This window comes from Sorghum bicolor, chromosome 5 (genome assembly GCF_000003195.3).
Source record: "Sorghum bicolor cultivar BTx623 chromosome 5, Sorghum_bicolor_NCBIv3, whole genome shotgun sequence".
Lineage (NCBI taxonomy): Eukaryota > Viridiplantae > Streptophyta > Magnoliopsida > Poales > Poaceae > Sorghum > Sorghum bicolor.
The window spans coordinates 4,236,454-4,377,549 of record NC_012874.2 but is presented as its reverse complement, the minus strand read 5'-3'; the positions used below and the strand labels follow the sequence as shown (position 1 = coordinate 4,377,549).

The 141,096-nt window shown below is 44.1% G+C and overlaps 11 protein-coding genes, 1 long non-coding RNA gene and 1 other non-coding gene across 20 annotated transcripts in view; 7 read left to right on the top strand and 6 right to left on the bottom strand.

Annotated features, from left to right (window-relative positions):
• LOC8070665 overlaps positions 1-334 on the bottom strand; it is an 8,741-nt gene extending 8,407 nt beyond the window's left edge. Inside the window, exons 1-2 of the mRNA XM_021461915.1 lie at positions 114-334; positions 1-28 (exon numbers count right to left, since the gene is read on the bottom strand). The exon at positions 1-28 is cut by the window's left edge and continues 101 nt beyond it. The gene's annotated coding sequence lies outside the window, so the exon portion shown is untranslated. The remainder of the gene's footprint in view (positions 29-113) is intronic.
• On the bottom strand, positions 1,233-5,489 carry LOC8070663 (transcription factor VIP1). The gene is made up of 4 exons (XM_002448990.2): positions 4,753-5,489; positions 4,384-4,516; positions 2,063-2,147; positions 1,233-1,829 (listed from the first exon to the last, which is right to left on the bottom strand). Exons 1-4 carry the CDS (start codon positions 5,304-5,306, stop codon positions 1,579-1,581), a joined length of 1,023 nt encoding a protein of 340 aa, XP_002449035.1. The 5' UTR covers positions 5,307-5,489; the 3' UTR covers positions 1,233-1,578.
• Positions 21,616-22,844, bottom strand: LOC8083086 (basic proline-rich protein). Its single transcript, XM_021461749.1, has one exon. It carries the CDS (start codon positions 22,774-22,776, stop codon positions 21,814-21,816), a length of 963 nt encoding a protein of 320 aa, XP_021317424.1. The 5' UTR covers positions 22,777-22,844; the 3' UTR covers positions 21,616-21,813.
• LOC110435739 lies at positions 27,238-29,413 on the top strand. The gene is made up of 4 exons (XR_002453593.1): positions 27,238-27,424; positions 28,353-28,436; positions 28,515-28,604; positions 29,171-29,413. It is a non-coding gene; the product is annotated as an uncharacterized LOC110435739 (long non-coding RNA).
• Positions 30,325-33,126, top strand: LOC8083085 (probable serine/threonine-protein kinase WNK6). The gene is made up of 7 exons (XM_002450282.2): positions 30,325-30,571; positions 30,786-30,823; positions 31,037-31,267; positions 31,586-31,806; positions 31,908-32,065; positions 32,177-32,549; positions 32,649-33,126. The coding sequence occupies exons 1-7, from the start codon at positions 30,464-30,466 to the stop codon at positions 32,879-32,881; spliced, it is 1,362 nt and encodes a 453-aa protein (XP_002450327.1). The 5' UTR covers positions 30,325-30,463; the 3' UTR covers positions 32,882-33,126.
• LOC8083084 lies at positions 37,559-46,744 on the top strand. Its single transcript, XM_021461294.1, has 7 exons — positions 37,559-37,880; positions 38,785-38,870; positions 42,724-45,369; positions 45,459-45,668; positions 45,757-45,872; positions 46,132-46,179; positions 46,259-46,744. The coding sequence occupies exons 1-7, from the start codon at positions 37,878-37,880 to the stop codon at positions 46,297-46,299; spliced, it is 3,150 nt and encodes a 1,049-aa protein (XP_021316969.1). The 5' UTR covers positions 37,559-37,877; the 3' UTR covers positions 46,300-46,744.
• Positions 49,164-50,758, top strand: LOC8070662 (O-methyltransferase ZRP4). The gene is made up of 2 exons (XM_002450280.2): positions 49,164-50,063; positions 50,164-50,758. The coding sequence occupies exons 1-2, from the start codon at positions 49,248-49,250 to the stop codon at positions 50,461-50,463; spliced, it is 1,116 nt and encodes a 371-aa protein (XP_002450325.1). The 5' UTR covers positions 49,164-49,247; the 3' UTR covers positions 50,464-50,758.
• On the top strand, positions 66,848-66,919 carry TRNAP-AGG. Its single transcript has one exon. It is a non-coding gene; the product is annotated as a tRNA-Pro (tRNA).
• LOC8083080 lies at positions 69,171-80,444 on the top strand. 2 transcript variants are annotated; one of them, XM_021461290.1, is made up of 15 exons: positions 69,173-69,489; positions 72,065-72,467; positions 72,553-72,730; positions 72,798-72,937; positions 73,109-73,952; positions 74,915-75,015; positions 75,103-75,247; positions 75,324-75,392; positions 75,511-75,556; positions 75,646-76,079; positions 76,183-76,262; positions 78,142-78,277; positions 79,010-79,199; positions 79,619-79,701; positions 79,785-80,444. In XM_021461290.1, the coding sequence occupies exons 1-15, from the start codon at positions 69,387-69,389 to the stop codon at positions 79,923-79,925; spliced, it is 3,093 nt and encodes a 1,030-aa protein (XP_021316965.1). In that variant the 5' UTR covers positions 69,173-69,386; the 3' UTR covers positions 79,926-80,444. The 2 variants fall into 2 exon arrangements, 1 of the variants encoding a protein (XP_021316965.1); XR_002453361.1 differs by lacking the exon at positions 78,142-78,277 and having other exon boundaries at positions 69,171-69,489.
• On the top strand, positions 97,157-102,825 carry LOC8070661 (BEL1-like homeodomain protein 1). Of its 4 annotated transcripts, none has more exons than XM_021461501.1 (5): positions 97,157-97,829; positions 98,279-99,186; positions 100,892-101,277; positions 101,440-101,500; positions 101,623-102,825. In XM_021461501.1, the coding sequence occupies exons 2-5, from the start codon at positions 98,401-98,403 to the stop codon at positions 102,460-102,462; spliced, it is 2,073 nt and encodes a 690-aa protein (XP_021317176.1). In that variant the 5' UTR covers positions 97,157-97,829; positions 98,279-98,400; the 3' UTR covers positions 102,463-102,825. The 4 variants fall into 4 exon arrangements, with proteins under 4 accessions (XP_021317176.1, XP_021317178.1, XP_002450321.1 ...); XM_021461503.1 differs by having other exon boundaries at positions 97,158-97,489; XM_002450276.2 differs by having other exon boundaries at positions 97,158-97,738.
• LOC8070660 (transcription factor LHW) lies at positions 103,003-108,992 on the bottom strand. Of its 2 annotated transcripts, none has more exons than XM_002448987.2 (10): positions 108,292-108,992; positions 107,730-107,900; positions 107,508-107,589; positions 107,140-107,181; positions 107,003-107,062; positions 104,825-106,459; positions 104,614-104,715; positions 104,334-104,474; positions 104,112-104,237; positions 103,003-103,937 (listed from the first exon to the last, which is right to left on the bottom strand). In XM_002448987.2, the coding sequence occupies exons 1-10, from the start codon at positions 108,381-108,383 to the stop codon at positions 103,776-103,778; spliced, it is 2,613 nt and encodes an 870-aa protein (XP_002449032.1). In that variant the 5' UTR covers positions 108,384-108,992; the 3' UTR covers positions 103,003-103,775. The 2 variants fall into 2 exon arrangements, with proteins under 2 accessions (XP_002449032.1, XP_021317175.1); XM_021461500.1 differs by lacking the exon at positions 108,292-108,992 and adding an exon at positions 107,996-108,263 and having other exon boundaries at positions 103,305-103,937.
• Positions 130,865-135,229, bottom strand: LOC8070659 (digalactosyldiacylglycerol synthase 1, chloroplastic). 3 transcript variants are annotated; one of them, XM_002448986.2, is made up of 7 exons: positions 134,662-135,229; positions 133,744-133,776; positions 133,280-133,367; positions 132,718-133,199; positions 132,375-132,641; positions 131,906-132,255; positions 130,865-131,790 (listed from the first exon to the last, which is right to left on the bottom strand). In XM_002448986.2, the coding sequence occupies exons 1-7, from the start codon at positions 135,100-135,102 to the stop codon at positions 131,235-131,237; spliced, it is 2,217 nt and encodes a 738-aa protein (XP_002449031.2). In that variant the 5' UTR covers positions 135,103-135,229; the 3' UTR covers positions 130,865-131,234. The 3 variants fall into 3 exon arrangements, with proteins under 3 accessions (XP_002449031.2, XP_021317017.1, XP_021317016.1); XM_021461342.1 differs by having other exon boundaries at positions 133,744-133,810; positions 134,662-134,786; XM_021461341.1 differs by having other exon boundaries at positions 133,744-133,832; positions 134,662-134,761.
• On the bottom strand, positions 137,254-139,067 carry LOC8070658 (putative pentatricopeptide repeat-containing protein At3g13770, mitochondrial). The gene has a single exon (XM_021461343.1). The coding sequence runs from the start codon at positions 138,244-138,246 to the stop codon at positions 137,662-137,664; it is 585 nt and encodes a 194-aa protein (XP_021317018.1). The 5' UTR covers positions 138,247-139,067; the 3' UTR covers positions 137,254-137,661.

The window sequence follows — 141,096 nt, the reverse complement described above, 5'->3', positions numbered from 1 at the left end:
GTGTGAGCCACGCGACGACGAGCGAGCCCTGCGGCGGGGCGGGACCGGGACAAGAGAAGGCGGCGAGCGTCAGAGAATCCCCATGAGGAAAGCGTGGATCGAGGAGGTGCTACCTGCATTGGGGTTCGGAGGTCGGAGCTAGCAGTAGCAGGCCAGGCGAATTGGGGGGAAGTTGCTGTCGCTGCCTCGCTGGTCGGCTCCTCCTGACACGGTGCCGCGCGTTGGTGGACGGAGAGGGTCAGGTCGGAGATGAGACGCCGCCCGACGCCCGTGATGTGGTCCGGTCTCCAGCGCGGCGCCGGAGATGGGGGAGGCGGCTTCGGCGCGTGACAACCTGACGGGTGGAGGGGCCGAGCTGGACACGTGTCGCACTCACCAGGTGTGCGTGCGTTCGTGGGCTTACTTTTAGTTGGGCTTCATTTTCGTCTCTCATATATGCGGGGTCTGGGCTGGGCTGGGCTGGTTTATAACTACTCAAGGCCCATATACTGGACACTCTTCAGAGTCAAGTCCAGAAGCGTGAAAATTTTTTGCCGACACCTTTGGTTCTTGGATCCTTTTCATCACCTCTTTATTTATGGGCTCCTGTGCCTCATCTGATTGGTTACAAGAATATGATAATCCGCCGTTAAAAAGTCGTTCCACATAAAAAAATTACAAATGTTTTGGTTGAAGAAAATAATGTTCGAACTAAGATAGTAAATAATGGTTTATGAAAAGAGATTCTGTTCAACTGGAAGCCATTAAAAGAATACTTGTCCTAGGAATATAGCATAGTTGCTCCTCATAAGCCATAAAAATGTTTCCAAAACGATAAAAGTATTCTAAAGAAGTGTCACAGGTATAATTGGTGCGTACTGAAGCATGTCTTTTAAGAGACTTAACGCTTAATACTGTATATAGTAATACATTAGCTTGGTTTTGCTCAAGTTCCGTAATACTAGATTGGTTATGTGCAAGCTTATAGAGACTAGAATAAAGATACCCTTTTCTAAAAAAAAAAGAGGGGAAAAAAACAGTACAAAAGATAAAACAAAGAATAGGAGACTTCATAATCTGATGACTTTTTATGCCATGGGCTACTTTCACCCTTCATAAAAGAAGGGATCAGTGGGTAGAGAAAAAACTCCCCGTGAAAGAGAGCGCAGAGACGTCACGTCAACCCCCGACAAGCTGTTTATGCGGTCAAACGAGTGCAAAGCCTGAATTACTTCACCGACTGTGAGATATGATACCCAATCACAAAATGCAATGACTTTCAGCAGCCTGAGAACCACGAGTTTCAAACTTTCAACCGGAAACCATTCCGTTACTATTACAGGAAAAACTTTACAGGCCAACAACGACACCACCTCGTCAACCAGTCAAGCCAATTTTACTTTAACCCCAGAACAAAAGCGCCGATAGGTTGTCATGCATGAATGAATTTCTGATTAATGGTACAAGGAACAGCTAGCTAAGCTACAATGATTCATATCATTACTGAATATGGTATACATCAGCTACCTTTACAGTACTTTAGTTGAAGTTGGTATGTGATTGTGATCTCAGGCAACTCCTGAGCTGTCTCCTCGGTCCTCACATGAAATCCATGGAGTCACTCAAGGACTGGCCACCACCGTTTGAAGAGTTCTGGGGGTGATGGTTTGGATTGTGATGCTGGCCCTGGTGGCTGCCGAAGTATTGCATCTGCTGTTGTTGTGAGAAATAGCTTGGCATCTGCTGCTGCTGTGGTAGTCCTCCATTGAAGGGATTTCCGTTCATGTTAGGAACCTGCCCTACAGCTATTTTGAGCCGCTGGACTTCTTCTCTCAGGGCGTCATTTAGAGCTGCATCAGACACAACCAGGTTTTCAACAAGTTGCTTGATAGGCTAGTTTAACTAATATCTGCCTATCTGCTCAGAAGAAAACAATTTTTTTGGGGTATAGAGTTTGGTCAGGAGATAACTGCTCTATTGATATCATTTGTCCCATGATATTCTTGAAACAGGAAAAGCAAGTCTCTTTCTAGGCCTCATATGACAGTGGCCTAACACCTTCCAAAGAAAGACTAGGACATACCATCTCGGAGTTTCGCTTGTTCTTCCATGGCCTGCAACCGGAGTTTCAGCTCCCTGTTCTCGGTGGTTAAACCTGAGGTGTCCCTCTGCGTTATAAGTAAAATGCAGCATGATAAAAAAACAATATTAGAGTGTGCTGAACCATAAATACATTAAGGGAAACAGAACCAACAATTGCATGACACGATGAATAGCTAAAACAAACAATGCATAAGATAACAATCCTGACAATAAACCACAGAGAGTTCTCAGGATGATTACCAGTGGAGCAAATAATTTGAAATCATTCCAATCCAGAAACATCAAAATAGCTAAAAAGGTAGTCTTACTCGCCAACAAATTCTGAATCCAGTTTAGCACTTCCGAATATGTTATTACTCTGGTTCTTCTGCCGCTTATATGACAAGCCAAATTTTGCATAGAGATAGAGAAAGGACAACTGTCCCCTACCACCAAAACTAAAGCTTCTGGCCTAACACCACCCCATCTGATTCCTCATCTCCAATCAATTCAGCTTCCAATCAGAACATCTATTTGTGATATGACCTACCTATCAAGTACAGAGGCATCTCCACTATATCCCTACTTTTAGGTGTAATAAATCCTTCAGTGTCACATCAACTAGAACAATACTCGCAAGCAAGATTATTAGATAGAGAACTTGAAATTTATTGTGATGTTTGAGTTTGAGCTGTGTTGGCCATGAAGAAAAGGCTACACATCTAGAATTATTGTTGCTTGGCCGCAAATAACATGGCAACTTTTAGTTCACACATCCAATGGCACGTCATTCACAATCCATATAGGACCAGAAGTTCAAGATGCAACCGCACTTGCATGGATCAGCTTATTCTGCTTCAGAGCATGCAGCAAAAAGAAGTGTTCCAAGTATCCCCTGAACATAATGACCTTTTGGTCTCAAATATTCACCCCAGCCTTCATGTAACACAAATTTGCAAGCACCGCTGAACTGAGAAAACAACATTACAATGATTATAGAGCCTAGACATGGTATCTACTCCTCATCCATGAGGACCATACAAAATGAAAAGTAAAACAGTTTCCGCAATGTAATAAACTTTATCTGAAGCTACTATTTGCATGGATCAGTTTATCTGAAGTTACTAGTATATCTAGTAAAATGTATGGGGAACTACTTCATTTGACGTTTCCTTAGCAAGACTATCATAATATATTGTATCGAAATCTCAATCTTGTAGAGTGGATAGCTACATAAACTAATGTGTTATGCCTAAGAAATTTGCAAATCAAGGCAACTTGGAGGATAACTTTTCTGATGATAGCATAATACATTAATACTCATGACAGTTTCAGAACATAAAATGGGTGGATGAACCATCAAAATTATTTGCCTACAATTCTACAGTATAGAGGTAAGACAGAGAAATGTAAGGGCAGAAATATTTTAACTTCTCACGAGAAAAACAAGTTTGTGAGTACAGAAATGACAAGTACTAACAAGGAATGCTAGAACTCAACCAAGTGACACTGACAATTGGTCATACTAACACTACAAGGCACTAATAGCAACTCAAAACATGGAAAGAACTTGGTGGGTAGGAAATAGCATGCATTCAGTAAGTATAATAGAACAGTTTCCAACATGCGCCATTTGTAATCAATGGTTCAAAATCCCAAGTTAAAATACACATAATAGAATGCCTAAATTGGTTGTGACCTTATCGTTTAGAAAATTACTAAATAAAGGAAGGTACAATATTCCTGTGACGCGGGAGAAATTTATCCATGAACTAGCAAGGAGAGAATTCAAATTGACCCTGAAGATCAAAGGTAGTTAAATTTGAAAGAAATCCTCAAGAAACAGCGAAACTCTAGTAAGGAGAAGATATAAAAAGTTTTAAACCCAAGTTAGCTTAAAAGGTTTTAAACCCAAGTTAGCTGAGTGAAATCAATAAGACAGAACAGAAAACCATTACTCTAGCCAATCATAAGGAGAGGATGTGAGTGATGGTAACATTTTGTTTTCTTTATATAGTTAATCATAACAAGCCAAGGTTTGAGTCAGCTAAGTTCATTTTCCCACTTGTCCAGCACAGCAAGAGAGCAAAGAATTTCGAGTGGTGGGATAAAATAATAGCTGATCTCCTATTGTGGTACTTGTAGCACGAGACAAAACCCCAGTCAAATAATTAGCGCTGGCTGAAGCAATGATACGTTTCGTACACCCAACCAACCACAAGACGATCATTTTTTTCTGTCAAAGGATAAGCAGGACTTTGTAGGGGGCGCACAATAAGTTATGATAGTGCCTGGTCAAAGCGACCAAGCAATATTCGTTACCTGAAGAAGCGTGAGCTGTGCCGAAAGCGTGGTGGCCTCTGTCTGCAGCGTCTGCACCTTCCTCTCCAGCTCACTGGTGTACTTGATCTTCCTCTCCTTGGACCTCGCCGCGGACTGCCGGTTCGCCAGGATCCTGCATACCGAGGAACACCGCCGCGGGAGCAGAAAATCACACCTCAATTCGACCGCAAGAAATTCAACGCATGACAAGGATACGGATCTTGAAACCAGGTCTTGACCAGATACAGGACAGGGTAGCACCGTAGCACGGTTCCAGCTAAATCAAAGCATCTCAAGCTGTGCGAAGGGGGGAAGCAATTTCAAGGGGGAAGACAGCTCGCGGACGCGGATGGCGTTTGCTACGCTCACCTCTTGGCGCGCTTGGGGTCGAGGAGCGCGAGCTCGGCGAGCTTGTCGTCGGGCACGGCCTTCTTGGCGTAGTCCGGAAACACGGACGACGACGGCGCGGACTCGCCCTCGAACGACGAGGAGGACCCGTCCATGGAGCCGCTCCTCTTGTGCCCCACCACGCCCCCACCTCCACCTCCTCCTCCTCCTCCCTGCAGCGAGAGGCTGTCGAAGAAGGCGGCGTCGAGGGAGAGGCTCCGCATGTGCGCCCCGCTCGGCGGCCTCGGCGGCGCCGAGGAAGCCGCCTGCTGCTGCGGCATCGGCTGCTGTGGCGGCGGCGCCTGGGGCTGGGGCTGCGGCGTCGGGTCGGACGCCGCGGGCGAGTCGTCGGAGAGCGAGGGGAAGTCGATGTCGGAGAAGCCGAAGTCGGCGTCCGCGTCCAGCAGCAGGTCATCGTCGGGCAGCCGGATGAACGTCTCCGAGTGCGCCCGCCGGTGGTGCCCCCGCGCTGGGAGCAGCCCCCCTCCCCCGCCGAAGCAGGACGACGGCGCTGGCGGCGGGAAGCGCGGGTCCATGGCAACCAGCCGGGCGGGCCGAGGTCAACGGCGGTCAACGCGGCCCCGGCGGTTGCTGTTGCGGTGGCGCGGCCGGTGGTGTGGGGAGTGGGACTGCGGGTAGCAGCAGCAGCAGCAGCAGCCTCGACCGGGGAGTCGGGGGGGATGCCGGGATGGGTAGCTAGAGGTGTGCCTCGACCGGTCGCGGTGGCCGGTGGGGGGGGTAGTGCGGTGGAGTGCCGGGGGCTGCGCGGCTGACTTCCGCGTGGACGCGGCGTATGGACCAGGGCCGTGTGACACGAATCGCGAGGTGGAGCTGACGGTGGATGGAGGCTACGGGCTCATGCGGAGGGTGCAGGGGGACGGGACGAGCCCGCGGCGGTCGAAACGGGCGCGGCGGGGGGGCGACTCCGCGTGTCGGGGACCGGGAAGGTCCCCGAGTGGACCCGGTGCATGGACCAGTCAGACGTGCGTGTGCATTGGGATGTGCCGGGTGTACGTGCGCCGGGTGCACGGGACAAGGAGAGGGAGGGGTGGAAGGGTAACTTGCCACGCGTGGAAAAACTGCCGCGTGGTGAAGAGAGCGGCGCGGGGGGGAGGCTGTGCTGTCGCTGTGTGCGCGGGGCCCGGCCCACCGGCGGTGGACCGTCGCGTTCAGTGTGACAGGTGGGGCCACGGTTTGTGGGACCGTGCGGTCAGTGACTGAGAACCCCGGGTGGGGTGCCCTCGCGGCGGGCTTGCCGGTTGCTGCGGGAGCCGGTGGGGCCAACAGCGCGTCAGCAGCATCGGTCGTACGGCGCCGGAATCCACAGTGGCCTGCCCACGTGTCAATTGGGAATTGGGATTTTGGGAGGACCGGAGAGGCACAATTTTTCACACAAAAGGAATATACATGCGTCCTATGAATATAATAAAATATACATACGCACATATTAAAATATACAAAAGACAGAACTTTACTAGAGCGTGCGCGTACCTAAATTTAATTTCTAGCTGCACACTCCAATTTTGTTCGCTTAAGCTTATCTGTCGAATTTGTTAATTATTTAACAATATTTTTTCTCACAATAAATTAGATAACAGTACTTTTTGTCATGGCTTATCAGCCAAACAAATAAGACGCAATGAAAAACAAACTATTTTGGTTGCCAAAAAAAGAGGACAAAACGTAGAGCATATCTTTTCTTCTCTGATACCGGCGCCCTCACCTCCACCATCAGCCACCACCTCGCCACGACAAACCCTAGCACCCACAACGGCCATCATCTTCTCCAGTTCTGGCGAGCCTCCCTCGTCGCGACTTGGCTCAACCACCATTGTTGCCGCCAGCTCCCCTAAACCGCCCATCGGCCATTCCCACTGTCTGCCCTACTTGCTTCCCTCGACCGGTCATTATATAGCCCACTAGAGTCTGGGAAGATAGGTGAGAGCTTCGCTAGAACCCTAGAAAGCAGATCTAGGAGGAGAGAGAAGGAGGAGAGGGAGGCCTACTTGTCACCCCATCCGGCAGATCCGCTGTTGCATTATCAACCATGCCCGTGCATGGGAGGTGGTGGGGCGCGGGCATGGGCACGGGGAGGTGCTCGCTGGACGCTGATGAGGATGTCACCAGAGAAAGAGAGAGATACAACAGCGGGAAAAGGAGTAGGCGCGTGGTGGGAGGTGGTGGCATGGCGCAGTGCAGGTAGCTGCCGAGAGGAGGCCATCGGAGTTGAAGCTTTGCGGCCGCCGATCTCTCTCTCTCTCTGTGTGTGTGTGCGCGCGCGCGCGCATGCGTGTGCGTATGTGAGAGAGAGAGAGAGAGGGGGGAGGGAGGGAGGGAGGGATGGAGAGGTGGAAGATGGACATAGCTGGGCATGCGGACATGAGTGGTAGAGAGAAGGGGGTTGCGGTAGCGGCGGGTGCCCTTTTCGTAAAAGGACGGTGGGTGAAGTGTGTATGCCACACCTCCAGCCCTGTATATCTGTAATAATTCATTTTTGATCCTGTATAAATACAAAATATATTTATTCTTTTCAAAATCATAGTTTATGAATACTTTGTTTTGAAAAACTATAAAAAATGTTTGAATTGGACAAGCTTTGTACTTTTGAAAACTATGATATTACTAACATTAGAATTTTGTTGTAAACTCCACTTTAGATATCTTATTCTTATATAAACTGTGGTTTTGTAAACTCCACTTATTAATCTTTAGATCTACCGGTCCAATATCTCGAAGAAATTTTATAAAGGAAAATCAAATGCGTAGGACGAGCATTCTGCATAGTTAACGTGAGATCAATAATGCATTTTTATGGGCGTTTTAGAATCGAGGCCGACGTCCTCATTTTGTTTGTTGTGCCTGTGTCTCTGGTTCCAGGGGGTAGCCCTACTAGTCTACTACTATGGAAACGTGAGCGGGACGCTAATCAGCCTGTCTATCAAAATTTGTATTTTTATAACAAAATTCTCTGAGGTCCTTTTCCGCGCGTCACGTTAGGAGCTCTTCGGTCACGAAAAGAGTACCAAACCTTTCCAATATATGCTCCTCGATCTTGAAAAGATGCCAATCCAGAGTAGAAATTATGGCTCCACATCGTACACATGTTTTATTGCACACATCATTTTTTTTTTTGGAGTATATAACGCAAAAAAAATTAGAGTATATTGGAAATTTTTAACTACTCCTATGAAAGTTGTTTATTGTACAAAAAAGTTCATCACCATTTTTTATGAACATGTTAGAGACAATTTTTTTTAAAAAAAATGCAAGCTAAGGTAATCACATGTTAGGGACAATTTTTTTAAAAAAAAAACACACACAAACTAAGGTAGTCAGTGTCATGGCACCACACCTTTTAGGGTCCACATTGTCAACCTACATGGCCAATCACAGTACAAAGTAGATACTCATATATGTAGTACACTCACCTTAAACATACATCTTACTTTATGAGTATCTCCGAAGGAAGATCTCAAGATTAACACCATTAATTCCAAAAAAAAAATACCCCTATCAAGTTAAGAACTCGGTGAAACGATTCCCGGTGAGAAACCCCAATTGCTTTCTATGCAAACGGGGTGAACGATTGAGATATGCTCAATTTGCACATCACCGTACTCTTCGAGTGAGGTTTTTGTGCTAACGGTAACAAATTTATAACTGCAATATGTGATCGACATAAATTTGATAAGTTTTCACGACCAACACAATCGGTTTCTATGATTTTGTCTATTTTTGCTCGTTGAAACTGTCATGCGATACCTGAGGACTAGTCGACGGATGGTTTGTATGTTAGTCCGCTAGCACACATGCAGATATGCTCGAGCTTCAAAGAGATGTTGGGAATATAGTAGGACCATATATATACATTATATGTATGTGTATGTGAAAAGGTGCTACAGTTGAGGGGTCAAATATGTAGTAGAATTAAATACTAGGTGAAAACATGAAAATAAATTCAAAAAACGTATTTTGGTCGCACAAAGGTTTTAAAACTTGGCACATCCGTAATACATACAAGTATGTACTCACATGTAAAAAGTTAGGGTGCAAATTTTCTTTTGAGAAACTCATACGAGAAAAACAAATTTCAGATGTGTGTGCATTAATTAGAAGATGAAATTTCTAGGATTACGTCTTTTGGTGCATATGCACCTCAAGTTTGTTTTTTTATATAATGTTTTACTTTGTGTTTGTATCCAATTTTTACATGTGAATACATATTTATATGCATTATAGGTATACCAAGTTTATTCTATAAAAAAATATGAACTACTGTAAAATTTTGAATTGGTTTTTGTATTTGCATCTAATATGTGGATTAGTTTCCACTATATATATTTTGCCTCGATCAGGTGTGTCCACAAGGGACGCGCCCTGAGATCTTCAGCAGTTCGCTTCTCAGCAGCACTGAAACGTGTCGATTTGCAGTCTTAAGTGTCGATACTAGTAATGCGCAGTGTACGCACGAAGGCTAGCCCGTTGTTCCCTCATTCTAAAAAAAGCCCGTTGTTCCCTCATGTCACATTGAATTGAAACACATTTCTGGGTTTTTATTTTATTTTTGAGAAACCCGGCGAAACACATTTCTGGTGCTCATCGATGGATCGTTCAGCCCAACAACTCAGCTGCCTCTTTCCACCAGTTTATTTTAGCCCGTGAAAGTCTATTTTTTATTCTGAACTTCAGACAAAACATCTCTCTTAATTTTTAAAACTGCTATCTTACCTCTTTGTCCCTGTAACCCTGTTATGAGTAGTTTTGAAGACAATTTTGTCTTTTCCTTTTTTCTCTCTTTATTTTAGCTGAATATTTGAAAAATCGTAATAAATCATAGAAAAAATCATAAAATACAAAATCTAATTTTATTGGACCCTACAAGAGTATATCTACACAGTGAACATATGAAGCGCCCCTGGTAAACCAGGAACTCAAATGTGATACAATACTAGTCCCAGGAGGCTAGTAACACATTTATTACATCACATAAGTTTCAGCGCAGTAGTCTTGGAAAGCGTGGACAAGGAAGGCACGCTATAATAATAAGACACCAAAATACAACACAGGTCCAAAGGACCCAGAAACAAACGATATCGCCATCGAACATCTGACGACTCCCAATGCCACAGGCTTAGTTGGGTGCAGACACGACCTTACTCGAACGCCACTTCGGGATCGAAGTCCGGATCTTCCTCTGTTTAATAAAGCAAGGGTGAGTACAAAGTACTCAGCAAATCCAACCTTACCCTACGGAAGGGGATAACAATATATATGCATATGGATAAATCAAGGATGAGGCTTAGTTTTATTTGCATAAAGCTATCTTTTTACACATGTAAGGTTTCATTTCGCAAATACTGTTGTAAAAGAACTCTTTTTCCACATATGATAGTATTTCTGAAAATGGGGGTTTGATCACAATTTTAAGTGTTGTTGAACCCTTATTCCCACAACACAATGGCAGTCAACCATTTATTTCCAAAATCACACTCTCTCACATGCTTTCACTCATACCAACTCATCTAGTTGTTGAAACCAAACCATAACCCGTCCGAGACCGCGGACACGGCTATCCAGATAGATTTACACTCTGCAGAGGTTGTACACTTTTCCCACAAGTAGGATACCATAACTTACACCGTCGTGCAAGCACAGATCCATCAAAGTCATTACCCTCCATAGCTAAGTAATGGCGCTCACCACGGGAACACTAAGGCCACATCTCATGATACCACAATAATTCACAAAGCTATTTTCATATATTTCCACAATTTCACATACATCACTTAGTGTCCCGTTGCACACCTGCCTCCAGGTGATTGCCATACTAACTAGAGGGATTTAGACTAAGCCTTTCCCATGCAAGGCGAGTGGTTGTACGATAAATGAGTTAGGCAAGATGAATCATCAACTCAGTCCTTAATCGAGACAAGGCGGATATCTTCACGCTTAACCCCGCAAGGTATAAGCCACAACACCAGGGCATCTCCAAAAGAGATCCCATCCGCCCCATCTCCATAGTATAACTTGTTCATTAACCCTTTCACAATACCCACAATTTATTTTCACCACTCACACCTTTTACTTTTAAAATCATTATATTTGAGAAAATATAGCGATGAGTATCCAGGATGAGTAACAAGTCCTAAGCATATTAAATAATGATATTTCTGTCGTAGCATATTATTTGTTCCTAGGTTCGAACAAGACAATTACCGGGTAATATCAATTCAAGGATGGCTATTCAACAGGTTTTAACTAAGCAGCGAAAATACTTCGTACATATATCGTACATGCAATATTTAAAACGGCTTCTACGGGTTGTGTTTAAAAATAGGATCAATATGCATCAAAGGGGATCGGTTGGACTTGCCTCCGTCGGCGTCCTCGGCAAACTCCTGCTGACAGTCCGGGTCCTCGGCGTCAAACTCGCGGTACTCGTCTCCAACGTTCTCGTTTTCCGGCTCGTTCACTCCGTCAACTAAAATACGCGACGACCGACACAGACAATAGGCACAGATAAATAATCATATAAATTCAAATGAGTTCCAAAAATCATGAAATTAATATGGAAGGTAGATCATGATTTTAGATGAATTTAGGAAAAAGAATTATTAAAATCAGAGTTAGCATGTGACATTTGTGAAATGACCGGACTTTAATCATGCAAAAAAGGCTAACGATGATTAAGGAATGGATGCTTCACGTGGGCATTTGTTTGGCTGGTAGTGCATGTTGCATGCATGCATGTACTATTTGGAGTTAATGCTTGGCCCACACATGCATGGTTAGAGAGAAATTAGCAGAGGTCATTAGAACTCTTCTGTATGTCATGGTTCTATTCGTGGAGTTCTTGGCAGTGAACCGGTACAGACAAATACATAGAAAAATACAGAAATATACTACAGAAAGACAGAGAAGAGCAAGGAGATGCTCATGAGCTGCTCACCTCGTCTTGCGACGACAGTCGAGCTCGGCTTGTGCGTATGGCCGTATACGGTATACGCGAAGTGAGAGCGAGTGAGCAAGTGAGTGAACGTGTTTCTCGGGTGGTGAGAGTGAGCACCCGAGGCTGGCTTTTTATAGGCCAGAGGAGTGAGGTTATGCCTCTGGTGCTCAGCTTCGTGCCATTAGAATTGCTACTGTAGTGCATGGCTACACAGGACGACAGGACGGTGGACGGTGCCTAATTTTTATGCAAATGGCAATGTCTCATTTGCATGCACGGTGCGTGCAAATGGACGGTGCCTAATCACCATGTCCTTTGCATGCAGGTGCATGCAAATGGACGGTGGCATGCTTGCATGCATGCATGAGATATATATTGGTGTAGGTGCACTGCTATGCTTTCTTGCATGTAAACTTGCTGGTACTCGCTGTTATTTGTGCGCGAAAAAAAATATGGATGGATTAGATGAGGATACTATAGAGCTCAAATGATTTATAGTTTTTGAAATATATTTTTGAAAATAATTTTTAATGCGAGTGATTTTTGAATGTGAATTTTTGGGATGTTACAAACCTACCCCACTTAAAAGGAATCTCGTCCTCGAGATTCGGCTGGGTCCTAAATAGATGGGGAAACTCTTTTCTCAGGGCATCCTCTCTTTCCCATGTTGCTTCTGCTTCTGTGTGTCTACTCCATTGAACACGACAAATTCGGACTGTGGTCGTTCGAGTTTGCTTGGTGACTGTGTCTAGGATTTTTATTGGCACTTCTTGATATCTTAGGTCATCTTGTAAATCAACTGTATCTGGCGATATTTGTTCCTCTGGTACTCTGAGACATTTCTTCAATTGGGAGACATGAAACACATTGTGTATATCTGACATTTCTTCAGGTAGCTGAACACGATAGGCTACAGCTCCAATCCTCTGTAATACTTGATATGGTCCAATATACCGTGGTGCTAACTTGCCTCTAACTTGCAACCTTCGAGTTCCTCGAATAGGACAGACTTTGACATACACAAAATCTCCAACTGCAAAACTTAACTCCCGCCTTCTTTTATCAGAATAGCTCTTTTGACGTGATTGTGCCTCTTTCAATTTTTCTCTGATTTCAGCTACACGATCTTCTGCTTCTTTTATAAGGGCTGGTCCAAGCAAAGTTCGTTCTCCAACTTCTGACCACATCAATGGGGTTCTACATTTTCTTCCATATAGGGCCTCAAAAGGTGACATGCCCAAACTAGCTTGGTAACTATTATTATAGGAGAACTCTGCATAAGTTAGGCTTTTCTCCCAATCTTTACCATACGTGAGCACACATGCTCTTAGCATATCTTCCACAATCTGACTTATTCTTTCAGTCTGACCATCTGTTTGAGGATGATAAGCTGAGCTAAAATCTAGCTTGGTTCCCATAGCTTCATGCAAACTTTTCCAGAACTTAGAGGTAAATTGGGTACCTCGGTCAGATACAATCCTACTTGGCACACCATGCAATTTGACTATGTTATCCACATATAGCTGGGCTAACTTGTCTCCACTATATTTGGTGCGTACAGGTATGAAGTGAGCAACCTTGGTAAGGCGGTCCACTATTACCCATATTGAATCATTTCCTTTCAGAGTTTTGGGTAATCCATTCACAAAATCCATGCCTATCTCATCCCATTTCCAAACAGGAATAGGCAATGGCTGGAGCAAGCCTGCTGGTTTCTGATGCTCTGCTTTAACCCTTTGGCATACCTCACATTGTGCAACAAATCGTGCCACATCAGCTTTCATGCCATTCCACCAATATCTTTCTTTTAGGTCCATGTACATCTTGGTGGCACCAGGGTGGATAGAATAAGCTGAGTTATGGGCTTCATCAAGGATTAATTCTTGAAACTTTCTCTCCTTGGGCACACAAATCCTGTTTTTATACCACAATACTCCTTTGTTATCCACTCTAAAGTATGGAGCTTTATTTTCTCCAGTTTGCTCACGAATCTTCATCAGATCCTTATCCTTATGTTGTATCTGCTTGATTTCTTCCACAAGAGTTGGCTGCATCATTAGACTGCCATTTTGAGGTTGGCGTACTATATGCATGTTCAATTGTGCTATCTCTTCTTGTAGGTGAGTGTTCTTAGACACCAACTGCTGACCATATGACTTTCTGCTTAGGGCATCTGCTACCACGTTGGCCTTTCCTGGGTGGTAATGAATCTCAAGGTTATAGTCCTTGATTAATTCTAACCATCTTCTTTGCCTTAGGTTCAAGTCTGACTGTGTGAAGATGTACTTCAAACTCTTGTGATCAGTGTAGATTTCACACTTGTTTCCAATGAGGTAGTGTCTCCAAATCTTGAGAGCATGTACTATCGCTGCTAACTCCAAATCATGGGTAGGGTAATTTTGCTCATGAGGTCTAAGCTGACGGGATGCATAAGCAACCACTTTTCCTCCTTGCATGAGAACACATCCTAAACCTTGTCTTGAGGCATCACAGTATATGATAAAATCTTGGTGAATGTCTGGCAAAGTTAACACTGGTGCTGTTGTCAGTCTCTTCTTCAACTCTTGGAAACTCTTCTCACATGATTCTGTCCAAGTGAATTTCTTATCCTTCCTAAGAAGCTCTGTCATGGGTCTAGCTATCTTAGAAAATCCTTCTATAAACCTTCGATAATATCCAGCTAATCCAAGAAAACTTCTAACCTCACTCACATTGGTGGGTTGCTGCCAATGGGAGACAGCTTCTACTTTCTCAGGGTCAACTGCAACTCCTTCAGCTGTCAAGATGTGGCCTAGAAATGCAACCTTCTCAAGCCAAAATTCACACTTGCTGAATTTAGCATACAACTTGTGTCTTCTTAGCTTTTCCAACACTACTCTCAAGTGTTGCCCATGTTCTTCAGCACTCTTAGAGTAGATAAGTATGTCATCAATGAAGACTACAACAAACTTATCTAACTCTTCCATGAATACCTTATTCATGAGGTTCATGAAATAGGCAGGGGCATTGGTTAATCCAAAGGACATCACTGTAAACTCATATTGTCCATATCTGGTTACAAAAGCTGTCTTGGGAACATCACTATTCTTGATCTTGAGCTGGTGATAACCCGATCTCAAATCAATCTTAGAGAAATACTTGGCTCCTTTAAGCTGATCCAAAAGATCATCTATCCTTGGCAGGGGGTACTTATTCTTGATGGTGACTTCATTTAGGGACCTATAATCCACACACATCCTCATACTTCCATCTTTCTTCTTCACAAACAAAACTGGGGCTCCCCATGGTGAAGAACTTGGTCTAATATAGCCTTTCTGCTGCAATTCTCTTAGCTGCTCTTTCAGTTCAGCTAACTCTGCTGGAGCCATTCTGTAAGGTCTCTTGGCTATGGGGGCAGTCCCAGGGATAAGATCAATGATGAACTCTATATCCCTGTCTGGTGGCATTCCAGGTAGTTCCTCAGGGAATACATCAGGGTATTCTTGCACTATTGGTACTTCCTCTATGGTCCTTGCATCCAAGTTGAAGACCATTGGATTAACTTTAGACCCTCGGGTTTGGCATTTCACTTTAATCCCTTCATGGTTAACTAATGATACTTCCTTGGTTGCACAACTAATAATTCCATTATGTCTGGTTAACCAATCCATTACAAGGATAACATCTATTCCTTTAGACTTGAGCACTGCTAAGTCTGCTAAGAAAACTACCCCACTTAGAATGATCCTTACATTTGAACAACCTAGATGACATTTGATGTCAGACCCAGGTGTTCGGGTTATTAGGGGTAACTTTAGTAGTACTGTGGGTATTTGATGCTTCTCAACAAAACTTGATGATACGAATGAATGTGATGCTCCAGAATCAAATAATACTGTTGCAAGTACTGAATCGACTAAGAACTCACCAAGTACCACTCCTGAAGCAGTCTGAGCATCCTGAGCATGAATATGGTTGACACGGGCTCTACCATAGGATTGTTGAGGTTGCTTCATCATCTGGCTATTATTGTTGGTGTTGCTATTGTTGCGAGGGAAACCACGGTTGACTCCAGACACTGCAGGTCTTGGTCCATTAACAGTGTGGGACTGAGTGGATACTGCTGGTGGGTTGTTCTTGTAGGGACAGTTGGCGATGTAGTGTCCAGTCTCATGGCAATTAAAGCAAGTCCTAACATTGTTTGTGACTTGACCAATGCTGTTCTGTTGAGTCTTGCCATAAGTTTGATTCTGATAGGTTGTCTTGGGCTGATATGATGACTGCATTTGGTTATTGAAGACACTAGCAGGAGAGCGAAACTGCATTGGGGCTTGAGTCCGCTGGCTTGGTTGGCTAAAGGTTTTCAGCCTCTGGGATCTAGCACCATCTTGAACCTTGCGCTCTAGAAACTTGCGCTTGTTCTCTTTCCTTTCTTCAGTCTTGGCCACATCAGTCAGAATGGTCCTGTTCATCAAGGTGTTGAAGTCTGGATAGATCTGTGGGGTCATGAGGGTTCTAAGCTCACAGGTCAATCCTTCTATGAACTTTGTCTGCTTCTTAGCATCAGTGTTGACCAATTCTGGGGCATAGCGAGACAACTCAGTGAATTGGAAGATGTATTCACTCAGGGTTTTATTTCCTTGCTTCAAGTTGCGAAATTCATCAGCCTTTAGCTTCATGATTCCATCTGGAATGTGGTACCGGCGGAATTCATCCACAAATTCTTCCCATGTGATCGTGTTGGCATTGTCCACAGCTCCACTATAGGCTTTCCACCAAGAAAGGGCAATTCCTGTCAGCTGATGAGATGCTAGCAGAACTCTATCCCTTCCATCACAGTGGATTGTGTCCAACTTTATTTCAATCACCTTAAGCCAATCATCTGCTTCCATGGGGTTGTCAGATCCAGTAAAGGTGGGTGGCTTAAGCCTCATGAACTCAGTCATCTTGTCTTGGACTCCGGCTCCACGGTTGTTCCTAGGGCGGTTCATGCCTTGAGCCAAGGTCTCCAGAAGGCGAGTCTGAGTTGCCATGACTTGTGCCAAGTCAATCACTGGAGGAGGGGGCAAGTCATCTCCTTCATTATGGTTCCTAGTCTGACTCACTTCATCTTCATGAATACCATCCACATTTGCATTGGCTTGACTTCCATTTGGATTTTGGCTTTGTCTACTAGCTGCACGACCACTTGGTTGAGAGCGGGTAGCTGTTTTGGGAGGCATCTGTTGGTTAAGATGAGAAAGCATTAGATAAGGGTTAGATCTATTGAGTGATGTTGTTTTTTTGTTAAGGTGTTATATTTTAAAAAAGTGCAAGTCTTAAGACTTGCTATCCCGTAAGGGAACAACATAGAGCACTCAATTATTTAGCACAACCAACAAGCACAAATATATATTTTGAATAAGAGGGCGGTTTACAACATAGTAATGGAGGAAATAAGCGTACTACAATACGGTTCATCTACTTTGGGGGTTGAACAAAAGTGAAGTAAACTTCACTTCCCCAAGACATAAGGAGGAACTAGGTGCTACTATTCTTCAACTTCTTCGGACAGAACGGCTTCATTCCCTTGGTGTTGAGGAGGATCATGCTTCCGGCATTTGTGGTTCTTCTTTTGGACTAAGAGGTGGGTCACCGTCTTCCTTTGGTGGTGGCTAGGTGAGGAGGGGAAATCCTTCTTCCTTACTGGGCTCCAACTCTAAAGCTTCATGAGAGGCTTCTGTGGGTGGGGGAGCTGATGGCCCTTCTATGTCCATCTTGCTTTTGGTTTTTAGGGACATGATTGGGATACCTTTTAGGACTATGGGCTCTTGGTCTTCCACTGCTAACATCCTTCTTTTGATCCTGGTGATAAGGTAGGCATCCTTCAACTCCTGAGCATGGCGGTCTTCAGCTGCCTTCAAGACTTCAGCAATGGCAGTTTCACGACTCTCGGCTGCAGCTGCTTGGGCCTGAGCTTCCGCAAGCTACACATGGAGCTTTCTAACTATGATCTCGGCTTCCTCCGCACGATGGATGCACTTCCTGAACTCTGAGGCCTGCTCATCATATTGCTTATCTAGAGCAAGTAGGTATGTGGTCATGAATACCACAGTTGGGTCATCTTCAAGTGAGTAACGTCCTTGCAAGAGCTCCATGCGGGTCCTCCAAACTGGTCGATCTTTTTCGTCGGGTGGAAAGAACCTCATGGGTGTACGGGTGATGGGCTTCTCGTAGATCTGGCATAGGTACCTCAAGGCTTTGCGGGCGACGGCTTGATATGTATCTGCAAACCGAAATCCGGTCGCAGTCATACTCCAAGCTTCAGCTATGTTAGGGAAGTCCTCACTTTTCCCAATATAGACGGTAACTTCACACCGCTCGGTCTCATGCTCTTCATATTCTCTGCCTTCATATTCTGGGCGATCCTTGATTCCAAGTTTCTGCATGGTAGCATACAAGAGCTTGGGAAAGCCTTCTACACTTAGACAATAACTGCTGGTCCAAACTCCTTCTGCCATCTGAGAGATATAGATGAGAGTAAATTTTTTTTTTCAAATAGAGGGAAGAGGGTAAGAACTTTTGTAAAATATGTTTCTTTAGTAAAATACTGGTCCAGAAAAGCCTAAGGTCGCGTCCTACAGCCAACTACGGCTCTGATACCACCTGAAGCGCCCCTGGTAAACCAGGAACTCAAATGTGATACAATACTAGTCTCAGGAGGCTAGTAACACATTTATTACATCAGATAAGTTTCAGCACAGTAGTCTTGGAAAGCGTGGACAAGGAAGGCACGCTATAATAATAAGACACCAAAATACAACACAGGTCCAAAGGACCCAGAAACAAACGATATCGCCATCGAAGATCTGACGACTCCCAATGCCACAGGCTTAGTTGGGTGCAGACACGACCTTACTCGAACGCCACTTCGGGATCGAAGTCCGGATCTTCCTCTGTTTAATAAAGCAAGGGTGAGTACAAAGTACTCAGCAAATCCAACCTTACCCTACGGAAGGGGATAACAATATATATGCATATGGATAAATCAAGGATGAGGCTTAGTTTTATTTGCATAAAGCTATCTTTTTACACATGCAAGGTTTCATTTCGCAAATACTGTTGTAAAAGAACTCTTTTTCCACATATGATAGTATTTCTGAAAATGGGGGTTTGATCACAATTTTAAGTGTTGTTGAACCCTTATTCCCACAACACAATGGCAGTCAACCATTTATTTCCAAAATCACACTCTCTCACATGCTTTCACTCATACCAACCCATCTAGTTGTTGAAACCAAACCATAACCCGTCTCTCACAAATTCAAATGAGTTCCAAAAATCATGAAATTAATATGGAAGGTAGATCATGATTTTAGATGAATTTAGAAAAAAGAATTATTAAAATCAGAGTTAGCATGTGGCATTTGTGAAATGACCGGACTTTAATCATGCAAAAAAGGCTAACGATGATTAAGGAATGGATGCTTCACGTGGGCATTTGTTTGGCTGGTAGTGCATGTTGCATGCATGCATGTACTATTTGGAGTTAATGCTTGGCCCACACATGCATGGTTAGAGAGAAATTAGCAGAGGTCATTAGAACTCTTCTGTATGTCATGGTTCTATTCGTGGAGTTCTTGGCAGTGAACCGGTACAGACAAATACATAGAAAAATATAGAAAAATACTACAGAAAGACAGAGAAGAGCAAGGAGATGCTCATGAGCTGCTCACCTCGTCTTGCGACGACAGTCGAGCTCGGCTTGTGCGTATGGCCGTATACGGTATACGCGAAGTGAGAGCGAGTGAGCAAGTGAGTGAACGTGTTTCTCGGGTGGTGAGAGTGAGCACCCGAGGCTGGCTTTTTATAGGCCAGAGGAGTGAGGTTATGCCTCTGGTGCTCAGCTTCGTGCCATTAGAATTGCTACTGTAGTGCATGGCTACACAGGACGACAGGACGGTGGACGGTGCCTAATTTTTATGCAAATGGCAATGTCTCATTTGCATGCACGGTGCGTGCAAATGGACGGTGCCTAATCACCATGTCCTTTGCATGCAGGTGCATGCAAATGGACGGTGGCATGCTTGCATGCATGCATGAGATATATATTGGTGTAGGTGCACTGCTATGCTTTCTTGCATGTAAACTTGCTGGTACTTGCTGTTATTTGTGCGCGAAAAAAATATGGATGGATTAGATGGGGATACTATAGAGCTCAAATGATTTATAGTTTTTGAAATATATTTTGAAAATAATTTTTAATGCGAGTGATTTTTGAATGTGAATTTTTGGGATGTTACAACATATAACATGTTATACTTTAGTAAAAAATTTTATATTTTTTGTAATTAAATTGAATAAGTCATAGTTGCAGTTTCTATGTCCAATAATGTTTTTTATGGTGGGCTAAATATTGTATGCTAATCTATAACAAAGTTATACATGATCTAATGAATATGAAATTTTTATTACAGTTCAATCATACAATAATTATTCCACCATAAAAATTTCATCACAATTAAACTAAAGCAGATAAAACAACCCTCTTCTTGTCTTGACTAGCAAAGGAAGTAAGACCATCGCTTACTTTCGTGCTAATTTGGTTGTTGGGATGATGGAGAAGAGTTTCAGGGTTTGGGTTGGGGATGATGACGACGACGACGAGGTGTGGGTGCACGACTCCTCCGTGGATCACCGCGGGGAGGCCTCCCTGTTGCGCCACCATCAGAGCGTGGAAGGCCGCCGTGTTCATCATCTCTGTGAGTAGTTGTTCGATGGAGATCCATGCACCGACTAGTTAAGATGAAGGTGGCCGCCAAGCCGGTGCTGGAGAGCTTCGGCATAGGCCAGTTAGATGAGACGCACGCGACAGACCAGGTGCGGAAGATGTCCTTCTTGAACTGGTGGAACTGCAAGTTCTATTCCGGCATCTTACTCGGCGTCACCGTCATCTACGCGAAGGAGCACATCGGCTAGGGCGACGCCACGCTCATGCTGGCCACCGTCATGGTCGCCTCGCTCGCCGCCCGACGGTGCTGTCAATACAGGATGATGTCAGAGTTCCGCCCGCTCACGTCGTCGCTAAGGGTGCTTATCGCCGCCTTCAGGAAGAGGCGCCTCTAGCTTCCCAACGCCGCCGCCGAGTTGTACGAGGTCCAGCCACCGCACAGTGGCAACAAGAGGCTGCTTTGCCACAGGACCGGCTTCGATAACGTAACAACTATGTTGAGACTTTAGGACCTCCTAGGTGTTGATTAGTGGAGTACAACTTTACATTCGTGATTATACAAATGTGATAGTATGAGATCTATGACAGGGGAAGTAACGAAGTAGTGAGAGGTGCAAACCATCAGAGGAGAGTGGAGTGGAGGTGTTCGAAGTACCGGCTATGGGGTCGGTGTAGATCTGCTCACGGGTAGTGACGTTCGATGAAGGGGTGATGCAGTGGTGACCAAAGGTGAAGACGGTGGTGTAGCGTAGTGGCTACGGCTTCCCATCACTAGTTGCGCCCTTACAGGATCGGCTTAGGGTTTGTGTCGGTGGAGAGTGGCGGATTTCATGGTGAATCTCGTACAGAGAGACACTAGCCTCCATATCTTTTTATAGCGCAAGATGACAGGGGCTCTCCATCCATAGATGGGCTATGCGTCCTCGATCAGAGTGCAAGTCAATGCCCGATTAGGCCGAGATCAAAGGGTGACGAGGCTGTTCACCCATAGATGGGCTGGGTGTCTCTGATGAGGGCGCGAGTCAAGACACGGTTAAGCCGTTGGGCCTAATCGTTGGAGACAAACATTGTCCTCCTTCATAGAAACTGCTATTGACATTTGAATCATTGAATGGATGATCACAAAAACTTCTGATGAAAGAAGTACTGAATTTCTGATGAAGTGACCATGTATGCTTTTCCTGGAATCGTCGAATGGATGATCGCAAAAAACTTTAAATTTCTGCTCTGATTAATTTTATTCATATCATAATCATGGCTCTTGAGCCTGATCAAATTAACACAAATCATAATTACTTTTACAGCATACACGATCATCGTTCGATACCTCCTTTAGCTGAAACAAATTCATTATATAAATAAAATCCCCTCTCGTGTTATCGGGCCAAAAGAGCGCGCGCATGCGTCAGTTCTTGGAGTCCTGCTGCACCGTCGTCGAAGGGAAGCCATCGCTGCCGTGCAAGGACGGCGGCGTCCACGGGTTTCCTGGATGACGAGGCCACGGCCACGCCGGCGTCGGCGGCGGGTGGAAAGGGAACGGCGGCAGCGGCGGCCACTTGCCGCCGGGGCCGGGGTGCGGCCACGCCGGGACCGGCGGCGGGTGGAACGGGAACGGAGGTAGCGGCGGCCACTTGCCGCCCGGGCCGGGGTGCGGCCACGCCGGGAACGGCGGCGGGTGGAACGGCGGCAGCGGCGGCCACGGGTTTTTGTTCCCGGGCTGCGGGTGCGGCCACGCGGGCAGCGGCGGCGGGTGGAACGGGAACGGCGGCAGCGGCGGCCACTTGCCGGTGGCCGGCGGGCGCGGCCACGGGAACGGCCACGGCGGGTTCTGGCCGTGCGGGCTGTCGGCCGCCGGCGCACCTGGTGTGTACGGCTCCGGCGGCGGCGCGGGTGGCGAAACGTCCGGCTCCGGCTCCGGAGGAGGCGCGTGGTGCCCGTGGTGCTTGGGCGGCGCCTTCGGGTGATGGTGCTTGGACTTCGGTGGCGCTGCCTTCTCGTGGTCCTTGTGCTTGCTCTTCACGTGCTGGCCGTGGGGACCCGTCAACGGCGGCGGCGCGGCGGCGACAGGGGCGGTGGACTCCGGAGTTCCCACCGCCGGCGGGGCTGCAGCATCTGCAGCCGGCGGCTGCGGCTCTAGCACCGGCACCGCTGCCGGCGCCGACGCATCATCACCGGCCTGCTGGCTGCCTTCCGGTGCATCGGCGGCGAGTGAGGAGGAGACCAGCAGCAGTGACCTCGAGGATGCCACGCAGCACGGCGCGAGCAGAGCGATGGCGAGTGCCACCATGCATGTCACCTTGACGAGTGCTTCCGCATGCGTGGAAGCTCTTGCTGCTGCCATGTTGGCAGATCTCGCTTGGTTTTGCATTGTGCATGGAGTGGCACAATATATGCTTATATAGGCTACAATTTGTTAAGTGTTTGTGGGTTGGTAGGGTGTAAAAAAAAAGTATGAATTTACCTGTGGAATTTTAAGCTTCAACTGAGTTTGGTATTAGAACATTTTGTAGTGATCTGCCTTTTTACCTGCTCAGTGTCAGTGGTGAATTCAAATGTTTTACATTGGTAATGGGTTGTTGGCCGGTGTGCCCATGATTCGATGAAGGTGACTAGCATTATATCAAAGTTTAGGCAGGAGTCATGTTTGCACTGCTCATGGTGGATCTCCATGATCTCTCTTTACCAATGACGTCTTTGTATATTCACCTGTCAAGAAGATATATGTTCAGTTGTTCAGTGTGTAGCCACATATATATAGTGTCCATGACAGCCGTGGCATTGGCAAAGCAAAGTGCCCTGATACTTCTTTTTGTGTGTGTGGTTGTCCTCCTACTATATAACTATAAGTTTCAATAAAAGTTTTGCAATCTGATTACAAATGGCTTAGTCCATTCAAACTTTCCATTCTTCCGCGTCCAACCCATAGAATTTTGCGAGATTGACAACAATCTCATAAACTTTTATGTGACAAGGCATGTGATTTGGTCCAGAGCCGGGCAAATGGGTAAAGTAAAATTTGCCTCTAAGGGCACATGGCCTTACAATGTGAACCACAATATTCGCTCTGAGATTCGTACCCAACAAGATAGAGACCAGATGCATAAAGGCATCCTTATGCTCACAAGTGTGGTGTTCAGTCTTTATGTTTGTAGTACATGGGTTGTTTGGATAGTTCTAACCCAAAAAATAATTTCCATACTTGCAGGGTCACATAGAGGGATGCGAGAAATGGTTGGCACCACCAGAGGGATGGGTAAAACTAAATATTGATGCTTCTTTCTTGGTGACAACAGGGAAGAATTTTAGTGAAGCCATTATCAAAGACCATTTAGGTAGAGTACTATCATCCTACAATGTAAATAAAAAGTGTGAGGCAGAATCTGAAGCCTGTTATGAAGGCATCAAGCAAGCAACGGAATGGATAAAAAGGCCAACTATGATTGAGTCAGAGTGCCTTTGTTTAGTGGAGGCTTGCTCTTAAAACACCTATGGAGGATATATAGGTCCAGGTATTGAAACATTGTGAAGGAGATTAAACATGCTACGAGGATACTTCATGATGTGAGGTTTAGTAAATTTGGGAGAGAGTGCAATAGAGTAGCTCACGAATTAGCAAGATGTACTTTGCATAGTGTGGTCTGGAGAGAGAAAATTTCCCTTCATGTATTAGCGAGCTTCTGAAACTAGAATATAATTACTCCTGTTGCTGAATGAATTCAATCTTTCTCTCGCAAAAAAAAGGATCCTGGAGAGCACATGAGAGTGAAACAGATCATTCCTAGTGAATGTTTCATTGTGTTGTTAAACATGATGCATGGGTTTCATCCCAATGAAACTCTATTTGTCTCTTTTATCATAATTACCATACCAACTAAGTAAAATTGTCGATGTGTCATAATTTTAAAGAGAATCAAACTCTTGTGAAACCCAAACAGAGACTAGTATTAGGAGTAATTATGTGTATATCTACGATTGTTGAAATGTAATAACCTTCCTAGGTTATTAACTTCCCTCTCTTTAGCAATGTACACTGTTCCTTCCGATTAAATCAATTCCTAGGGTTTATATTATCGATATTTTGAAAATATCGGCGGTGACTGATATAAATGAGAAGCTAGAAATGTCAAAAATCTATTGGTGATAGAAAAATTTCAGCCAAAATTTAAAAGGAAAAAAATCTTAATATGTATATAAAATAATATAGAATATCTCTAAACTAGTTGACTTAAAAAACAATAGAAAATATTATTAGAAATAAGATGATATAATACTTTTGGGGCATGCATGGCAGGGAGGAGCCCTAGAGTACGAGTTCAAAGTGTGGTGGTAGGATGATGATGGTTGAAAGTTATAAAAGAATTTTTAATAACTCAGTTTTGGACTCATAGATCTCATGAAAATTCTACTAGTTTGCATTCAAATTTCTACTAGTTTGCATTCAAATTCACAAAATTTTCGGCCAATACCAGTTTTGTACCAGCCCTAACCGATGATACTGAAGTATCAAAAATATCAGTTATGCACCAGCGATAAGTTAGACTCTATGTATACATATTAAAAGCTATATATCTAGAGAAGACAAAATGACTTAATTGGGAATTAGGAAGTACATAAGACACCATGGAACAAATGGGACAATGAATATTAGGCCAGTCTCAATGGACAGTGTCACTGCACGGTTTCACATACCAACACGTCATCGACATTGAAATGAAACCATCTATGAAATAACCCCAGCAATAGAGCATTTCACTTTGTTGTTTCCAAGGCTAAGCAAAGCATTTAATTGCTGCAAAATGATTGGATCACATGCAAGATAGTGAAACGATTTGACCCTCAGTGGGGTTTCATCTCGTTTCACCGTGTGAGAAACGACGCCCGTGGAGTTTCACCATGATGAAACTATTTCCTTATCTCTCCTCTTCGTTTCATGCAAAAAGTGCAGTTTTGCTGACATGACGCTCTAATAAATGTGCATGACATCCTGGTGAAACCTCCACTGAGACTGGCCTTATTTTTTAGTCGTTAGTTCGTTACGAAGAGAAAAAGAAAAAGGAAAAACTTTACTTTTCCTTCCTTAACTTTTGGTCCACTTTTTCTCCCTTAACTTTAAAAGTAGCCAAACTATCTCCCTCAACTTTTCAAACCATATATTTTATCTCCCTAGAGCAATTTTGGAGGCGGTTTTTTCTACAGTGAATGAGTGATTTTGCTACAATGACAATGGTTTTCTCTTTTTTTTATTTCGGTTAAATCTTTAAAAAATCATAGTAAATCATAAAATAAAAATCTAATTTTATTTGACTTCACGTGAGTAGATCTACATAGTGAACGTATAATATGGTATGCTTTAGTATAAAATTTTTCTATGAAGGTTTTGTCTTTTTCTTTTTTTTTATTTATTTCGGCTAAACCTTTAAAAAACCATAGTAAACTACTGTTAAGTTTTCTAGTTTGGAAGCTGATGTAATCTCATTTCTCCTGCTACTGAACTGGTGCAACCAACCAAACACTTATACTTGCGTCTGGTATTTGAATGTTGATACAAACGTAGCCAACCAAACAATATCTCACCTAACCTGGTTCAAAGCATGCAACCAACCAAATAACCTAGCTTTGCATGCATCGAGCCTGCCCACACTACAAGAAATACATGGCTTTTTAACGTTTTTAGTATGACAATTGTAAGAATGTTACTATATCATCCATTTTGTGACATTATATTTTAGGCATAGTGACTTAGTGACAATTAAAAGTTGTATGTCACAATAAATGTCATTTAACAAGTCTGATTTCATCTAATGACAATATTTTCTATGTCACAAGGCCTATTTGTGTGTCACAAATTATTTTATTAATTTATTTAAAAAACTTTCCATGTTGACAAGGTGTTTTGCCACGTCAACACATGTTTTTCCTTTTTTTTCTATTTTATTTTTTATTATATCAGATTATATTTTTTTGTCTTGTACTTGGGTCACCTATTGCACTTGATAAGGCCACGTCAACACATATTTTTCCATGTTTTTGTCTATTTTATTTTTAAAATTTTTTTAAAAGTAAAAATAACTCTTAAAAGTTCCAATAACATATCAACCATTTTATCTAGGTTGAGGAGGATAGTGGGATTATATAAATTGGGGTTGGTACGCCGACAGCTGGGCCAGAATGGCAAAAGGAGCAAAAGATAAAAAAAATATGTATTATTCTGTCGGGTTCTAGTAGCAAAATGAAAAGAAAATATAAAATAAAAAAAATTCCAAACCTTATCTCTTCAGGGCTCCTATAAGGACACACTAAATAGAACCAGTCTGCACGCCGCATGCCCACGTCTAAAGATGTCAACAAGGCCTCGATCTCTGATTCTCCGCGGAAAATTCCCCTATTAGGAGACGGGGATGGGGAAGATTTGTCCTCCACAGGGATCTAACTGGTACAAAATCAGTCCCCGTCGGATCCGACGGGTACGCGGATGGTTGTGCATCCCCGTCCCCGATCCACACGAACCCGCCCCGTTTAGGCCTTGTTTAGTTCCTAAAAAATTTTGTAAAATTTTTCAAATTTCCCATCACATCGAATCTTTAGACATATGCATGGAGTATTAAATATAGATGAAAATAAAAACTAATTGCATAGTTTGATCGGAATTGACGAGACGAATCTTTTGAGCCTAGTTAGTCCTTGATTGGACAATATTTATAAAATACAAACGAAATTGCTACAGTGTCGATTTTCTAAAAAATTTCCGAACTAAACAAGGCCTTAGAATAGCGATGGACGCCTGGCTAAAATTTAGCTCAACTCGGCCCATGTTGGCCCATCAACACACCACATCCCCTGCCCTCACGGAGTCACGGCCACCGTGCCACGCGCAAGAGCTTCGGCCACCAGCATGCTGCGCGTGCATGCTCCAGCCTCCGGCACATATTGTCTAGGTGCCCAGCGTGGTAGGTCCTAGCAAGGTAGCAGCAAGGCTCAAGCCTGCAGCGAGACGGACGCTGCCTGTTCCGACGACGGTAAGCATGCGCTGCAGCTTGTAGCAACCTTTTCTCTCTCTGCTCCTTCAATGCTCATCCGTCATTGGCTAGAGGATGGAAGAGGCATAGATCTGAAGCTTCCTTCCCCTATGGAGCCTTAGTTAATTGCTTTTTGGTATTTTAATTGGATTTAGATTTTTGAGATAGGAACTGGATCTGTTTCTAGGCAAATCGATTTGCTCAATTGAAATCTTAGTACGATTGTTCTTTGGATTTTTTATTTGCTTTGTCCATCATCATTAACTGGATTATGTCACAGGGACTCCATGGGGAGTTTATCCCCGCTCGGGGACGGGGATATGGAAGAAACTTCCCCTGTTGTTATTCACGGTGACCTAATAGATCTGGTAGTATAAGTGTTGATTTAGTGCAAAGTAGTGAAGAAACATGATTTTCAGTAGAGAGGGAAAAAACATGATCTACAGTAGTAAGGGTATATCTGTTGGACGCTTGCAGGTGATTTTTCAATATGACCATTTAAGGTTTAAGTTTATTGTAGTTTTCTTGTGATGGTATTGCAGACTATTAGGTTATCCATTGGTGCTGCTATGTATTGGGTTCTTAGAATATTCAGTTATCCAGTTTCTTATTTGTTTGTTAATCCAAGGTCAAGGTGGGTACTGGATCATCTCTCCCTCCGTCTCTCACAATTAGCAGTAAGATGTAGTATCCTGTTTTGCAGTTTGTTTATTCTATCAAATGTGCTTGCCTGACCAAAGAATTTTTTTGATAATTTTATAATCTAGCTATCTACTATATAAATTGTGCAATTTTCTACAGATGTTTTGCCAGTTGTTAATTTTTAGACTTGATGCAAGGGACCATAGTATTGTTTGGATAGCTGTTCTATAACTGCAGATTGTGCAATTAATTATGTGATTTCTAGAACATGATATCTTCATTATAGGAACTTTATCGACGCTTCAGACTTGGACATGAAATTCAAGAGGCATACTTACTATTTGCATCAGCAGCAGCAACGCAAGGAATTGTGAGTACAGCTAGCACAACTTTCTGCCTATATGACAGTTGAGTGTGCACACAAAAATTGATTTTGATTTTTTTCCAGCTTGGCTTTCACCGTCCTTGAGGATGTCGTCACTTGCCTGTGCAGCATGTTGTTGATAGTGGATTTTCTAAGCAGAAAGGCTATAATCCGGTACTTCTCATTTCTGTTTGTATAACAAATAGTCCACTATTTCTTTGCAACTTGACTTTAGCACTGCATTCTGCCTGTCATCGGTATGCTCTACTTTCTGTTTTCTTTTGTTAGAATATTTGAAGTGAACATTCTGCCAACTGGTGCAATCACCTTCAGATTCCAACTTGTCTGTCCCATTTACTTTGTATGCAAGCATGTGAATTCTTGGATTTTGAATCCTGTAATCAATATCTGTGAAGGCATTCATCATGACTAGTAACATCATAATTATGTATGACAAGGTTAATTATGGTTGGGTGGGTGAAAATGTGCATAACCACATAATCAGATGAACAAATTTGTGAATAGGATGGCCACAGGTTATATATGAAACTAATGGCACGTACTAACTTAATGTTTATACATAGATATTTATGTGACATCAGTACTACTAATAACTCTGAATTATATCTTGCTGTGTGGTAGAATATATTCATGTCTTTGAACTCACTAGATTTTGAGTCTATATATTTTGTGAGAGATTTTTGAATAATTGCAGCTTATCCTTTACTGTATATTTGTAGGGTCTAAACTTCAGAGAGGAAAAACTGAAGCAGCTGGACTAAAGCAGTTGGTTACTTGCTTATCACTAGAATTCCATTATGCCCTTACAAATGTGCTGCTGCTGCATGGTTTAAATTTGAGACATAAGACCCTACATGTGTAATGAATTGGTGGATTGATGTCATGATATGTATTTACTGTTGAGATGTTAATTCATTTGGATCTGATGTTTTATATGTTGAAAAATTACATGGATGCAATTATATGGGCTGAATTGTGTGTGCTGAGAAAAAATGGGCTGAATTTTATGGGCTTGGGAAAAATATGGGCTGAAATATGTGGGATAAATTATGGAATGCATTTTGAGAGCAAAAAAATATTATATGGGCTGGATTGTTGTGGGCTTGAAATCTATATGGGCTATAATTGAAAATAATGGACCAGCTAATACCACTCTAAATAGATTTTAGGCCCATGAGCTATGTGGGCTTTAGTAGGCCAAAACTTATTTTGTGACATTTTTTCTCCCTGCCATGTCAGCTGCCACGTGGCAAGGCCTACAATTTTGTGACAATAAACCAATGTCATATGCTTGTGACATGAACCAAACAAATGTAACAAAATCATTTTATGACGCGAGCTTTTCCACGTTTTGATTTTTGTCAACTTGATGTCACAAATCTTAATTTGTAACATAAATTCTATATATTGTGACATAACTAAACGTTAAAAAGCCAAGTGTTTCTTGTAGTGGCAGGGGGAGTGTTGGCTGGCGACCCAGGCTCAAACAACCCGACACGCCCTAACTATCTTGTTCTTGACCAAATTAACATGATTTAGGGTGAGGAAATAACACAGGAAAATCAACAAAATCACATGCTCTTAATCATCATGCACACGATCATCGCAAAATCTATATCTGAATATATAAGGACATCCTTATCTGAAATTTCGTTCATTTATCTGAACATTTTGGTAAATCCTCATCTGAAACTTGTTTCCTTATACTACTCGAATATTTTACGGCAAATCGAAGCCCATATCTTGAGCAGTATATCAGATCTGCCACGTGGATGCTTATCACGTCCATGATCAACTCCCACCAGGTCGCGGGGCCCACCTGCAGCCTCACGTGATCCCGCTCCTAAACACCCGCGGCGCGGTGCCCCTGGAACTCGGAACAGGGCGTTTTGAGTTCACAAGAGCAGTCGAGAGTTCAGACTCGTCGCGCTCGCACGCCGTCTCTCGCGCTGCTCGTCGATCCATCGCCGGCTCGGCTTCTGATCTCGCGGGCGGAGGAGCGCGTTGGCGCCATGGCTCCGGATCCGGATTTGGCGGGCGGCGAGCAGGCGGAGCCGCCCGACGACGAGGTGGACGACCCCGACGTCGACGAGGTCGACCCCACCGGCCGCTACTTCCGGGTACGTACTGTGTGCCGTCCCTTCGCGTCTGCTGCTAATGTCGACATGTTGTTTGGTCTCGTCGGCTTGCCGGGTTGGTTCATCGCCTGTTAGCGCGGGGGGCTTTCAGTTCCTGAATTTTGAATCTTGATTGTTTGCATCCTGCACTGGAATTCGTCTGAAAAAAAATAGATCTTTCTGCCTGATCTCTGCGGTTTTCGTGCGTGCATTGCAGTACAAGGAGGTCGTGGGATCAGGGGCCTTCAAGACAGTGTACCTCCCTTCCCTCTCCTCAGCTGTTTATGGACTAATTCAGTAGCAAATTTAATGACAGTAACTAGTTTCCTGAATTTCAGTCTTGATATATATTCGACAAATCACAAAGATTCAGCCTTTAATGCCAGCTTATTTTTGTTTTAAAAACATGAAGAAAGTGAAAAAATTCTTGCTTGTGTTTGTTGATTCACGTGATCGATCTGGTGGCAGCTACAAAGGCTTCGACGTGGTTGAAGGCATTGAGGTGGCATGGGCCAAAGTGGAGATAAACGGCCGGACCATGGGATCCCCCAAGGAGATGCAGCGGCTCAAGACGGAGATCCAGCTGCTACGGTCGCTCCAGCACAAGCACATCCTCAAGCTCTACGCCTCGTGGGTCGACAACAAGAAAAGGACGGTCAATCTCATCACTGAGCTGTTCACATCCGGCAACTTGAGAGAGTATGTGAATATAACATAGCCCCTCCTCGTATGTGCTGCTACGATGGAGTGTGATTGATTTTATTATTTGTGCCTCGCGCCTTCTTTTGTGGCATGGTGAATGTTCAGTTATTTACCAATGGCAAACAAAATCTGAATAACTTCTTTTCAAATTTAAAATCTGAATAGTTTATTGGTAGTCTTAGTTTTCACTTTTCAGGGAACTAAAAGAAATCCAAAGTTGGTTCTTTTTTGCTTTCCATTCAGAAGGGAAACAGCTGTACAGAAGTAGCTACCTTCACCATCCCCCTTTAATGATCTATGTTATGGTGTGGTTAGGTACCGTACAAAGCACAAGAAAGTTGACATGAAGGCAATGAGGCGATGGGCAAAACAAATACTGATAGGGCTAGCCTATCTGCACAGCCAGAAGCCACCAATCATACACAGGGACTTGAAGTGTGACAATATTTTCATCAATGGGAACCATGGGAAAGTTAAGATTGGGGACTTCGGTTTGGCAATGGTCATGCAGCAGAGGAAAACACAGAGTATACAAGGTACAGATTTCTACAGGCCATGCTGCCACATATTTCTGTAGAAAAACCTGATTTGTGGTGAGTTTGAGATGTTTATCAGTAACATTTAACCTGAAACACAGGCACCTTAGAATTCATGGCACCAGAGATCTTTGGTGAAAACTACAATGAGTTGGTGGATATATACTCTTTCGGCATGTGTATGCTTGAGATGGTGACTGGTGAGTGCCCTTACAGTGAATGTCAGGGCTTTGTTCAGATATACAAGAAGATATCTGAAGTAAGTGACCTGTCACCTAGATAGTACTATTCTACTTCAAGAGTTCGTTAGAAATACCCAGATAGTTCCTTTTTGTTGTATATGAATGGTGCTATAATGGCATAACTGCAGGGTGTAAAACCAGTTGCTCTCTCCAAGGTCAAAGATGCAGAAGTAAGAAGTTTCATAGAGAGCTGCCTAGCTTCAGCTGCTGATAGATTGCCAGCAAGTGAGCTCTTGAAGAGCCCTTTTCTCTTGAAAGATGACATCATCATCAATGATAATAAAACCTCTAAACCTCTGCAAGAACCTATAGCATTCCCACCGAATTTGGATTTGGATCTTGAAGCCACACCAATTTTTGTATCTTTGCTACCAAATGGAACCGTTGATAACGGGAAGGGGTCTTTCAGCCTAGTGCTTCGAAGGGGTGGATTTGTACTGGAAGGAGATATGAATGGTAGCAACCCTGTCAAGTTATTACTAAGGATTCCTGTCCCCAATGGTAAATACAAGCATCAAAATATCATCTTTGGATTGCACAAATCTCCATTAGTACCATGCACTGACACTGCATTTTATTTTATTTTTTGGCCTTGTACAGGTAAATGTAAGAACATCGAGTTCGCATTTGACCTGGAGAATGATACAAGTGTTTCGGTGGCTACAGAGATGGTGCAAGAGCTTGAACTACCTTCTTGGAGCATGCCTATTGTGGCCAAGCTGGTGGATGCCTTCTTGCTCAAAACTGTTCGTGGTTGGAGGCCATGTGTTCAGGTCGGTCAGATGATTCAGGCAGTGCAAAACACTGCATCCGCGAATGGAAAATGCATCTGAATCAATGTTTGTAGCTGATGCATTATTCTGCCCATTATATGTAAATATGTCATGCTCGAATGCAATGCCAGGCGTTGCTGACTAAGCACATCTTCTTTTATCTGATGGCTACGAAAGTTTGGGCATGATTACTAATTAAAATAGTGGCATATTTCGTATTATCTTTTGTTCTTATTATTGACAGAAAAGAGGCTCGAGGATAACAGAAATTAAGAATCCTGTAACAGCGATCCTTGGTTTGCTCAGTTTTTTAAATGCCTTACATTATGAGTCGGTTGCAATGTGTTGCAGAGCAAGTAGCAAGTCATTTTAATAGTTTCTCGATCATAAAAATGGTATCATTATTGAGCCACGTACAATGACACTTGAAATTTATTTTTGAATTATATTAATACTTTATTGATAAATTTATAAGTTATTACTTTAGATAAGTTTATGCTTTTTGATGTAATACCAAATAATTTATTTCTTTAGCTCTGTGTTTTTATAAAACTATATTACTTCATAAATAGTTATTCTATATAGTGAACAAATTCGAAATCTCGGAGTGTTGGTGCAAACTGAAATTATTATTTATGCCAGCAGGGGTGGAGGCTAATGGAGGTAAAAAAAAGGCCTCCCCTGTTTGATAGGAATTTAAAGGCCCATAGACCTCTTGCTCTTAGGCTAAGCTCCTGGGCCCAATTTAGCCCCCTCTTGCTGCTGGCCCATACTCCACCATTACCTGCCAGTAGTACTCTCTCCATTCTAAATTATAAGTCATTTTAAAAACCTTAGAGAGTCAAAGTATTTTTAAATTTAACCAAAATTATAAAGAAAAATACTTAAATTTATAACCTAAAGTGAGTATATTATAAAAATATAATTAAGAAAGAAGAAGAATCTAATGATACTTAGTTGGTATAGTAATAATAATAATAATTTTATCATATAAATTTTGTCAAACTTAGGATAGTTTGACTCTCCAAAATTCTTGGAATGACTTATAATTTGGGATGGAGGGAGTATTCATTTCGTTTCAAATTATACTCAATCTGTCTTGAAATATATCCAAGTGATTTTTAGATAAAATAAGGAGCTTGACAAAAAGCCACGTTACCCCTCACTAATTTGGATGGAGGAACTATTTTAGTCGTTAGAGCATCTGTAAGAATTACATATTTTATATATTTTTTCTCCTAAGAGCATCTTCAATATTTTCCTAAATATCCTCCTAATCCTTGTTTTTTTAGAAAGATAGAGAAAAATCTTTCTCCAACAACTCCTAATATTTTAGGACTTGGAAAATTTCCCCTTATTCCACGTAACTTTGCGCACACGTAGTCATGCGTGGATATGACGTTCCTGCTGCTCGGAGTCCTTCCCACGTCTTCTTATGTTGTGGCTCCCTCCTTCCCACACTCCTCCTTCGACAGTTTTTCTCCAATCGCTTCTTCCTCTGTTCGTAGTTTTAGGGTAGACGCTCGTCTTAGATCTCTGTTGCCAATTCTAAGGCAGACGATTGACGCCGGCGCAGACGTATGTAGGGACAAGAGGTACGTACGTACTCCATCGATCTTCATTTTTTCTGACGTGGGCTTGCTGCGTCGCCGCCGCCATAGTTTCTTATCGCTCGCCGTCATCTCCCCTAAGTTTCCTTGCCTGCTGCAGGTTGTGTGCTTCTTGTCACCACCAGGATTAGATCGATGGAGAGTCTACAAGTACGAAACAGTACACGTGCGCTTGTGAGCCTGTATTTGTACCTATCGGGATTGCTATGGATTGATGGTGTCCGAGGTCAGCTGCGTGCTTGTTGTCGGTGCTAGGATTGGTTGTCGTTTAGGTTTTGGCCCACGTACCTAGTTTCCTTTTTGATGGCCGGTTGCTGCTACCTAATTGCGTGTCTGCTGCTGTTGTACTGGCCCGTTGACGACGTGTATGTGTTGATGGCCTATACATGCTGCTTACTGCTTGCATGGTACTGTTGGCATGGTACTATTTTTTGGTTGTGATGGTTATAGTGTTAACATTACTTTTAGATTGTTTTTTGTGAATATTACTATCAGACCCATGGTGCCTTTTTTTATTGATTTCTTTTGTTCATATTTGCAGGCTCCTTGCAATGTCCGATGGTGGATATTGAACTGACTTGGTCATGAGATTTGAGGGTGTTCGTTCTTTGGAGTAGCTGAGCTTTCCCATGACACAGGAAGAAACGCAGCCATATGAGGACGTGTTCCTATTCTTGTTCTTTTTCTTGTTCTCCCTTAGAATAATCAACATTGAGATCTATGACATGCATACCAAGCAGTTCATTGGGATGAAGATGTAAGGACTGACCTTCTTGTAGATGGGCTTCATAGTCATAAAGTTGAAGTTCCAAGAGACGAGTGATTTCACCTTCTTGCTCATAGTCAAGTTCTTCATTGAGATCAGGTAAGATGTCCCTATGTTGATCTAGAAGTGGGGCTTCATCTTCATAAAGTTGATGTTCGTCGAGATGAGTGATGGTATCTTCTTGCTCATATGCAAGTGATTCATTGAGATGTGGTAAGAGCTCTCCATGTTGATCTAAAAGAATGTTGAGATCTATGGGTATGGCTGATATGAAAATAGGTTGCAGGGTGATGGAGTCGATGATCTATGGGTGTTGCACTTGTATGCGGGAGTACCTCACTTATATGAGGGCATGTGAATCATTTGGGCATGAACAAGTTCTTTTGTACTAGGCGCGGTTCATTCTCATCCACAAATTCTCTTAGGGAAGCTTTGGTTGTTTCTCTACTGCTTCTAGAGGCTTCTGGCCAGAACTTGTGCTAATATGGACACATGTACTCTAGCTGTAATTTTTTATTGCAAAATGATTGTGAACTTGAACTTTGGTGCAGTGTGCTGTCACATCAATTATAGGGGGTATTTTGGTCATTTTGTATAGACCTTATTACCTCCCTTCGGTCCTACAATTGTAGTATTTTATGAACAGTGGGAGTAGTGCTTATATTAATTTATTTTAAGAGAAAATACTATTTATTTATTAAAAAAAATAAGGCCTCGTTTAGTTCTTAAAAAAATTTGTAAAATTTTTAGATTTCCAATTACATCGAATCTTGCGACACATGCATGGAACATTAAATATAGATAAAAAAATAACTAGGGCCTTGTTTAGTTCTAAAAATTTTGCCAAAATGAGCACTGTAGCACTTTCGTTTATATTTAACAAATATTGTCTAATCATAGACTAACTAAACTCAAAAGATTCATCTTGCAAAGTACAAGCAAACTGTGTAATTTGTTATTTTTTATCTCTTATTTAATGTTTCATGCATGTGCCACAAGATTCGATGTGGCGGAGAATCTGAAAAATTTTGCAAATTTCTTTGGGAACTAGTTTCAAAAAATTTTGCAAAATGGGCACTGTAGCACTTTCGTTTGTATTTAAAAAATATTGTCTAATCATGGATTAACTAGACTCAAAAGATTCGTCTCACAAATTACAGATAGACTGTGCAATTAGTTATTTCTTTTATCTATATTTAATGTTTAGTGCATGTGCCGCAATATTCGATGTGATGGAAAATGTGAAAAAATTTACAAAAATTTTTTAGAACTAAACAAGGCCCTAATTGCACAGTTTATCTGTAATTTGCGAGACAAATCTTTTAAGTCTAGTTAATCCATAATTAGACAATATCTGTCAAATACAAATGAAAATTCTAGAATTTCTATTTTGTAATTTTTTAGAACTAAACAAGACCCAACTATACGAAATCTTTTTAAACTGTCAAAGGCTCGCCGAGGATGAGTCATACACGACACAACTCTCCTTGCTTAGCTCCCGATTCAGATCTCGTCGGTCCCTTCCTCCTGTCTCCGACGCCGTAGCGGGCAGGGATGCCTCCTAAGTCTCCATATATATATATATAAGTAGTTGTTAGATCGAGTAACCTTAGTGCTTGTGTACCTTTATGGCTTTCGTTCGCCTTATCTTGCCCTCGTCGCGGGAGTTGTGGCCGCCGTGGTTTTCCTCGGTGTCTTCCTCACCGCCGACATCATCGACCCCAAGGTTAGTAGTAATAAAATAAATCTCCTCCTCTTAGCAGATCTCCCCTCCTTCCTTCCTTCCCGCCGCCACTCAACATCACCACGCTCCTGTCGAGATCTACTCCACCCCGTCCAACTTCCATTGTCACCACCCGCTTTATTGTCCAAACAACAACTTCTGGTCCTTTACTTTTTTCTACTAGACAGCTCCTCTGGTGTTGGTTTGCCTGCGCCGCCACCACCTGGGATCTTGGTTCGAGCTTCATCTTCAACCTTCGGCGACAGCTCCAATTTTATTCTTTCGGTCGCCGATGTACAACAACTCTGCTGGCTCAACCGTCTCAATTATAACCGATGCTTTGCATGGTTTATCCACCCTATCCACCAAAGTGTATGCGTCTCCGATACCTCCTGCAACCCTCCGCCGGTGATACTGCCTCTCAATCCAGATTAAAACGAAAGATCTTGGTATAATTCAGTTTTTTAAACCTTTATTTATATATAGTTTAGCTGTTCTTTTAATACAATATGAGCTTGTTAAAAAAAAAACTGTCAAATCCTCACGAATCCGGCTTGGCCGCGGCGGCTGCCGGGTGTCGCAGCTGTTACTCGTCGCAACGCCACGCGTGGTGCGTGAACCGCGCATGTCGTCGACGTGTCGCGCTCCAGGGAAAAAGTTGCTGCCGACGTCAGCGGACCCGAGGCTCGAGGCCAACAAAGCCCACCCAAAGCCCACAGACGCCGCTACAGAACCGCCTTCCGTTTCTGCCCTCCCCTCTTCGTTCTCGCTCTCGCTCGCGGCGGCGGCGGCGCTCACTCTGCAATCCGGAGGCTGAAGCCATGGGGGAGAAGAGCGCGTGGTTTCAGCCGCGCGCGCCGCGTCCCTTCTGGCCTCGCTGTTGTTGAAGGCCCTCCGGAGCGCGGATCGGTGGCGACGAGGAGGAGGAGCTCCTCACGGCACCGCCGACTCTGCGAGATGGTACGGATCCTCAGTTGCTCACTCGCGCTCCAGTTCCCACCCTCTTCATTCGCGTGGCGCGCGTTTACTTCTCTTCGTTGTTTGGTTGGCTGATTTTCTTCGGAAGAGAGTGTTAGAATCGCGGGTTGAGCCGACCGACTCTGTGAGGGCAAGGTGTTCGAGGTTTTGCGGATTACATTTGCTCGGCTTCTAGTTGGACACAAATTTTATGTCTGTTCAGCAGGGAGGGGGAATCCAATCGGATGGAGTAGCGTTATGCTAGACCTATTCTGCTGGATGCGTGGAATTGGGCATGGGCTGCTAGTAGCCTGAGAAAGGGCGAGGTTCAGGGCGAGGGCGAGTTTGAGCGCGAGCTCCTGCTCGAGGGAACCCTTCAGATTCAGATAGAAGCCGGTGGGGGGCATGACGGAGAGAACTCCTCACCTCCTTGTTTTGCAGAAAAATAGTCAAATATCTGAAAAATAGTCAAATATCTTGTCATCCAGATACACGCTCTAGTGGTCTGTGGACCGGAACCATAGTTTCTTTGCAAGATTCAATACTGATTTCCAAATGGTACCTCGTAGTTGTGACTGAGTTAGGAACTGCTATTACTGCCGTGTCTCCTAACCCTTTCCATTATCAATGGACAACGAGATTAGAGCTCGAGGAGATTGTGGCAATTTCCTAGAGCCCTGGACAAATATACAGTATAGAAACGTGAAGCACTATCGAGATTTTTCTTTGTGGTGTTGGATTTTGTGTATCAACTACACGTATTGGTAGAATCGTGAGAAATCCTGCTGGCAAGCAACTTGCCAGGATGCAAGCACAACTTTGATATGCGTTTGCTGTGAAGTTTTGTTATTTTAAATTGGGAGGTTCTGTGAGTTAACCAAATGTGCATGTTTGCACTTTTATGTAGGACATCGTTTGTGAAGTGTGTGGTGTTGTTGGCTACAGGAAGCTTTTAGTACGATGTGTCAACTGCGAGAACGCTGCGAGGCACCTGTAACTTTTCTTTCTACTTGTTCTTCGAAGCCTTCATGTCTTCTATTTTCAAATTAGAGTTCCTAAGTAAAAGAAGAAAACAAATGTTTGAGTTTTGATTATCTTGTTGTAATGAAGTTCGGAATTGCTTGGATGCATGATTTATTAACACTTTATAGAGAATTATTTGCTTCAATTCTGTCCCTGTTACTCACATCCATAAGATTATCTTTGCATACTGGACTGCTTTTTTATTTGCCATTATGGTGTTCAAAAGCCCCAAATGTTTTTTCAGATTCTCATTTGGGTCCTTAAACTAATAAAAGTGACCATCTAGGTCTTTAATCAATTGCTAATTCCCATCTGGGTCCACAAACTAAAAAAAGTGACCATCTAAGTCCTTGATCTCTGTTGTGCTTGACTAACATCCAATACCCGCCACGCCACCGACAATTGCCTATGTGGTCGTGCCTGTTAAGGTTGCATAAAAAACATCCCCTACCTCCCCTAGCAGTCCTATTGCCTCTCTTGCCGTCTACCTCCCTTTGTTCCATGGGCGTTGAGTGTGTGCCTCCAGAGCACAGGTGAGCGTGTGGGCGTAGCCGTGAGGCTGGTACGCACGGGAACAACGGGAGGTAGAGGGAGTGGACATGCAGGGGAGGGGGATGGAGGGTTCTTTTGCAAGTGGAATGGGTGTGTGGGATGTGGATCAACAATTTTAAGTTCCTGGGTGCATAGGGCACATGTCTCGATGGTTTGGTGTGCTTTGTGACATCATCCCAACTCACATCCCAGACATTGACCTATCGTGTTGTGTCATCCTAGAACCACAATTTGGAATGACCATTCCCGGGACATGGAACCCCACTAAGACCCACAATCTGTGTTAGTGTTGGCAATGGGTAAATCCCCATCGGGTATGAACTCCCCAGACCCATCCCCGTGACAACAATATGACACCACGGGTATCCCCATATACAGTGATGGGTGGGGGAATTTCCCCAGACCCATACCCGGGTGGGTAAATTAGACCCGGCGGGTCACCCATACCCACCAAACATCAACAATTCACAAGCATCAGTCACGTGGTAGCAATTCACAAGCATCGTCACATAGCCATTCACAAGCATCGTCACATAGCCACCTCACCATATACCTAGCAAATAGCAACATAATAATTTCTGCTGCAACCACTAGTCACAACACCATAATAGTTCATTGTCCATACAAATCACGTAGTAGAAAGTAGTACTTTGCTAGCACTACATATGGTTTCAGTGTATGGGCTGCCGATGGACTGGTGGCTGGTGGGCTTCTTTAGTTTTGGACTGGGTATTTTTCACCCATGGGTAAATGGGTATGGGGACTACTAGAACGTCCCCATACCCGTGTACCCAATGGGTGAAGGGTTTGCTCCGTTTGTGTACCCATGGGTACTGGTTTCACTCCATATTGATACCCTAATAGAGTAAATACCCATCGGGTCGCGGGTCGTGGGCCCCCATTGACATCTTTAATCTGTGTGACTATGACTGGCACCCACTAGGCATACAAAGGTGATGTGGTGGGATTTGGACCTTAACTCGGGTGCATCATTAGTTGAAGGACCTAAATGGTCACTTTTCGTGAGAATCTATAGTAGATTGAGGATATAGATGATCACTTTAGTTCTATGACCTAATTGAGAGTATAAAAATTTCTAAGGACTCTTGGTGCATTTTACTTTTTTTTACATTCCACTTAAGAGCCATGTAGTAAAGTCTCATTGTAATTAGGGCTTGTTTGACAAAGCTCTAGCTTCAATACTTTTTGTAGCTACTCATTCCTAACTATAGAAATTCTTGGAGCTGGAGCTATGGGCTGACTTAGGGGATGTTTGGGACTGCTCCGCTCTAAGTTTTTTAGCTCCGCTCCACGTTTTTTAGCCAAATGGTTTCAGCTTCACACACTCTGTTCGAGGAAAAATGGTGGAGTTGTGAGAACACTTAAAAGAGGTGCTCCACAAATTCCAGTTTTTTGTGGAGTTGCTCCATGGTGGAGTTTGTAGAGCAGTCTCATACACCCCCTTAGTATTGAGTTGAGCCATTCGTTTTCTCATTTTTAGATTAAACACATAGATCTAAAGCACTTCAATTTATCATAGATTCTTAATTTTGCATGGACCTCGAACCTAGAGCTTCGTGAAACACCTTTTATTAGTAAAATCCCAACTCCAAAAAAAGTCTATTTGTGTAGCACCCACACCCAAAACCATTTTACATCTTAACCAATGTTCAAAAAGGCGACATTAGGCGTCTTCCTAGGTGCAACTAGGCACTAGGCGAGGGGGTCCTCCCTGGCCTAGGGGGTAAACGGACCCCCTAGACAGTGCCTGCTTGTCGGCGGTGCCTGTGTGTGGGGGGGTAGTGTCTGGTGGAGGTCGCCGATGGGGGAGGAAGCTTCGGACACGTGCAGGCGGTGGCAGGCGCTCACTAGAGGAGCAAGAGATGCCGGAGAGGGAGAGTAATCGGCTGTGGCGGCTGATGCAGGAGACAAGGACGTTGACTGCGACCGTGACGAGGAAGGGCGATGAGGATGGCTAGAACTGGAGAGATATATAAGGTTGGAGACTTGGAGTGGGAGATGGGTTGGACTCTTGCCTCTTGGGCCTTTCTATCTATCTAAGCCGATGGGGGTGGGTGGGTGGGGGCGAAGGAGCGTCTGGTGGAGGTCGCTGATGGGGGAGGAGGAGCTTTGGACACATGCGGGCGATGGCGGGTGCACACTAGAAGAGCAAGAGATGCCGGATAGGGAGAGGAACCGGCGGCGGCGGCTGATGCGGGAGACAAGGAAGGGCGTTGAGTGCGGCCGTGACAATGGCGATGAGGAAGGCTAGAACTGGAGAGATAGATAAGGTTGGAAACTTGGAGTGGGAGATGGGCTAGACTCTTGTCTCTTGGGCTTTTCTATCTATGTAAGCCAGCCTATCTATCTATCTGTCTAAGCCCACTATTTAGCTATTTATTTTTTCTTTTAGAAGATAATCATATATGTATATAAGTATTAGTATATATACAAAACGCCTAGGCTTGCTTAGGCTCTAGGCTATGGGTCATTGCCTAAAAATTGCCTAGCGCCTTTTTGAACATTGATTCCAACCCCCACAATGTCACAACCATAACATATTAAATATTCTTAAAAAACTCGACCTTCGGGGGTTAAGACAATCCCCAACACTGCATTAAGAATAGGAACTTGTCATGCGGGTCTAGAAGTTCCCTAAACCATTGCTTTGCCCATACATAGCGGCACCGTAGCCCATGTGAGGACGGCCATGACCAGGGCTGGACCTTAAACCTCTGCTTTGGCCGATAGACGAGGGGATTTTTTTAACCCTAGCCTGAAAATTCACTCCTATGGGAGTCGAACATCGGACTTGAGGCTCAAGGCACTCAACTAACTCAACTAGAGCCTCTCGCCTTTCTCACACTTTCATCCTTGATTTGCACCAGTTTACCTAGGTGCTATGTAAGGCGTGAGGAATCAAATCTACCTACCTTCCTCGAGATCCTAGGTGAGAGTAGGGGAGGGGTTGAGGCCAGCAGCCCCTAACACTAGATTGCTCATGATCTTGATGTCTCCAACACCTTTCCATTGTTTTGAACATGTCTTGGCCTTGACCATGCCCATTGAACTTTTTATGCCATGAAAGCAAACAAGGGACTGAGCCTTTGCCACCTAAACACTCACGCTTCCAAAAAATTCGCTTAAACAATCAAGTTGGTAGGGTTAATTGTAGTTGATTATTCCTCATATTACCTGTATACTTCTATCATCTATGACCTCGAGCCATAGAAGATCTATCCCTAACTAGCATTGTTTGTGGTTTTTGTAGATATTGTTTGGATCCGGTAATTTATGATGCCTCATCATTTGAATGGTTGTGTGACGATTGCCCCCAAAAACATAATGAAGTCCCAAAATCATTAGAGCGGAATTGTGATCATAGTCACAAAGTTCCTCAGTGGAAGGGGTCAAGGAACGTGATCGACGAACACAACATGCTATTTGAGGAAGGTTTTAACAAGGCAGGGGTGAGAATGTTTTCGCATCCCGAGAACATGAATGATGTTCTCGAAACGAGGAGTGTTACATGGTTCCATGTTCCCGATGACACTAGCTGTGATGACCACTACTCTATTCAATTGGGTTCTATAATTAATGAACCAAATGTGAATAGAGTATTGGTGACGAAGGAACCCTTGTCGTGGGGGTGTTGTAGACATAGGTCACACAAGGCAAGGTGTAGTACATGGGGGTGTCGTAGACGTAGATCACAGAAAGCAAGGAAAGGTAGTTCTGATGCCTCCACTAAACATTTTCTGAGTGCGGATACATTCAATTCTTCTGAAATGTTTGTCGTGAAAAAGTTAAAGCGCAATGATATTTTAGAGGAAGGGGAAAGTAAAAATGACCACTTATTTTATCGCCCAGAAAGTGCTGATGGTTCAAGTCATTCAGCTTCTGACCTTATTGTAGAAATACAAAAGACAGCGGGTGCTGTTGGACCTACTGTGAACACAATGGAGTGTCTGGAACTCTCAATGGAAAAAGATAGCTGCTCCTTTTCACTGAGTTGTGTTGAAGGGTTCACTCAAGAAACAAAACCTGACTTACTTCCTTTAATCAATGATGTTGAGAGATCCTATCCATATGTTACGGATAGTTCTTGCCCTACGGTACCAAATATGGAGCAAAAAGATGATGTATTGGAAAATGCGGAACAACCTCATCCTTCGGAGATGGTTAATCCTGATGGTACAAGCCATTCACCTGTGGGCCGTGCATTAGAAATCGAAGAACAAGGAGCGGAGGCTGGCTTATGTGCTTCAGTTGAAGATGTTGAGGAGCAAGTAGACGGTTCTACTCCTGCATCAGAAAGTTGGGAGCAATCTGTTCCTTTGAAGGTGGTTATACTTGGACCATGGCATGATGTGCCAGATTGCATCCTAATATCAAAGCCTCCTTCAAACTACTCGCAGTCAATGCAAGGATCAGATCTATATGTTGGAAATATGGATGTCTTGGATCCTTCTAAGGAGTGGTTGGACTCAAGGTTAAAACTTGATGAACAAGGAGCGGAGCATAGCTTATTTGCTTCAGTTGAATATGTTACCTGTCCCAATTTTACTGATAAAACTAGTCCTATATGGTCAAGTGAGGAGCAAGTAGATGGTTCTAGTCCTATGTCAGAAAGTTGGGAGCAACCTGATCCGTTGGAGGTGGTTAGACCATGGGATGATGCGCCAAATAGTATCCTAAGATCGAAGCCTCCATCAAACTACTCACAGCCAATGCAAGGATCAGATCTAGATGGGAATATGGATGTCTTGGATCCTTCCAAGGAGTGGATGGACTCAAGGTTAATGTCAAATACTGTAGAGCCATCAAGTTCTGCAAATGGAGGAGGCACATCTGTTGAGAAAGAAAATACTGAAAAAACAGAATGCTTGTCTGGCATGAACACTGTCACCCCTGAACTGGATAATGTCCAGGGATCAAATCCCTCAGCAGAGCCCTCAAGTTCCTCAAATGGAGAAGGAGCCTCAGCTGTTGAAAAACACAGTGCTGAAATGACAGAATGCTTCTTAGGCATGGGAACTTTGACCCCTGCGCTGCATAATGTCCAGGCTTTAAACCCCTCGACACCAAAAGAATGCTTGGTTTCTAACGCAGACAACTCAGATCAAGCAAATAGGTCATATGAGGTTCATTGCAGTCACAATGATTTTAACGTAAGTTACTATCCCAATCCAGTGCTCAAGGGAAGAATCTCCAAAATGATGTACCCAAGACATTGGTTTCAACTGCCAAAAATGTGGCTTGTAGGCAAATGTCTCAAATGGAAGATGTCATTGCCTTCCAAGCATGTTAGTCCACGTAAGGCAAGAAAAAAGACCTTCAGAAAGCAATATAAAGGGCCAAACAGACATATTCCACATCGTACTAAACATCAGAAAACCAAGCTCATTATGAAGGACAGAAATACAGATCCTGCACATATGAGAAGTAGTAAGACATCAAAGCAATTTGATCATACTTGCTCAAGTGCTTCCTTGGGTTCATCTCCAAAGACTAAGGAAGTAAATGATCCCAATGACGCAAAACCAAGATGTTCTAAATCTGTAAGAACTTCTGAGAATGTCATGGCCAAGAAAAGAAAACGACCTATTTTATCATGTGATGAAGATGCCGAGGCCATGCAGATGGAAGCGAGGATGCACAGGAGGCACGTGGAAAGTGGTGTGATGAAACAGCGAAGATCCGCAGAAAATTCTGAGGAAGCGATGTCTCCAGGAAATTCAAATAATCAACTTGCCAATGATCATATGAAGGCAAGGAAGCCGAGAAGGGCCAACAAAGAGAAAAAAGCACCTGTAGTGAATGCTAGTGTTCCATGCACACAGAATGATGCTGCACGGTTAGCATCAGATCAGCAAAGCTTTATTTGCACGCGACCCATTGATAGACCTTACTGGACGTATGTTAGATGCCTTCGATCCCATTCTAAACATTTCAATATATTTCTCTCTCTGCAATGCTAATGTTTCTCATGTTTTATGCTGATAGTGGAATCATGAAGATAGGCCAGGAGTATATTTCATTGACTGCACACCTGTCAAATCAAGCATGCAAGGAGGTGCAGGAATTATCACTATCATTACCAGCACTAATGAAAGTAACAAAGCATTCAAAGTTGAAAGCCTGGCCAGGGAGGTGGAAGGCATCAGAACCCACTGCTGAATGCATTGGCTTGTATTTCTTCTCAGATAATATGAGGTGTGTGACCTACCGTCCTACCCTATGGACAATTGCTTGTTTTGTATTTTCAGGTGCATGGTTTAAAATGTACTTATTGCTTTTGTAGGGAACTAGATCAACTAGTGCATTATCTCGCTGATCATAGCTTAGTACTAAAATATGTCGTTGGGTTTGCCAAGCTGCTGATCTTCCCTTCTGTTTTCCTACCAGAGCAATGTCAAAGTAAGTACCATATTGCTGATTTTACAATTTAATTTACGGGCTCAATATGGCAGTGCTCCTGTTTTTAAATTTGCAGCTATGAACTTTGATGACTACGTGCCTCGGTGCAATTTTGCATTATATTGCTTCTACTGCCCATTACTGCACTTAAAAAGTTATTTACTTGCTGTTGAGTTCTTGTAATTTAAGAGTTCAGACAGCTTTACTTTGTTCTATAGCCAATATTTTCAGTTTACTTATCAAACCCTGTCTTTTGTAGCGTTCCAAGGGAAACACTATCTGTGGGGAGTGTTCAAGCGCAGGATGGGTAAGTGACACCCTGGTCCAAGAAATGCCTGTTTTGAAGGGTATCACAATCCAAGCTGTTTGGCCTTGTCATCGTGCAGACGATGAGGTCGGAGCACTTCATTTGGGAGCTGGAAGATGAAGGTGCATTGGTGGTTTCTCTGAACTTGTGAAAGGGTTAGGCCCGTCCTGTAATGATCACGGCCTGAAGCAATGATGTAGTAGCAAGTAGGATCAGAATTCAGAACTAACCAGCGACAATCACGCCCCAGCTTCTGAAGCGTAGCTGTAACCTTGATGTTCAGGACTGAGCTAGATTGTCTTCTGAAGACTTTCCTGTTCCTGCAACCCTAACCTAAGATGTATCATGCATCGAGTTGTGTTGCTAAAGAATTATGTTTGGACACTAAGTCTACTATGAAAGGCCTAGCTAAAAAATTATGTTTGTGTGTGCTTAACTTCTGTTTGCGTTGTGTTTTTAAGCTCTACTACATGCATCTTACCTGCTCTAATAGATTTTCTGCTCCAGAGATACAGTTGTATAAGATGTAAATCTACATGCTTTCTGCAATGGTTTTAAACTCCAATTTTTTTATAAACTGACCTGAAGTACGAAGTGCCGTACATTCGTTTACTCAAGCAAGTCACATATTTGTTTTGACACAATATAGAGTACTCAGTTTGGACGTGTTGCGTCCAATGCAATCCAAGTATTCAACCATTCCACTGCCTCCAGGGAGCAGGGACAGGAGTTGCTTTCTCGAGTTACACGTTCCTGATGTTTCTGAAGTCTGAGCCGTATCTGTCAAAGATCTAAGATCAAAATCCAGAAAATGGAAGGTGCACGCCCATGTGAAAAATGGCCAAATGGGTGCAGAGCCGTGTTATAGATTCTATCATAGAGTGACAGTAGCATGAGTAGGGAACTTTGTGTGATGAGTGGCACTGCTGTGACATGTCCGACTGTCCTTGTTGACTCTTGCTCAGAACAGGGGACATTCTTTTTTGGTTGAAATAAGAACAGGGGACATTCATTCATGTTGCTTTCTCGACTTACACGTGACTGGAATGCGAAACCGATTGATTTGGTTCGTTCACTGGTGCGATATTTTGGACATCCATCTGATGATCCATGGTCCGATTAGGCCAAGAAGAGACGAAATACCTACCGAGTGCGTGATATGATCTTTAAGGCCCTGTTTAGTTTTGCTACCCAAAATTTTTTCATCCATCCCATCAAATCTTTGGACACATGCATGAAACATTAAATGTACATAAAAAAATAAACTAATTACACAGTTTGAGACGAATCTTTTAAACCTAGTTACTCTATGATTAGCCTTAAGTGCTACAGTAACTCACATGTGCTAATGATAGATTAATTATGCTTAATAGATTTGTCTTGTAGTTTTCTGACGAGCTATGTAATTTGTTTTTTTATTAGTTTTTAAAAACCCCTCCTGACATTCTTCCAACATATCCGATGTGACATTAAAAAATTTTCATCTCCAATCTAAACAGGGTCTAAGCTCATTTCCATGGTACGTATGGTTAGCTGAGGTGACACTGACACTGATGGGCCACCGGTCACCCACCATATCTAGCTGCTGCTGCTACAGTTAAGCTGATCGACTCGTGTCCTACCTGCTGTGTCTGCTGATGCTACAGTAAGTATAGATGACAAAAAGGTCGGTTAGGATAAATGCTCTCTTATTTTCGCTTTTATAATTTATTACATGAATAATACATTAATTTTTACTCTATCATTGTAATCAACACACTGAAAGAAAATTTGACAAAATTAATTAGTACTCAACCCATTGTTGATGTAAACTTAATGCCTTTCAAAAACAAACTAAAGTAATTAACTAACAAAATAATTCTAGATCTAGATCTAATCATGGATCCAAACTATTACTATTCGGAAACTAACTCATAGACCATAAAAATCAAGACATTACCACTAAACAAGGGTAGGATCTTATTCCCCTACCAAATTCAACCTAAGACCTTCAAAGGCTTTTGTCTAATTTCATTTATAGTTGTCTGAAGCATGCAAAGAGAGAGAAAAGGGAGGACCTAATTAATCAAGTAATCTAGTGCTAAACCTTCAAAAAGATGTTACAAATTGCATTTACGTACCCTCAATAGTCTCCTTCTTAAAGGAAATCAAGAACAAAAAAAACCTCCCTCCATAGATTTGTAATTTTTGGGAAGTTGTTGAAACTCCCCTTGCCTTCTCCTGGGGATACAGTTATATCCCGACGAGAAAAAAAAGAAGCCTACTACATGATAGTTTGCAGAGGCGCCTCTAAATTAGACTCACCTATGAAAATAGTACTTTAGAGACTGTCGGCTTGTCTCTAAAATATATTTTCAGAAGCAGCTGATTTGGTTGACGAAGCTGATGGTGGGCTCTATATAGGCGGCTAGCAATTCAGCCACCTCTACCAAAAAAATAGACACCTCTACAAATTGAAACTGCAATTGAAAAGACTTGAAATGGGAAAGAAAATGGGATTCGGCGGGCTAACAAAAACGAATCAACTCAAATGAAGTGTGTCATCTTAAGCTGGTTTTCATGGTACAGTTTATTAGGTGTTGAGATGACACAGATGGGCCACCAGTTGCCATATCTTGCTCACCAGGTAGGGAAAAGCGAAAAGTGGATAGACTTTCTCGTAGTTCTAATCCACTTCTTGTCTCAATTCAAGAACGCGGTTTTTTTGCCCTTAAGGGCGTATGCCCTCACTCTCCCACCCATTGGATTCGCATTGAAAAGTGTGCAAACACACATCTCAAAGCAGATTCGCATTGAGATGTGTGTTTGCACAGTTCTCAAAGCGAATCCAATGGGTAGGAGAGTGAGGGCACATGCCCTGAAGGGCAAAGAAAACTTTACCCTCAATTCAGGTGGTAGATGTTTTGGACTATGAATAGAGATCAAGGCAAAAGTACAATTCTACTCTACTGTCAAACATAAGCCTATATATAGAGATGTAGCTAGCCTAGCTAGTAGCCTACATTCCTCCTATATATCCAACATAGCTAACAATAAGCTAATAACAAAGCGACCGACACCATTACGCCATGGGGTCCATCACGGAGCAACAACAATGCACCGATCAGCAAGGCTTGCTCGACGCTCAGCTCGAGCTCTGGCACAGCACATTCGCCTTCATCAAGTCCATGGCGTTCAAGTCCGCGTTGCAGCTCGGCATCGCCGACGCCATCCATTGCCATGGCGGCACTGCCACTCTCACCCAGATAGCCACCAAGGCCGCGCTCCACCCGTCCAAGACACCATGCCTGCGCAGGCTCATGCGCGTCCTCACAGTCGCCGGCATCTTCAGCATCGCCGCCAAGACCTCGTCTGACGACGACGACGACGACGACGGTGGTGACCACGTCTACGGCCTCACTCCGGCGTCTCGACTTCTCGTCGGCTCGTCACAGAACCTGACTCCAACTCTGAGCCTGATCCTTGACAACGTCTTCGTGTCCCCGTTCCTTGACCTTGGCACGTGGTTCGAGCACGAGCTGCCGGCGGCAGACCTGCCGCTCTTCGAGCTGTCCCATGGGAAGAACGTGTGGGACGTCGTCGGCCACGACCCGTCCATGAGCCAGCTCTTCAACGCTGGCATGGTCGCGGACACCAGCTTCCTCATGGACATCGCCATCAGGGAGTGCGGTGGCGTCGTCTTCCAGGGGATCAGCTCCCTGGTCGACGTCGGCGGGGGCCATGGCGCGGCGGCGCAGGCCATCTCAGTGGCGTTCCCTGGCATACAGTGCACCGTGATGGATCTTGCACACGTCGTCGCCACTGCTCCTGCTTGCGCCGGGCTCAGTTTCGTTGCTGGTGACATGTTTGAGGCCATTCCACCAGCGAATGCAGTCTTCCTCAAGGTATATATATATCTTCTACTTCTAGTATCTCTGATTTTTTTAATGTTAAGCTAGGAAGCACTAACCAGGAATCACACTGTCTCTTGATTTCTTATTTCAGTGGATTATGCACGATTGGAGTGACACTGAGTGTGTCACAATACTAAGGAACTGCAAGAAAGCTATACCACCACGAGATGCAGGCGGCAAGGTGATCATAGTAGATACCGTGGTTGGTGCAGGGCCTCCAAATCTTAAGAATAGAGAGACACAGGTCATGTCTGATATCTTCTTTATGATTGTCAATGGCACTGAGAGAGATGAGCAAGAATGGAGGAAAATTATCTTTGAAGCTGGTTTCAGTGACTACAAGATCATACCAGTTTTAGGTGTTCGATCAATCATCGAGCTCTACCCCTGAAATTTAGTTTCCTCAGCGCCTCACCTATCTGTTGAATGCTTTGATGTGTGGATCTGTGTTTCTTTTTCCTTTAACAACTATGTGGATGTGTGTTTAAATTCGTACTATATATACCTCACTAAAAGGTGGTATATATATGCAGTCATATATAGATTCTTTCACATGTAAGGAATGTTGTATCCTCATTTTTGCCTATTCTAAGGAATGAATTCCAGGATTTCAGAATGATATATTCAGCATAGGTTTGTTGTTCTTCAGTAACAAACTGTACATTCTGGAGGAAGGTTATGACTGTGTCCAATGTTTGGATGGTCTGCAAGAAACTGCTGTCATCTTTTCTTCCAATGTATCTCTAGTGTCACCTATTGTTTTTTTCTTGGAATTCAGTGGAATCTTGAGTTAGGCTTCGTGGAGATGTTTCACCAAGCAAACACTTCTTTTCCCAAACGACCTTTCTTCATGGAAGCGTTCATAATAGTAGCCTCGTGTATTTGAAAGCAGCCAGGAAAGTGTCTAATTAATGAGAGCATCTCTAGTAGGCTACTTAGACAGGTAGTGAAGGCCAAAAACGCACTTCATTAAACTACTTATCAGACTACCTATTGTCTCATAAATTTTTTCTCCCACTATCTATATCTGTTGGCGCAATAAATCTGGCTACTTTCTTCCTCCCATGCCTCTCTCTCCTTTGCGCTCGCACCCACGCGACATGTAGGCCCACACGTTCCACGCCCACCTGCATTGCCGGCCATCTTCCACCGGTTCAGCGAGCCCAAGGCTGCCGCAGGGGAGCCTCGACACGGTCGCCGGTCCTACCCTACCCTGTCGCATCTGGAGGTCGTCCACCGACCCTTCTCCGCCGTGGCCTGCAACCTCCTTTTGCGCTCGCACGCAACGCATATTCCCCATTGCCGTTTCACACTGATCGATCAAAAGGGTTCCAACAGAAAAACATCGATTTGGCCTTGGACTGTTACGGCTAGGGCCGGTTCCAAAACTGGCCTGGGCCAGTTTTTCCTGGATATTTGCAAATTTGGCCAAATTTAACTCTTCTTTTATCGCATTTATTAATTTTCTGAGTCCATCTTCCATTCTCCTAGTCATATTTTACCTGTCAACACATGGACAAGAGGCATGCATAGAACATCAATGATGTGGCCAAAAGGTACTAGTCTGACCAAAAACGTCTTCAATCAATCTGTTTTTTTTTCACGATCGGGTTTATGCCCGTTTTTTATTAAAAGAAAGAGCAACAAGGTACACAAGCCCAACACGAACAAGGCGTAGGCGAGCAGCCTAACACCCACCAGGAAGACCTACTGCTACTGGAATGCAGGAAACTGATTACATATGACCCTGATTTTGCGACCAGAGTACTTCACTACAGGAATTCTGGGCTTCTGTGACAATCTGATTATGACGATAACAGTCATTTTTCTGTCACTGCCAGCCTACAGTGACAAAGTGCATGTCGTCACAGAAGGTGGGTCACTAAAGAACTTCTATGACCACCAGAGAACATCGTCATTAATACAGTGACGATAATTCTCTTGTCATAGATGCAATGACGAGACTACATTCGTCATAACAAAATGAACCAAATAATAACATGTATGATGATATGGCACATGTGACATGCCAAGTGACGTGGCAAATGACATGGCAGATGACGTGGCAAATTACAATCGGCCCATATAGCATGGGCTTTTTTAATTTTGAATTACAATCAGCCCAATTGGCCCAAATGTTTTTTTGGCCCAACTACAAATTGGATTTTTTTGTCATTATAGCCCAAAAATTCAAGCCCATTGTGAGCTAGCCCAATCAAAAATTTAATTGTAGCATATAAACCACAACCAATTGCATAATTATATTATATTAGGTTCCAACCATAACTAATTTTCTAGCCCATACAAAGTATGTTCCAGAATACATTTTCTTACATGTTTCCATACAAAAGTAAAAAAAAAAACATGAATAGAAAATGATCTGGCCAACTAAACAAGTTCCAGCCAATTAATCTAGTTCCACACCTCCAGCCAACTAAAAGGAAGTTTCTACAGCTTAGTGCCAAGTTCCAGCACCAAAAATTCCACCAAGTAGCCAGTGCCAAGTTTCAGCGTGCATCTTCCAGCAGCCATCAACAACCCGAGCCAAAAAACTCTAGCATTCCAACAACCGATGCAAAAATACTGCAGCCAGCAATCGGTAGCACCAAAATACTCCAACCTGGAAGCAACCAGAAGCCATCGCAAAAACATTGCAGCCACCAACAGTAGCTAAGCACCAAGTACGCCAAGTTCCCAAGTACCAAAAGTGATCATAGCCTCCAAGTTCAACAACACTAACACCATACATCAAATTCTAGGTTCAGCCACCTGATTCCTGCCATCAAAACGTGCACGTTTTCAGTTGCTAGTAAATAAAAAATCTATTTTATTTGGACTTGGAGACAAACAAATAAACAAACAACAGAATTTAGATGGAGTTGAGTAGGCAGTTGTATAGGCAACAGTACAAACTAAAGAGAGGCATGATATATGCACACAAAAAATAGAGTATTTAGATAAATCAATCAAATGGCTCTTTTCTAGTCACAATTAAACAATATCTAACTCTGCAGTAATAAAAACATATAAATAATCCAACAAATAATTTGAAATAGGCAGAGTGATAGACAATCAAAGATGTACAACAGTCTTGATTTGGCAAAGGCACAAAAGAAAATTAAAGTTCTTGAATATTGTTCAAAACAACATGCTGCTAATAAAAATTAAAGAAAAAAAAGCAATACCTCAACAGGAAATCCTGGTCGCCGGTGTTGCTGGAGGAGGAGGAGCACCGCCATGGCCCGTGCCCTGGCCAGATCCGTTGCCGCCGGTGTTGCTGGAGGAGGAGCGCCACCACGGCCTGCGCTCGATCGGATCTAGAGTGGGCGCCGCTGCTGGGGGTCGCGCGCTCACCACGGCCCGCGCTCGACCGGATCCGGTCATCCGGAGGAGGGTCGCGCACTGGAGGAGGGTCAGGCCGTCGTTGCTAGAGGAGGCCCCGCACGGGAGTGGGCACCGCTCTGCCTCGCCGCGCACACGACGGCGCCACTGCTGGAGGCGGCCTCGCGTGGGATTAGGCGCCGCCCAGCCTCGCTGCGCATGCACCTCGTGCTACGGCCTCGCCAACGCCTGCCTGAGAGAGGGAGGGAGGGGAGAGGAGGAAGAGGCGCATGGGGAGTGAGGGAGGGAGATGATAGAGGGAGGTTCATCACGGGGTGGGTGAGGAGGAAGCACTCGTGACAGAGTGCGTTGGGGGCGGCTGGTGAGGGGTGGGAGGGAGTGAGTGCTAAGGTTTGTCATATATTTATACGGCGTGAGAGTATTGCTTGCCGTCCGATCGCAAATCAACGGCCATAAGATCATGGGCCAAACACAATTGGGCCGACCTCTCATTATGTTGTTGGGTTGTTTGTTTTTTTATTTTTTTTGTAGAAATAGATTTAATTAGTTCTAGAACACAAAAAATAATATATGATCCTTATACAAATCACAGTTTTTACATGAATTTACCCCTTTTGTTAAAATCATTTGAATTTTTATGGGATTATTATACACTAAAATCACGTTGACATGCAAGTATGTAGATTTTTCTAAACAATTTTGGATATTATCACATTTATTATATGGTAATTCAACAGATAATTATAATAATAACTAAATTTAGTTAGAAAATTCTTGAAATCGACATAACAATATATTTTGAGTCCTTTATTTTTCATTTGAGGTCTTTTATTGGCTAGTTTGACCTAGTTTGACCAAGTCAAACATTGGATTTTTTAGAAAAAAACACTTTGACCGGACCCTATATGGTCCCAGCTACAAAAGTCATGAATACAAAGTTTATCTAGATCATCAAGATACACATTTGGTGTAATGGTCAACTTTTCATCTGAGAGGATTTGGACCACTCAAATTTTGAAATTTCAAATTTTCACGGCTATACTCACGTTTTCGGGACCCTAGACGGCCCCAACTCGAAAAGTCATGAATAGCAAGTTTGTTCCACTCATCAAGATCTACATTTAATACATAGGACATTTTTGCATTTGACAAAGCATTATGAAAGTGTAGTTCTAAATCCACAGGTTCCGCATATAGTTTCATAAAGTCTATGTGTGATTCAAGACTATGGCTAGAGTTTACAAACACTTTCTCAAATGCAAAAATGTCCTGTGTATGGAATGTGTATCTTGATGAGCTCTAGCTACCTTGTATTCAAAATATTTTCATTTGAGGTCATTTAGTGCCTTGTTTGACCAGGTTTGACCAAGTCACGCCTTGGGTTTTCAAAAAATGTGACTAGAGTTTACTAGAACTTTTCCAAATACAAAATTGTACTATGTATCAAAGGTAGACCTTGGTGAGGTCTAACTTCTTTGTATTCAAAAGTTTTTCATTTGAGGTCTTTTATTGGCTAGTTTGACCTAGTTTGACCAAGTCAAACATTGGATTTTTTAGAAAAAACACTTTGACCGGACCCTAGATGGTCCCACCTACAAAAGTCATGAATACAAAGTTTGTCCAGATCATCAAGACACACATTTGGTGTAATGGTCAACTTTTCATCTGAGAGGATTTGGACCACTCAAATTTTGAAATTTCAAATTTTCACGGCTATACTCACGTTTTCGGGACCCTAGACGGCCCCAACTCGAAAAGTCATGAATAGCAAGTTTGTTCCACTCATCAAGATCTACATTTGATACATAGGATATTTTTGCATTTGACAAAGCGTTATGAAAGTGCAGTTCTAAATCCACAAGTCCCGCATATGGTTTCATAAAGTCTATGTGTGATTCAAGACTGTGGCTAGAGTTTACAAATACTGTCTCAAATGCAAAAATGTCCTATGTATGAAATGTGTATCTTGATGAGCTCTAACTACCTTGTATTCAAAAGATTTTCATTTGAGGTCATTTAGTGCCTTGTTTGACCAGGTTTGACCAAGTCACGCCTTGGGTTTTTGAAAAATGTGACTAGAGTTTACTAGAACTTTTCTAAATGCAAAATTGTACTATGTATCAAAGGTAGACCTTGGTGAGTTCTAACTCCTTTGTATTCAAAAGTTTTTTATTTGAGGTCTTTTATTGGCTAGTTTGACCCAGTTTGACCAAGTCAAACATTGGATTTTCAGAAAAAATACTTTGACCGGACCTTAGATGGTCCCAGCTACAAAAGTCATGAATAAACAAGAAATATATATTGAAAAACCTATTAAATGAATAAACAAAACTAAAGCTAAAACTGAAAATAAAATTGGGAGTGTGGATCTCGAGCCGGCGGCGTCTATTGTGGAGAAAGGGATGCGATTTTGGCCGGCGCAGAGTCTTGCAGAAGGGCGTCGACCTGCAGCCAGCAGCCTGATGGCTGCGAATGTGGTCAGCAGACTGAGATGCCGAGTTTGGGATCTCTCTTTGCCAGCATCCAGACTACAGAATACAAAAAGTGTCGAACACTCCCCTCTAGCAGAAAAAGGTATTGGTCTTCAGGGGCTAGCGCAGTTGGCTGAGGTTGAAATGTTCGCAGGTCCCAGGTTCAAACCCTGTCGCTGCCGACATTTAGGTGTTTTTTTTTATTTTTTATCCAGTGTTTTTTTGATTTTTTTTCATCCAATCCTGGATGGGGCTCTAAGGCATACGGTAGTGTGCACCAACGACTAAATAGGATAACATAATATTTTAAAAATAATTATAATAGATTTATATTTATAATGATCAATTATTGTTACAATCTATCATCACAAATACTAATTTTTTGGTGTTTTTTTTGAAATTTTCTTCCTCCAATCCTATGTGGGACTAGGAGTTAACTAGGACGGAAATAATTCACCTAGGACATATGATAGTGTGCACCAATGGCCATGTGGGATAACAAGATATTTTAAAAATAATTATAATAAATTTATATTTTATGACAACTAACTATTGTCACAATCTATCGTCATAAATCCCATGCAGCTAGATGCTATGACGTTGTTTATGACGAAGACACAGTTTGATCATAAACTTTTATCATCCACTAAACAGTTGTCATAAACAGCCTGTGTTTATGACAGATAGGTGTTATGTCATCTGGTAGTCGTCATAGAAGCCTAGATTTCTTGTAGTGCTTGCAGAGCCAGCAGCGGCGCATAGCCTGCGGACGCCCACTCCTCACCCTCAGCGGTGATCGCGGCGACGACGTCGTGCACAGAAGACGGTACGCACCCAAATACCCTCGCGTTGCGTTCCTTCCATAGCCTCCAAGAAATTAAAAGTAGCAGGCTGTCGAACAACGCTCGTGAGTCCACGTCAAGCCGCTTTCGCAGATCGATCCACCAATCACCTAGCTCGTGGTCACCGGATGGCATCAAGTCGACCATTTGAAGACAGTCAAGGACGCCGAACCAAACCTGGCGAGCGAAAATACAAGCCAAAAACAGATGGCTCACTGTCTCGGCGTGCTGATCGCAGAGCGCACAGGCGTCATTGATTTGCAGACCATGGCACTTGCGTCGCTCGGCGGTCCAGAGCCTCCGGTGTAGGGCTAGCTAGAAGAACATCTTAATCTTTGGTGGCGCCTTGGTCTGCCAGAGCTCCCTGGCGCCGAGCAACCTGGTGGAACCGGCAAAGAATGCACGATATGCCGATGAAGCCGAGTACGTGCCGTCCGCGGACCACTTCCAGATGAAGTGATCTGGCTAATGAACCTGGAGCTGAACCGAGCGTAGGATTTCCCAAACCTCCAGGTATTCACGCAGGACCTGTACAGTCAAAGCACCAGAGACATCGCGTGCCCATTGGTTGTCGAGGACGGCTTCCCTTAGCGTTCGCTTCCTCCCAGCACGCGACGTCGCCGCGAAAAGGGATGGCGCAAACCTATGTAGTGGCCCGACCGAAGCCCAGCAGTTAGTCCACATGCGCACCGATGCGTCGTCGCCAACCGCCACAGTGATGCTGGCTGCGCACATCGCGGCGACGCACGGCTCTGTTCGCGACGGCAGCGACGCCCAGCAGCGTCGTGGCTCGGAACGAGATAGCCACTCCCATCAGAGCCTTAGCGCATAACCAGCAACTCGCAGATCAATTAACCCAAGGCCACCAAGGTCAGTCGGCCGGCACACAGCAGGCCAAGCCAAACGGCAATTCCCACCGCTGCAAGAGTCATTGTCAGTCCAGACGTTTTATCTACATTTTATTTGAGTTCACATACAAATTGGGAACTTGTGCATCATCGAAGTATCTAGGAGCTAAGAATGTTCAGAAGAGCAACCCTGCTCTGAATCAACCTCCTGAACAGAATACCCACACCATCTCCAAGGTCTCCCATGCTGCGCTCAAGCGCCCGCAACTGCCGCTCCTCGCACACAACCTTTCGTTTCTGGAACCTCTTGGACACAAGGGACCATTTGCTCGCGTTTGGACAACTGCCAACTTGCTCCGGCAAGAGCCGCGACACGGATTCAAGCAGATAAAGAGCCGTCTCTCTGGCCTCTGCCATTAGTCTGACCACTCTGCAACCTTCAGCAGCAGCTTTGCCGGTCGTCTTCTTCAGAGGCTTGTGTGCCCTCTTTGCCAGACGGATGTCTCCAAGGAGGTGAGTGACGCCAGAACGTCATCATCGTCAGCCAAGTATTGAGCTTAGCAAGGCTTTCACCCATGTCTTGAGCCGAGGAGAACCGCATTGACCGGAGCGACTAAGGAGAGGAAGTAGTGCAAGGTTCTTCAACGATGCTTTCAACAAGGAAATCATCGTTGCTGGTCAGCCAAGACCTAGGCTGAGCTTTTGCCCAAAACCCTTGGAAGTGCTCCTGCTGCTGACGTCTTGACACCACCACCACGCTATCACCGCCACTGCGGGTACAGGCATGGGCAACGCCGTCACTCTAGAGAATCGGTGCTTTGACCTCCCCGACAAGAGGCACAGGGGAGGGTGCGCGCGGACATGCAGCCCCGCCACTAGCTCGCTCGCAACCAAACTATGTGCGTGCACATGTAGAAGACGAGATGCACCGCTGCTGGGGCACCACCTGTGCCCCGCGTCCGAGCTGACAACAGCAGCTCCACCAGATCCAGACATGTGGTCGTCAGATCCAGCGAAGGGAGGGATTTTTGGAATGCCTTATATTTGGAATGTGTGGAGTAAAGTTTAGTAACCTTCAGGACCCTGCACCCATACAGAAAATAACTTAAGAACCTTCGTGAGGGTGATGGAAAGAAGGTGTCACGCAAAGAGGGTGGCATATCTGAAAGGCCTCGACCCCAACATATAGTTTACAGAATGTCATCCATCTTTTGTATTGAAAGTATATGTTTATCATTTGTCATGTTCGTTGTCGTCAAATTATAATAATATTATTTCAAAATATATGAACTTAAAACACATATTTGGTACTCTAAATAACTTTAAATTTAAAAACTTTTCAATACAAAGCTGTAGATTGATTGAGAACTATAACTTTCGCATAGCGTCCGATGTTGTCTGAAATTTTTAAATTGTAAATTTCAAGGTCCATGAGACTGGAACAATATTTCAGCACTCTAAATAGTTTGAAATAAAAAAAAAACTTCTCAACTAAAAAATTGTATATCACGTCGATGGCTACAATTTTAATATAAAATTTATCTTCATGACATCATTTGACTTTATATGAAAAAGTTATAAGTTATTTTTTAATATAACTATTTTTAGAGGCATGACTCTTAAGATACATGTCTCTGTTAGTAGTATCATTTTTTAAAGCAAGCATCTTGTTAATCGACTTACAGAGGTGGACATCAACCATCTCTATGAATAGATGATTAACAGAGATGACCAGGCTCGGATGTCCTCCTTTATAAATGATAAATAGATGAGGCAGACATCTGGAGGTCGCATGGCCATTTATATAACCACAGGTTCTCCTTAAAATTCTTTTTAGTAGTGTTATAAAAAAAGAAGTTCAGTGTTTTTTCCCGCAAGTGGTAGGGAAGACTCCAATCCGGCATGTCGGCAGGGTGTCCAGTGTCCTAGCCGTTTATTGTTTTTTCCACATATATGCGTGTGAGAACAAGTTTTGACCTTGACCAGGGCATATGCAAAACTTGCAAGGACGTCAAAAATTGCAGCTGGTGGCAAAGCTCAGAGTGACGGACGGGCAAGCATTATGTGGACTTCATTTTCCCATGTTCTCGCACCAATGTGTTAGGCCCTGTTTAGATTGGAGATAAAAAATTTTTAGGTGTCACATCGGATGTGTCGGAAGGGGTTTTTAAAAACTAATAAAAAAACAAATTACATAGCTCGTCAGAAAACTGCAAGACAAATCTATTAAGCATAATTAATCTGCCATTAGCACATTTGGGTTACTGTAGCACTTAAGGCTAATCATGGTGTAACTAGGCTTAAAAGATTCGTCTTGCGATTTTCAACCAAACTGTGTAATTAGTTTATTTTTTATGTACATTTAATGTCTCATGCATATGTCTAAAAATTCGATGGGATGGATGAAAATATTTTAGATGTAAAACTAAACAGGGCCTTATTACAGGATTCAGTAGCAAGACGTACCGCGTAAGGTCAGGAAAGTGCGTGGTACTTTGTATGTATAGAGATAGAGAAATATATTTCCTGAGAGGCACGTAACATACCTAGGCTTTGTTTAACCAAAAACTTTTCAAGCCTCATCACATCGAATCTTACAGCACATGTATAAAACATTAAATATAGACGAAAATAAAAATTAATTACACAGTTTAGCTGTAAATCATGAGATAAATCTTTTGAGCCTACTTAGTCCATGATTAGACAATAATTGCCAAATAAAAACGAAAATGCTACAGTATCCAAAACAAAAAAAATACAAACTAAACAAGGCCCTAGCCATCGTTCATTCCGCCATGCACTTGCACTATACTGCTACCTTCACACAAATAATAAAACTGCGCGAGATCAAGTTTGGCGAGGAACGCCTCCCCCGTTGACCATCAAAAAAAAAAGTTTGGCGAGGCTGAGAGTTTAGACTATCATGACAACCTTGGCAATGATGCTTTGTGCGGCATCATTATTCTCTCTGGTGATTATTTGGTCTCCAGTAGAGACTTCGACCACCGTTCTAGCAGCCTCTGGAAGCATCATGGCCAGAGGAAACAGGGCGTCGTTGGATCGCTGCCCGACGAGCTGCGGCAATCTGACCTTCGCCTATTAGATGATAAGGTTAGCTAGATGATAAGGTTAGCTGGGCGTGGTGCTTAGCTGATAGAGGTTGTAATCTGTTGTAATCTGTTATCTAGATCTCTAGATTTTAGCCAATTCTATTGTATCTCAACAACCTGTAAAGAGCCACCGCTGGGGGGCTTTTCCCCAGCCTATAACATGAAACCGAGGGGGTCAAGGACCTCACCCTCGTTCCCTCTATTTCTTTCATGGTATCTAGAGCCTAATTCCTTACAGATCTTATTCATGGCTTCTTCTTCCACGCAATTCGCTGCAACCTCCCTAGGACTTGCTTTCATTCCAGTTACTGAAAAGCTTACCAGGAGCAATTATCAATCCTGGCAAGCGCAAGTGATCTCGGCGATCAAGGGGGCTCAGGCCGCGAGTTTCATCAAACCTTCGGCTAAACCCCCATCGGAATTTCTTCCCGCCAAGGATGACAAGGAACCATCTGTCTCCAATCCGGAGTACGACGTCTGGGTGGCCAAGGATCAGCAGGTTCTAAGCTATCTGCTGACCTCTCTTTCCAAGGAGATACTTGGGGTGTGTTTGGTTGGGCTGTGACTTTTGGAAAAGCTAATGTGAGCTTTGAGCTTTTGAAAAGCTGCTGTGGGATGTGGGTTTTGAGAAATCCAAAAGTCATTTGGTTGGTCACTTGTGGCTTTTGGAAAAAAAACTGAACGGATCCCAAAAGTCAGTGAAAGCAGGGGGTAAGGTGCTTTTGGATTTGTACTACGAGAAAAGCTGCTTTTGGGCAAAAGCACTTGTGGCTTTTGGGCCCTTTGGTTGGCTTTTGGCTTTTACAAAAGCAAAAGCAGGTTCAAAAGTCCAACTAAAGGGACCCTTGGTCATGTGAATACCAAGATCACGGCGTCGGCTGCTTGGGCCGCCATTGAAGCCATGTTTGCCGCCCAATCTAGGGCGCGAGTCATCGCCACTCGGATGGCGCTGGCGACGGCCAAGAAGGGATCCTCCACCGTCTCGGAGTATTACTCCAAGATGAAAGCCCTAGCTGATGAGATGGCGTCAGCAGGCAAGAAGATAGAGGATGAGGAACTTGTGTCCTACATCCTTACTGGGCTAGACGAGCCCTTGATCCGGTGGTCACCGCAGTGGCAACGCGGGTTGAGCCGATCACGCCTAGTGATCTGTTCACTCAGCTGATCAGCCACGAACAACGCATCAATCTGCGCGATGGAGAAGTTCAGTCCTCGGCCAATGCTGCATCCAAGGGGAACCGCAACCGCGGTCAGCAAGGACAATACCGTGGTGGTGGTGGCCGCAATCGTGGCGGCGGACACGGCAACTCGGGACGAGGCAATGGCGGACGTGGCCCCAGCGGACAGCAGCGCGCTCCCTTCCAGCCGGGCGTGGTCTGTCAGCTGTGTGCCAAAGAAGGCCATGCGGTCATCAATTGCTTCAAAAGGTTCGATCGCACCTTCACTCCTCCACAGAAAAGTGCATCGACTGCCATGGCTTCGTATGGAGCAGATTCAAACTGGTACATGGATTCGGGAGCTACTGATCACATCTCAAGCGATCTTGATAAACTCACCATCCGTGATCGGTACATGGGTGGCGACCAGGTGCATGCAGCAAATGGAATATGTATGAGGATAGAACATATTGGTCATAGCATTTTACATTCCCCATCTAGTAATTTGCATCTTAATAATATTCTTCATGTTCCTACTGCTAGCAAAAACCTTGTCTCTGTTAATCGCCTTGCTCGTGACAATAACGCTTTCCTTGAATTTCATCCTCATCATTTTGTAATTAAGGATCAGCAGACGAAGAAAGTCCTTCACAAAGGCAAATGTGAAAGGGGGCTCTATCCATTCAAGTCTCCACCAAATAAGCAGTGCTTCGGTGTTTCCAAGCCGACTCGGTCATTGTGGCATCATCGACTTGGTCATGCTTCCACTCCCGTAGTCCAGCAGATTCTTAGTCGCCATAGTCTTCCCTTTATTAAAGATTCAAATAATGATGTATGTGATGCATGTCAATTAGGCAAACATCACCAGCTACCCTATCCTAGGTCGAGTAGTGTGTCCAAAAGACCTATGGAACTTGTTTTCTCAGATGTGTGGGGGCCTACCCCAAGCTCGTTTGGTAGACATGCTTACTATGTAAGCTTCATTGATGATTTCAGTAAATTTGTGTGGATTTATCTTCTGCGACATAAATCTGAAGTGTTTCAATGCTTTAAAGATTTTCAATGTCTCGCTGAAAGGCAATTCAATTGTAAAATTGGGACTGTGCAATCTGACTGGGGGGGGTGAATACCAATCCTTGAACACCTTCTTTAAGCGCATAGGCATAGCACACCAAGTCTCTTGTCCTCATGCACACCAACAAAATGGCTCAGCTGAGCGTAAACATCGTCACATAGTCGATATGGGGCTATCCTTGCTTGCTCATGCATCTATTCCTCTAAAATATTAGGATGAAGCCTTCCTAACTGCTGTATTCATTATCAATCGTCTTCCCTCCAAAGTGATTGACAACAAATCTCCTTACGAATGCCTCTACGGCCATGGACCGGACTACACATTCTTGCGCACTTTTGGATGTGCAGTTTGGCCCAATATGCGGCCTTATAACTCTCGAAAATTGCAGTTTCGATCTAAACGTTGTGTCTTCCTAGGCTACAGTCATATGCACAAAGGCTTTAAGTGCTTAGATCCATCTGAAGGGCGCATATATATTTCTCGCGATGTTGTCTTTGATGAAGGTGTCTTTCCCTTCGCCTCCCTTCATAAAAATGCCGGCGCAAGACTCAAATCTGAAATTGCACTTCTCCATCCTTCTTTACTTCCAGCCACGGCTAGCTTTGGGGATGTAATTTTGCATGATCATAATTCTACCTCTCCTGTGTTTACTGACTCTTTGTCTAGTGCTAGTAATGATGCAGCAGCGCAGGACAAAAATTCAGGCGCAAACACTGAAGAAATCAGGCTGCAGCAGCAGTATTTCATGTTGTCTCGCGATGCAAGACACGAGGCTGATTCTCCTGGTGATCTTCCTCGTACTGACGACGGATCAGCCTCGGCCAGGGTGCCTGGTCAGCTGTCAACCGGTCTGTCCTCTGGGGGCGCAGTCACGGATGTCCCAGGCTCCTCTCCGCCGACAGCTTCGACCGGATCGACTGCGGCTTCGTCCTCAACATCGCCTCCGCTCAGCGCGTCATCCTCGCCACAGCCGGATCACAACCAAGGGGGAGCGCCTTCTACATCACCTGATGCTGGGATTCTCATCCCAGTATCCACTACGGCTGCTGCTCCTGTGGCCCGTCCAGCTACGCGCTCCCAACACGGTATATTCAAACCAAAAACATATACTGATGGTACGGTTCGTTGGTGTACTCTTGCTACTGCATCTACAGATGAACCTACCTCTGTTGCTGCTGCTCTTGGTGACAAGAACTGGGTTGAGGCCATGGATGCTGAATATCAAGCCCTGCTACGGAACAACACATGGCACTTAGTTCCCAAACCAAAAGGCAAAAATATTATAGGTAGCAAGTGGGTTTATAGAATTAAGAGGAAAGCTGATGGTTCAATTGATAGATACAAAGCACGTCTTGTTGCGAAAGGGTTCAAGCAGCGTTATGGGATTGATTATGAGGACACATTCAGTCCAGTTGTCAAAGCGGCAACCGTTCGTTTGATTTTGTCTGTGGCTGTCTCACAGGGGTGGTCTCTTCGTCAACTTGATGTGCAAAATGCCTTCCTGCATGGTGTGCTCGATGAGGAAGTTTACATGTATCAACCACCAGGTTATGTTGATCGAGCTCATCCCTCTTATGTCTGCAAGTTGGACAAAGCCTTGTATGGTCTTAAACAGGCACCCCGAGCATGGTACGCTCGTTTGTGCAGTAAGCTGCTTGAACTGGGTTTTGCATCCTCTAAAGCTGATACTTCATTATTTTACTACCGCAAGCATGGATATACCTTGTTTGTTCTTGTGTATGTCGATGATATCATTGTGGCGAGCTCTTCTTCTGCTGCAACCATGGCCCTTCTCCGAGATTTGCAATCTGATTTTGCACTCAAAGATCTTGCAGAGCTTCATTATTTTTTGGGCATTGAAGTTAAGAAGACTCCTCAAGGCCTACATTTGTCGCAACAGAAGTATGCAGCGGATATTCTTCGGCGTGCCGGCATGAGCAATTGTAACCCTGTTGATACGCCTCTCTCTCCTTCAGAAAAACTCAGCTTAACTAAGGGTGCAAAGCTTGGTGATATTGATTCTACGTACCGCAGTATGGTGGGGGCTCTTCAATATCTTACTCTCACTCGACCGGATTTGTGTTTTGCAGTCAATAAAGTGTGTCAGTTCCTTCATGCTCCCACAACTGATCACTGGAGTGCTGTGAAACGGATCTTGAGGTATGTCAAGGGAACTTGTGATATTGGGCTTCATCTTCGCAAGTCATCTTCTGCAATTGTCAGCGCATTCTCCGATGCTGATTGGGCTGGGTGTGTGGACGATCGGAGATCCACAGGTGGCTTTGCTGTCTTCTTCGGTTGTAATCTGGTGTCATGGAGTGCACGGAAGCAGGCCACTGTCTCCCGGTCCTCTACTGAAGCTGAGTAAAAAGCTCTTGCGAATGCGACGGCTGAACTTATGTGGGTTCAAAAGCTTCTACAAGAACTTCATGTTCATCATTCTCCGGTTGCTCGGTTGTGGTGTGACAATTTGGGGGCAACTTATCTCTCTGCCAATCCGGTGTTTCATGCTTGCACCAAGCATATAGAGATTGACTTTCATTTTGTCAGAGAACGTGTTGCTCGAAAATTACTTGACATTCGTTTCATCTCTACAAAGGATCAGCTGGCTGATGGTTTTACTAAACCAATCTCTGCGCGTAAACTGGAGGTCTTTCGCTCCAATCTCAATCTACTTCGTGGCTAAGATTGAGGGGGGATATTAGATGATAAGGTTAGCTGGGCGTGGTGCTTAGCTGATAGAGGTTGTAATCTGTTGTAATCTGTTATCTAGATCTCTAGATTTTAGCTAATTCTGTTGTATCTCAATAACCTGTAAAGAACCACCGCTGGGGGGCTTTTCCCCAGCCTATATAACATGAAACCGAGGGGGTCAAGGACCTCACCCTCGTTCCCTCTATTTCTTTCATCGCCTACCCATTCGGCATCGGACGGGATTGCTCCCGGAGCCCCGATTTCAGCTTGATCTGCAACGACGGCGCCAGTCGGCCCCCCAAGCTCTTCTTGACAGACAGCATCACCGAGGTGGTCGACACTCGACAGCATCGAAGTTAACATCGCCGGCTGGAGTCAGGACTTCGTCTTGGTCTCCATCTGGCGCGCCATCTCCATGAACTCCGGTGTAGGCGTTTACAACATGTCCCTGGAAACCCCTGGAAGATCCTTCTCATTTGACACCTCTGTAACATTCGGTGTGACCGGTTGCGACCTGGATGTGTACTGGATCGACCAGATGACCAGCAAGCCTGTGTTTGGTTCCTCAACTTGGTGCCCCGGCAGCCAAGAAATAATCACGGAGGTGGCGGCTAGCAACAACTGCAGCGGCATGGGATGCTGCTCTGTTTTGGTGCAGGACATTTCCCAGATATCTATCTATTCAGCTCAGTTCGTCCACCGGAAAAGCAGCAGCATCAGCGCCTCGAACCGGACCTCGCTATTGCGGGATAGAATCACCGTTGTTACTAGTAATTCCACCCTGCTCTTTTGGAACATCGCCGACCAACCCAACTGTGCTTCTGCCAAGAGAAACCGGACAGAGTATGCTTGTATCAGCAACCATTCTGATTGCAACAATGGCACAGCATGTTTTCTTCAGCAGCATACCCATCTGTCTCCAAGAAAAGTTGGTATTGTTTGTACATTGTTAGAGCAACAGGCATCAATATGTGTGTGATATCTCCGCTATTGATGATAAAAGATCCAAGAAAACTTTCTGTGCCGCTCGGGTATGCTGCTGAAACATGGAGGTGCCGGGTGCGACCGAGGAGGATGGGTATGTTGATGAAAGCGCCGGCCAAGGGGACTGCCTCGCCGGCGGCAAGGCCTGGGGATATACGAAGACCGTTCGTCGGTTGCCATATGGGAAGACGGGGGAGGAGACAGGCCTACAGCTACGATTAAATAAAGGTTAAATGAAACCGTAAACAAAAAGGGCATTTGGTCTAGTGGTATGATTCTCGCTTAGGGTGCGAGAGGTCCCGAGTTCAATTCTCGGAATGCCCCCTTAGTTATTTATTTTTCAAATCAAAAACTTCAAAATGCACCCATTTTTTTTAAAGAACTAAAATGCAATGCACCTTTGTCTCTTCCAGTTTTCTTTAGCTCATTCTTTTTAATTTTTTTTTCTTTTTTTAACGAATCAGCAACTTGCTCCATTATTTTTATATCAATTTCCTTTGTCAAATCAAAACCATAAAATGTACCTTTGTCTCTTCCTGTTTTCTTTAGTTCTTTCTTTTTAAGTTTTTTTTTCCTTTTTTTTTTGGTGTAACGAATCAGCAGCTTGCTCCACGAAGATTATCTTTTCCAACTTGCAGTGCTCAGCACAGACTTGCAACAACCATGAATTCGTATGTCATCCGTGTTATTAGGACAAAATGACGATATGTATGCAGTATGCCGACCCCTGATATGAAACAATAAGACGTTTACGAATAATAATGTTTTAGTGGGTTGAGAATAATAATAGACTTGATGAAGTACGAAGATTTTCATCAAACTATCAAAGAAGCAGCAAGCGCGCACAAGACAGAACATGATACCTTGCTATCACGTTGGATGCGAGAAATTAATCTTCAATATTTTTACCCAATAGGTGGCCAGCGTACCGTAATGCACTCTTTTTTTTCTTCTTCTTGTTCTTCTTCTTCTTAAAAAAAATTGATGATGCACTCTTTGTGCGGCCTAAAATATTGTACCCCTTTGGCAGCACTTCTTCCTATTCCAAGCAGCGGCAAATGCAGATGCAGGCCCACTGTTTATCTAAACGGTCCGTTTACACACCATTTGAACGTGATCTTTGCCGGAATTTTTCAAAGGAATTGGAAGGCTAGATGATGTACCCGTGCTGCTGCTGGGGATGGCCGACCTTTCCGCGCCGGCGGCGATGCTGCTTGTCAGTGTCCACTGCTTCCGGTGAGGATCCTGGTGACCTCCTCCGTCCGCCCCGCAAACGCAGCGACATAGAGTTTGGATCTCTCCTTGTGATATTGAAACTCGTGTGATTAGTGTAGATTCTGGCGTACAGGTGGTGTTAGTGGAAGTATTTGATAACGCGCCTCAAACATGGATGTATCTATATTATTATTGTTTGCGAGAATGGTCACACCATGATAAAATCAAAACTCCATTGTGTCTTTTAGATTTTCACCATATATATTAGCTAGTGACCAAAGAGTTATGGAGTATGGCATCTCCTTCTATTTACTCTAGCTTCACCTCTGTCCTCGGATCCTCACGTAGAGTGGAGCCAAGGGAGTGCTATGAAATAGGACTAATACTAGGGTCAAAACTATAGAAACAACACACCCTATTTGGAACCATGATCTACAGTCGCATGGTGTGGTATCTCATCTACTCCTTGGCCACGATACGAGGAATCAACATTGTAGTTCGTTTCCTGTTTTTTCACCTCATGGTACCGAGAATTACGACCACCACGAGACATTTGGTTGGATTTTCTCGATTCTCACGGCAGGCCGTCTAGGAATTCGATAATAATCAGTTCCAAATAGGACCGAGATGTTTTTATTTTCAAGCATGATTAACGCTAATATGAAATAACATTTCTCCAGATGATAATGTAATTGTCCAAAATCATATGGTCTCACGATACTCCAACCCCAAATTTCTTCATTTAGAACCTCACTATTTGGTGCACGCTACACGCGGAAGTAGTTTCGCATTTGCATTAGTCATATACAGTATAATATTAATATCGTAATTAAGATGAGTTGGATGTAATGCAAGTGCCAAGTTGAAAGTAATATATTATAAAAATATAAAAGTTGTTCTTTGCTCTGGATTCATGTGAATCCATGCCTCAATCTTGTCCTCCGTTTTATCTTGGCCTATCCGGAATCATCGGCCCCAGCCTCCTAGTAGGACTTTGGTGAGCCTCTACGGGCCCCACATGTCGGTGGCAGGCATGAATGCATGATTATCGTTATTGACCGTTAAACCAGCCACTTCAGCATCCCACCCACTGACATGATGGTCCTACCACTTCCGAACGTGCGGACCCGTTACCCACGGAAGGGGGACTCCCGCAGATGACCGTTCCTTTCCGATCCAACGGCTGAAACAATCACATAAAGGCCCCACTCGTCAGCGTGCAACGTGGCAGAGGCATCCCCAGGCAGACGACTGGGACCCACATGGCATTCGCCTACACGCATTCGCTAGCGTGGGCCCCACAACAGAACACAAAGGCTGGTTCGATCCGGGCACTGCACGTTTATACAGATTTTCAAAGAAAAATCCCCCCCCCCCAAAAGACAAAAATAATCCCAGAAATAAAATTCGCCGTGGAGACGAGTCGCCGCCGGCAGCGCCCGGCCCGGCCTTCTTCTCCGGCGACGGCGTAGCCCTTACGGGGGGGGGATTCCGCATCCAAATCGATCCCACCGGAGCCCCCACCGCCCCCCACGGGCCGAGCCGCGCCGCGGCGCGCGCGCGCGGGCAGGCCGAGATGCGGAAGAGGATGGAGAGCGTCGACGATCTGATCGAGGAGGCCAAGCTGCGCACCGTCTGGTGGGCGCTCTGCATCTTCGCCATCTCCTACATACTCACACGTGAGCACGCTGCCCCCCTCTCTCCGCTTTCGTATCTCATTTGCGACCGAATTGGTTTCCCTCCCCCGCAATACAAATGTTCCGTAGCCAGCATCCGCCCAGGCGAGGGATGAGATTGGTTCGGTAGCGACTACCTTGCCGTTTCGTGTTTATCTGCGGAACACAGCATAGGTGTGAGAGATTTTGGGTAACTGATGCTGTACATGCTGGGATTGCGATGTGATTTGATGGCCCATGCGTTACAAACTTGAGACATTTTGTTAGCCGGACATCTGGAGCTTGTAGTCACACCATCTCATAGCTGCTGAATCTATCTAGCTGTGACCTGTAATGCCTGTTACGTGGCATTTTTTTTGGATGTTAGCTACTACTTTCAGGTTACAGTTACTAAGAAAGCTTGCTGGATTTGCTTGAAATGCTGAAAAATTCGAATTAGGATCCTTAATTAATTTCATTTTAGGAACTTTTGCATGCATTATTTATGAAACTGCTGGAGATGGGAAGTGTAAGGGTTTCGTGAGTTTCTCTTTGTGAGAATTTCATTGTGGATAGAGGGCTTCTGGGTGGTCTGGTGCAAAATATAGATGTTTTAGTGGTTAGTAAAACGTGCTGAGTATGCAGCAGAGGTTTTGGTATTAGCTCTTGGATAAGTTTGAAAAGAGAGTGATGTTCATTCTGCTCTGAGGTGAGGTACGGTTTGAGTGTAAATTTCCAAGCCATAATCACTCAGGTGCCAAATTTTGAAAATTTCCTGTACTCTGGGGTGGAAGATGAGTTTTTGTGTTACACATTTCTATGCTATTTACCTTTAGTGTGAGGTCTAGGGAATTGCTCTTACAAGCTGTAAAATGTGTTGAGTAGTTTTATGCTATGTTGCTTTAGAGATTTTAGCTTTAGCTTTAGTGACTACTCAAATGATGTTGTGGATATGTGGACATCTATCTAGTTGTTGTTGGCAAGTTGTGCCAGGATGGGATCAAAGTAATGGTTGAACACAAATGTAAACATCAACTAGTTTGTGTCCTTCTGATCATATAATGAGTATCCCTTCTTTGACTTTTACTCGACTTGCTCAGAGTCCAGTCCTGGCTTGGACCTTGTGGAACCATCGAAATGCTTGTGTGTTTGACAGAGATTCACCAAGTGTCTCAACCTCTATAAGAAACTTGCAGCTGGAGGGTCATCTCTGTGTTCTGGCTGGGGCAAGAAACCTCCAGAACCTAGAACTCGGGCATCTCGGATTATAGGTTCAGTGCATTTGCATAGTCGGGTTGAATTTTTGTAATCTTAGAAGGTTTTTTTTCTTGTTTGTTTTGTTTTACCCCTCTTACCTTGGTCCTAGTAAGAGGGGTTCTTGTATGGACCACTCTCTTTCCCTATAATACAAAGACACGCAGCTCTCCTGTGTGTTCGACAAAAAAAACTATAATGATTTCTTGAGCCTTCGTGATGTCAACAGATAAAAGCGAAGGGAATCTAGTGAGAGATGTGAAGTGATTTTTGCTAGTGTATTGTTTAGATATTGGTGAGTTAGCTTGGAGAAAAATAATTGCCTATAGTCTGACCACATGGGAACCATTCCTGAAGTAATTGGCTAGTTGTCAGTGGAAAGTAGCTTCAGATAAGTTAGCATTTTAGCTCCACAAGGGTGGAAATGGAAGTGAAATAAGTCACTATTGAGTCATGTATAATTTTATTTACTATTATATTTTAAATTAAGGAGAAATTTGCTATTATAGGATGCCAAACGTGTGGGTTTCGCTATAATAGGATTCCAAACATCTGCTTCGCTATAACGACTCTCGAAACATTGACACTTTGCTATTATAACATCATGACCTTCAAATAGACAAATTGAACTCAAATCTCTTCAAATTCAAATATTTTTATTTAATCACAGAACTGCCCTTAGGGGGGCGGCTGCTGCATGGCTGCTGCCTGGCCGGCGCTGCTGCCTGACCGGCTGCTTGCTGCTGCGTGCTGGTGGCTGGCCACGGCCGGGCGGCGGCTGGCCGGCGGCCGGCCTGTGGGAAGGAGGGAGGGTGTCGGTCTCTTGCGTCGGGGAACCAGTAGGTCACGGCTAGCAACTGAAAGGTCCCGTGGTGAAGGGGTATAGCAGAATGACAGTTCTGTGATTAAATGAAAATATTTGAATTTGAAGATATTTGAGTTCAATTTGTCTATTTGAAGGCCATGATGTTATAATAGCAAAGTGTTAATGTTTCGAGAGTCGTTATAGCGAAGCAGATGTTTAGAATCCTATTATAGCGAAACCCACACGTTTGGGATCCTATAATAGCAAATTTCTCTAAATTAAGCATGCGTATATTTCTCTGATCTTTTTGCTTGTCAAAATAACCTTCTTTCCTTCCTTTCTTTTCCATTATTTCACTTTATGCTCTGTGAATATGTTGGCAACCTTTAACACTTAGTAGTTATTTATCTTTCAACCCTTATTAGACTCATTTTTTTTTGCACAGAGGTTTCTTTATGTTTGTATATGTAGTATATTTCTTAAATATATAGTCCAGTCACTTGTATCCATGCTAAGATCCATATCTTTTGTTTCAAATAGATACAAGTAAATCAATGTGGACAAATGTGCCCATGTCAATCCTTATACTTGCATTTCTCCGCTATCTCTCATTCAAAGTGGAGTTCCGTTGGAGGGAACAGCCTGTACGTAAGCAGACATATTTGTCTCAAGCCTCAAAGAGGCAGTTGTCTGCAAATGATCATCGCCTTTCGACTGTACCACCAGTCTCCAGATGGAGAAGGAAAGTTGGTTCACCTTCTGTTGAGGCTGCTTTTGAAAGTTTCATTGAGAATATTTTGCGAGACTTTGTTTTAGACTTGTGGTATTCAGATATTACTCCCGACAGAGAGGCCCCAGAACTGATACGTGGCTTAGTACTTCACGCTCTTGGTGAAGTATCAAGCAGGGTGAAAGAGATGAATCTAGTTGACATGCTAACAAGGTGACTAAGGCTTGATATACTATCTAGTACATACCATCAATATTGAGTAATTATTCTATGTTAAACCTCTTTTTTCCTATTTCAGGGATATGGCTGATTTGATTGGTAATCATTTAGATATTTTTCGGAAAAACCAAACTCTAATTGGTGTTGATGTCATGAGGACTTTGTCTTCAGAGGAAAGAGATGAGAGACTGAAGCAGCACCTAATAGTTTCACAGGAACTTCATCCAGCACTGTTATCTTCAGAGCATGAGTACAAGGTAATAGCTAACCATTTTAGCTTTCATGTTATACAATAATACAGCTATTAATTAATGCGAATTTTAGGTTCTTCAAGAAATCGTTGGGGGCATTATGGCTCTAGTTTTGAGACCACAAGATGCACAAAGTCCACTAGTTCGCTGTTTCTCCAGGGAACTGATGACCTGCCTAGTCTTGCAGCCTGTTATGAACTTCGCAAGCCCTGTGTAAGTTGTCTGCTAAAACGGCTGATTTATGGTAATATATAGGCTTCAAGCAGTCTATGGGCTGCTTAACTGTAATTTAAGTAATCCAATTTTCGTTCCGCCTTTACCTGCGCCTAAGTTTTGTTCCAAATTTTTATTTGTTGTTTGTTTGTTTGTTTGTTTTTGTTTCAGCTACATCAACGAGTTGATTGTCTACCTTCTAAACAACAAAGATACAGGTAATGTTGGAGGAAATACAAACATGGCTAATACGGAACTAGTGCCTTACAAAGGAGGTTCACAAGGTTGTCAAACGGAATCAAGGAATTTGACTGTAGAACCTAGCAGCTTAGTTCCACCAACTAATTCTGGGATGAGGTCACTTGTTACTTCTGAATGTGGAAAGTCGAAGGTGTCAGAGGATGACAATGACAGTACCATCCAACCTCGTCAGCCAGACTGGGCTGTGGTATTGGACGCAGCTACTAAAAGGAGGTCAGAGGTTCTTGCCCCTGAGAATCTTGAGAACATGTGGGCAATCGGAAGAAATTATCAAAAGAAAATGATTAAAGTAGACCAATCATCTAGGTTGAAAGGTTCTGGAGGTTCAGATAACAGTCCAAGTGCAGGGGCAGTGGCTAAAGAGCTATCCTCTAACTTCAACGAGAGAATTGCATCTGTTGATGATAAATACATGGTCAATTTGATGCAAAGTAAAAATAGGAATGCTCAATCTACTTTCGTCACAGGTAGTCATCCACTTGCTCTACAAAACACAAATGAAGTGAAACCAAAAGAGGGGAGTCAAGTTCATTTCAGCAGCAAGGAGAAACCACATGAAACCAGCAACAGTGTAAAAGCTCAACTAAAACGATCTAATAGTACTCCTGATATTGAGAAAATATATTTGGCAAAAAGTAACCAGCCCATGGTTACCAGTGAAAGGCTAAATGTGAGGAAAAATCAGGATGAGAGAGGTGCTGGTCCTGCCTCACATGTTGAGGTGCTAATGCATGTTCCGAAGATAAGATGCCGGGTAATTGTTTTCTAATCCTATCACTAGAACAATTCCAGTATCATCATCTTAACCATAAGCATCAAGTTTTTGGCTTTTATTGAATAAATTTGATCAATTGGATTAATTGAATAAATTTAACCAACCTGGTCATGGTTATGTTGCTAGTATTCACCACAGTTTCTCGTGAAATTTATTATTAACAATTATACCATTAGGATCATCTCTTGTGAGATAAGTTTCAGAAGTTTGTAACAGTTGGCAAATTGATCTCTAAATGTTGTGTTGCATGTTGCTATTATTTTATTATTCTCTTTGCGGGCAGTGGTTTTAAAATATTTATAGGCATGGGTTTTGCATTTCATTCACTCTTAAGCTGTGCCTTTCTACTCTTAGAAATCAATCACTAGCTTTAGTCTTGTATTACTTGCCATATATGTTCTGGTTTTCATTCTTCCATAAGTAATCTAAACTATGGGAATATCTCTTCGTTTTATCCTATTCCACATTTCTGAATCTCTGATTAGCACGCGGGTTCCATGGTTTCCATTGGTTTTACGTTTTAGTATTTGGTGTCCGATTAGAATCAGATCTGTAGAATCCTTGGCTTAATTTGTTTCTAGTCCTCATTAAGAGAAATTACATAAGATGCCACTGAATGACTACATGCATGATCCACAATGTGGCACTCATTGTAAGGCTGGTGTGTGAGGCCCAGCCCACATGTCAGTGAGTGGCATACATTGAACATATGAAGTTATTCAGCGTCATATGGGGAAAAATTGGTATTTTGTGGCGATTCAGTCTGATAATTAGTAATTAATTTCTAACAGTTTCCATTCCTGCATGATTACATTATATCAGGCCTAGCGATTAATGTCACCATTAGTCCTCGTGTTCTTGATACAATATACATCTATTGATGTGAAATTATGTCATTCTCCACAGCTGATGTGATTTGTTGGGTTATTTATTCTTTGCAGGTTGTTGGTGCATATTTTGAGAAACTAGGTTCAAAATCTTTTGCAGTTTATTCTATCGCGGTGACTGATGCGGATAACAAGGCCTGGTTTGTGAAAAGAAGGCATGGTTTTACTTGGCATATTTGTACATTAATTGCAGCTTTGAGAGAGGAACATGTATGATCCTGACCTATAGCTTCTATTTGTAGATACCGGAATTTTGAACGTCTTCATCGACAACTGAAGGAGATACCTAATTATTCATTACATCTGCCTCCAAAGAGTTTTCTTTCATCTAGTGTTGATGATTACCTTGTGCACCAACGATGCATTCTCCTGGACAAATATCTTCAAGTATGATTGGTTCTCTAGCATTTTTGCTCATCTTTTACTTCAAATGTGTTTATAATATTAATTTTGTGTTCAATAGGATCTCTTGTCTATAGCTAATATTGCAGAACAGCATGAAGTTTGGGATTTCCTGAGTGCATCCTCAAAGGTGTGTGTTTTATACCAAGCAAATCCTTATAGCCTTGTCCTTAATGATAAGGAATGCACGCATCTTCATTCAGTCTTTCTTGAGGTTCTTAGCACTTCATTTCTTTTCCACTTTGTAGAATTACTCCGCTGGAAAGTCCACCTCTGTTATGAAAACCTTGGCTGGTATGCATGTCCACACACTTGTTTTCCCCCTCAAAAGCTATAACTTGCTAGGTTCTTTTCTTAAAAACATTTTATTTGTTTTAAAACAGTTAATGTGGATGATGCAATGGATGACATTGTTCGACAATTTAAAGGAGTTTCAGATGGTTTGAAACGGGCGGTCGGCACATCACCTTCTAGCGCAACTGCCCAGTTTGAAGATAATAGGATGTCTCTATCTTGGAACCAGGAAGAGAAAGATAACCACAACTTGCATCAAAGAAGCTTGGAAAGTGCTCATAGCCTTTCAGATGGTGATAGTAACAACGAAGATCACACCTCATCTGTGAATAGTGGATGCCATTCAGACAATGAGGTCAATAATAGAGGCCATACTTTAAATGATGTTAAGCACATCGAAACACACTCCAGTTTGGATAAACAAGCCAGTGACCAAATAGGAAAACCTACAAGGGCATATTCTGATTCTTCAAACATGTTATCTCTAAATACATTCGAGGATGCAACAGGAATTCCTCCTGAGGTACACCACACCCTGCTACTACGTAATTTATTTGATGCAGATCATAGGGAATGGTTGTTCTTACTGTTCTTTTACTGATAAACCTTCTCTTCTATTTTGGCAGTGGATGCCAACAAATGTTAGTGTGCCTTTATTGAACCTGGTTGACAAGGTATTCCAGCTGAAGCGACGGGGCTGGATACGGTTAGTTCCTTTATATGAACTTTATCAAATTTGTTCCTCAGAATTTGCTTACTAGTTTCAGACCAATGTTACATAGTAACAAAAAGGACCTGTTTGGAACAAAGGAATAGAAAACACAGGAATGAGAGAAAACACAGGTATAGGAAAGGAAAGTAGTTGCAAAACAGAGGAATGAAAAAACATAGGAATTTAATTTTTCAAGATAGGTGTTTGGAATGCAGGAATGAAAAGAGTATAGTAACTTTCAAACTTGATTGCAATATTAACTTTTTTTATATACTAATCAAATCCTTAAGAAAATATAGTTCAGAACATCATTTTTAGTATATAAACTAGAGACAGAAAGCTATACCTACCAAGCGGACAAAACTTTTATTTTGTGTGCCATGGGGCTCAAACAGGAAGCTGAATGTTGCCTCGCTGTTAAGGCTAGATTAGCAATATAACCATGTCCAGAGAGCGAGTGAAGCTACAGTGGCCACAGGAAAGCTCTCCATTGACTCGGATCTCATTTTTGGTTTCCTGCAAAAGTACATGCTTCTCCACTGTTCCTATGGAAAGTTCTTTGCTGATTCCTCCAAATCAAATGCATAGTGACGTCAGCAAAACAACGGTTTCGCATTCCTTTAGGTAGCGTTTGGTTGTGAGGATGGGGTGGGACGGGATGGGATGAGTTCAGTTTTTGCAGTGTTTGGTTCGGAGTCATCGGAGAACTGGGACGTCCCACCTGCGAAGATGCCGGGAATATTCACTGAAAAGAGGGGCGACCTCGGACCTCACCCCACGAAAAAGCGCGGACAGGGGCATCCCACCTCGACGCCGTCTTCTCTCCAGCGGCGCTTTTCTCTCTCCCCGGCGCTATTCTTCTTCCTCTTCTCCGGCGCCCTTCTCTCCCAGTGGCGGGCTGGCTGGAGCAGCAGAAGCGGCACAGCAAGATCTGACCGTTTGCTCCATCCAGCGCCCTTCTGCTCCATCAGGCCAGATCCGGCTGTTTGCTTGCGCCGGTGATGCAGCAGCAGCAGCGGACAGGGCGGCGGTGGCATCGGACAAAGGAGAAGCGGCACGGCAAGCAGAGGAGCAGCGACGCCGGATGGGGTGCGTGACCTCAGACGGGCGGAGGAGCAGCGGCGGCGGACGCAGGCGGCCTCAGTCGCGCGAGCGGGGCCATCTCCGGCCGTAGGCGTGCTGGGCAAAGGGCGTGGCCGGGGAGTTACCACAGCCACGGGCGCACAACGGCGTGGGGGAGAAGATAAGGGTGACGCGAAAAAAAAAACATGAGAAGAGATGCTGTTTGGCCTGTGGGGCAGTGACGGAGTGGGAGGATTTTTTATATAAAAAATATTGACATGTGGGTCCCACCAAACGGTAACTAACGGTGTCAAATCCACCATCCATCTCATTCCTGTTTATCTTCTTCAATCAAACACAGAATGGGTCGATCCCATCCCCTGTCAACCAAACAGAAAATGGAGTCATCCCATCCCTGAAATTGGAGACGGGACCATCCACTCCACCTTGACTCCCAACCAAACGCTACCTTAAACTTCCTCCATTCCAAACAAGGCCTAAGTGAATGATACACTATAATACTGTAGAAACTTGTGACCCAAAGGCATTGGCCTGATTGGAATGGTTATTAGATATCAGCATATGGTTCCCATTTCATGTATTTTGGCAGTATATTCTCTGATGTTCGTTTAGATGATAATAAAATTTGGGTGGGTTATCGCCATTTTTTCATGTTTATAGCCAGGCAGACCACTTTTATTTTCACCATCCATGCTTCAATCCTACAACTTAATCACTTCTGCAATCCAGCCATTTCTATCTTTCAATTACAAAACATGATGTTTTAGTTGATATGTTACGGAATCTGCAGGAGGCAGGTTCTTTGGATATCAAAACAAATTTTGCAATTGGTCATGGAAGATGCAATCGATGAATGGATCATAAGACAAATCAATTGGCTACGAAGAGAAGATGCCATCGTACAAGGAATACGTTGGATTCAAGATGTAAGGAGACACATTATCCCCTCATTTTTTCCTTCACTGGATTTATCTTGGTTCTCTTTTAAGTTTTAGTTTAAAATTTGATATTTCTCTTGACCGTGGCACTATTTTTTTTTCTCGAACGCGCAGGTGAGTTGAGATGTGTATCTTAAGAAATGATCCCTTAAAAGACCCTTAAAAGCAACCACTCTAACTCCACTAGAGATCAGAGGGGTTGTAACACTGAAAAAAAATTGCCCAAGCAAACTAGGATAATGATCGTATAAAGAATATACAGCTAGCCCTCATCACGACCTAGGCCCAGCTCTTCAAGCTTTTTAGCTCCGGCATGACCCCCAAAGTCTCAACTCTTCCTTGAAGAATTGATGTGCAACTTGCAAGGAGGGGGAGGTGCCATAGAACACATATTTGCTCCTATGAGTCCATAAAATCCAGCCCCCCTAAAGTCACAACGCTATTAAATCCCTTCCTTTGAGCTTTGTCAATGTGACAACCTGCTTTTCTCCACAAATCAGCAATGCTTGATTCAGATCCCTGGTACTTCTAATTGTGTGATTGGGCAAACCATGTGAAGAGTTTTCCAAACGCTTAAAGTTTCACATGGATCTATCTTTGTAATATGTGCATCTCAATAGTTTCTTTATCCTTTGTGGTTTATAGGTATTATTACAGAAGTAATGGATTCCAAACTTTGTCTTTCTTTTTCTGTGCAACTAATGGATTTCTTATTTACAGACCCTTTGGCCAAACGGTATATTCTTCACCAAGTTGGATGGATATAAAGGGAATGCAGGCACATGTCAATTTGACAAGCAGTCATTTGGGAGTCCCAACCAGGCTGTTGGCAACAAAAAGAGCACAAGCTCTTTTGAACTTCAGCTTGAGGCATCCAGAAATGCCAGTGAGGTCAAAAAACTTCTTTTAGGTTAGTCTATTGACTGTTTCGGGCTCATGGCATTTTTTTGTCTTTCTATTTATGTTTTTCTCCTGAAGATGTTAGGATGATTTATGTTTGCGACTCTACATCACAGTGGTGTACGAGCATGCTAGTTCTGTTTGTGTGTGCAGCAGCAATAACTCTGAATATCTGATCCATAGGTGATGTCTTCATTGCCTTCAATGGGGTCACTTAGAAGTAAAAAAAGGGAAAAACATTATTGGTGTATTTTCTTCCAGACTTTCTAAGAAAGGCGCCGCCTAGGACACACATCTAGAACTTGAGCTGTTACCTCAAGTTTATCTCTGTCTATCACATGCCTTCAGTACCATGCCATTTAACTAACATGATTTGCTCCTCTCAAAGGTGAGAAATAATATGACTTGCAAATTGCAATGCCCTTTCAGATGGAACTCCATCTACCTTGGTCAGCATAATTGGATACAAGCAGTACCGACGCAGTGCAAGGGACATGTACTACTTCCTCCAAGTAAGTAAAACTCAAAATCCCTGTAATGTAAGCTCTAAGATGAGACATCATTCTGACCTCCACGATGCATTATCGATGTGCAGTCCAATGTCTGCATCAAGCAGCTCGCATATGCAATGCTAGAGCAGGTCCTCGTGACAGTCTTCCCAGAGCTTCGCCAGCTAATAGACGACATACATGAGAAGGGGCGCAAAGAGCAAGCCTCATTCACATACCAACTCTGACCCTAGAGACTGCCAGGATAAACATGCTACTCCAGAGAGTCGTAACAGTTTTGAACACACTTAAATTGCTCCATGGTGAGTTACTGAAACACAAGGCTTTGCAATTGTATTTCCATGGTGCGAAGTTGGATTGACGAAGCGCTCGGTGCTTAACGAAGCTTATACCCCAGCAATGATCTGTAGTTCTGTACATATGTATATCAAGTTGTGTAAATTAGCTCCTTGATGTAGTAAACCAGGACAACTTACAGTAAGATCTTGTAGGTGAATGTATGGTAGCATTCTTTAATTTTTTCCCCCAAGATTTAAGCTGTTCTCTCCCTGTCTTAGGCTGAGGCATGTAAAGTTTTGAAGGTTCAAGTGTATAGCTGTACTGTATGTGTTGCCAAGTAAATCAAAATGTTGTACGAGATGCCATCTCGGTTTTCGCAATATTTGTCCGGTCTGCATAGTTTGGAGGCAAAAGGTATGTACTTTTTCTTTTACTTACCAAACAAATTGAGTGTTGCTTTGTTGTTTTGGATAAAGTAACCAACTGTAATATTCAAAGAGCACAAATTTACTTGTATTTTATCAAATACTCCTTCCGTTCTAAATTGTAAGCTGTTTTTGCATAAACAACTTACAATTTAGAATAGAGGAAGCATTACTCAGATATTATGCCGTCTAGGTACATGTATCACAGTGTCAGACAAATAATGTGAAAGGACGGTAAGAGACAGCAGCAACCTTATGTCCGTGTCATATGGGCATACATGCTTCTGAAAAGTAGAGACTAGACAGTTGATGGATCATCCTTCATCCTCCTGATTCCCAAAATGGTTTGGGGTTGCATTTCCTACTGAGAATGTCAGTTGCTGTTGTCTGACATAATCTATCCTTGAGATATCACCAGGCACGGACATGAACCATCGTGATCTTGGGCAGTTGAGGCTTAGCTTGTTCCTTGGTCTTTGGCTACACTTCTGTGGCTTTGACTCCGATCCATTTGGACTTTGGACTTGGTGACACCTCTGACCACTTGTGATGAAACGCTTGAATGCATGCATGTGCAGAAGACTAACGAGACCTTGCCGTTGCGCCTGGGATCTGTGCGCGTGCACTCCTCTCCTCCTCGGCGTGCACCTGTTCTGGTTGGCGGTTGGCCTTGTGGCTAGTTGGGATGAAAACGGATAGGATACGGACGGATATCACTGATATCATATTTGTTTTCATATTTTTGGTCGGATTCGGATTCGAATACGGATAATATCAACCATGTCGGATAAGATATAATTGGATGTCGACATCACAAATATATGATTTATATATTCGGATACGGTATCGGATGTTGAATACTCAGATACGGATAGATTTGAACTCTCTAAACGAATTCGGTCTCGAATACGATCGGAAAATATCCGTACAGTTTTCATTCCTAGTGGCTAGTAGTCCAAGTTGCCATGGCGTTTACTGAGGGAGGTCCCCCATAGGACCTAGCTACACCGCACAAATGTCGCTCTCAATGTGGAATCGAGGCTAAGGTGACACCAATAGTGCATAATGTCGTTTGTTGAAGAAAAAACATGTTGAGCATGGGATGGGTGAGGACTGAGGAGGATATCTATTGATGAAACCGACACCGGCGGTCGCTGACATGATGGCCCGGGTTTTGCACCGTAGTGGTGTGGAGGTTTAGAGTCGCCGTCGATTAAATCCTATGATCAAGCACGCGCAACAACGATGTATGATCCCGAATGAAAAGAGGATGAGACTTGGAAAAGTTCACTTGGATTTATTGGATTACATGACGATGGATTTGAAACGGAGAGATGTAGATATGTATCACGTATTCATGCATGTGTTGGTTATATATATATATATATATATATATATATATATATATATATATATATATATATCTTCTGTCAGCGATACTATGTGGTACCAATTTTGATGTCTATAGACACCTTTAAAAACTACTGTTGAGGGACATTGTCTATCATTGGAAGAACATAAAATAGTGAATTATAGAATTTAAAAACCACATGTCGAGAGGCACGTTATCTATCACTAAAAGAATAGTGTTATTAAATCCAAGAATAAATTCGGAAATACAGCTATCCTTGTGAAACCTTGGGTAGATAGTCTCCACCATAAAAAAATCTAACTAGCTAAGCTATGCTCAGTTCACATTTACACCGTTACAAATTGTAATAGAAGATATGGTGGTTGCCCTATCGCTCTCTGGCTGGCTGTTTCAAAGGATGAACATTACTTAAATATTATATTATATATTGTCGTTGCACCTACAGACTACAGTTCTTTGTTTGGAAGGAGGCAGGGACTTGTTTGGTCTAAATGCACTCCATTGATCAATCTGGCGGTGGAATATGCAAGTTTGAATACATATTTATCTGCAGACAAGTCGTATCAGCATAGTACAAAGTGCATCCCCTTCTCCAGTGTATCAAGGGACTTGGACCCCAACCATAGAATGCAGAGTTTGTTGTTTTGCTGGAGTGGAATAATAAGCTTATTTAACAATAATTCTGATCGATAATGATGACCTCTGCAAAAGTTTGATCTCAGCTTTTATGAAAGAGTCCCTACCAAAAAGGTGGAATTCTCTTAGTATTTTTTAAGTAGTAGTAGAACACTACCACTAGTCATAGTACATGAGATCCTCACTAGGAGACATTTAGTAGGAAAATACTAAATTTTGAATGGTAAAACACTAGGAGAAACTCATATCATTAGGAGAAGTAGAAAATTCTGGTTGTGAGTACATCTATAGATTCAATTTTTTTGTGTGAAATTACATCTATTGATTCAATGAAGGCAGGGTTTATTTATTGTCTATTCACTACAGGAATTTTGCTGGATCGTGGGGCTAAGCTAAATTTTCCCATAACACATATCGAAATTCATTTTTCACCATGTGTCGTGTTGTTTCTTGTGTGTTTGCCGATAACTGGCAGAATAATATATGTAATTTCTCTGTTAGTTTGGCTACAACCATAAAGGCAGTCTTCGACCAAAGGGACATTTCTTTCCATTTCTAGTAGTGATTACCATTGCAACATTTTTTACATTAAGGACTATGCTACAATACTCCTAATTACTCCCAAACACCACGCATGTATGAAGATATTCTTATCTGGAGGTGCCATCTACATCGTCTGGAAATAGATGCGTGAGAAGGGGACAGAAACAATATGTATGTCGGAATATGTATATTAGCAATGTCAAGAGAAAAATACTATCTTCAATGTATAGAGCTGAGGTGACCCTTGTTTGGTGATGGAATTCACCAAATGTAAATAAACTTATTGGCTCTAATAAGTGGTGGGCTCATGTTCTAAATTTAAATAGCAAATCAGAACCACTAGCTAGCTTCGCCACCAAACAATATATGCCTCAATCATATCACTAGCTGATTTCAATTTTTTTTAAGGATTGAGGATTCAGGAGGGGTCACCCAGCTATAAATTTGCTTAAAACCCCATTTCCCACAACATAGAACTACTACCTCTGTTTTAAATTATAACTCGCTTTAACTTTTTTGGTATGTCAATTTTGCTATATATATATATATTGTATATTTAAATACATAACAAAGTCTATGTACCAGAAAAATCAAAGCTACTTGTAATTTGGAACAGAGAGAATAGTTTGTATGTGTATCTCTCTAAACTTGTGTCCTTGCTTTATATAGAAGGATTAATCTGAAGGTACTACCGACCTATGTAACGCCAAGGATTACATATTGACATAAACATGTTGTCTTGAGTTAGGATTAATAATTCTATGAAGGCAGAACACATGCCACAACAGGCCGAACCAAAACGTTAATGAACCAGGGTACCAAAACACTAATGAACCAGGGCATATATTACGGTTACATAACCCATGGACAGTACAACTACCAAATTCCATGGTTGCATCATTGGATACGAGCTGGTTTATGCTCATCTACTACAGAGGCCCTAAGGCTAATGGTGGAATATAATGATGCATGGTTCGTTTTGATCGGTGGTTGGATTCAGGTACGTGCATCAGTCACGTCGATGGATATATGACGACGACACCGGTCACTGGATCGATTGCCTAGCTGATAGTGCACCATTGCGTGCATGCACTTTATTTGTCTCATCTTTTCATCAATCCTTTAGGGTTTATTTTCTTTAGTGTGATGCTCTGATCAATAATCTAGATTATTTTGCTGGGATATGGGCATATGGCATGTCGCATTATAGTACAAAAGTGCTCAAAGCCAGCGGTGGAACATAATTTTTACAGGCGGTTTTAATTAAAAAATGCATGTGGAAAGAAATTGGCTTACCCGACTACAAAACCGCCTGTGAAAATCAATTTTTACAGGCGGTTTTTCTAACAAAACCGCCTGTAGAAATAATTTGAACTTGATTTTTTTGAGCTTTTCAAATGACCTCGTTTGAAAAAACCGTCAAAATGAAAGTTGTAGATCTTGAAAAGTTATGAAACTTTGTAGTTGATAATTTTTTCATTTGAAATCATCTTGTCATCGAAAACTACGTTTGAATTTCTCAAATTTGAAATTCAAATTTTGTAAATGACCTCGGATGAAGGAACTACCAATATAAAAGTTGTAGGTCTTAAAAAGTTGTAAAACTTTGTAGTTGACGACTTTTCCATTTGAATCTATTTAGGGCCTCAAATAATTAATTTATGCTTGGTTTATGATGATATGTGGGGAACTAAACTCTATTACAAACACAAGTGAGTGGTAGGTGGAGTGGTAGAGGAGAGTACACGCGAGGGTGAGGTCTCAGGTTCGAATCCCACCGACCGCGTAGCACGCGAAAATATGCGTGACTTGCGAGACGGAGACGGGCAGGCGGATAGCCAGTGAGCTTTCCCTGTATTAAAATCTTTTTTTTCCTATTTTTAAAAACCGATTTCATATTTTTTGGAAAAAGATTTCTACAGGCGGTTGGCATAACTGAACCGCATGTAGAAATGCATTTCCACAGGCGGTTCGCAGTTACCCGCCTGTGGAAAAAAATATTTCCACAGGCCACCAAACACAGGCGGTTCGCAAAACCGCCTGTAAAAAGAGGTTACAAACCGCCTGTATAGTACCTCTGTGTACTAGTGTTATTCACAATTGTCACAATATATATAATAAGTAAAATCTATTAGTTACTAATTCTGCCAATAGGTTTAATGGTATATATCTAAGGATGGGGATGACCTTTCAAATGGATACCCGCGGTTCTTCTCTAGTGTAATTTAATGAACTAAACAATCCCTTCCCTTATTTTTGTCATTTATTTAGTTACACTAGAGAAGAACCACGGGTACCCATTTGGAGCACCATCCCCATCCTTATATATATATTATTATTTTGGAGTGTATAAATCACATTGGATTTCCACAGTAATTTAGACGAAAGAGAGAGAGAGAGGCATAAGAGATTTTTTTTTGAGAATGAGGCGCATTAGAGGTCTGGTGGATCTAGGTAGCGGCATGATGATGAGAACTAATAAGATAAGGTAAAGCCCTCATGCATCTAGTGTGTCCCCTAAGTAGCTAGTCGCACCTCCATAGTATAATAACTCTACTAAATACTAATTAGCTACAAAAGGTAGCTCCATCTACATCTTATGACATATGCTTTGTTTGTCGAAAGTCGAAGATGGCCGGGTGCTCGGGTCCTGACCCCTGGCATCATGATAATATCATAACAAAATTTATTTATGATGAAGATAAAGGGAGATATCTTTTACATCAAATTTGAAGAAAATGCTTCTCTTGGGGGGAAAAGATACTAAGCTCATCCTATTTGGATCCATAGGATCTATTAACAGCTAGTTGACTAAATAGTCCCTAAGGATCCAATGCAACTAGAGTGACTAATGGTTAGTCTACTAGTCATGGAATAGTTATTAGTCCATTAGTCCTCATATATATGAGCCAACAAATTAAACTAGTTCGTCTTAATCCATCCCAACAGGTCCTAAGTACGACTATGCATAGTTTAAAGCCCCCTTTGAAATACTAGATTTTTCCTGTTCTAAGTTTTTCCTGTAAAAATGAACTACTTTGTGAAAAAAAACTGTGTTCCAAAGGACCATGCATAATGAGCCTTGCAGCGCCTTAATTAGTTAGACTAGCGCAGCTATCCGGTCTTGCGTGTAGGGCCCTTCATTTTGCGCAAGTACATGTACATGGATGCATGCATGTCAGATACAATGTCGCACAAGGCTGCACATGATGAAAGTCCCGATTGAGACGTCTCTCCCTGGCCGTCTTTGATCTAGCACCTCTCTAGCTTCCAGTCCAATCAGATAATCTTAACTTGTAGATAATCCTAACCTGTAGCTGGAGGTCCCAGCTGTCCTACATATCATTAGGACACGAACTTATTAGGGTCAGTTATCTCGGCGTGCACGACGCACACATGCAGATAGTAAATGGCATTGGGTCCATACCTAGAAAAGTTGACGTTTTAGACCCTTTTGCAAAGCTTGTCGTTTTGCACTCGCAGCTGCTGCCGCGGACGGAAATGCCCCTGCGCTCACGTCTTTTCGGTCTCTGCCAAGAGCACGTCTGTTCGACTAGCCGCCGCTGCACGCGCATCCAAGAAGCTACACGCGCTCGCGTCCGTTTGGCTGGCCTCTGCCAAGAGCGGCGTCGAAAAATGAGTGGCTGTTGCCAGAGCTCGAACCCAGGATGCAGCGCTCGAATGGCTAGGCACTAGCCAGCTAAGCCAGTTCATTTTCTTGTATAAAAAGCCTCAGCCACCTTATTTATTTGGGGTAGACATGGAAAACTAATCTCTAATTAATCACTTCTTAGTTAGCACAATTATGTCCTAAACGTCAAGAATTATGGGTATGGAGGGAGTACTGTCGATCACCAATGATTCAAAACACACTCACGCCATCAGCTGGGGTGTAGTACGGAGTAACATACTATACCTTCATTTCAAATTAAGTGTTAGTAATGACCTCTTTAATTAGAACAAATGGTTCCCAAAAAAAATGATAGCCTATATATATGCAGATAAGGCTATCTCCAACAGGAAACCTATTTGAGAATCCAAACTCAAAATAGGTCTCCAACAACATAATACCTGTAGCCTCCAACAGAGTACCCATATAGAAGACCCATTTTGGGTATCAGGAGAGGCATAACCTAAATTTGGGTATCCTCTCTCCTCGAGACCCATTTGCAGAGAGTGTTGTCTTTTAGGTCTTGTTGTTGGAGAAGACTAAAAATAAGTATGGAACCTTTTACCTGTAGCGCTACCCAAAGGACAAATGGGTCTTGTATTTTGGGTGACGATTGTTGGAGATAGTCTAATGCAGTTGAAATAATGATCAAAGAACGAATTCTGTCGGTGGCAATGCAACAACTAGTGCTATTTTAGAATTGTTCCAAAAATTTTATAATATTCAAAAGGAGAAGAAAAAATAACTTATCTGCTGATAGTAATTAATCCCTGATGATTCATTAATTATAACAGCAATCTAATTAAGCCTGTGTGCCGCAGCAAGATCGACAACGAAAAGCTAATAAGGCGACGATCGAATAGCATCATCGTCCGTCACCGTCCATCCATCCATCCATCCATCCATCAGTCGTCGTCGTCGCCGGGCGGCGGAGACACGACGGATCGAAAGACCTAGGGTGCACAAACTTATCTCCGACGCCTTTTTCCGGCCGGGCCTGCTGCTGTCCGTCTCGCATCTCCTCCGGCTGGCCGGCAACAATCACCAGCAGCAGCTTTACGGAGGCGCACGAGTGCCCTATCTGCAGCATCGCATCGCATCGCATCAGGTAGAGCAAAAAAGAAGAAGATCCGATCTCCTGCCCAGCTCGTCACATCCTCCAGATAGATTTTTTTCACTCGGCAGCAGGCAGCAGGCAGCAGGCGAGATCGATCGATCTGCCGATCCGTCCATCGATCCATGGGTCGTCTTCTCCAAGGTATCGACAGGTGGGCAAGCAATGCAAGCTGCTAGGTGCGCGCGCCAAAGCGATTAATGCGTGCGTGCGCTTTCAGCTACATACACGGCACCAATGCAAGGCTGGCCTTGTCAAGTCCAGTCATCGATCAGTTGAGTGCTGGGGTCCAAACATTGTGGTTAGGAGAGATCATGTCAGGAGTCATTGCTGTCACCCACCGGCCGGGGAACTTTCAGATATAATGACGGACGGACGGACGAACGGACATATGAGATGATGCGAGTAGTAGTAGTTGTGGAGATTAATTTAATTATATACTCCTATAGGAAAACATTTCTGGATCGCCGTGTTGTAGCTGTTTCTGATTGAATTGTTCGTCATCAGAATTGTTGTGACAGATGCATGCATGAAATTAAGCAGCACACACATGCATGCATGCATGCATATATGCTTAATTAATTGGTTATTATGAAATAATGGAGTAGTCGATCTCTCCATATGATCGAGAAACAGTATTACTATATGTTATCTTATGAACCTGTCAAGACAAGGAAAATTAAAAGTAGATCAGTCGTCAGTCTGACTATGATGTAACGAACAAAAGCACATCACGTTAGTTAGTTAGTTTGAGCAGAATATATATATATATATATATATATATATATATATATATATATATATATATTCGAACATAGTAGTACGTACAACGGGCCAAGGATGCATGGTCTGGATCGATGTGATCGTGATTGCTTGTTGCATGCAACGGGATGGATGAGCAGCTTCCGAAACGGAAAGCTCGGCGATAGAAAACTGCACGGAAAGCTAGCGCTGCAAGGCTTTCTGCTTGTTGGGTGCAGCCGTGCAGATCGATCGATGCAGGTGATCTGGGCCAACTAAACCGCCCGGAAAGATACGGAGCGCGACGTGCAAGAAAGAGATATATATCCAACAAGACAAACAGAGTACTTATAGTAAATAAAAAAGATGAAAAGCATGTACGTACGTACACGACCAGCTAGAGCTAGCTACTTATCTGGTTGTGCCTTGTTTAGTTCATCCTGAAAACCAAAAAAGTTTTAAGATTCCTCGTCACATCGAATCTTGTGGCACGAAACATTAAATATAGATGAAAACAAAAACTAATTACACAGTTTATCTGTAAATCACGAGATAAATCTTTTGATTCTAGTTAGTCCATAATTGAATAATATTTATCACAAACAAACGAAAGTGCTACATCACCAAAAACTTTTCACTTTTCGAAACTAAATAAGGTCTTGTTTTAATTAAAAGACTGGTAGCAGCTCAAATCATTGCCATTTGTGCGTGCACAGTGGACATCACACCACACAACTGCTGCTGATAGATGCAATAGTATATATAGGACTACAAGAGTGTACTAGCTGTTTGTGTGTTTCGTGGCTTCTGTTGTGCATCGCGATGTGTGCTCTCGTCCATGATATATGCAATTGTGTGCATGTACCTTTTCTAATTTTTCTTAACCAAAGGAAATAGAATCCGTTCACAATGCAAAGCCATGCATTGCCCATGCATGTGCATGGATGGATACTACTGTATATGATCTTTTTTCCCTCGGAACTTTACTTTGCCGCTCATCTGTATTTTTTTTATCTCATTTCTTTTCTTTTCTTTTCTTTTCTTTTCTTTTCCTTTGCTTTGCTTTGGTGTTTACCAAAGTTTGCGCATGCATCTTGTGCCCTATTTTTACCAAAGTAAGTAAATGGACTCGACCTAAGTACAGTTAAGTAAGTAAGGCTCCATTCGCTTGTTTTATAAGTCGTATTTTTTCTGTTAGCTAGTAGTGTTTTTTTCTCTCACGATACATCAGCAAAGAGTACTTTTAGCCATGACTTTGCAGATAAACGAAAAGACTTTAGGTAAGAGATCGATCGAAAGGTGGTGTGCAGTCATTTCATTTCGCGGTTTGCTGCATGCAGGTCTTTGCTTGAGAAATTTCCTAGCATGGCAAGCATACATTAGTTAGTAGTATAAGTATATCAAACGCCAGGATTGTCAAGTCGTCGTGGCTTATCAAAACAAATGAGCAAAAGTTGAAGAGTTAGCTAAATTAAATAAGCCAAACACAAGCTGTGTCTGCTTTTTCGATCGACAGCCTTTTTCTGGTACACAAAAGGTATGTCAATTGCCGAACAGAGCCTATAGGAATATCGATATACGAACTATACATGGTATGTACGGAAACGATTTTAGAGGGATATGGAAGGGATATATTGTTCTCCACTTGTCCGTTTCAATGATTTAATTTGGAAGACAAGCACAACAACACACATTATTAATTTTGTTGAGATGTAGACTTGCACACATTTTGTTCGAAAAGTAGTTCACTGAACCAGTACGTTTATTTGTCAGAGGCAGGCATGCATATATCCAACGACGAAGCATTTGCTTAATTTCTACCATGCATGTGTGTTTCATGAGGCAGATAACAAAATGACAGCTCCGATCCGGCCCACAGCAGCCTTTATATCTTTATTATTTGTAATTGGTTGAAAATCGATCGCACTGTCACGTAGGAGTGCTTTTTTATCCCACAGTTAAATTTCTGGTACGGTAAAAAGAAAAAATAGCATCGGTCTTCTTTAAATTTAGGGCCTAAAATTATAGTGTGTCACATCGCCAGTAGTATTAGGATGTAATACGAGTGTTTAGATAGTAATAATGAAACAAATTATGAAAATCTTTAATACTCTGCGAGCCGAAATTATTAAGCATAATTTATTTATCATTAGCACATATTTATTGTAGCACCACATTATCAAATCATAGACTAATTAAACTTAATTAAAAAATTAATCTCACAAAATAATCAGAATTTGTATAATTAGTTTTTTTTAGTCTATATATATTTAATACTTTATACTACCTCCGTATAGGATTTAGAAGTTGTTTTGGAGAAGGTCTGAATCAAACATTGGGAATATAAATCATGAATAACTTTTAAATTGTTGAGTTTGTAAATGTGAAAATTATATGAATAGATATGTCTTCAAAAATACTTTCATAATCATTTTTCTGTAAATATTTTTATAAAAAACAAGAGGTCAAAATTGTAATTTTGCAATTTTAAAGACCGTGTCACTGCCCTAAATGACTTTTAAATCATATACGAAGATAGTATATGTATCTAAATACCTGATAGCATAGGCCTTGTCCAGTTGAGAAGGTGAAAAGTTTTTAGGTATTGTAGCATTTTTGTTTGTATTTGGCAATTATTATCCATTCATGGATTAAGTAGGCTTAAACGATTCGTCTCGCAAATTACAGATACATTGTGCAATTATTTTTTATCTATATTTAGTGCTCTATGCATATGACGCAAGATTTAATGTGATGGGGAATCTTGAAAAGTTTTTGGATTTTGGATGGAACTAAATAAGCCCTAAACAAGGGTTTTGCATAATTAACTTGGCATTTGTTGTTGTTTGCAAACTTCCAAAATAAAATGCAAAGTCTAAAAATAGGTCATCTCCAAGGGTTTTGCATAATTGACTTGGCATTTAACCAAAGTGGACCCGAATGCAACTCTTTTCCGTGTGACGCGCGGTCGCGGTTCCTTCCCACGCGGTCGACTTCTTTTCAATTGGATACCTCAGTTTGCAATTTTTGGCAAATTACAAGAATGCAAACCCCAAATGCAAAAGGGACCCAATGCAAAACCATTGGAGATGCTCTATCTCCAAAAGTTTTTGCGAATCTCACTCTCCAAATCATCATTTAGAGATTCATTTCCATAAAAATCACTTTCTAAATTTTTCACTCTCCAACAACTTTTCTATCTCTCCAGCGCAATGTACAGAATCATTCTCGTCTTCTATTTTTAGCTAGCAAAAAAATTCGAAATAGAAGTTGTTTATATTTGTATAACCATTTAGAGAAGTTATTGGATGTTAATTTTTTACCAAAATATTTATTCCTAATATTTAAAAATTAAAGGATTTATAGAGTGTCTTGAAATAAACTCCAAGGGCCTCTCCCTCACTCCGACGACGGCGTCAATTCCTCGGAACAGCCGTGGGGCATATGCATGCAGCAAGCACCGACAAGATCTGGAGTCATCGGCGTCGGCGTCCTTGCATTGCCCCATAGATAGGGGCCCCGGCCGGATCATCACCGAATCCCAGCGCAAAGGAAATCGGGCCTCGAAAAGTTTTTAGATTTTGATATTATAATATTTTTGTTTTTATTTAATAAATATTGTTCAATCATAGAATAATTTAGTTTAAAAGATTCGTCTCACGACATATAGACAAACTGTATAATTAGTTTTTTATTTTCATCTATATTTAATACTTCGTACATACTGTGCCGTAAAACTCGATGTAACGAGAAATTTTTTTTAAAAAAAAATAGTTTTTGATCCGAGAAGTGCTTTCACATCCCCGCACTGCACGGCGCACGCGTACGTACGTGCACGACGAGACCACACACGTGACCAATCGTCGGCTTGACCAATCTCCATCGTCCATCCAAGCACCCGCCGGCGGAGCCGAGGACGACGACGAAGCTATTCCCCCCGACAATGGCGGACCACGCCCCACGCCGCGCGCCCTCCTCACCTGCCGACACGCCACCGCACGCGCGCGCACAGGCTCCAGTCCAGGCGCGTTCGCGCCGCGTCGTGCTCCGCTCCGCCTTCCGAACCTCCGGTCGACCGGTCCACCACCGCTCCACGCCGGCCGCCGCGCGCTGGCCCCACCGACGACGAGGACGGACTAGTAGCTAGGACTACTAGGACGAGGCGACTGGACGACAGGCTCCACGCGGCCGGTTCCCCTCCGCGGGCCCCGCACTAACATATTCCTTGCGGGCCGGGCAGCCAACGTGGGAAAGTGGCCGGCGGGGCCCATCGGCTGGCCCACCGCCGACAGCGACGTGGCGCCGAGCTGCCGAGCGCCGGTTGGGCGACCCCTTGACCTTTTCCGCGCGCGCCTCCCCACCGGGTCCCGCGACGGCGACGGGTGGTGGGGCCTCCCCACCGAATCCCTCGGGATCCTCTGCGGCCGGCGAGTGCCGCGCGGGCACGCACGGACGGACCGGGTCATGGGGCCGTCGACACGTGTCCCCACCGAGCATGTGTGAACGGCGTAAATGGGCGGGGAGGGACCCAGCGCGAGGGGCCCCACGCGCGGGTGCGCGGCTCCGTCAGGGTAGTTGGCACGTGGGGCAAGCCCACCACCAAAAGCGACCCCGGTGGGCAGGTGCCGCCTGCTATGACGTGTGGGGCCGGGAACCTCGCGGGGCCCGGACGGCAGTGAGGGATGGGGGCAGGTGCGGGCGCTCGGGGCGACGTGTCGGCATTCCCACCCCATGCGTCCGGCCGTGGACGGAGCGCGTGCACGCCGATAGATTTTTTTTTTTTCCTTTTGTTTTCTGCAGTAGTAGTATTTTCCTTTCGCTCGTTCACGTGTACTACTCTAATTGCGTTCGCATGTCTCTCTTAATTGCTGGTTTGCTACAGTTGCATCACACCATTAAATCCTGCCACTGTATCTTTTTTGCGTAAACACATTTTCCTCCTCTAGGCAGCCAATGCTCACGAATAACCCTTTTTTTTCCCCTAGTCAAGGAAAAAAAGATGCATGCTAGTACATGTTACTCGTGCTATATTATTAAACTCCCTCTATTCTAAATAGTAAGACATTTTGGTTTCTTTATTTTGATTCTAATATGTATGTATCATGACGTAAATGTATTTCTAGATACATAGCAAATATCTATGCATCTAGAAATATCAAAACGTCATCTTATAATAATTTGGAATGTAAGAGGCATTTTATTTATATACACATATTTACGAGTGAATATGTAGTCTCGTTATAAGTACTACTCCAACCATTTCAAATTAGAATCCAAAAAGTCACATTTCATAACTTTTTTTAACCGCTGATTAATACTATGGTATGCTACTAGCTTACCTCAGGAGATCAAAGTTATATCAATGAATCCATAGCATACATATCTTTTAAAATATATGAATTTATTTTGTAGCAAATAATAGTATTAAGTGCAATTGATGGTCAAAATATACTTCTAAAGACTTCTCTCCAAATTCTAATATGATGTATAAAAAGAAATGGATGGAGTCTTGAACTACGACAATTGTTGCGCAATACAAGTATGTCAAAAAATATATTGGTTTTGTATTATTATTTGTTGCTATGTCACGACAACCAAACCAACTTACCAACAAAACTGATAGAGATGTCTACAAGTCAATAGAGAATACATTTTCTATAGCTAGCAAGATAGCAAGGCGATAAAAAGTATGCATGGAAAAGGCGGAAAAGGACGATGAGCGGGAGGCTTCACTATGATGGGAGTGGAAAAGGAATGGAATATGGATCAGGGCTATGTGGCTAGAACTCGCAACACACATAAATATCGGCGATGAGACGTGTGGGTTGTGCCTAAGAAATCATTTTTTAAAAAAAGAATATGCACTAAGCAAAGCGATAATGATGCACCAGATTTATAGTTGTTATCATGTATATAGAGGGCCCATATCTTTTGATTCCTCTCGCTTCTTGATCTTTATAGCTTGAGGCTTTGTTACCATGCTATGCTAAAATTAAGCATGATAAGTCCATGGAGGTTTATCTGTCCTACAAATCATCACAAAGTGTATTAAAGTAACAAAATCATCTAGAGACTACACACACATAGTTACTATGGCCATAATATACCATGACAATATCAGTATGTTGGGTGTGCATACTAATTTGTAACAGCAGTGGCAGGGAGAGAGAGAGAGAGAGAGAGAGAGAGAGAGAGAGAGAGAGAGAGAGAGAAGGTACAATATTCTAATACTCAAGAAGATATAATTATTAGAGTAGTAGTATTTTTTTTCAAAAGAATGATGGGTAGCCTATAAAATTATTGATCAAAATATTTAAAACGGGTATTTTATGAGTATCGGTACACACATTATTCATGACTTACATATTCATGTACATGTAGCCCAAAAAAAATATAATAGAAACACATCATTTTCATGGATGGTAAGGCAACCTTTTCACTTACGTTGCTTTTGCAACCTTTTCAGTAAATTTCAACATCGATCTACCCCGGCTGTAAGGCCAACTAAATCAAAGAATATGTTCAAGAATGTTCTTGCCTACATATGTGGATGCATATATGGTTTGCACCATCAAAGTTCAATTATACATGTGAAACTACGATGGAATGCATAATGGATTGGGTTTAATGAGTAATGTCAAAAGTTATTCTATTCTTTGCTAGATATATACATATATATGTTTCTTGTGTTGAGTTTCTTGATGCACTAGCTGAATATTGTTTTCTTGCCAATATTTAAAATTGATGGACTATGACTAACTTCGTAGGCAATGTCATACGTAAGAGGTGGATGATGATGCTGATTGTCAACAAGGACATTAGCATCACTCCTTTTTTTTGTGCGTGAGCAGAAATGATATGTGTTTCTTGATTAGGACATCTTTTTCTGATAATTACAGAACCTTTTCAGCTCTATTTCTTATCATGTATGACTGTGAAACATGTTGGCACATCATAATGGAACCAGGAAAGGTATATAAATAATAATAAACTAATGCTTATGCGCTAGCCCTAGCTAGCTAATATAACCTAGTTTGATAAAGAGCATGACATAGTCATGGATATTTTTCAAAATATCTTTCGGTTATATGTACACACATACGGAATCAAGGTGAATTAACTGACAAATAATGTCAAGGAAAATGTCCTTGCATGCAGCTAAGTTTGCAATGTGGTAACTAATCAAAATGAACATATACCATCTTCTTGGGATATCAATCAATTCCTAATGACATGCAGCTAAGTTTGGATTCCTAAGCTTCCAATCGCTTTACGTCCAAAGCCATCCATCACCTGACCTGAGAGAAAAGAACACAAACTAATATATATCTTAATCACCAGTGCAAAGACAAGACTACCAAACATGATGCTACCTTAACTTAGCAGGAAGATTAATATTTGAATGAAGTAGACCAGTGATCGAATAAATAAATACCCTAGCAAACAAAAGGACATGCGTCAAAGACAGTCAATACATGCCCCAGGACCCTGAAGATTGGGCTTTGGAGAGTGAGAGAGGGCAAAAAGGGAAAAGCAAAAGGGACAGAGAGGCAAAGCCATCTCTCTCACACCCATATACAAGTATATGTATAGGCTATAGTAGTACAAGTACTGTATTAAAATCCTGACCTAGACAGCTTCCAAAAGGCAAAGGAAAAAAAGAGTGAGATGGCACGGCCTAGACGTGGACGTTTCCTAGTTCTTCTGACACACACACATCACACACACCAGCAGCAGCAGCTGTGTCAGTCAGGGCATGCAGTAGGTCAGTGTACATTGGCCGGCCGTCTGTGTTATATCCATCTCTCACCATATCTATCTCAATTCATGTGCCCTGAGGCCTACGTACACACCGGCCTTGTGCCAATAGTACACCACAGACGTATATCCCTATCATCTGATCATCTTCAATCTCTCTCTCTCTCTCTCTCTCTCTCTCTCTCTCATCTGATCATCTTCAATCTCTCTCTCTCTCTGGAAGATCTCATAGTAGTACTATGGCGGCTCTCTCTGCAACTAATGATGAGGAGAAAAAAGTATGTCAAATCACATGGACTTTGAAACTTGAAAACATGGAGTAGTACCTTTCCTTATGGAAAACACTCAATTCAATTGGTCCAATAATTTTGCTGAAATAATTTCTTGTATGCATGCCACTACTTGTTCATTTCTGCAAAATATCTCCCATGGATATATATAATGTCTTGTTTGCATAAGAGAAAAACATGACAGCCTGGATAGCTTTCATTAAGCAAAATCATTGTGCTTGTGGAAAACAAAGAATTCTCTTTTCTTTTTGTACAGTCTTGTGAAATAAAAAAAATGAGGGTGAGGTTAATAATGTAACCAATTTTCTAGTGAAAAAGTAGATCTCTATTTGCAGTCCAATATAGCTAGGTGTGTCAATTGAGCCTGTAATAACAGGACATAAAGGTCCACATGCACAGTTGATATTTGAAGGCACAATCACTCCTACTTGTACACACCAGTCCTTTCTGATTGTGTTGTGTGCTCAAATTGGTCACCCAAGGCCAAAACTGTACAGATGGGTCTGCACACCTAAAATGCTTTTGCGTTGCTCCATGAGAGAGAAAGCGTGTGTGAGAGAGAGAAGGGTGGAGAAAAATCTTGTAGCTAGCTAGAAATCTAGAGAGAAAATAAAAAGGGGAAGTGGGGGGAAAGTTGTGGGGGCTGTGTGAGGATAATATTGGAAGTGGGAGGTGGGTATCCCTCCTCCACTGTCTTTTTTTCATATCTCTCTCTCCTCTCTCTCTCTCTCTCTCTCTAAAAGACTTTGCTAATTGGCCTGCTAGCTGGTCTCCCTCCCCCAGCCTCAGCTCTTTCCCTTTCAGCTGGAGGAGAGATAGATGAGAGAGGACTGGATGAAGGAGGGGAGAGGGATATATAGGCCGGTGTCTTCTGTAGAGAGAGATTGAGAGCAAAAGGGAAATAAAGGAACTCTTGCAGGCACTCAACACTGACATGAGTGATCTCATGCTCTTGATACCTTGGTACTCTTACATCACCCTTCTTCCTCCTCTCCCCTCCTCATCCCCCAAGCTCCTCCTGCCTCTTTCTAGCTAGGATCTTCAACAACCCTCTCTCTCCAATTCTCTATCCCCCTATAGAAAGAAGAAAGAATATAGGAGAGAGAGGTGTGAAGCTAGGCAGCAGGCAGCTGATTTTTCTTATGTGCAAGAGAGACAGGACGGACAGCACGTGCCGGAGGAGCTCATGAGCTAGCTGCATCAATTCCTGAGGTAACTGACATAGAGAAATAGATATGATAGAGGTGAGAGAGATGGTGATCGAGGAGGAGGAGGAGGAGGCAGCTGTTCTGCTGAGTGATGTGTATGTGTGCGTGCTTGTGTTGACATCTGTGCAACCCCCGTTTCTTTGTTAAATCACTTGATGAAGATGGATGGATGCCTGCCTTTTCCTTTCCCTTATTAATATATATTTTTTCTGATACTGATGCCTATTCCACATCTCTCTCATGCTCTCTCCCTCTTCTTCTAGATATAGCTAAGCTAGTGCTAGCTTAGCTTAGTGTTGTGTTCTTCCTTTTCCATGCATATATACATGCTGGCATGCTTCACTCTTGCTATCTCTCTCCCCCTCCTGCTACCTTCACTCTTCATGGATCCAATCTCACTTCTCACTCCACATACGACTCCTCAAATCATTGCTTTGGTATTCTCTTTTTTTTTTGTTAATAAGTTTTGTTTCTTCCCTCGTTCGTTCCTCTGAGGTGTTATGTGTTAATCTCTTCGATTTGTGTTCTTCGATCCTCTTTGCAGGCAAAACCACAAGCTTGTGATCTTGCACTCATCAAGCTATTAGTTGAGGAGGAGAATTTCGTGCACGAATTAGAGCACAGAGCCAAGGTTTTTGGGGGCGGGGCGTCGTCGACGTATAGGCGATGGCGGCGTACTACCACGGCGGCGCCGGCACGGACATCCAGGCCAGCACCGACGGCCTGCAGACGCTGTACCTCATGAACCCGAGCTACGCCGGCTACGCGGACGACGGCGGCGCGTCCACGGCGCCGGGGGCGACCAACATGATGCTCCTCAACTCGGCCGTGACCACCATGACGCCGGCGTCCTTCGCCCACCACCACCAGCAGCAGCAGTCGCCGTCGTCGGCCGCGCATCATCAGCAGCAGCAGCACTTTGTCGGCATCCCGCTGCAGGCGCCGCCGTCGGGCTACAACCTGTGGACCCCGGCCACGGTCGCCGCGGACATGTCGATGTCGTCGCCAACGCAGGCGCAGACTCCCGGCGGCGCCGCGGCGGGTGGAGTCAGCGCCGTGCTCAGCCTGTCGTCCCGCGAGGCAGCGCCGCCGCCGGTCACGGTGGCCGCGGTGGCCGGCCCCGGCTGCACCGACGAGGCGGGCAAGTACCACCTGGGCGTGTCGGCCACGTCGCAGGGGCAGATGGTGATGAGCTCCAAGTACCTCAAGGCTGCGCAGGAGCTGCTCGACGAGGTGGTCAGCGTCAGCAAGGGCGTCGAGGACGCCAACAAGACGACGACCAAGAGCCTGGCGGCGGTGAAGAAGAAGGAGGACTCGGAGGGGGTGTCCGGTGGCGGCACCGAGGACGGTTCCGGCGCAAAGAGCGGCGGCAGCGGCGCGGCGGAGATGTCCACCGCGGAGCGGCAGGAGCTGCAGATGAAGAAGAGCAAGCTTATCAACATGCTTGACGAGGTCAGTAGTATACCAGTATACATAATAGCACAGTGTATATATTGCTTCAATTCATACTAGTTAAGATTAATTTCACAAGTTATTTTCCATTTGATGTCTTTCTCTCGATCGTGTTCAAAAATAAGATATTTTTAAAGAACCTGTTTTTGATTGCTGGTGATGAGGCTTTGGGGGTTGTTGATTTTTCATGAAAGTTTTTTGTTATATTGCCTCATAATTTGGTAGGAAGAGATAGTTTGTGATGTTTTTGCTGTTTTGCTTGCCTCTACAGTCTAAGACACTGTTATGTTTATTAAAAGGCTAGGAACCATTTGCCTTTCGGTTATCTTTGTTATGCTGTTTCTTTTTCTGAAAGATGAGTGACACAAGTTGTTGGAACAGTGCATGGCTTTAATTTAATTTGATGGATATATATCAGACTTTTCCCCCCACTTTAAATCCTTCCCTTAATCAAGCATGCATGCTGTATCAACTTGCTGTAGTATCAATACCAATTATTGTTCCCCTACTTAATTTTGTGATTTCCCCTTTCTCAGAAAATACTTTAGAGATTCTTATTAGTACACCTTATCACCACTTAGCTTCTGTTCTTTTTTTTTTCTTTTGAAATGTCTTAATTTCATTTTAAGCGTCTGGGGTAACAACTAAGAGGTTCATTCGGTTCTAATAGTAAAACGAAAGCAATAGATTTTGTTTTTGAGTGGAAGAGAATGAAAACAATATAATCCAAGACAAAGTGCAATATAGAAGTTATATATATGAACATATTTAGCTAACATAACTAGTGGCAATGAAAACCATATCCTCTACTATCATCTACTACAATGAAATATATGGCAAGTGGAGGTCTTTTAGCAAACAAATCCTTGGAAGATAAGATTGGAGCTAGCGTGCATGATTGCGCAAATAAATTAAATTCAACTACTTCCATTCTTTTGGCTGTACTTTGTCCATGCCAGTACACACAAGCTTCAATTCGTTGCTTCATCAAATGTGTGTCTCTTTTTGTCTGCAGTAGCCTGCTTCATGAGTGTACCCTGTACTGCCAGCTGAATCTGAATGCGAGTACTACCAAATACCAATTTTTTTTATTATTTTTATTAAAAGAAAAACATAAATTTCGCTATCTCTTCAATTTTCCCCATCTCTCTTGTATATCTGTATACATCATTTCCCCGTGCATGAGTAGACATGTACATGTCATGTCAGGAGCTGTGTAGTGTAGCAGTTGCGATTGCACCGATCAGCATTGATAGAGTTTGTTGACGAACAGTTGGTTGGATTGGATGGATCATCACTAATTAACGAGCTATACCTAGGCCTCGTTTAGATGTGAAAACTTTGTGGATTTCGCTACTGTAACACTTTCGTTTGTTTGTGGCAAATATTGTCCAATCATAGACTAACTAGGGTCAAAAGATTCGTCTCGCGATTTATAGACAAACTGTGTAATTAGTTTTTGTTTTCGTTTATATTTAATGCTTCATGCATGTGCCGTAAGATTCGTAAGATTCGATGTGACGGAGAATCTTGAAAACTTTTTGGTTTTGAGGTGAACTAAACAAGGCTTTAATAATCAGCTAGCTAGTAGGCCAGTAGCTAGCTAGCACGCCCTGATGAATGAAGAAGTGGTCAATGGCTGACTGACACTGTTGGGGTGCATGGCGATGTCGTCGTCGTGGACAATGGCGGCATGCATATGCAGGTGGAGCAGCGGTACCGGCAGTACCACGGGCAGATGCAGGCGGTGTCGTCGTCGTTCGAGGCGGCGGCGGGCGCCGGGTCGGCGCGGACGTACACGGCGCTGGCGCTGCGCACCATCTCGCGTCAGTTCCGGTGCCTGCGCGACGCGATCGCGTCGCAGGTGCGCGCCGCGAGCCGCGCGCTGGGCGAGGACGCGGACGCCGCCGTCGCCGCCGGCGGCCGCACCGTCGGCTCCCGCCTCCGCTACATCGACCACCAGCTCCGGCAGCAGCGCGCGCTCCAGCAGCTCGGCATGATGCAGGGCGGCGCCTGGCGGCCCCAGCGCGGCCTCCCCGAGCGCTCCGTCTCCATCCTCCGCGCCTGGCTCTTCGAACACTTCCTGCACCCGTGAGTTCCCTCTCATCATGAGCCCCTGTACTCCCCCTCCTGTTGCCCCTTTCCTTTGCTTGCTTTCGTGCCCACGGCGTGGCGCCACCATGCATTGGCAGCATCTCACCTCATCGTGTCCGCCTCTAATTGGTCCGCATGGATCCCTGTGTCGTCACGCAGATACCCCAAGGATTCGGACAAGATCATGCTCGCCAAGCAAACCGGCCTCACCAGGAGTCAGGTCGGTAAACCTGTCTATCTTTAATCTCTTTCTTCTCCTGTCCTGCTTATCATCAATTTGACAGTTTTACTGGCTCTGTGTAAATTAACTTTCGAAGAAAACAAAATTGTTGTCTCTGATAGGTGTCGAACTGGTTCATCAACGCGAGGGTGCGGCTATGGAAGCCCATGGTGGAGGAGATGTACCTGGAGGAGACCAAGGACCAGGACGGAGGCGGCAACGACGAGGGGAAGTCCGGTGGAGGAGGGAGCAAGAGCGGGGACACTGTCGACGGCGTCACGCCGAGGGCGGACGCCATGTCGTCCAAGTCCGCGGTGGTGCGCGTGGGAGGCGGAGGTGGGGCGGCGGAGAGCGCGTCCACCAACAAGGGCATCCATGGCTCCTCCCTGCTCGAGCTCGGCGGCGGTGGCGACCACCAGCAGTCTCACGCGGGGTTCTACGACGACGATGAAGACGACGGCGACGACGCGATGGGAAGGAGGCTCAAGAAGGCGCGCGGGGACGAGCCGCCGGCGCCGGCGTTCCACCACGTGCACGACATGGCCGCGCTGCACGCGCAGGCCGCGGCGGCCGCGAGGCAGCAGCACGAGGAGGTCAGCCACCGGGAGCTGCTCATGAAGTTCATGGAGAGCGGCGGCGGCGGTGGCGCCGGAGCGAGGGACCACCACCACCATCACGACGGCGGCGGGTACTCGCTGTTCGCGCCGGGGCCGTACGGGCAGTTCGCCGCGGAGCCCGCCGCGTTCGCGTTCGCCGGGAACGGCGGGGTGTCGCTGACGCTCGGCCTCCCGCACGGCGCGGCCGGAGGCAGCGCCGCCGAACAGACCGCGTCGTTCCTCATGGGCAGCACCACGGCCGGCGCCGACAGCGGCAGCCACGGCGCCGGCGCTGGCGGCTACGACATGAACATGCAGAGCACCAAGTCGTTCGCGGCGCAGCTCATGAGGGACTTCGTGGCCTAGCTCGTAGGACACGTAGCATAGCAGTCGCCCGTCCACGCAAATTAATCAATCTCTCCATCGATTAATTAATTTAGAGCTTGTATAGAAATAAAGGGTTGTTCAAGCCTAAATATGCTTTGCATGTATAAAGCAGTTAAGCTTGGGCTATAGGTTTTGGGAATGTAAAGATGGGATATATATCATGGGGGCGATGTATATAGGTATAGGATGATAGGTAACTAGTAGATACCCAAACATTGTACAAGATTTTATATGTAGATCATAGGGATTGGGGGGTATACAGTAAAATATGTGAAAGGGTATATTGGAACTGGACTTGGAAGTAATCTGCAGTAATTCAGTATTTGTTTTGCTTACTGTAAACATAGCGCATTCCAACTCATTGGCAGCACCACCATGTGCTGCTGGATGGATGACATTGTGGATAACCATGCTCCAGTAGAACAAGTGATCTACCTCTGAATGCTGGCAGGCAGCAGCAGCGAGTAACAATACACAATAACCTGATCAGAGCAATGACTCAGAATCTGCGCACATATATAAGGGATGATTACTGCCTTATATAATAAGATAGGAGAAGAGTTACATGCGCAAGATGCACCTACAAGCACCAGAACCAGAAGACTGCTGGGTCTGGAACTCTGGATGATGACTAAAGTGGATTACTTATTTGTGTACAATGAAAACTAGGAAAACAAAAACTTCTGCCTCTACCGATTTCCCCAAGTAAGCCTCATCGATGATTTCAGAGAGAAGGATCAACCACAGATTTTTCGTTTCTCTTGAAAATTTTGTCTTTTCTTTGCTTCCAAATGGACCAGGCTGTTAAGATTGCCAAGGAGTGTCCTATAATAGTGCCTTCTCCTGATATGTTCAGCAGCCATTCAGCATTTGCAGACCATTCAGCTCAGATAGGTTTTCACTAGTCATACTTAACTGAGTCTGATACTCTGATGTGAGGAGACTTATAACAGAGGTGGTATTCCATCTTTTTGTTGTGTGAAATAAACCAACCCAAGAATTTCCATTCTGAATAACAGTACAAAAAATCCACTAATATATGACCAAACATGACTAACTAACAAACAAACTAAGATCATACAAACAAAACACTGCCTAATGATCACTCTTGCCTTCTTTTCCGTCTTCCATTTCGGCGATCTGGTCTCGTGAAGGATGCCACATTTGCACAGATTAAGATGTTTCAGGAAAGCTGGTGGTGCCTGGCATATTGGTGATGCTAGTCATGGCAGAAGTTAGCTGAGCTCCTGCTCTTAGCACTTGGAAGATGCTTGAGGGTTTGCTCTATAGTCTCATTGGATGCGGCCTGTTGCTGGGATGACAGGTTGGCGCACCAAACCAAGAGGCATGTTCATGTTGTTAGCGTTCTCTGCAGCTCCACTGCCGTCACAATTTGGCTCTAACAAGCGCACAAGTGATAGAAAGATTTCCATTCTGGTTACGTCCCGGTTCGCCTGCACGAAACAGCCTCAATCAGTAAGGAAATCGACGAATCAGCAGTAACATAAATCCAGAGAATAGTATTCATCAGCATATTCTCATAACATTGGATTTCCATTCTGGTTACTGTTTATTACTTTATATTTTTGAACTGAAAGAATCCTAATTACCCAATTTAGCTGTATTACCTCAACAGTAAATCTTGCCCAGATTTTACTTTTGCGCATTTCCATCACACCCCTCAAGATAGTCAATCCAAGTCCTTTGATGAAATCAGCTATCTCCAAGAAGATTCCTCTATCTTCGCAAAGCATCTGCAGAGGGAACCAAGTCATCACAATTACTTGTGCTCTGGAGAAACATTATACTACCATAAACAATAAGTAGTAGACTAGTCATTAACTCATTACCTCCACAAGCATCTGACGAGGTCGGTCAAGATCCTCAACAATGATTGGACATGTCATAGACTGAGAGCCGACATCAAAAGCCCAGGTTGCCCCACCTTCAAAGTAGTCTTTCCAAAGGGGGCCATTTTCACTACCAAGTATCTGGTTGAAGAAGACTTTGTATTAAGGACATTTTCCAACTATAGAGCATCAAGTAAAATATTTTGAGATCCCCCTTTGTCAGGTAAGCTATATCATCACTATCTATCTTACACCTATCATAACCCAAAAATGTGCATACCTTAGACTCAGTAGAGTCCTTGAGCTTGTCTGCATTCTTCGTCACACTTTGTAAGAAAAGCATGTGCTTAACTGTCTTCTCCAACAAACCATCAATGCTACACTATTGACATAAATTTGCAATTGTTAGTACACTATCGCAGATAGTTTGTAGATAATATATATAATTCAAACTTTCAAATTATCATCAGACAATTCATGCAAGAGCATACCTTTGCCCCATTCGGTACAAGCTCACGTAGCTCTTTAATACGGTCCTGTATCAGTTGCCGGTCCTTAGGCCGTGGCTTAGGACTTTCTCCTTGTCGAGATCTCTTGCGATTTGCCTTGCTTGGTGTATCAAGACCTTTGCTATTAGAAGCTGAAGCACTTTCACATTTCATGTTCTGACCGCTCTCAATCCAAAGACGTATCTGAGATTTGTGCATTCCATTATTTTGGGAAAGACAGGCCTCCTCAGATTTATCAAAGAGACATGGCTGTTTAACAAACTGTGCCAATTCGTGCTTAATTAGCATGGAAGGCATGCCGGAGGACTCACATCTCTTCAAGTCTACTGAACCAAGATGAGATGTGCTAGGAACATCCGTCAATGCAGTCTTGCAAGAAGCACTATCATCAGTACACTGTTTACCACTTGGATTGACATTTGAGATGACAGCATCCAATAGCTGATCAGTATCAGTTAGTGATAAGATACCAGAATAGTGAAGCTCATTGTCTAGTGAACTGAAAAGGGGTGAGCTATTGAGATATATTGATGATTCAGGGACATCTCTATCTGAATTCTGAGACTCTGTACCGCTCCAGGTGACCAAATCAGCACCAACATTGTGGGAGAACTGATGAAATTCAGAACCAAACATATCAAACAAGTCATTATCTGCAGCAGGCTCCACGAGCAACGAGGAAGCTCTCTCAACAGGCATTCCTGCCTCACATCCATCCCTGTTCTTCATTCTCTGTGTGCTGACATTAGCACTTGGATCACTAAATCTATTAATCTTTTGGTCTTGTCGGACATTGTTTGACCTACTCAATAGATTCTCTTGATCCATGTTGAAACTGTTAGAAACCTGACCATCAGATTCAGAAGTTCGAACTGAAGGAGTTTGAAATGGCCTACTTTCAGGGCTCTCCATTTTCTTAGCCAATTCAGAAGATTGGGGAACCTTGAACGGAACTAGAGACTGTTTTTGCTGCAATGTTCCTGATGCGTGATCCAATATTTGACTCGATACACTGGTAGATAAGTTGGCTCTGCTTGCTCTGGCACCTACAGGGAGAAAATCAAAATTCCCAGGACCATTTATATCATTGGATACCACATATCTTCCATGGTGCATATTCATGTTTGTATTTTCACAGACAGAAGAGTCCTGGCGCACAAGGGATTTTAATATTATATCTCTTGCCATTGCTAAATCTGCTGATGAATGTGCATTATTATTCAACTGTAACTGCCCAATGTTGTTCATCAAGAGTGAATGATTTTTAACTGATGTCAAGCTTGGGGAGGTCAAACTTGAGTTCATACCAACACTCCATAAATTTCTTCCAAATTGGCTCTCGCAGAAGGATGCTTGTTGTAGAAACCGAAGATCAGGCTTAGCATAGACAGTGTGCTCTCTAACAGGGTGACCATTCTGTTGCACAACCTTAAGCAAAGATGCATTCAGCAATGCATGTGGCGGTGTGCTAGTTGACACAGTTGCAGTATCAGGACGCGACTGACCATGCTGACTTGAACCGTTCTTAGCTGAAGCAGATACAGCCATGCTTGAACGGTTGTTTAGCTGAGAACACAACTTCTTTGCAAACATCACAAAATTTGTGTTTTCCATAACCTGCCAAAAATCAGCTGATTATTTCAATTTCCAAATATTTAGAGAGCAAGCAAGAAAACCCTACTACCAACCATCACAAGGAAGTTAAAACAATATTTCGAGATCTTTTATGTTCTTCACAACAATTTCCAGCACCAATCACAACAAAGGATACAGTATATAGTGGGAAATTTTTTATATGCCAAGGTTTCTAGATGTTCCATCATGAATGAGGATACATGGTATGAATTTCACCACGAAGACATTCTGAAATTTGCAGTAGCATAAAGATAGGTTTTCAGATTTGGAGCAGCATGGCCCAAACATCGTGTCTTGTAGTTTCCATATGCAAAATCTTGAATGGCATGTACTCATTCAGCAATGCACTATTGTTTTTTTTTCACCTTCCACAATCACCCACAGATGGAAATTATTTTTCTGGAGCCTAGTGTGATAGTTATGTTCTTTACATAGAAATTTTAACAGATAGTGTTCAACAACTTTGACGAATAATTCAACAATTTCTCTACTTTTCTAGCATGATCTAGAGCTTTGTGGCCTTACCAAACCAGTAGATCCTAATTGTAGGACACCCCGTGGCAGGACAGGAATGATCGCAATAGTCTGCACAGCAGAAGTTCAGAATGAGGTCCAGAAGCACATGGCGACTACATACTTTTTACCATTTCAGTTCTACCCACCTGAATGCCAACTCTTAACTGATTGTTCATCTCAGCAGCAACCTATCAAATTGGAAAACATGTGGTGTAAGATCTTGAAAACTTGGACAGAATATAGTTAAAGACAAACTTGGAGCAAGATCTTCTCCCTTATTTTTTTCACAATCATAATTTATTTACAACAGGTGCTTGCGTCATTTGCCACTATTTTTGGTCCAGTGTGAGCAGACCAAAATTAAAGCAGCTCACTAACTGACAAAAGTTGAACCCACAGTGCTTTAAATGAGGTGGCAGCAAAATGGAACCAGACAAAACTGAAAATTGGGTTCGCATTTATTTCACTGGAGAGAATTCAGAAGGGGCGAAGAAGCACTCAGTACTGGCCGTACCTCGGAGGAGAGCCCGTGACCATTGGCAGTACCGTGGACGATCCATTGGTGATTGCCACTGAACGCGGCACGGCCTACGGTCCTGCCCAAAACAAAAACACAGGCGCGGCGCAGCCGCCATGAATCCGAATCCAAGGAGCAACCAAGATCATCGCGTTCTAACAAAGAGATTAATAAAAGCAAGAAACGGCTACGGTTGCCTTTTTTTTTTTTTGTGCTTACCCTTGTCCGACGACATGAACCTGCGACGCCATAACGTTGTTAACAAGCGAGCAGATGGTGTCAGCAGCAGGAGCAGAGCACCCGGCGGCGTCGCTGGGCAGAGATTCAGAAGGCTCAGATCCGACAGGGCATGACGTGTGGCCACAGTAGCCGTCCTCCCGAACCAAATGCCTGCGCATTTCCAAGGGGGGAAATGAGATTGGATGACAGGAAAATGAGCCGCAGCAGCTCATAAGTTCACAGGCAGAGCCCCCCAACTATTCAACCTTAGGAATCTGAAATTTGCAGGAAATTGTTCGATTTTGAGCTCAGATATTCCCATCTTCGAAACTTCGAGCTTCCAGAACAGAGTAACAACGAAAACTTGACGCTTTGGAAAAAAGAATGACTGGAATGAGCACAAAACCCCCCCAAAAAAACTTCGGTACGAGGACGAGGACACCAACGAAGGAAAATGAGCACAATGACAAGAAAGCTTAGATTTTTCACAAGATTCAGCGGGAGCACAATGGCAAAAAGCTTAGACACCAAAGAAAATCTGGAGGCGGTGGCGGCGGCTTACACGGGGTCGGCGGCGCCGATGGCCTTCCAGAAGACGGCGTAGGACCAGCCGATCTCCTCGCACAGCCGTCGCAGCGCGTCCCCGACCGCCATCTCCTTTTCCCCCCTTCCTCCTCCAGCACCTCCGCTAGAACGAGAAGAACCCCGGCGCCCCTCCGCGCCAAAACCCTAGCTGCGAGAGAGACCGCGTCCAGGCGCTCGCTCTAGGCGCCGCGGCAGCTGGCGCGACCGGCCTGCTTCGCGCGGAGACCGCCGCCCCTCCACGCCACCGCCTCCGGAGCACCTACGACGCCTCCCCTCTCCGCCGCCGGGGCACGGGCAGCAGCCATCAATCACAGGGCGGGGCCAGTGTTCAGCTCCTTTGCCGCGCGGGGGTCGTCGCCGCCCTCCTCGTGAATACAAGTCGAGCGCCTCTCACAAACCGTGGCGGCGGCGGCGGCGCCTGCGACGGCAGCCACGGCGGCTGCGGCGCGCGCTGCGCTCCTCTCTCGGATTCACTCAGCCTTGTCGCTAGCTGCTGCCGCCACTGGGACTGGCGGATGCTCTACTAGCTCTCAGCTGGCGGCGGCGGCTCAGCCTTGCTGCTGCTGCTGCGGGCTGCTCTCCACTCTCTATGGTCTGCTCTGCGGGCGGCCTCTCCTTGCTGCTTGTGGTGGTGTCACTGTTGTGTGTGTCTCTCGCTCGCTTTCGTCCTCCTTGCCTTCCTTTTTCTTTTTCTCTCCTTTTTTTTTCCTGCCTTCGCGGCTCCCGAGACAGCCATCATTCCTTCCACAAAGGGCAAAATGGGGAATTACTTTAGCTCCCCTTTTATTCATAGCAAATCCTTGTTTTGATGACCATAGTCTCTTTTTTTTCTCTCTCTCTAGTAGATGGTTAATCCAAGAAAAAATCAATATAAATAAAACATAAAAATAATTGGTAAGTGAAGTTTATATCAAATAGAATATAGATTAGACTATCTATATGATTATTATGTTAAAAGGGACAAAGAAACAACAAAGATGAACAATTTTAATTAGATGTAGGTACTAAAAATTTTCACAAACTTCTAAACTTGTCAGCCCTGTTAAAAGGGACAAAGATGGGCAATTTCAAACTTGTCTCTTAAAATTGATCATTTATAGATAAAAGATGTCATTATTTTTTAATGTAGAGAGTAATTAACAGTTGCGCCCTTATTCGTGAGACCTTTTGGAGTTGCCACACGCTGATTGCATATTACTAGCTAATGTCACTTTTTGTCATCTTTTTGTCTTACATTAACCCAAGGCATCAGCATCACGTTAGTTGCTCTTATCTTGCAGTAAACAAGAATAACAGCTGGAAAATCAGCCAACAGTTTCATTCATGCTGATTTATCTCCAGCTATGCTATTGCCATTTTAATTTCCACCTGTCACAACTTTGTGCAAAGCTTTACACCAGTAGTACAACTGCTAAAAGTTGCTTCAAACAAGACAATACCTGGATAATATAAAGAAAAAAAAGGCAGCACAATTGGAATATGGCATGTGTCAGAAACACAAAACTTGAGTATTGCTAGTTGCTTTGTGAATATATATATACTCCTACTCCTACATAGTTGTACACATTCTGATCTACACCCTCATCATACTGTGGAGCATTAGCAATGATGACTATATGGACCTTCAGAAAGGCGTTCTTGGAGTGCAAATTATGCGGTCGTGTATGCTTTTGAGGGGGTGGTGGGACAGTTTAGATTTTAAACAAATATACTATATAGTATTGTAGTATTTCTTTTTCTTGCATAAAGGCATGAGAAAGCAAAGTGTATAGATAAGCCATTCAGATGGCAAATGTTGTGCCTTTGCTAGATTGGAACCTTTTTCCAGTAAAGTTGTATTCAGTGAATAATTGAGTCTATGCAAGGTAATCATTTGATTAGAACCTAAATTAGGCTAGAGGTTAACTTTCTTCCATTTATACGGAAATTGAACTCTTTGCTTTCATGGAATTCCTACATTCAGATTTCAGACAAGCTCTAATCCTGATGGTTAAGTAAGCTGTCTATATATCTCTGTCAACTTTATCTTGCTGGACTTAACTGAGATGCTTGTAGTGGTTAGAGACGCTTGACTAGCAATCAAATTGGAGACACGCATACGTCTGCTTACTACTAAAATTCTACTTTTACTAAACGAGATCTTTGTCGTTTGATCTTGTTCACTTTTGGAAGAGGGGGTTATATAGTTTGGTCCCATCAGTGTCTGAAAAGACCTTTCTCTCCTTGTACCACTGCTACTGGGCGACACCATGTGATGACGCTTCGTGCTACGTTGCTTGGCACCACAATTCACAAAAAGCAACGTGTAAACAATGGGTGTGAGAACATTAATTTTGTTCAGGTCATCTATATCCATAAACTAAAGGGAGTAATGCATGTATCCCTTTCAAGTTTGATATGATGTGTGTGCCGAGGTTCAGATAACAAGTGCTTGGTGCTCTTGACCAGTCCAACACATGTGAAAGGGAGACGTTATCCTAGCTCGGATCCATTTTTGTGTTGCTTCGCTGTTCAGTCACAAACCTAAAAAGCTTTGTGGACACACAAAAAAATGCCGCCACTTTGTTTCAAGAGATGTGGAAAGCAAATGATAGAGATATAAGAATGCCCACCATGAAGTAGTTTGGAATTAGGTCATCAACAGGAACGTGTTGAATTTCATTGTTTAATACTAGGATGATGATCAATCCAATCCAAGAAAGATTTTTGATGGCTCGGTAGTGGATGGTTGCACTTGTTTTGTTAATTTGATGTGGAAATTGAATAGCTAGCACATGTTTAATTTCTTCTAGAAGGTCGAAATCACATCTCACATATATAGGGAGAAAGGAGACTATTTGCTTCAATTAATCTTGTTCTTGGCATAAAGCTAGGTTCCGTCATTATTGACGAATATATATCAAATAGATTAGGTACTACCTCCTACCCTGATTACTGGCAGATATTTTAATTTGGGTACTGTAGAACTCTAGCTTCAAAAGATCTGTAGATTCCTCAGAGCCATGTATTCCTAGCTCGAGGAAGATGTGGACTTGGTGCCATGGATCAAAAAGATACTCCCTCTGTTCCAAATTATAAGACGTATTGGCTTTTCTAGATTCATAACTTTTGCAATGCACCTAGATATATATTATGTCTAGATACATAGTAAAAGCTATAAATCTAGAAATACCAAAGCGTCTTATAATTTGGGACAGAGAAAGTAGGTTTTATCATTACTAATGTATAAGAGCATCTCCAGTTCCTATATATATTTATATATATATATATATAGCCCAATATTATTTTTTATCAATATTGGAAGAGTTGTTACAGCCGTACCCCAACATATCTCCCCCAATATTCATATGGAACTTGGGTCCTACAGGAGTGTAAGAGAAAATATGGCTGAAAAGTGATAATTGGGATGGTCCCCATGGTATTAAGGGAGTTTATATCTCCCCCTTTACTTGAGGGGAGATGAGGAAAATATTTGCGGCCATCAAAAAAAGGGAGAGGTATTGGGCAACTGTTGGAGCAAGAAAAAAATATAGCTATCCCTAATATAACAATTTTGTAGGAATAGAAGAAGGTATCAGGAACTACTGGAGAGATGCTCTAATGAATGTCCAATAGATACTGCCTCCTATCCCATATAACTCCAAAAAATGTTGATTTCGAGTTGCTTGAACTACGTCTACTTTTAAAAACAGTCAAAAATATATTTTTAGAGATGGCTGGCTCCTACCCTCTAACTATGTGTCTCTAGAAATTATTGTTTTCTCTTGGGACAGGTATCTAGCCACCTATAAAAATCAATTTCTAAGGGCAATCTAAATCTAGTCACCCATATAAATCGATTTCTAGCTAGAGGTTGTTGGATTTTGGTCTCTATAATAGTTTTACTTAATTTTTTAAATTGGACCCACAAAATTAAAAAAAAACCTGGAAGAAGCCCATGAGGTTACACACTCGTAGTCGATAGCTAGAAGTCATAAGAGTTTCATGCAACTGTGGGGAACAAACTCAGATTATGAGTCTAGCGTGTTTTCGCGCAAAATAGTACACATGCGACCACGAAGATCAAACTCAAGACTGTTGGCCTCACGTGTTTCTTCCTTACCACTGCACCTCTATCAGAGTCACTTGTGTGACCAAGTGAATGATACTAACCTTTTGTATTCACTTTAGTGAATACTATAATGAATATTTGAGACCCTAAATGACTTCAAATGGGAAAAGTTTAAAATTGAAAAGGATTTAGGTCTCATCCGGTGGGACTGGTATTACAACTTTGGTCTAGGTCATGCCTCCATCCAAGGTTGTTTGAAAAACTTAAAAAATATTAATTTAAAAAATCTAAGAACTTAAAGCAGATTTTTTAGACCATAAATAATTAGAAATGGAACTCATCGACTATAAACTTATAGATCCCTTTAAGCTCTACAACTTTAAATAAATTTTGTCTACATTGAACTTAATCAGAAAAAGCTATGAATTTCACTATGCTGCACTTATTTTTTACTTATTTTTTAGAGGTGGGTCAAATTACCAAACACCTTTAAAATCTATTTCTAGAGATGGATGGTTTTTCTAGCCACCTCGAAAAATGATTTTATTTTTAGAGTGACTAGAAAGCCACATCACCTCTAAAAATAGATAGCATTTCTAGTGGCGGATGAATTCCTCTAAAAATCAATTTCTAGAGATGGATCATTTTTTTTAGAGCCGTCCGTGTCTAAAAAGTGGGACATTGTCCTACCTCAAAAACTAATTTATGCAATAGTGTTGTTTGAGTCATTTTCATTTTATTTTTTAATAGTCCTAAGGTCCTTATTTTAGCATACAAAATCTTGATATATATCAGATGGAGCTTTAAGTTGGAGCTGTGGCAAAGAGTCCGTTAAACACCATGTTAGATAGCCTACCATCTCGATCGATAACCACACAGGTATCTTTCGAACGTCACAATAGATGAACCTTCTTTGATGCAGAGCTGTAACCCTTGAAACCGACTTCAACTAGGCATAATGTTCATTGAGCTAGTGGTACCAACTAAATAGCAAGTTGAAAAAAAAAATAAAAAAACACACATATGCATCTTCCAAACGCGACCACATATGAACCTTCTTCGATAGGGAAACTGCCGCCCTCGAAACCGACTTCCTAGAGATAGCCACCTACTAGTTTAGACGTACAATAGGTGTAACATTCATGGACATGTAGTAGTGGTACCAATTAATATAAATAGCAAGTTGCACAAAACAAAACACACATACACACTATACACACATTATTCTCATATGGAGGAGGCTGAGAGTGATCGAGAGCATAGAGTATGTAGGAAGAATGAGAGGTGCTGTTGAGTGCCCTGGGGAAGAGGGATCTGCTGGCGAGGGGAAAGCGCCAAACATGGACGTTGAAGTGGCAGTGCACCAACCCACTCTCAACAACGCTACCAGACACGATCCGTCTGAGAATCTTGACCTTGGCCTCTTGCAAATAATAATGCGAGCAGGATAAATACAGTCTCTACTACATACTCTTCAATTCCTGCTCCATGCCTCTGTTTCGTTGGTTGGTTCGTTCCCTAGGCGCAGGGGCAGCCACGACCACACGCACGCGTGTTTTGCTGGATTGGTTCGAGGGCGGCCGGGCTGCCGGCCCCGCTGTGTTATGACTGACTGTGAGGCTGTGACAGTTGAGCATTCAAACCCGGGTGGATTATAATAAAGAATCCAACTAATTGATTTATGATTGGTTTGTATTTTTTTTTCTATTTTTTATTGAAGAGAGCAACATTTTTAGGCCTTGTTTAGTTCATCTCAAAAATAAAAAAAATTAAAATTCCCCGTCACATCAAATCTTGCGGCATATGTATATAGCATTAAATATAGATGAAAACAAAAACTAATGACACAGTTTGCCTGTAAATCATGAGACAAATTTTTTAAGCCTAGTTAATCCATAATTGGACAATGTTTATCAAATAAAAATAAAATACTACAGTGTCAAAATCCAAAAACTTTTTTCATCTAAACAAGTCCTTAATCGATATGGCTATAGAAAAAGGAAAAAGTCTACATAACCCCTCAAACTATCTTAGGTGGAATACTTTATCTCCCAAAGTATAAAACCGAATATTCCACCTCCTGAACTTTCAAAACCGGTCAAATAACCCCCTAACGTGGTTTTAGAGGGTGGTTTTGTCTTTTTCTTTTTTATTTATTTCCGCTGAATCTTTGAAACAACATAATAAATCACAGAAAAATCATAAAATGAAAAATTCAATTTTGTTGGACTTCTGATGAGTAGATCTACATAATGAATATATAGTATGGTATACTTTAGTACAAAGTTTTTTTTGTAGATTTAAATCTATGTTTTTCTATAATTAAAAAGAATAATTCATATATGTAGTTCCTATGGTTCAATTGTGGTAAATTTTTTATAGTGGGCTCATTATTGTATGCTTGAACTATGGTAAAAGTTTCGTATCCATTGGATCAAGCATAATTTAGTTATAGATTTATTTAGCTTTATTCTTGTTAAATCTATGCTTTATATATAACTAAGTTATATGTGATTCAATGAGTATGAAATTATTATGGGCACTTAGACTCCTTGAAACAAAGGAAAATGAAGAAATTTCATAGTGTTATCCATAGGATTCCTATATAGCTTTATGGACCAAAGACCTCTTGAATTCTATCATGACGTCAAAATACAGAGAGAAGTGACAATGACCCGAGTCACCCGGTTGCCACCAATGCCAGTAACTGGCCGTAACTTTTGTAATTCTGTGGCCTTTTCTATCATGACGTCAAAAGTGTGAATCTATTACATGTGGAACATTGAACTAAACAATGTACAATATTAATAAGGCACAATGATGTGGACAACCAAGCACATGTACAGCTAATAAGCTAAGACATTTCTTCTCAAGAATTTCCTTTAAGAAAGGAGAATCAGAAATTGCGACATGCCTAAATTGCGGTGTGGCAGGTAACACATCCGATGCTACGTTGGCCGTTGGGCTGTGAGATCTACTCGTACTAGGTGTACCGACATTTTCCTATCCATGGTAGCAATGCAACTTTTTTTTTTGACAAGTAGCAATGCAACTTTTTGGTTTGGCTCTGTTTTTGCACAGCATGTACCAACTCGACCAGGCCTCGAAGCTTGAAGGTTGAGCTGCACATTCCGAGCAAGCATTGGGCATAGCTCGTTGTGATTGCCACGCATCCTAAATTTATGTATAAATAATTTATCATACTTAGGGTTAGTTTGTTAGAACTTCCCTTTCTAATTTTTAGGTAAATTTTACCGTGGGACACTAAAAAACTGTAATCGGCCAATATATACTTTGCGGTAGAATATGCTACGTACCATTATAAATTTATGTTTCTTTGTCGAGATATAACATGTCGATTATTTTATTAATTTCTCAAATTTTAGGAGAGAGAAGGTTAGGAAATGTTCTCTTTGCCCTCATCTTTAACCTCTACCTTATCGCTTATATTTGTCGTAACACACCGTCACCGCCAATTTGGTCGTTCATAGGTCGACGAGCTCATGCCTTGCCGCTTGGGCCTCCTCCTCCGATCTACTCCTCCGGTCATCTCCTCTGTGCCACGCCTGGGCCTGCTTGGCCTGCTCCCTCTCGAGGCCTAGCCACGACTCGAGGAAGAGCTCCATGGACTCGGCATGCCGCGATGGCGGACACATGTCGGGGTGGTGCCACAGCGCCATTGCTAGCCGCCAGCTCGAGGAAAAGCTTGCATATCTTTGTATAAAGGGTGCGTCGTGACTGTGCTGCACCAATCGAAATTGTGCTTAGAGAAATCAAAGCAAGCAGCACTGGTGAGAGCTGGACACCATCACGAGATGCAATAAGCAAACTTGACCCCAATATAATGTAAAATACAAAATACCTAGTACTTTACAACCGATGCCTACGAAAAGAGACAGGAAGAGCGGCTCCAAATCGGTGGCGGCGTTTTGTTATGGCAAATATCAACAATGAGATGGAGGTTGAAGATGAGAGTAAAAAAGTCATTTCCGCAAACTTCTCTTTCCTAGAATCTATGAAATTAATAAAATAATTAACATGATATGTCTAGGCAAAGAGAACCATAAATTTACAATAGTACCTAGCATATTCCTCCATTTACTGTGTGTGCCAATTACAGTTTTTTCTAGTATCCTAGCAAAATTTGCCTAATTTTTAATAATCTTTCCTTTTTGATCTGTGACGGAGTGACTCTTGTGAGGAGTGGGATAGGAGCATGTGGAAAGTGATCCTTGAGTAATTCTAGCGGTGATGGAGAGCGGGATTTTTTAGCTCTTAGCTTGTAGTGTAAATTGAAAAAGTATGTTCATCAGCTCTCCACCAAAACCTAGCTTGTATTTTAACTATTTTTGGAGCTTCTTGAATCTGCTCCGAAGAAAGTACGAAAGAATAAATTTCTAGAGTTGTTCTAAGTCAAATTTTTTATGTTATAGATATTATTATTTTTTTCTATAAAGTTAGTTAAACTTGAAAAAGTTTAATTGACACGGATTATAAGAATTGATTTTTTACCATTTGTTTATATACCAAATTACTTTGCAGATTTTTACAATTGTTTATCGAATTAGCAAATAGTTTTACCAAGTATATATGAAATATGTTTTTATTGCAGCATGCATACATATCCTAAAAATCTTTAGTTCCTTTCGAGTACTGTAATTGTCATCGGATTCTCCCTCGGCCTTTTTTTTTTTGTTCTGATCGATGGATGGCTCCATGTGGCCTGGAGATACGGTGCTCGCGCTGATGGCGACCATGATGTGCGCCCTAGTTTCGCGTGTCCTGTAGTATGGCTCTCAGTCTCAGCTCGTGGTCGTGGCTGATGCTGTGGGTGGGTCTTGCTGGCTTCGTTTTGGTAAGTTATTCGCCTCGATTCGATTAAAGCCCTAATCATGGGCGACAGGAAAGGCCCGGCCGGCCGTGACACAACACAAAGACGACAACTGCCGATCGACGGAGATGCAGAGACGGACGGAGGCGGGGCACGTACGGCATGGCCTCTGGCTGGTAGCACTAGCACCTACTGCTACCAGCTACTCCTCTCCAGACCGTGTTTAGTTTGGAAAGGAAAAAAATTTCTTAACACTACAGTACTTTCGTTGTTTGTGGTAATTAGATTAATCTTAATGTATGTTTCATAAGTCTTAAGCTACTGGGCTTAGGGTGAACTTAAGAAAATCAATGATGCTACCAATCAATGTGCCTGAACAAAAAATGGAATTCCTTGCCAACACTTTTGGTTGCTCGAAAGGAACTTTCCCTTTCACTTATTTAGGACTGCCTCTGGGGTTATCTAAACCAGTGATCCAGGATTTCCTACCTCTTATGAATAAGTGTGAAAGGAGATTAGGAAGTGTGACTGCTTTCTTAACTCAGGCTGGAAGATTAGAAGTCACCAATGCAGTGCTAACTGCATTACCAACCTTTTATATGTGCACGCTGGATATCCCAAAAACAGTGATCAAAAGAATTGATAAATTCAGAAAAATCTGTTTATGGAGGGGAAATGAGATAAATGCAAGAAAACCCCCTAAGGCAGCCTGGAAGATGGTGTGCAAATCAAGGCAAGAGGGTGGACTGGGAACCATTAACTTAGAAGAACAGAATAGAGCTCTCCTGATGAAAAACCTGGATAAATTCTTCAATAGAAAAGATATCCCTTGGGTGCAAATGATCTGGGAAAAGTATTACAAGGATGGGAAGCTGCCAGGAAGAACTAGGAAAGGTTCCTTCTGGTGGAGAGACAACATAAAACTCCTAGAAAATTTCAAACAGCTAGCATGCCCGAACCTAAAAAATGGGGAAAGTATACTATTCTGGAAAGATAAATGGAATGGTCAGGAACTTCAACTTGCCTTGCCTGAATTGTTCTCCTATGCAAAAAATGAACAGGTCTCTGCCAAGAAGGTCCTAAGTCTTAATGACCCAGTTAATCTTTTTGCACTTCCACTATCAACTCAAGCCTTTCAGCAGTTGCAGCAGCTAAGTTCATTATTACAAGAGTTACCACATTCTCAGGGACCTGATGAGTGGAAGTACACTTGGGGAAATATGTATAGCTCTTCAAAGGCTTATAAGCTGTTAATGGGGCATAATTAGATTCATGACGCTTACAAGTGGTTGTGGAAATCACAGTGTCAACCTAAACATAAGGTGTTTTTCTGGCTACTGATCAATGACAGGCTGAACACCAGGAACATTCTAAGAAGAAAAAATATGGAGCTCCAATCATATGACTGTGTGTTTTGTGTCAATAGCACTGAGGAAACTGCTCATCATCTGTTCCTCCAGTGCCCCTTTGCAGCTCAATGTTGGCAGAACATTCAGATTGAAGCTCCTACAAACTCTTTGTTCCTAGATGCTATTTCCCAGATCAGAGATCAGATGCAGTCTCAATTCTTCATGACCACAATAATTTTGATGTGTTGGTCTATTTGGAAAATAAGGAACAATCTGATTTTTGAAGGAGTCCAACCATCAATTCAGGCGGCCAAATCAGTTTTCAAGAAGGAATTGACCCTTCTTCTGCATAGAGTCAAAGAAAGGCTCCATCAAAACTTTCAAGAATGGATTCTTTCTCTTCCTTAGTCTTTACGTTTAGTTTTCTCTTTTTTGTTTCTTTTGGGGTTCCTTAATCTTGTACTGGACATTTACCTTTTTCTTTTTCAATAAATTCTTACTGTAGGGGCTTTGCCCCTCCAGATTTTTCAAAAAAAAGAGTGTCATACACGTTAAATATGGTGCATGAGTCTCTCCTCAACCATTGCTGTCTACTAGCAGGACAGAGAAGAGAGAAGCAGGGCAGCAGAGACAGCATGAATCTGGAGGACACAGTTGCATGATACACACACAGAGAGACCTCAGTATGGAGAAATGGAGACGAATGGATGGGTGGATGGATGGCGGCGTGAAGCCAAAGCAAAACAACTTGGGTTGCAGTTGCAGGTCGCAGCCGCTACTCCAGCAGTCCAGCTACAGCAGCGACGACACGGTTCCTTTGCTTGCAGCTCGTGGCGCGCGCGGTGAAAAAGGAGGAGGCACCTTTATCCCGTGGACGTAAAAAAGCCGGCGACGCCGCATCTGCATCTCTGCCTGCCTCTGTGCTCGGCCGGCTGCTTGCTCTAGGAAGGAGAATGAAACGATCTAGATTTCCACGAAGGGAAATCCCCAGATTCGAATTGTAAAACGAATTAACGCGCAAAGGAGTCAATTCGAAATACCCGAATTTCAGCTGTTATACAAGTCATACATGAACAAAAGAGAGTACAAGAGGGGTTTACTCATTATTACATCGCCACTTGGCGGAATCACACTCACACACACAACATACGGAACAACATCGGGTAGATAGCGAAGGCGCGAACTCCCAGATCCTCCAAACTTGAGCGTAGGATGAGACACCTACTCCTCCCAATCGTCGCCCACGTAGTCGTACTCAGGCTCAGAACCTGCTGCCAAAGTATCAGTACGATTTGTACTGGCCACTGGCTCCCACCCTATGCTTTTTGCGAAGCTTTGTGGTAGGTGGAATGCAAGGGGATGAAACAAAAGACCTAATATATGGCTGTAGTTTCCTATGCGAATAAGTCAAATTTTATATTAATAAGTCAACTTTTATTCCAACTCCTTTCACACACATTCTCCCATCCCAGCACACACACATCTCACCACACTCTCACTCTCTAGGCGGCAAGGACGACTCCCGCTCGTGCCTTGCCTCAGCGGCCATCGCCGGATCCAACACAAAACTAGGGGAAGATAGAAATAACTCCTCTCTCTAGTCAAGTGAAGCGGAAACATAGGAAAGGTCCATAGCCACGAATGGCATATGTATCGATCGATCAACCAGAACTCTGCAGAGGTTTGCACTACCCACAAGATCACCATCATCGACGCTGTACATCGTCTAGGCTGATACCGGGCTGCCTTCCAACTAAACACGATGCCACCCTACCACTCAGGACTGGGGCCATGCCGGAGTACCACCGGCATGCTGAGACTGTGAGACGTAGTACCGGGCCCCAAGGTCACTACGCTGTCTTAGGAGGGTGTGGGTCCCATGCCCGTACCTCCCTACACTTTCCGCTAACAACCTAGTAGTAGTGGCACCGCCCTAGCTGGTCGTACATCCGTCCCGTTCCATGGCTAAGGCGAGTGGGAATGCAAGGCTTCCTACGAACCGGTTCCCAGAACTCATGAGTCCTTAGGGGGACTGAACAGGACATCTTCACGTGGGGTCGGCCGATGCCCCGCTCCACGGGACATCCGGTCACCCCATGCTAAACAGCACCTCCCATCCCGGCGCTTCGTCCCACGAAGACACTCCACTCCGGGACCTCTCCCTGCCACGTGTGCCCGCCACAGGCATCTCTCTTGGGAAACACCCAGGTAGCATCTCCCGGCAAGACTCGTCCCAAGACTCGTCGTACATTCCTGTTCGGTCGACTCAACCCTCACTACACACCCAAAACACACGCCAAGATCTCCCCAAATTCTGATATCGGCATTCCATGCCTTAACCAACCCAACAACTGCCCACCAAGCATCACATCATAGATATAATGCAGAGTAGGGTACCAGTAGTAAGATGCAAGCTTCTATCCTAACTGCGGGTAAGCCAGGGTAGTAGGTTGCGACAAGGTAACGGCTCACAAGCATTTCTACCATGCATCCTATCTCAGATTATTGCATAAAAGTAAAGCGCTAGCCTCTTCATTCATGGCATGACTAATAGGATTCTACGAGGTTGGGTGGGACGTGGCACCTGGCAAGTCGTCCTCGAGCTCCTCAGTGTAGTCGGGGTCGTACTCCTCAGTCGTCGGCTCCTCCGGGTCTGTCGAACGAGACATATGGGCGACTCCTATAGATATCACAAAAATCCAATAGAAGAATCGAAAGAACCAAATGCACTCATAAATAAGCCTAAGACGTGGAGCTCGTTTTTAGAAGAATTTAGATACTTGGTTCGTATTTTTCGGAAATCATTTAGGGGTTTAAAAGATTTATGCAAGCTTTAGTTTTGGAAAAAGAAAAGAAAAAGAGCAGGAAGTTAACCCTGCGGCTTGGGCTCAATTCGGCCCAACGCGGTGGCCAGGGAGGGGGATCGCGGGCTGGCTCCTGGCGGGGTGGCCCAGGACGGCCTGGTGGCGGCTGCCTGCTGCTGCTGGGTTGGCGTTCCTGGGCTTCGGCCTTCTGGGCTCGGCCCAATGGCTAGGAGGCGGGGAGGAGGCGCGGGGCGCGGCCGGCTGCGGCTCACGGCGGGCTGGTGAACCTGGCCCACTCCCCTCTCCCTTCTCTTCGGTCCACGGCGCACCGGGCGCACCCAGGTAGTTCTCCTTCCCTTCTCTCCCCTGTTCTTCCCATCCGACGGCGCCCAGGGAGCACGCAGCGCTCCGGCGGCGCTCCGGTGGCCGTTTTCCCCGGCCTGTGCCCCCTTATTGCTTGTCGCGCGCGCGCACGTTGCGTTCCCGGGTAAAGCGAAGGCGCTAGAGTGAGTCTAGGGCTTCCTGGCGGCGCTCAACGGCCGGAACGGGGTGCGTGACTCGGTTGCCCGTGCTCGTGGCGACCGCGCGCTTGCGAGCCGAGCGGGGTGCGCGTCGCGCCAGACAGCGCGCACGGTGGTGCAGGGTGCGGGCGAGTGCGAGGCGGTACGCAAGACGGCGCCTTGGGTGCGTGCTTGTGCCGTGGCCAGGGTGTGTCCGCGGGTACACGCATGGGCGTTCCCGCTGCGGCCTCCGCGGTGGCTCAGCAAAGGCCGGGCCTTGCTCCGGCCCGAGTGTGCGTTGCGTGCGTGCGAGTGTGCGGTGCGCGCGAGGAGAGTGCAAAAGGGTGAGACTTTGGGCGTGTTGGCGACGGTGGCCATGGCGCAAGTGATCGGAGACATAGGCAAACGGAAACGCGGCATACCGGCAGTGGCGGTGCTGGGCAGGTGGCATTGCCGTGGCGAGTCGAGGCCGTGCCGGTGTTCGCAGTGCCAAGCCGGAATTCCGTCGTGGGGAAGAGGAAGAAGTCGGCGTGGCGATCTCCTCTGCTCCGGCGGCTTGGGCGGCTCGACGGCGCGGTCGCCCCCTTCTTCTCGCTCCTTCCTTGCTGTGCCCGGCGGGTGGCGGCCGAGCCGCGGGGTGGTGGCGGAGTGGTTGGGGCGCGCTAGGGCTCGGGAAGCCGGCTTTTATAGCCAATCGCGTCCATGGTGCCGCGGCGGACGGCGGGAGGGAAATCAGGACACGTGTAGGGTGTAGGTGCTACCTAGGCTAGGGTTTGGGGCCGCGGGGGTGGTTGCGAGCGTCTGGGTGCCTTCCAACCCGCGCTCGTCCGGTCAAAAGCGGGGCGCGGTGTCGTCACCATGGCAGAGGCGCTGGGGAGAAAACAGAGGAAGGGGAGTGAGGTGGGGGATGACTGACGGGGCCCGCCTGTCAGCCGGGCGAGGTGGGGTGTTGGGCGCTGCCGTGCTTGGCTGCGCGCTGAGCCGGGCAAGCGCTGGGCCGCGGTGGCGTGCGATGCTGGGCCGCAGCGAACGCGAGTGCGGGTGGGGGTGTGCGTGCTGGGCCGCGCGCGCGGTGCTGGGCCGGATGGGCGAGCGCAGGTGCGGGTGGGCGAGCGCTGCTGTGGGCGGGGTTGTGCTGGGCCGCAAGCCGAGCTTGGGCCAGAAGCCCTGCTTCTTTTCCCATCTCTAGCTTAAGTCTTTTCTAATTTTTGCTAAACCTATTATCCAACCCTTTGGTTCCCTAATTGCCTAACTTTGTTACCAACTCGTGCACAACCTAATAGGAGAGTTCTCTAGGGGTCTAGGGGCCTCATGAGCACAAGCCAAGAGATGGCTTTAGAAGAGAAATCTTTATTTAAATAAAGGTTGTTGATTTTATTAATCATCACATAAAATCAATAAGGGCCAAATCACATGTTGAATTAAATATGCATATGCTCAAAAATTAAATAGGCTCTACTTGTGCATCTACAAGGGATTTTTCTAGTATGAATTCACCAAACAAGGGTTATTTTTAGAAAAAAATTTCAGGTGGTATTTTACGAAAATTTCTGGGTTGTTATAGAGAAGATATATAACCACAGCTGCGCTACTCGCTCCGGCCATTGGTGGCCACCGGCCCACCACTCATTGCTGTTGCTGCTCTCCTGCTGCCGTCGTAGCGTGTAGCCCTAGCTAGGTCACCACTCTATCATGGGCTGGATCATGGATCAACCTGTCGGCTATCCCTGCCGGCCGGGTCTTCACTTCACTCTTCAGTCCGGTCGTCGGTCTTCACCCTCCGGCACAGCACGGCGTGTACCATCGACGACTCTACACGCTCTTGCTCCTACGGCTGCTGCTACTCTGTTCCTGCTGCTGTTACTGCTATATGCCACTACAAACAGGGCTTACAGGTACCAAGCACAAAACCAGGGTGAGCAGATGTGTCCATTTGCAAGCTACTTTGATAATTTTATTACCTTCACGAGCAAGGTCGCTTCCATCCTTTTCGAGCTTGTACATAGGCTTCTAAAGCCACACAATTAGACTGCAGGATGTATCCCTGCAGATGACACTACTGTCTCTACTCTCTAGTAGAGTGAGTGAAAGCCCTAGTTTGGTTTTGGATAATTGATGAAACCCTAGTACTAACCTCTATGCTAAGTGTGTGTAGACTTAATGAGGTTGGTACATGCCAAGTGATGGAGCAAGTGATGATCATGGTGATGATGGTGATGACTACAAGATGATCAAGTGCTCAACTTGGAAAAGAAGAAAGAGAAAAACAAAACCCTATGGAGATCAAGGCAAAGGTATTGCTTAGGGTTTTGGTTTTGGTGATCAAGACACCATAGAGGGTGTGATCACATTTAGGATAGATAGCCGTACTATAAAGAGGAGAATTCTTTGGCTAAGCGGTTATCAAGTGCCACTAGGTGTCATTGTTCATGTGCATGCATTTAGAACCTAGTGAGCTAACTTAACTCCTTCGAAGAAAATGTTTGTGAAAATGCTAACACACGTGCACTTGTTGGTACACACTTTGTGGTGTTGGCACACTTTGAGAAGGAGGTGGAGTTTGAAGGGTAGAGAGAGGATGGGTTCCTCTCTCCCTCCCGCCGAGCTTGCGAGGCGGGATTCGGCGCTTTTCGAGAAAATGAAGTGCATATTTTCTATTGCGCCGGTGGGAATTTTGGAGAAGTTACGGGAGTGTTTCTCGCTGAGAAAACACTCACCGGACGCTGGCTTCTGGAGCACCGGACGCTGCGTCTGAGCGTCCGGTGCAGACAGTGCCTGGCCCAGTTAGGGAAAGGCACTGGACGATAGGCACCGGACGCTGGCTTGAGCGTCCGGTGTGCGGGCATTTTGCGACCCTCTCTGCGCATGGGTCCGGTGAGCACCGGACGCTAAGGGTGCGTCCGGTGGCTTGCGTCCGGTGACCCTGCAGTTTGCGGAGCTCTCTGCGCATGAGTCCGGTGTGCACCGGACGCGTCCGGTGCTAACTTGCTCAGCGTCGGTGCTCTGCAGGTTACCGTTAGACTCTGACACGCGGCTGACGTTGGAGCACCGGACGCTGGTGTTGAGCGTCCGGTGCCCCTTTAAGAGCGTCCGGTGACCCTGTATTTCGCCAAGTGAAAGAGCCAACGGCTCTATTTGTTTGAGGGGCTATATATACATGTTTGGCCGGCTTAGGGCTCACACTCTTGGCATTCTAACATACTTGACATCCTTGTGAGCCTAAGCAAACACCTCCCACTCATCTCCTTCATAGATTAAACATCTTTGTGAGATTGGGAGTGATTCCAAGTGCATTTGCTTGAGTGATTGCATCTAGTGGCACTTGGGATCGTTCTAGCTGCGGTTTTCTTGTTACTCTTGGTGGTTGCCGCCACCTAGACGGCTTGGAGCAGCGGAGGAGGATTGGCACGAGTTGGTGATTGTTCGTGGCCATCTCCCGTGATTGTGAGGGGTCTTGTACCTTCCCGGCGGAGAGCCGAAAGGTAACTCTAGTGGATTGCTCGTGTCATTGAGCTACCTCACTTGTGGGTAGGTTCTTGTGGTGTCCTAGTGAGGATGAGGTTCGTGCTACACCTCTTAGCCACCGAACCACCAAGTGTTGGTCGACACAACGGGGACGTAGCGTGCCGGCAAGCACGTGAACCTCGGGAGAAAAATTGGTGTCTCAATTGTGTTTGATTGGCATTCTCCTGGTGCTTGATTGTTTATATTGGTGATTGGTTCATCCCCTACACAGCGGTATAAATATCTCATCCTATCCTTTACTTACCGCAAACTAGTGTAATTAGTTTAGTTGCATACTTTGCCTTGTGTAGCTTAGTTCTCTAGTGTAACTTGTAGAGACTTAGTTCTTGTGTGCATAGTGATCATAACAAATAGAATTGTTGGGTAGGTGGCTTGCAAACACCCCTTTAGAGCTAGAGCAAAAAGCTTCGCTTTGTTATTTACTAACTCCTTGCTCTAGTGAGTTTGTAGAATTTTTAAATAGGCTATTCATCCCCCCTCTAGCCATATTAGGACCTTTCAGTGAGTGAGTGAGTGAGGGTTTATTAGCACCGTTACGACGACGTCTTAGCGAAACACAGGGTTCATGATCATGCCGGGCCCACCCACTCACACCGTACCCCATACCAGATCAATGCATGACCTAGGTGGGGTTCCAATCGAACACACTCACACAGTCTGTCACAGCTGATCCTTGTCCTGAACAAGTGAGCATTGCAAAAGGAAATGCACGGGCTCACAGCCAAGGGAGGGCGTCGACGCTGGGCTCGGAGTGCGGCCGTCGAAGCACCTCGGCGCGGGCCATGGAGGCATGGAGCTCGTCGCATGGGACGAGGCAGGGAGAAAGGTGTGACGGGGGTGCATCGCAGGGGAGGGGTCTAGCGAGGTCGGCCTCCACAGGCTCAGGGGCGCGATGAGGCCGTCTTTTTTGTTTTTTAGTCTTTTTTTTCAAAAGATTTTCTCAAATATGTCTCTATAGGTTTGATTTCAGAAATTAGACTCAAGGTTTGACGCTATGGCCATTGGCGCCAAAGTAACACATCTTAGGGTTAGTGTCATTGGCGCCAAGCTCTTATACTACACGGGCGACACCGCAGAGCTCGCAGTGACGTGGCAGGTACCTTGGGGCCAGCAGTACTAACGCCAAGCTTGGCGCCTTTGTCGTTGGCACCGAGCTTAATTGGCACTAAGGTTATGTTTAAATGAATGCTTTGTACCTCTTTCTCCCCAAGGCTTCTTCCTTTTCTTTCTCACTGGGAGGCGGCTAGTCGGGATTGGTCGTGGCAACATGGCGCGGTCCGGAGCAGCACAGCAATCGAGTGGGGACAGAGAGGGGAGCGGGCGTGGGCGGAGGGGTGGGGTGGGGCCACGGCCAAGTAGCAGAGTCGGGGCGAGGACATGGTCGAGCGACTCGATGGCAGGGCAACGCTCAGACGGGGCTGAGGAAGGATTCGCAAGCAAGAGAAGGAAGAAAGAAAGAAGAGGGCCAATAGACAACAAGGCTTGATGCTAACGATCTCGGTGCCGAGCTTGGAGCCAAGGTCTATGACGCCAAGCTTGGCGCTAATGACGTTGGTGCCAAGTTGTCTACCACGTCACCTCGATTCAGTGTGTGCGACCATGTGGTATAGGTAGCTTGGTGCCAGTGTCATTGGCGCCAGGCCCTGAGTCTATATTCTAAAATCAAACTATCAAAGGTATATTTGAGAAAATCTTTCAAAAAAAAGCTAAAAATAAAAAGACAGACGGTGAGGCTTCTTGGCGTGCACATGAATAGTGAGGAGCATTGGCGAGGTGTCCAGAAAAGAAATAAACAGAGGTGTGCAACTAGTGATATGGTGGGCCTTTTGCTGACTCTATACAAGCATGTTCGTTTGGGTGATAAGCCAAGACGGAAAGTACTGTTCACTGATTTGATAAGCTCAAGCGAACTATTAAGTTTCATAGCACCTCTTGAGGACCTCCTTAAAATTTATGAATCTGAGAAGTAGCTTTTTGCCGACTCTATACATCTTGAAGTTTCATAGCACCTCTTGAGGACCTCTGTAAAATCTATGGATCTGAGAAGTAGATCCATCTCTTCTTTTTTTATCTAGAGTAGGTGGAGATAGATGTATTTTGCTTGGAAAATTGGGTGTGAAGTTTGTTTTTATATTTTTTGGGTGTGGGGGTGGGGGTGGTTTAGGTGTTGTAGCTCCTCTCAAATAGAGCCCTAGTGTTCCCATTTCTCTTTCACTCCAAGATCTTTCTATATTTTGCTTAAGTTTTATTTGTAGACCTATTGTTATATGTTCCCCTTTTTCTGCTATCTATGACGCTTCCAACAGCCAAGGCGCTACAAGGCCATGTTTTCATTGGACCATGAAAAACTGCCTACCCAGACAACTCGCTTGGTGAAAATGGTTGAGACAAGTTCCATTTCATCCCACCCTGATTTATCTACGTTGAACCTGCTTGAAGTTTATTTACGCTTTATGGTCATCTCGACCGTTCTCACTTGTTTGTTTCTGGACAATTTTGAAATGTCTTCTCACTATCTTCGCTTTTTTCACTGAGACATCCCATTTTTATCCACGATAGCTGTCCCTTTTTAGGAAGTCCAATAATGCAGCGCAGCGAGACTGGTCATCGGGTCACAGTGTTGTGGAGTTATGATGTTGTTTTCTTGTACTCTTTGTCATTTTAAGGACATTAGAGCATCTCCAAAGATTTGCTAAAACACTTGCCAAATCTTGTGTTTTGGCAAGTGGCTAAAACAAATGGCAAGTGAAATAATCTTGTATCTCCAATGGTTTGGTATTTGAGTTTGGTAAAATAGAAAAGGAGGCCCACATCCTTCAACCGTTCAACTATTCATCATTATGAATGTATCAGATGGACAAGTAAATGCACAAAATAACACTAGTCTCTAATTACAATAGCGATAGACAACAGAGATACATGCACAATAGGACAAATAAAGGAGCTGATCGATCTAGCAGATACATGCACAAGACGATTAACATATACCTTCATCAATCAATCTGCAACTCTACAACTATCGGCCTTCATCGGTACTGCTACCTACTGCTACACAGTTGGCCAGTTCCAGGAACATACCTTCACAGACGTGAGGGACGGAGGCTGCATGGACGACGATGGAGGATGGCCGCGCGTATGACGACGGACGGAGGCCGCGCGGACGAGGGACGGAGGACAGCCGCACGGACGACGACGGACGGAGGCCGCCCAGATGATGACGGACGACGGTCGTGCGTACGACGATGGACGGAGGCCGCGTGGACGACGACGGAGGACGGCTGCGCAGACGACGGAGGCAATAGGACGGGGCAGCGATGACCACCGCGGCGCTGCGACGAGCTCGATCTATTCAGTGACGCGAGGGACTCAATCTCATCGGTGAGGGAGACCGAACGACGCGACGATTTATATGACGAGCAAGGAGACTTGGAGACGCGCAGGAAGGAGTCCGGAAAATTCCGAGACAGCGCGGGAGAAGGGGCGACACGGGCTTCTTGGCGCGATGGCAAGTCGCGGAGTGCGCGCAAATTTGCGCGTGGAGCACCCCTGAATAGCAACTTCTCAAAATTTGGCAAGTCCTTTAGCAAACTATTGGAGAATTAAATTTGTTGTTTTTTCCAAATAAACAAGGATAGCAAGTGCAAATGGCAAACCATTGGAGATGCTTGTATGGTAAGAAAGACAATTAATTATGGCTTGACAATATTGCCATGTGGGGTCAGTAAGATCAACATGCGAAGTGATGTTTCTTGATTCTATGTGTTAGCATTCCCGCATTGTTTTTCGGATCTCGACAATCACTTCGTTCATTTTTTGCTAACCTTTTTCCTCCTTCTGCCCTATTCGCTGAAACGTTTCTACGGCAGATGCTGATTTATTGCGAGAGAAAAACATTGATCTATGACTGGAAAAGTATGGTTGATTTTGGCTTGAATGTTAGCTGCGTTCAGAATCATTCACTCTTTTTCATTCATAGAATAGTATTTTTTTTCTGACAACAAATCACCGTGGGCATCAGCCACATGTTTTAAAGTGAAATACATGAAGGCCTTGTTTAGTTCCAAAACTTTTTTGGTTTTCGTGTAGCACTTTCATTTGTTTGTGGTAAATATTGTCTAATTATAAACTAACTAGACTCAAAAGATTCATCTCGCGATTTATAGACAAATTATGTAATTAGTTTTTTACTATATTTAATGTTTTATACCTGTGCCGTAAGATTTAATGTGACGAGAAATTTTTAAAAAAATTGATTTTTGAGTGAACTTAAGTTCGTTTTCACTCGCGAAGGGCGTACGAGTAGCAAATATACTGCATAAAAAAAAAAGTTGAAACAGGGCGGCACCACCCTACCCTGCCAGGGCTCGGTGGCAATGGCAACAGGGATAGGAGAAAAGGCCCACAGGCTACGCTGCCCCTGCCCCGTCCTGCACTCCTGGCCGCCTGTAACGAGATACCCACAGGGCAGGGCACCACGGACCACACAACCCACACATGCCCAGCAAAGAGTGACGTGGCGCATCTCATAGCAGCTACGGCCTTGCTTAGTTCCAAAATTTTTAGCAAAATACGCGTCGTAGTACTTTCGTTTGTATTTAATAAATATCGTCGAATCATGAACTAACTAACCTCAAAAGATTCATCTCACAAATTACATGTAACTATATAATTAGTTTTTTTTATTTATATTTAATGTTGTATGCATGTGCCGCAAGATTTAATATGATAGAAAATTTAGAAAATTTTACAATTTTTTTTGGAATTAAACAAGGCCTAGGTACTGTAGGGCTAAGCTCTAGAGCTCTCTTCTCATAATCTCTCTCTCTCTACCCACTGGGCACTGCACTGAACCCCATCATCAGTGGCCTCCTGTATTGTACGTACTCTTACCAGGCACGGTCACACGGACATTCCAGCTCCATTCTCCCCCAAAGCCATGGCTCACCAATCATGACAGTCGATGGTACACTGCCCCTAGCTAAACAGTGCACACCACCACGTTCATGCAGTAGGTAGGTAGAGCCTAGAACAAAGTGTAGGCAGCATCAACAGTAGCACAGTACAGTACCAGTACACAGCACTTGAATCGGACAATGCAGTGCGGTGCAAACATATAACACAGGGACATGGTCGTCGTGTGGGGTTCCGATGCAGTACCAGTGCGCTGGCCTTGTTTAGTTTCCAAAAAATTTTGCAAAATTTTTCAGATTCTTCGTCACATCGAATCTTTAAACGCATGCATGAAGTATTAAATATAGACGAAAATAAAAACTAATTACACAGTTTGGTCGGAATTGACGAGACAAATCTTTTGAGTATAGTTAGTCCATGATTGGACAATATTTGTCAAATACAAACGAAAATGCTACGGTGTCGATTTTCTAAAAAAATTTGGAACTAAACAAGGCCCGTCGCCACCAACCACCTTTGGTGTACTATGGCATGCATCATGCATGGTAGTAGCTACTGTAGCTACCAGACACGGCAGCGAGACCAGCAACAGCACGACGCAGCATGCGCGTGCATGTTTCATTCATCGATACAATAAAATGCAGCTACAATACACCTCAACCCTGAGGAGCCCCCAACACTTCGATCTGCCCAGACTGAACGAGGTTGCAATGTCTCCTGTTCTGTAACTCTGCTCAAAACTCCGTGGCTTGACAATGGAGCTCTCTTGAAATAAAATTCCAGCTAGGTGGGGGAAACTCTCCCCACCGTTTATTTCAAAAAAAAAAACAAAACAAAAATGAACATGGCTTGCCTTTGCCACCAGAGATGAAAACGCTAGTGTTACAGACTGTAGAGCTATATAGAGAGAGATACGACTACACCTGTATACTGCTAACGCTAGGAATTACTACCAGCCGTAGACCGGGTTCTGTACCTGGGGCGGTGGGAGGTGGAGGTCCAAGCTATGCTGCTTGTTGTAGTCCCGGGTTCCGGGGACGGCGCCCGTCGACAGCCTCAGGAGCTCGCTGCCGGTGAAGCAGTAGTGCACGAACGCCAGGCCACCGTCCACGACGTCCGACATGTTCGGCGCCGAGGCGGATCTCCTCATCCTTGTGTCCCTGCTCTTGCCGGATTCAGTGGTGACGGAGCTGGTGCATTCGCTGCTGCTGTCGCTGTTCAGGACCTTGTCGAGCTCGGAGTGCTCCATGAACCGCTGGGTGGCGGCCTCCCAGGACAGGTCGTACCGCTGCTCGGGGGTCAGCGGCTGCGGGTCGCGCGTCATGGCTTCCTTCACTCTGGCGACGAAGTCCTCGGATGTTTTGTAGGTCAGGCAGTTGGGGAACGACCGGAAGAAGTCGTTGGATGGATGGTCGGCGCACACCACAAACTTGCCCATCGCTAGCGCCTCCGCGGTCGCGGTGCAGAGGACGTCGCTGATGCTCGGGTTTATGAAAACCTTGTACCTGGAAATGGAACAGGAGGACAGGCATTCAAATTGACAAGAGAATAATGATATAACATCATCACATATAGGCAGGCAGACGGGTGTTTGAAAAAGGCAACTGAGTGGTCTTTTACCCATGAAGAGAATCATCAGCATGGTCCCGGCCTTTATGAAAGTTGAGGTTCAGATTCAACTTCCTGGCAGCCGATTGCACCTCGTGTGAATCCTCGCCGTTCCCATAGATGTCCAGCTTGAAGCCTTCCAAATCACTCTTGTGCTTTGCGAACAAATCTATTAACTCTCTGTAACCCTTGGCCCATACCATCTTCCCCAGAAAATAAGCTCCTTTAGAGAAGGATTGCTGGCCAGACTCCCGCTCTGCTGCTATCCTCTCTCCGACCTCCAGAAACTTTGGGTTCACACCATGCACATTGCAGATCATCGACTTGGGCAGATCTTGAGTAGCACCAGACAGCCGCAAAATCTACATAGCACAAATTCCATCAGCCCACAACAAACAATAGACAGCTTGTTATATAGCCTACAACCACACATCACACGGATGGGTCAAACATCAGAGGAATAACATATTTCGTTGAGTACCTTATGGCAATAAGCTCTGGCGACCAGGTTATTAATATGCTTAACGAAAAAGGCCTGAATAGCACCATTCTTCTCCCTCTTGATGTACTCCAAATAATTTGTATGCACTACACCGACCACATGATTGAATTTGTCTGTCCAACGTTTCCCATGATGATACCAGTTGAGGTGCTCGGGCTCTTCCAAGATTGCAATATCAGCTTCCTTTGATGGTATAAACTGTGAAGTGTCCCCAGCGGGAATTATGCTTCTCCTTTCTTTTTGAAACTGTAGTTGGAAAAAAATGCAACTAAATGAGCTATTGCACATAGTGTTCAAACATTGTGCTGAAAAAGAAAGTTACCTTTCCAGGATAAAACGATATTTTGAAGTCTGTCTTGAAACCAACTCTTTCCTCCAGCCAATTCCTCATATAAGTTTCTTGCTCTTGTGGTGAACTAAAAGTCATGCTATTGGGGTACACAAGTTCTTGATCCGACTTACAAAGCCAGGGCACTACCAAAGTTACATCTTGCTTGGAAGATTTAGCCAAGTATGCAGCTCGAAACAAAGGATTCACAGCCGTTCCAGTCATCCAGGGAAGACTGGCAGTGGTGACTATGGCAACATGTCTCTTGCCAGATATGTCAGACTTAGGGCCATCACTCCAAAATCCACCTTCATAATGGTGTCCTGTACTCTGTAGGACACTAGCTATTCTTAGGTCGAGTTCATCCCCAACATTGTCATTTCTCAATGAAGATGGTTCACTTTCTGACAAGAACCTATATGCAGGGTGGTCCTTGCGCTTGCTGCATAGAGACTCCACCAACTTGTCACATACATCTAAAGCAGATGAGAAAGAATAATCAGCTCAATGCAAGCTAAACATTATAGCTATTGTAAACAAAAATCAAGCATGTTACCTCTTTTTATACCAAGTTGGTCAAATAGTGGTACAGATTGTTTTACAAAATAAGCAAGAAGTTCTCCTAAATCCAGTGGTGGAACATCCTGCATGCACAAGACACAAGAGCGATACTAGTTATGAGAATGCAAAAGTGGACAAGATTGACTAGACTGTGTTCTAACAAGATGGAATGTTCATCTTTTGCTTAATAAGGATTTACAAAGATATACAAAAGAGATTAGTTGTACCAGGATTTCGGGAAAGTGTTACATAGTGACCATATTACTTTACATAAGTAATGTATTGAAAGCAACATTTAACATAATGATTTTGATTTAGATTGAACATTCTTGCAAAAGTCACTGTCAGAAGTCAGTAATTAATTTTAAGCAAATACAAGATGCCACTATGAGCAAAAGATTTCAGAAGTGAATCTCCTTGACAGGATCGTGCAACAAGAAGTGAATCCAGAGGACTAACCTCAGATGTTTCAGGCGCAAAGGTCATAGATTTCTGCAATAAGAAGTGCAATGGTGCATCAATTAATCTGCTACAGGAACAAGAGCAGTCTGCATCATGTATATCCCGAGATAAGCTTAATTAAGATTGACATGTTCCAAGCCAGTGTAAATTACATGAATATGCAGATACTGAATCTATTGAAAAGTGAAGACTATGACTAAATTTCCAGCTGCTGACTTTTCATTGTTGAATTCTAGTCAAGCTCTATAAGTTCCGTTTATATAAATCTAATATGGAGAAAATAAAATTGGTTAAACTTGTAGTAGACTTCACAGAAGAACATCTCTATGAGCTTTGAACCTCCAATTGATTATAATATTACTACCTTCCTTAACTCATTCGGTACTCGATTTGTAATTTCAATTCTAACCAAATTCTATTATATGGCGCCGCACATAACAAAAATATCAAATCCATTGAGCAGCTAACAGTCACAGAGTGCTCCTTCTAGCCTCATTTTCTTCCAAATATGTTAAGTATACTAACCAAAATCTTTATTTTCACACTTTGTTTTTCAAATTCACAAGTACTCTTTGGATCATAAAAATACTATTTAGCAAAGCTACTAAAAAGATATGCACGATTCCACATTAAATTTGTGTCCACAAAGCAATTCAGTTTGAATCGCATGAGAGTTTATTCCCATATAAATTCAAACAAACATCTCCATTTGACACCAAGGGAACTGCACAATTTCCACAATCAACTTCTTCCAATTGAAAGAAAAAACACACACACACTCAAGTAAGTTGAGAGTCCTGCTCAATTTGCGACATGTTAGATTTTGCGTTGTGCCTGTTGCTTGCTTCTCAAGGTTTAGTATATCCTCTTCCTAATCAACAGTGAAGTATTACCAAAAGTTTTTAGGAAGCTTACCAAGCTGAGCTTGAGCTTGTGCAGCATGTCGCTGGGCGACTGGGCCTGCGTCCTCCGCTCGAGCTCCCTGAGGCGTGCCTTGACCATCCTGACGGGCTCCCACTCCTCGGCCTCCTCCGCCTCCCACCTCCACCTGGCGGCCCTGGCGCCACTCCACGCGTCGGCCTCGAACGCCTTCCCGATCGCGGACAGGTCCAGCCGCGTCCGCGCCGAGGACGCCGAGGACGAGTAGGCGCGGCGGAGGCGCGCGAACAGCTCGGGCTCCGGCACCGGCGCGCTCAGGAACGTCTCGAGCTCCTCGGCCCGCGCCCGGATGAGGCGGAGGTCCTCCCGCAGCCCGCGGGAGAGGAACGAGAGCGCACCTTCACCCGTCGTCCCCGCTCCGCCACCGCCGCCGGAGGCCGCGGCGGCCGGGCGGGTGTCGACGCCGAAGCTGGCCATGTGGACGATGCGGCGGCGGGTGGGGATAGCCGGATAAGGCGCTGCGGCGGGAGGCTGGCTGCGGCGGTGGTGGAGTGGTAGTGGAGGGAGGGCGGTGGTGGTGGTGGTGGCGGATGAGTGGAACGGATGGGGCGAGGAGGAGGAGGAAGAAAAGCAGCGGTCGAGGCGATTTCGCGGGCCCCGGCGCCGGTTGCGGTGGCGGCATGGAGGCGGTGAGGTGGACCCTGTCGGGCGACAACGGGAAGGCCACACGCGAAAGCAACGGCTCAGATGAAGGTTGTGAGGAAATCGACGGTGCCAGATGCTTCCAGCTGCTGCTCCTCCACGGGCCACAGGCCACGGTCATGAATTCCAGTTGAAAAAAATTGGAGTAGATTGGTTTTACAAGATCTGTATACAGAATACAAATTATGATGAAACTTCTTCTGAACCTTCTTGAGGACCCGTTTGAAATGCGTGAATCAGGAATTTACCAGGAATTAGTTTGACTTCATTGGAGAGAAAAAAAGAACACATAGAAATTATGATGAAACTTCCCGGTCATAAGTTACAACGGAATTTGGCATACTTGCTCTAAAATTTGGCTTAGCATAGAACAGCTCTTTTTATCAATCAGCATTCAGCAGGGAGATAGAGACAGAAGTGCACATATCGTCATGGCATTCTTCATGTACAGGCAGATTAGCATAGAACCAAGACTGAAAGCGACGCTCATTGGAGTCGACTCGGCAGCTGAGTTGGAGCCTTGCACGCTTGGCAGTGCTGCCCTAGTAAAAGACCGAAAGCAACGGCCATGGGCTGTTCTTGGCAGACAGCCCGCCGTGCAGCAAACGCCACTGCGGCACAGGTATCTGAATCTGGTACATTCTTCGAACCTGTATATATACTTGTAGCCTGTACAAGTGCACGGTGGCAGGTTCTTCGTCAGATGCCACTGTGGTAGTCGAGCTCACCTTCAGGCTTGCTTCAGCTGGCTGCCAACCTCCGACTCTGGGTGCCTCTCCCTGTCAGGGATCAGCATCAGCGTACAGATGTTTGGCAGAGGAGAGAATTACCCTGCCAGCCGCGGAATTGCTGGACATGGAGAATACCATGAAATTTCCCTTTGTGAGTTGCTTTGGATGCAAGGAAGGCCAAAGATGCTGATGCTTATGCGTTTATCCGTTTCTTCTGCCTTACCTGGTAATGTGTTTCCAGCCCTCAGTTGATTTGTCTTCAGTCAGGAATTCAGGATCAGTACCAGAATCTGCGAAATACACTGGCCCAACTTTCTGCAAGTCTATTACAGCCATATGTGAGTTATCCAAATGATGTGAAGTCTGAAGTGCTCCAATCACAGGCCAGGCTTAATGTCAACTCAACACGAGACAGCGTCGACTGGTAAGATTGCTATACTCCAAGCATATGTGCAGTATTTGTCTCGCCTGCTACTGTGGTCCAGGTTTCAAGCTTGCAATTTAAGTTGCTTTTTTTGGTCAGCAACAGTATCAGAATCTTTGAAATTCCTAGGCCCAACTTTGAATTCTGTCACAGAGGCACAGCCATATCCTAATTATAAGAAGAATCTTCAGAGTTCCAGTCAGATGACATTCTTCATGTTAACTCAGGAAGTATGGCACCGAATAAATCTGGTTGTTAAGATTCTTACTTCAGGCATGTCTCCGTTATAGCACAATACCAATTCAAGTACTGGCTTTCTAAGCACAAGCGGCCATTCCATTTCCAACAATGTCAGCAAAATGCATTTCCTACCACAGAAGATGTTGGAAATTCAGCAGCTTCTAGACCTTAATTTCAAGCATGCCTCACCACAAGTTTCCCGACATGACAGCAACGCCTAATTTGTCAGTTTCATGGAAGTCCCAATCAGACCCTTGTTGCACAAAACTTTACTAGGGCCTTGTTTAGTTCCCAAAAAGATTTGCAAAATTTTCTAGATTCTCGGTCACATCAAATCTTTAGACGCATGCATGGAGTATTAAATATAGACGAAAATAAAAACTAATTACACAGTTTGATCGGAATTGACGAGACAAATCTTTTGAGTCTAGTTAGTTTATGATTGGATAATATTTGTCAAATACAAACGAAAGTGCTACTATTTCTATTTTGCAAAATTTTTTGAAACTAAACAAGGCCTAGAAGTTAAACTTTTGTAATCCAGCATCCATTTTTCACAAGTCCTGACTGCACTGCTAGCTCCAGTAAAGTTGATGTGACAATTTACCGTCTGAGACAAGAAAATTGACATGACAATCTATATACACACATGGGCATTTGTTGCATTCAGGCACAATGTTCATGTGATGCCAAAACTGACCTGAAGACCTTACCACCCACAGCAGACAGCAAGTCAGTGAACAGATTTCTGATTTTACCAGCTAGGAGGGACTCTTGCTGGATGAACGACTGAATAAAATCCAATGTACTAACAGGCAACCACAGTCAGATTCATGTCCAGGGAATCATCGCAAAAGAAGCACGATGATGGATGATCAGATCTCGGGTCTGAACTCAACTGCATTTCAACTGCTGATGCATTAGTCAGACCGCGAGTTTTCACGCAATGCCATACCGGCGCATGAGCCCGGCCACCCGCTCGGCGACGTCGACGCGGCCGTGCACGCGGCACGCGGCGAGGAGCGCCGCGAAGATGACCCTGTCGGGGCGCGCCTCCATCCGGGCCACGAGCCGCTCCGCCTCGTCCACCTCCCCGGCGCGTCCCAGCATCTCCACCATGCACGTGTAGTGCTGCAGCGCGGGGCGGGGCACCCTCGCGAACACGCGCCTCCCCTCGGCCACCATCCCGGCGCGCGCGCACGCCGCCAGGAGCACCGTCACGGCCCTGTCGTCCGCCTCCGCCTCCGGGACGGCGAGCAGCGCCAGCGCCTCCGCGCACCGGCCGTGCGCCGAGAGCGCGCCGGCGAGCGCGGTGCGGGACGAGAGCGTCGGGGGCGTTTCGTCGAACAGGGCGCGCGCGGAGGGGAGGTCCCCGCAGGCTGAGTAGCCCTGGATGAGGGACGCCGCGAGGAGGGCGGGGATCCCGCGCCGGAGCACCGCGGCGTGGAGAGAGGCCACCAGCGGCAGGGACGGCAGGGCGGACGCCCGGCGGAGGAATTCCGCGTAGCGCCGGCGCAACCGCATCGCTGGATGGTGGTGCCGCCGCCCCCCGTTGGACGCTGCTGCCCAGTTTGCGTGCACAAGCAAGGGTGGACTGAGGTCAGTCGGCCCATGGGCCGTGAGCGATGGTAGTGACGACCGGGCTCTTGCACTGGGTCAGCTCTCGCTTCTGTTGCCACCAACAATGTCCCACAGACTGAGGTGTCCAACGTGATGCCATCAGCAACATCAACTGCAACGCTTGAGGAGGAGGAGGTGCGTCGGGGGCTAACAAAGAACCGGCGAAGAGGGTGTCCACGAGCCACTCCCCGTTCACGCCAGTGCCAGGGCTACATTAACAGTCTACTATATGCATTGTTCATTCAACTAGCAGGGCAGCTTATGGCGTGACAATAGTGTCCAAGACAACCCATATGTATAAGTACGGTTGCATAATCAATCCTTGTTTCAAACAATTAGGGTGTGTTTGGTAGCCTGGTTGTTTTTAGCCTGGCCCCAATTTTAAGCCAGGGCACATTTGGCCTGGTCTACCTCGCCCAACAGGCCTCTGTTTGGTTGGCTGGGCTGGTACTTTTGCCTGGGCTGATTTTTGTTTGGTTCACTGCTTATACAATTGGCTTGTATTGCTGAGGCCCATGGACATCTGTTTGGTTGGATGCACATCCATGGGTGAGGGAACTGTTTCTCTGTTTCGGTGCCCCGCGGTCTCTGTATATCAGCCCGGCCCCTTACCCCTTCGACTTCCTCGCCTCATTCATTCACCTCCCTTCTCCCTCACCCGAGCTCTTCCTCACTCGAAGTCCGCTCCCTTCCCCGAGCTCTCCGTCGTCTTGGCCGAGGCTCCCCTGAGCTCGATGTCGGACACGCCGAAAGCTGGAGGGTCAAGCGCGATGCGGCGCAGTCTCCGTCGCTACGAAGGTGCCACCGGGTGCCCATGCTTCTCCGACCGTGAAGAGCCACGGCGTGGTCCGGCCACCGTTGTCCACAGCAACGACACAGCGTCGAGGATGCAATCTGTGCACGCCGAGGAGACTGACTCAGCAGACTCAAGCAACCACAGCGCCACCCAGCTCCTCTCCGATTCGCAGGCAAGATTATCCACACGCCCACCTAGGGTTTCGATTAAATCCCCTCTCTCCCCCAATACCCTCTTTTCCCTATTTTGTACCAGAGATTTGATTTCGTATACATGATTAATCCCCAATTTGATTGTCAATCTCTTTTGGTTTGTCCTAGCCGTCTTGTACCAAATTGCAGTTAGGGTTGAGATAATTGAATCGTCCATCTCGTTTTGGTAATAGGACAACAGCGACAGTGCGGTTCCTGACGCGGTCCTAGAGCCAGAGTGGTCAGGCTTGGGCATCGTTCGTATACCCAAGTGTGCTCATTCTCGCCATGCGACGCTGAAGAAGGCAATCGGTGGCAAGCACGCAGGCCGCCGCTTCCTGGGGTGTGCCCTTCAGGTGTTCCTTTACTGACTTTCTATTTGTCATTTGAATCTTGTCCCCAGTAGTGTGTTATGCAAACTGGTTTTTCATTGAATTAGAATGAGGAGGAGCAATGTCAGTTCGTCGAATGGCTTGACGAGCCCTGGCCTGAAAGGATTCAGGAAAGCCTAAAGGATGTTTGGAAGGCTGTCAAGCAAGACAAGCGCAACAAGGCAAGGGTCTCTGAAGCACTGCAGCGATCCTTAGAGAAGAATGATACTGCTACTGCTCAGAGGGTTGCTCTGCAAGATGAAGTTAATAGGACCAAGAGGATGGCAGAGCGTATTTGTAGGGGCTATCAGAGGCAGGCCATTGTTGCGAAGGTGGAGAAGAACACGCTGATGTTCCTGATGTACTGTCTGGTTGGGGTGATCATCCTCCTGGTTGCTGCTATGGTCTTCAAGACTAACTGAAGTGTGTCGTAAATGTGTCAGTAGACATTCCTGTTATCTTTTGCTGAAGCCAAATGTTAGATTATGGACTAACCAATGGTTGCTGTGGCTGGCACCTTTTGATTGCGCCTACTGTATTGGTGCAATCCCTTTTGTAAGCAACCAAACAATGTTGTTTGAGTTGGCTAGATAAGTGTGGTGTTAGATCTTCAGACTTGTTAGCTATGGCAATGTTTTTAATTACTCACTGTTGTTATCTTTTCATGAACCCAGTTGTAAATGGTAGATCTTCATACTTGTTAGTTGTGTGGTGTTTGAATCTAGCTGTTACCAGGGACAATGGTGGTTCAAATCTAGTTGTTTATGTATGTCTTGAACAAATTTGGTTTATGTTACATGCACCAGCAAACTCATGAGGCCATACTTTAAGTTCGAGGCTACAACAGAAGGTTCAACAACAACCTACGATACAACAAGTATGCCTGCACAACAACGATAGTGGCGAAAACGATGACTAGTACAACATATTTGATAGACAAAGCATGATCCTTAGGTGCGGCCTTCATTTGTTCGTAGTGCTCGGGTTTTGCTTGAAATGGATTGACGCTTCCAGTGATGGCATTGTTCTTGCGATGGAATTCGGCAAAGGCATGCTCAGCTTCGTGGTAAGATCTGTAGCTTTTGTGTAGATTTCCTGGAAAACGGTCAACCTACGGATGACAATCTTCCCAGGACAAGTAGACCCCTGGCTTGCGCCCAACAAACACCACATAAAACTTCTTCATGACTGCACAGTACCAAAGCACCATTTCAGAATCAAGGAAATAACACAGCACAATAGCAAATGGTTCACATGTCCTCGTAGCATAATAGCAAATGATAGTCATAAATACATGATTACAAGCAGCTAAACATGGCAAATGTTTCAAGTTTTGCATCATGATATGTACCCAGGCTAACTCTACTAAAGAATCCTACTATCTGTAGCTTGTTAT

What these genes read in the sequence shown, in the direction of transcription:
- LOC8070660 (XM_002448987.2), bottom strand. Translation starts at nt 108,383, where the DNA reads ATGGCGGTCGGGGACGCGCTGCGACGGCTGTGCGAGGAGATCGGCTGG. An exon ending in GTCACGGGCTCTCCTCCGAG is followed by an intron (nt 107,182 to 107,507) that starts GTACGGCCAGTA and finishes CCAATTTGATAG; the next exon opens with GTTGCTGCTGAGATGAACAA. An exon ending in CTCGTCAGATGCTTGTGGAG is followed by an intron (nt 104,238 to 104,333) that starts GTAATGAGTTAA and finishes TTCCCTCTGCAG; the next exon opens with ATGCTTTGCGAAGATAGAGG.
- LOC8070661 (XM_021461501.1), top strand. Translation starts at nt 98,401, where the DNA reads ATGGCGGCGTACTACCACGGCGGCGCCGGCACGGACATCCAGGCCAGC. An exon ending in TTATCAACATGCTTGACGAG is followed by an intron (nt 99,187 to 100,891) that starts GTCAGTAGTATA and finishes ATGCATATGCAG; the next exon opens with GTGGAGCAGCGGTACCGGCA. An exon ending in CCGGCCTCACCAGGAGTCAG is followed by an intron (nt 101,501 to 101,622) that starts GTCGGTAAACCT and finishes TGTCTCTGATAG; the next exon opens with GTGTCGAACTGGTTCATCAA.
- LOC8070658 (XM_021461343.1), bottom strand. Translation starts at nt 138,246, where the DNA reads ATGCGGTTGCGCCGGCGCTACGCGGAATTCCTCCGCCGGGCGTCCGCC.
- LOC8083086 (XM_021461749.1), bottom strand. Translation starts at nt 22,776, where the DNA reads ATGCAAAACCAAGCGAGATCTGCCAACATGGCAGCAGCAAGAGCTTCC.
- LOC8070659 (XM_002448986.2), bottom strand. Translation starts at nt 135,102, where the DNA reads ATGGCCAGCTTCGGCGTCGACACCCGCCCGGCCGCCGCGGCCTCCGGC. An exon ending in CCAACTTGGTATAAAAAGAG is followed by an intron (nt 133,200 to 133,279) that starts GTAACATGCTTG and finishes CATCTGCTTTAG; the next exon opens with ATGTATGTGACAAGTTGGTG. An exon ending in GCTGATGATTCTCTTCATGG is followed by an intron (nt 131,791 to 131,905) that starts GTAAAAGACCAC and finishes TTCCATTTCCAG; the next exon opens with GTACAAGGTTTTCATAAACC.
- LOC8083085 (XM_002450282.2), top strand. Translation starts at nt 30,464, where the DNA reads ATGGCTCCGGATCCGGATTTGGCGGGCGGCGAGCAGGCGGAGCCGCCC. An exon ending in TCAGGGGCCTTCAAGACAGT is followed by an intron (nt 30,824 to 31,036) that starts GTACCTCCCTTC and finishes ATCTGGTGGCAG; the next exon opens with CTACAAAGGCTTCGACGTGG. An exon ending in ACATCCGGCAACTTGAGAGA is followed by an intron (nt 31,268 to 31,585) that starts GTATGTGAATAT and finishes TGGTGTGGTTAG; the next exon opens with GTACCGTACAAAGCACAAGA.
- LOC8070663 (XM_002448990.2), bottom strand. Translation starts at nt 5,306, where the DNA reads ATGGACCCGCGCTTCCCGCCGCCAGCGCCGTCGTCCTGCTTCGGCGGG. An exon ending in GACCCCAAGCGCGCCAAGAG is followed by an intron (nt 4,517 to 4,752) that starts GTGAGCGTAGCA and finishes CTCGGTATGCAG; the next exon opens with GATCCTGGCGAACCGGCAGT. An exon ending in ACAAGCGAAACTCCGAGATG is followed by an intron (nt 1,830 to 2,062) that starts GTATGTCCTAGT and finishes TGTCTGATGCAG; the next exon opens with CTCTAAATGACGCCCTGAGA.
- LOC8070662 (XM_002450280.2), top strand. Translation starts at nt 49,248, where the DNA reads ATGGGGTCCATCACGGAGCAACAACAATGCACCGATCAGCAAGGCTTG. An exon ending in CGAATGCAGTCTTCCTCAAG is followed by an intron (nt 50,064 to 50,163) that starts GTATATATATAT and finishes TTCTTATTTCAG; the next exon opens with TGGATTATGCACGATTGGAG.
- LOC8083080 (XM_021461290.1), top strand. Translation starts at nt 69,387, where the DNA reads ATGCGGAAGAGGATGGAGAGCGTCGACGATCTGATCGAGGAGGCCAAG. An exon ending in CTAGTTGACATGCTAACAAG is followed by an intron (nt 72,468 to 72,552) that starts GTGACTAAGGCT and finishes TTCCTATTTCAG; the next exon opens with GGATATGGCTGATTTGATTG. An exon ending in TCCTGGACAAATATCTTCAA is followed by an intron (nt 75,248 to 75,323) that starts GTATGATTGGTT and finishes TGTGTTCAATAG; the next exon opens with GATCTCTTGTCTATAGCTAA.
- LOC8083084 (XM_021461294.1), top strand. An exon ending in GAGAACGCTGCGAGGCACCT is followed by an intron (nt 38,871 to 42,723) that starts GTAACTTTTCTT and finishes TGGTTTTTGTAG; the next exon opens with ATATTGTTTGGATCCGGTAA. An exon ending in TTCTTCTCAGATAATATGAG is followed by an intron (nt 45,669 to 45,756) that starts GTGTGTGACCTA and finishes TTGCTTTTGTAG; the next exon opens with GGAACTAGATCAACTAGTGC.